At 40.6% G+C, this 144,179-nt stretch overlaps 1 protein-coding gene and 1 non-coding gene across 2 annotated transcripts; both read left to right on the top strand.

Moving 5' to 3' along the window:
- The first annotated feature begins 15,499 nt into the window (after positions 1-15,499).
- Positions 15,500-109,153, top strand: LOC126417016 (uncharacterized). The gene is made up of 5 exons (XM_050084905.1): positions 15,500-15,560; positions 94,701-94,970; positions 108,041-108,241; positions 108,893-109,029; positions 109,145-109,153. Exons 2-5 carry the CDS (start codon positions 94,706-94,708, stop codon positions 109,151-109,153), a joined length of 612 nt encoding a protein of 203 aa, XP_049940862.1. The 5' UTR covers positions 15,500-15,560; positions 94,701-94,705.
- On the top strand, positions 101,513-101,587 carry Trnal-caa (transfer RNA leucine (anticodon CAA)). The gene has a single exon. It is a non-coding gene; the product is annotated as a tRNA-Leu (tRNA).
- Positions 109,154-144,179: the final 35,026 nt, after the last annotated feature.

The following is a 144,179-nucleotide window of genomic DNA, read 5'->3' on the forward strand; positions in this document are numbered from 1 at the left end:
TGATCTAACAATTGTGCCAGACTTGTTGTATTATGTAGGCATTGCTAACAATAGCACCATATTCTGCCTGTTTACATATTTGTATTTGAATATGCATGCCTAGACCAGTTTCTTTGCCACTTCAGAGTATATACCTGCTGGAGTGCCATGTTGTCACAAAAATCTCAAAAAGGGCTTGACCAATTAACTAAAAATTTTTACTTGATATTCTAATGAACATTCAGATGGATATAGGCTGTGTATTTTTAATATATATATATATATATATATCTGCTTGTGTCTGTATATGTGTGGATGGATATGTGTGTGTTTGCGAGTGTATACCCATCCTTTTTTCCCCCTAAGGTAAGTCTTTCCACTCCCGGGACTGGAATGACTCCTTACCCTCTCCCTTAAAACCCACATCCTTTCGTCTTTCCCTCTCCTTCCCTCTTTCCTGATGAGGCAACAGTTTGTTGCGAAAGCTTGAATTTTGTGTGTATGTTTGTGTTTGTTTGTGTGTCTGTCGACCTGCCAGCACTTTCACTTGGTAAGTCACATCATCTTTGTTTTGAGATATATATATATATATATATATATATATATATATATATATATATAAAAAAAACACAGATGATGTGACTTACCGAACGAAAGTGCTGGCGGGTCGATAAACACACAAACATACACACAAAATTCAAGCTTTCGCAACAAACTGTTGCCTCATCAGGAAAGAGGGAAGGAGAGGGAAAGACAAAAGGATGTGGGTTTTAACGGAGAGGGTAAGGAGTCATTCCAATCCTGGGAGCGGAAAGACTTACTTTAGGGGGAAAAAAGGACAGGTATACACTCGCACACACACACATACCCATCCGCCCACACACAGACACAAGCAGACATTTGTAAAGGCAAAGAGTTTGGGCAGAGATGTCAGTCGAGGCAGCAGTGCAGAAGCAAAGATGTTGTTGAATGACAGTTGAGGTATGAGTGGTGGCAACTTGAAATTAGCGGAGATTGAGGCCTGGTGGATAATGAGAGGAGAGGATATATTGAAGGGCAAGTTCCCATCTCCGGAGTTCGGATAGGTTGGTGTTAGTGGGAAGTATCCAGATAACCCGGATGGTGTAGCACCATGCCAAGATGTGCTGGCTGTGCACAAAGGCATGTTTAGCCACAGGGTGATCCGCATTACCAACAAACACTGTCTGCCTGTGTCCATTCATGCAAATGGACAGTTTGTTGCTGGTCATTCCCACATAGAATGCGTCACAGTGTAGGCAGGTCAGTTGGTAAATCACGTGGGTGCTTTCACACGTGGCTCTGCCTTTGATTGTGTACACCTTCCGGGTTACAGGACTGGAGTAGGTGGTGGTGGGAGGATGCATGTGACAGGTTTTACACCAGGGGGCAGTTACAAGGCCTCACCTTCAGCCCCACTCCCAGATTCAAACAAACAGCCCTTGTCAAAGATTTACTGTCCTACACTCATACTCTCTGCTGGAAGTATCACTTTGCCACGAAGAAAAATGATCCTAATCCTGCTCTTAATGATCCAACTTCCCAAGACACTATCCAAATTGAACCCTGCCTGGAACAGTTCCATCCTCCGTCACAGTGAGACCCACCTCCTCTTCCTCAAAATCACCCTCTCCAAACCTTCCAGGAATTTCTGACTTCCAGCCTTGCCTCTCAATCCTTCTTAAAAAACCTTAATCCTACTCCCAACATCACCACTGCTGAAGCCCATGCTATCCGTGATCTGAAGGCTGACCGATCCATCGTCATTCTTCCGGCGGACAAGGGTTCCACTACCGTGGTTCTTGATCGACGGGAATATGTGGCTGAGGGACTGCGTCAGCTTTCAGACAACACCACATACAAAGTTTGCCAAGGTAATCCCAGTCCTGATGTCCAGGCAGAGCTTCAAGGAATCCTCAGAACCTTAGGCCCCCTACAAAACCTTTCACCTGACTCCATCAACCTCCTGACCCCACCGACCCCCCACACCCCAACCTCCTACCTTCTTCCTAAAATTCACAAACCCAATCATCCCGGCCGCCCCATTGTAGCTGGTTACCAAGCCCCCACAGAACATATCTATGCCTACATAGATCAACACCTTCAACCCATTACTTGCAGTCTTCCATCCTTCATCAAAGACACCAACCACTTTCTCCAACGCCTGGAATTCTTACCCAATCTGTTACCCCCAGAAACCATCCTTGTAACCATTGATGCCACTTCCTTATACACAAATATTCCGCACGTCCAGGGCCTCGCTGCGATGGAGCACTTCCTTTCACGCTGATCACCTGCCACCCTACCTAAAACCTCTTTCCTCATTACCTTAGCCAGCTTCATCCTGACCCACAACTTCTTCACTTTTGAAGGCCAAACATACCAACAATTAAAGGGAACAGCCATGTGTACCAGGATGGCCCCCTCGTATGCCAACCTATTCATGGGTGGCTTAGAGGAAGCCTTCTTGGTTACCCAGGCCTGCCAGCCCAAAGTTTGGTACAGCTTTATTGATGACATCTTCACGATCTGGACTCACAGTGAAGAAGAACTCCAGAATTTCCTCTCCAACCTCAACTCCTTTGGTTCCATCAGATTCACCTGGCCCTACTCCAAATCCCATGCCCCTTTCCTTGACGTTGACCTCCATCTGTCCAATGGCCAGCTTCACACGTCCGTCCACATCAAACCCACCAACAAGCAACAGTACCTCCATTATGACAGCTGCCACCCATTCCACATCAAACGGTCCCTTCCCTATAGCCTAGGTCTTCGTGGCAAACGAATCTGCTCCAGTCGGGAATCCCCGAACCATTACACCAGCAACTTGAAAACAGCTTTCGCATCCCGCAACTACCCTCCCGACCTGGTATAGAAGCAAATAACCAGAGCCACTTCCTCATCCCCTCAAACCAGAACCTCCACAGAAGAACCACAAAAGTGCCCCACTTGTGACAGGATACTTTCCGGGACTGGATCAGAGTCTGAATGTGGCTCTCCAGCAGGGATACGACTTCCTCAAATCCTGCCCCGAAATGAGATCCATCCTTCATGAAATCCTCCCCACTCCACCAAGAGTGTCTTTCCGCCATCCACCTAACCTTCGTAACCTCTTGGTTCATCCCTGTGAAAACCCCAAACCACCTTCACTACCCTCTGGCTCCACCCTTGTACCCGCCCCCGGTGTAAAACCTGTCCCATGCACCCTCCCACCACCACCTACTCCAGTCCTGTAACCCGGAAGGTGTAGACAATCAAAGGCAGAGCCACATGTGAAAGCACCCACGTGATTTACCAACTGACCTGCCTACATTGTGACGCATTCTATGTGGGAATGACCGGCAACAAACTGTCCATTTGCATGAATGGACACAGGCAGACAGTGTTTGTTGGTAATGAGGATCAACCTGTGGCTAAACATGCCTTGGTGCACAGTCAGCACATCTTGGCACTGTGTTACACAGTCCGGGTTATCTGGATACTTCCCACTAACACCAACCTATCTGAACTCCGGAGATGGGAACGTGCCCTTCAATATATCCTCTCTTCCCGTTAGGCACCAGGCCTCAATCTCCGCTAATTTCAAGTTGCCGCCAATCATACCTCACCTGTCATTCAACAACATCTTTGCCTCTGCACTTCCGCCTCGACTGACATCTGTGCCCAAACTCTTTGCCTTTGAATATGTCTGCTTGTGTCTGTATATGTGTGGATGGATATGTGTGTGTGTGCGCGAGTGTATACCCGTCCTTTTTCCCCCCTAAGGTAAGTCTTTCCACTCCCGGGATTGGAATGACTTCTTACCCTCTCCCTTAAAACCCACATCCTTTCGTCTTTCCCTCTCCTTCCTTCTTTCCTGATGAGGCAACGGTTTGTTGCGAAAGCTTGAATTTTGTGTGTATGTTTGTGTTTGTTTGTGTGTCTATCAACATGCCAGCGCTTTCGTTTGGTAAGTCACATCATCTTTGTTTTTTATATATATATATATATATATATATATATATATATATATATATATATATATATATCTAAAAAGAAAGATGATGAAACTTACCAAACAAAAGCGCTGGCAGGTCGATAGACACACAAACAAACACAAACATACACACAAAATTCTAGCTTTCGCAACCAATGGTTGCCTCGTCAGGAAAGAGGGAAGGAGAAGGAAAGACAAAGGATATGGGTTTTAAGGGAGAGGGTAAGGAGTCATTCCAATCCCGGGAGCGGAAAGACTTACCTTAGGGGGAAAAAAAGACAGGTATACACTCGCACACACACACATATCCATCCACACATACACAGACACAAGCAGATATATATATATATATATATATATATATATATATATATATATATATATATATATAAACATTCAACATGGGAAAAATATATTAAAAACAAAGATTCCATGACTTATGAAACGGGAAAGCGCTGGTAGATAGACATAATAAAAAAACACACAGACACACACACAAAATTTCAAGCTTTCGCAACCAACAGTTGCTTCGTCAGGAAAGAGGGAAGGAGAGGGAAAGACGAAAGGATGTGGGTTTTAAGGAAGAGGGTAAGAAGTCATTCCAATCCCGGGAGTGGAAAGACTTACCTTAGGGGGAAAAAAGGACAGGTATACATTCGCGCACACACACACACACACACACACACACACATATCCATCCCCACATATACAGACACAAGCAGACATATTTAAAGGCAATGAGTTTGGGCAGAGATGTCAGTCGAGGCGGAAGTGCAGAGGCAAAGATGTTGTTGAATGACAGGTGAGGTATGAGTGGCGGCAACTTGAAATTAGCGAAGGTTGAGGCCTGGTGGATAACGGGAAGAGAGGATATATTGAAGGGCAAGTTCCCATCTCCGGGGCCGGCCGCGGTGGTCTAGCGGTTCTGGCGCTCAGTCTGGAACCGCGCGACTGCTGCGGTCGCAGGTTCGAATCCTGCCTCGGGCCTGGATGTATGTGATGTCCTTAGGTTAGTTAGGTTTAAGTAGTTCTAAGTTCTAGGGGACTGATGACTGCAGATATTAAGTCCCATAGTGCTCAGAGCCATTTGAACCAACCCATATCTGGAGTTCTGATAGGTTGGTGTTAGTGGGAAGTATCCAGATAATCTGGACGGTGTAACACCGTGCCAAGATGTGCTGGCCGTGCACCAAGGCATGTTTAGCCACAGGGTGATCCGCATTACCAACAAACACTGTCTGCCTGTGTCCATTCATGCAAATGGACAGTTTGTTGCTGGTCATTCCCACATAGAAAGGGTCACAGTGTAGGCAGGTCAGTTGGTAAATCACGTGGGTGCTTTCACACGTGGCTCTGCTGTTGACCGTGTACACCTTCCGGGTTACAGGACTGGAGTAGGTGGTGGTGGGAGGGTGCGTGGGACAGTTTTACACCGGGGGCAGTTACAAGGGTAGAAGCCAGAGGGTAGGGAAGGTGGTTTGGGGATTTCATAGGGATGAACCAAGAGGTTACGAAGGTTAGGTGGACGGCGGAAAGACACTCTTGGTGGAGTGGGGAGGATTTCATGAAAGATGGATCTCATTTCGGGGCAGGATATGAGGAAGTCGTATCCCTGTTGGAGAGCCGCATTCAGAGTCTGATCCAGTCCTGGGAAGTATCCTGTCACAAGTGGGGCACTTTTGGGGTTCTTCTGTGAGAGGTTCTGGGTTTGAGGGGATGAGGAAGTGGCTCTGGTTATTTACTTCTGCACCAGGTCGAGAGGGTAGTTGCGGGATGCGAAAGCTGTTTTCAGGTTGTTGGTGTAATGGTTCAGGGATTCAGGACTGGAGCAGATTCGTTTGCCACGAAGGCCTAGGCTATAGGGAAGGGACCATTTGATATGGAATGGGTGGCAGCTGTCATAATGGAGGTACTGTTGCTTGTTGCTGGGTTTGATGTGGATGGATGTGTGAAGCTGGCCATTGGACAGATGGAGGTCAATGTCAAGGAAAGTGCCATGGGAATTGGAGTAGGACTAGGTGAATCTGATGGAACCAAAGGAGTTGGGGTTGGAGAGGAAATTCTGGAGTTGTTCTTCACTGTGAGTCCAGATCATGAAGATGTCATCAATAAATCTGTACCAAACTTTGGTTTGGCAGGGCTGGATAACCAAGAAGGCTTCCACTAAGCCACCCACAAATTGGTTGGCATACGAGGGGGCCATCCTGGTACCCACGGCTGTTCCCTTTAATTGCTGGTGTGTCTGGCCTTCAAAAGTGAAGAAGTTGTGGGTAGGATGAAGCTGGCTAAGGTAATGAGGAAAGAGGTTTTAGGTAGGGTGGCAGGGTCCTCGTAACCATTGATGCTACTTCCCTTTACACAAATATCCTGCACATCCAGGGCTTCGCTGCAATGGAGCACTGCCACCCTTTGTTATCTGGCCTCACGGCATTGCATCGCTGAATGTTTTTCTTGAGCATCTTAACTCACTTCATCCCAACATCAAGTTCACGATGCAGATGGAGAAAAACGGCGAACTTCCACTCCTGGACGTGTTTGGTATGGAGAAAAAAAGATGGGACATTAGGTCACGCAGTGTACCGTAAACCAATGCACATGGACTTATACTTACAGGCCACCAGCTGTCACCATCCTTCGCAACAAAGTGGCGTACTGAGGACATTGGTTGACAGAGCATGAGCCATATCAGACTCAGACAGACTATCCAATGAGCTACTCCATCTGTGTACCATTTTCCAACAAAATGCATACTCCGAACGGGAGATTCGCCATGCCTTACAACCGAAGCAGCTTACCCAACGTGAGGAAGTGGAAGAAGGCGAAGAACAAAGGGGAATGGTCATCTTGCCAAACATTGGCTGTGTCTCTTCAAAAATAGGAAGATTATTGAAGAAGCATAAAGTTAAATCTGTCTTTCGTCCACCGGAAAAACTCAGAGCTCTCTTGGGCTCATCTAAGGACAGCCTTGGCCTAAGAAGACCCGGTGTTTATGAAATTCCTTGTAGCTGCGGCATGTCGTACATTGGACAAACTTGTCGCGCTGTAGAAGAGAGATGCACTGAACACCAACACTACACTTGTCTGGAGCAACCAGAAAAGTCTGCAGTGGCCAAGCATTGTCTCAGTACAGGCCATTCTATGAATTATCAATATACAAAAATTCTTGCATCGACGAGTTCGTACTGGGACAGTGTTATTAGGGAAGCAGTGGAAATACGTAGCTCGACGAATCTTGTAAACAGAGACACGGGCTTTCAGCTTAGTACAGCTTGGGATCCAGCACTGGCCATATTGAAGTCGCTTCAAGCAGAGAGGAGTACTATTGGTCATAAGATGGAAGAAGATTAGCCAACAACGTAAATATTCTGTTGACAACGGGAGGATAATCAAGGCGCCTACGTAGACGCGCATTTTTGCTTGCGGCTTCCGACAGAGGTCGCTGGGGCGGCCGATGACAGCGCAGAGTAACAGCAGCAGCCTCCGCGCTTGCGGCTTCCGACAGAGGTCGCTGGGGTGACCGATGGCAGCGCAGAGCAGCAGTGGCAGCCTCTGCACATGCGCCAAAGTCTTTGGTTCATCATCCTGTAGGTGGCGTTACTGTCCTTCCAGCTATCGGTTGATATCGTCGCTGTTGGCCATCGAATTTGGCACCTCCACGCATGCGGACTTCCTGCCTAAGACTGGCATAAATAGGGGCCCTGGTCCTGCCTTAGCAATGTGTGAAGATGTCGGCCAGTTGCGCTGACAAAATATCCGACGTTTTGCCCAAGAACAGTATATACAATTTCCTTAATGATTAACGTACTCATTAGTAAAGCTGCTTTATAAAAAGGAAGAAAGGGAAAATGTAGATGATTTTAGACCTATTTCTATGCCATTAGTGTTTGCTGAAGTTATTGAAACGGCTATTTATGTAAGGATAATTGAACATTTTATGTCACATGATTTGCTATCAAATGTACAGTTCGACGTTAGAAGTCATTTAACAACTGAAAATTCTATATTCTCTTTTTTCTGTGAGATACTGGATGGGTTAAACAAAAGGCTTCAAATGCTAGGCATATTTTTTGATTTAACTAAGGCATTTGATTATGTTGATCACAAAATATTGCTCCAGAAATTGGACCATTATGGAATATGGGGAGTGGCTCACAATTGGTTCACCTCTTGCTTTAGCAACAGAAAGCAAAAGGTCATTATGCACAATGTTGAGAATGGCTGTGATGTGGGGTCTGAGCGGGGTATGGACAAGTGGGGGATGCCCCAGGAATCAGTGCTGCAGTGCTGGGACCTCTTCTGTTCCTTATTTATATAAATGATATGCTCTCTAGTATTATGGGTAACTCTAGAATATTTGTGTTTGCTGATGACACTAGCTTGGTAGTAAAGGATGTTGTGTGCAACATTGACTCAGTTTCAAATAGTGCATTTCATGACCTAAGTTCATGGCTTGTAGAAAGTAAACTAAAGCTAAAACTCAGTAAGACTCAGTTTTTACAGTTTCTAACACACAATTCAAAAAAACCTGACGTTTTGATTTCACAGAATGGGTGTATGATTAGTGAAACTGAACAGTTCAAATTTCTAAGTGTTCAGATAGATAGTAAACTGTCATGGAAAGCTCACATTCAGGATCTTGTTCACAGACTTAATGCTGCCATTTTTACTATTCGAAGGGTATCTGAAGTGAGTGATCATTCGACACAAAAATTAGTCTACTTTTATTATTTTCATTTGCTTATGTCATATGATATTATATTTTGGGGTAACTCTTCCTATTCTAAAAGGATATTTTTGGCTCAGAAATGGGCAGTTCGGGTAATAAGTGGTGTAAGTTCACGAATCTCTTGTCGACCCCTGTTCACGAATTTGGGTATTTTGACAATGGCCTCTCAATATATATATATATTCCTTACTGTCATTTCTTGTTAACAGTATTAGTTTATTTCAAAGAATAAGCAGCTTACACTCAGTTAATACTTGGCAGAAATCAAATCTGCATTTGGATTGGACTTCCTTAACTACATATGATCATACTTTTGACAATAAGAGTGGGTGTGTTACTGAGTCAAATGTTCTTCAGAAATCAAGAAATACTGTATCTACCTGACTGCCTTGTTCCAAAGCTTTCAGTATGTCATGTGAGAAAAGTGTGAGTTGGATTTCACATGATCGACGTTTTCAAAATCCATGCTGGTTAGCAATGAGGAGGTCATTCTGTTCAAGACACCTCATTACATTTGAGCTTAGAATATTTTCTAAGACTTTACATCAAATCAATGTCAAGGATACTAGATGGTAGTTTTGTGGACCACTTTTACTATCCTTCTTGTAGACAGGTGTGACCTGTACCAAGAACTGAGCATGGTTTTTTGTTCAAGGGATCTATGATAGATTATAGTTAGAAGAGGAGCTAACTCAGTTGCAAATTAAGTATAGAATCTCACAGGGATTATATTGGGCTCTGGAGCTTTGTTCAGTTTTTACAATTTCAGCTGTTTCTCAACACCACTAACACTAATAATTATTTCATTCATCTTTTCAGTGGGTTTAAATAGTGGGTGAAAGTTCTGTTTGAAAACAAATCATTATTAAAGAACTGCTAAAGGTTTCGTGAGTTGAATTTGCACGCATGCACGCATATCTGTGTGTGTGTGTGTGTGTGTGTGTGTGTGTGTGTGTTATTACAGTCCATCCTGGATTTTCCATTATTAAAATCTTTAATTGACTTCTCGATAAGAAATAAAAAAATTACATGCTTCACTGTTTTTGGAAAATTCAACCCCAAAGGGGATGAAATAAGGGATTAAAGTTCTGATGGAAATACTTCACTATGAAAGCATTTTTTAAGTCACTGACTCATCATTGCCCATCCCAAACCTGCTAGGGATAGAAACTTGAAATTTGGAAAGGGTGTTTATCTTATACTGTAAGCATAATTTAGGAACTAATTGTTCAAAATTCCACCCCTAAGAGGATGAAGTAGGGGATGAAAATCTTTTTGAAAGTATTTCATTATATTAAAATTTTTACAACTAAATCTATGAAAATTTCTATTTAACCTCTAAACTAATATGTGTTAGAGGTGAAATGTTCTATGGAAATATCACTACAAGAACTATAAAGGCAGTATTAATAAAGACCTCTGACTCTATCTAACCGAATCACTTCCTGGTCAGAAGTACACTCAGAAAAGACCATGCTTTTGTTACCTTAATCGGCATGCAAATTTTAGAAGATACTGCAAACAACATAAAAATTCATTTAAGGAAAAAAATCTGTGTAGACCACACAGTCTATGCAAGTGAAGCAGTGAGCATTAAGCGAGTAATATATAAAGAGGAAATATTGATAGCAAAAGTATTGAAAAGTTCTTGAGCAATTTACATCAAATTTTTACAGGACAATTTAATAACCTTTAATATGATCATAGGCTACATACACTATGTAATCAAAAGTATCCAGACACCTGGCTGAAAACGACCTACAAGTTCGTGGTGATCTCCATCAGTAGTGCTGGAATTCAATATGGTGTTGGCCCACTCTTAGCCTTGATGACAGCTTCCACTCTTGCAGGCATATGTTCAATCACGCTCTGGAAAATTTCTTGGTGAATGGCAGCCCATTCCCCACAGGTGCTGCAATGAGGTGAGGTATCGATGTTGGTTGGTGAGGCATGGCATGAAGTCAGTGTTCCAAAACATCCCAAAGGTGTTCTCAAATGAACGAACCTAAATTAGAAACAAATGACTATTTTCACACTGAAAATTTTACCTCCACATGTTTTGTATGAATTTCTCATCATGAATATTGTTTTAAATAAAATATTTCTAGGAGAACCAAGTGTACCATTATCATTAGTAGTCTGAAAACTATCCACTGAATAACAAACTTCAATGAAATAAAGTGTGAATAAGAAACTAGTTATCTTGTGTAATTATTGCCTAAGTGCTATAACCAAAACAGGATCAAAAAAGAAAAAAAATTATACCAATGTCAGCAGTGGTATAAGAGGAAACAGGATTGGCCCACCTCAGTGTGGTACAACTGGTACTGCCAGGAAAATTAAAGAGGCCTTTGGTGGAAAGAGAAGCAGATATATGAAGATCTTACATGGAAAACCAGTTCTAAGCAAAGAAGGGAAAGCTGGAAGATGGAAGGGGTGTACAGAAGATCTATGCAAGGGAGGTGCACCTGAAGGCAATATCATAGAAATGGAAGAGGATGTAGAAGAAGATGAGATGAGAGATCTCATGCTGCAAGAAAAATTTGACAGAGCATTGAAAGACCTAAGTCGAAACAAGGCTGTAGGCGTAAACGACATTCTGTCAGACTTACTGACAGCCTTAGGAGAGCCAACCAAGATAAAACACTTCCCTCTGGTGTGCCAGATGTCTGAGATTTGGGAAACACCCCCAGACTTTAAGAAGAATGTAACAATTCCAATTACAAAGAAAGCAAGCACTGACAGCTGTGAATATTTCCGAACGATCAGTTTAACAAATCATGGTTGCAAAATACTAACATGAATGAAAAAAACTGATAGAAGCTGACCTCAGGGGAGATCAGTTTTGATTCTGGAGAAATATAGGCACATATGAGGCAATACTGACCCTGCAATTTATATCAGGAGATAGATTAAACCTACAGTTATAATATTTGTAGAATTTATTAACATTTATAGATTTCTTTAACAATTGTAGACTTAGAGAAAGCTCTTGGCAGTGTTGTCTGGAATACTCTCTTACAAATTCTGAAGGTAGCAAGGGTAAAATACAGGGAGCAAAAGGCTATTTACAACTTGAACAGTAACCAGATGGCAGTTATAAGATTCAAGAGGCATGAAAGAGAAGCACTGGTTGAGAAAGAAGTGAGACAGGGTTGTAGCCTGTCATCAGTGTTATTCAGTTTGTACACTGAGAAAGCAGAAAAGGAAATGAAAGAAAATTTTGGAATATTAAAGTTCAGGGAAAAGAAAAAAAAGCTTTGAGGTTTGCCAGTGACATTTTCATTCTGTTAGAGACAGCAAAGGACTTGTAACAGAAGTTGAGTGGAATGTACACTGTGCTGAAAGCAGGATATAAGATGAACATTGACAAAAAGAAAACAAGGATAATGGAATGTAGTCAGATTAAATCAGGTGATGGCAAAGAAATTAGATTAGGAAATTAGACAGTTAAAGTAGCAGATGAGTTTTGTTATTTGGGCAGCAGAATAACTGATGATGGCTGATTCAGAGGGGATATAAAATGTAGACTGGTGATGGGAAGAAAAATGTTCATGAAGAGAAGAAATTCGTAAACATCAATTATAATTTTAAGCCTTAACAAGTCTTTTCTGAAAGTATTTGTATGGAGTGTAGCCATGCATGGAAATGAAACATGGATTATAAACTGTTTAGGCATGAAGACAGTAGAATCTTTTGAAATGTGGTGATGCTACAGAAGAATTCTGAAGATTAGGTGGGTGGATCATGTAACTAATGAGGAGGTACTGAACAGAATTGGGGCAAAAAGAAATTTGTAGCACAATCTGATTAGAACAAGGGATCAGTTGATAAGACACATTCTGAGACATCACAGGATCACCAATTTAGTGTTGGAAGTAAGTGTGGGAGATAAAAATTGTAGACAGAAGCCAAGAGATAAATACAGTAAGCACATTCAGAAGGATGTAGGATGCAGTAGTTACTCAGAGATGATGAGGCTTGCACAGGATAGAGTGGCATGGAGAGCTGCATCAAACCAGTCTTCAGATTGAAGAACAAAACAACAAACAATATACGACATGTGTACTGGATGATCATTGGTCATGCCATTGACAACCTCATAATATTGTTTTCTGTTCTAAAATGTTACGACACTTTCTGTCATGGAGATAAGTTTTCCCTGATACAAGAGGGATGCCATTAATGCCATAACAATTTAGTCTGCTGAACAGAATTTTGTGGTCCATAAAATCAAACACTTCTGCAATGTCACAGAATACACAAACAGGATGATTTTCCTTGTTTAGTTTTACTAGAATTTCATTTGTAACACCTTGGGTTGCTCTCTATATGGAGAATCTCTTACAAAAACCAAACTGACAGGTGGTTAACAAGTCTTGCTCATGTAAATGAATCAGTATTTTATCATAGGACACTTTCTCAAACACGTTTGAGAAGACCTGAAGAAGTCATATGGGTCTGTGATTAGAGGAGATTTGCTTATCTCCACTTTTGTAGATGGGTATTACCACAGCACACGTAAGTCTATCAGAAAATTTGCTGCAAGTCATTGGTTGATTACAATGATAGTTTAAGAGTAATGTTACAGAGTGAGCACAAGATTGTAATATTTTGCTAGAAACACCATCATAACCAGCAGAATTTCAGCCTTTAAGTGACCTGTAATCCTCTTACAGGTTATATCTTTGAAACTAATGCCTGTTGGGAGTACATGCAGTGTCTGCACAATTAAATGTAATGTTTCTGTTTATGGTTGTTTCTGGTGTAGTGTTTGCAGCCACTGTGTGGATGTAATCATTGAACTTGGTGGTCAATGATTTGAAAAGTCACCATTTTTGCTAGAGCTTTTTTCTGTGGTTAAACTTCAATTGGATGCTAAGTTTTGTCTGTTCTTTAACAATGTTCCAAATATTTTTGTCTTATTCTAAGAGTATTAGTTTTTAGACATAGTATATGAGATTTGCTATTTTAATGACAGAGTGGAGGATGAAATACTGGTGCTAATGCAGTTACAAATCCTGAATATTGCTTGTTCTGTGAATTATGTAGAGCTCTCTCTTTCTAGGACAAGCCACTTTAATCACACACATTATACACTCCTTATCCTCGCTTTTGTTCAATTTTGCCGTACTTGTGTTAGAGGAAAACAAGACTTACAGTGCTGTAGGTATATGTATTTAAGAAAAAATAAAATTTTACCCCAACACAGACTGGTTTGATATTACTCTTAAAATTATCTCATTGACTAAATTCATTGTTGAAGATGTTATTAGCTGTAGACAAGTATAAATATCAAGGACTTTTCAGTTTTTATTCTTGTGGCGTGCAAATAACTTTGGTCTTGTAGATATTGAATTATTGGCAAACAGGAGATAAACAGCAGCTGTTTAATAAACTGTGGAAACATAAGCATTTTGCAAAACAGGAAATTTCCTAATAAACTATATCAAATTAGCCTGAGTAAGTACAAACAGTTTATGTCGGTTTACTGATTTTATTCCATTTAATTTTATGCCATTACTAAATTAGTAACACAATCTCTAACAACTGCTTCCCTTTGTTAATGTGTATCTTGAATTATCACGTATTCTTCTTTATTGGTCTTTTTCTTATTTTTTTAACATTGAAAACTTTTCCATTAAGCTGTCAGTATATTTTTTAACATTGTGAGTGAAGTAACTTAAAAATACCTTTCTCTCTCTTTCTCTCTCTATCTTACACTTGATATTACTTACATGAGACAGTATTTATTATTTAACTAATTAATAATTAACTTATTAACTTAAAACTCACATCCTTTCATCTTTCCCTCTCCTTCCCTCTTTCCTGATGAAGCAACTGTTGGTTGCGAAAGCTTGAATTTTGTGTGTATGTTTGTGTTTGTTTGTGTGTCTGTCGACCTGCCAGCGCTTTTGTTTGGTAAGTCACATCATCTTTGTTTTTAGATTTAACTTGAAACTATTTATACACACATGTATACAACAGAAGTCTTCTATGATGAAACCAGTTTTGTTCAAATATTTGTATATTTCTTCATAAAAAGGTAAGCCATTTGCAGCATTTTATATCAGTGAGCTTGCAGGTGGCTTGCAGTGTAAGTATACAAGTTTTCTGTGTGTGTTTTCTTGTCCTTGAAATCAAACAGTACATTCTGGAAATGTGTGAACATGATTGGGTGATTCATAATTTTTTTCAACTTCTACTTGTCTATTTGTGCATTTGCTAATGAACTTCATTTGAATATTTTAATATCAATCTTATAAACGTGATGCATTCCCTAATGGTTTCCTGTTCTACAAAATCCCAGATTTCTGTTTGTTTACACTTTATACCTCTGTCTCACAATGTAATATGAAACTTCTCTAAGCTTCACAATGCTTAATCCAACTTTTCAGAAAAAATTAGATACATATTTGGAAAAGCGTTTTTGAAAACTTTAGATTAAGTTATGTGTAGAGCTTAGAGTAGTTTGCTGTTACATTTTTTTCTGCATGCAGTTCATTCCACATGTGAATTCATAAAATTAACAAATTACTTTGTTAAAATTAACTCATAATGTTAACAGATAATTTTGTTAAATGTCTAAATGCAGTTTGCTTTCAATTGTAAACAACATTAGTACAAACTGAGCAGTACAGTACCATAAATAATAATGAGTGCAGTAAATTACATGGTATCTCTTTAAAAAAGACTTAGCAACTTACTCGTTTTGTGAGCACTAGAGCATAAAGCTGACAATTTTCCGCCACTGTCACCAGACAGTGACAAGGTTAATGTCCTTGTGTAATGCAAGGAATCTTCTTCTCAGTTGTACAAGACACACTGGCTGCATCTACTTCTTTGCTTGGTGCTGTTAAGGTAAGATTAGAAATGAAAAGCACATTTCCCTCCTTTCCCCTGCACAATTTAAAGACATTTTCTTTTTAAAGCAATAATATTGTGTAAGTATGGTACATATTATTACTTAAAATGTGGCCTTATTTTACAATGAGTTTAAAAATTATGTTGTGAACTTTAGCAAGGAACTCATGCACAGCAGAACTGCGAAAGTGTTCTGCAATACTCTCTAGTCACAAGAAGCTCTTGACTTTGGTATTTTGATAACTGACGAAGAAGGGTGTATAACTGAATGAAGTTTTGTTTAATTTGGAATTATCTTATATGTTACACATTGGAACTTACAGAATTGACTTAATCTCCCAATAATATATGTCTCAAAAAATCAGTGAAACATTTAAATTATAGATACTGTCGGTTTTGTTTATACCACAAATATATGTGTGTTCTGAATCACACCGTCTACTTTCTTAGTTCAGGTGCTGTTCCCACTGTTTTATGAAATGTGGTAGAAAAATCACTCTCCCTCAAAAATGAACAATTAACCCTACAAGTAGTTCACTTACAATATTGCGGAACAGTGTCAATTAGTTATGAATTAAAATTACTTATGAAGCAGCCTACTCATGATATTTCAGGATAAAATAATTTATATAATCTTGGATGACTTACACTAATAGTTTATTCTACACACACACATACACACACACACACACACACACACACACACACACACACACACACACACACACACAGAGAGAGAGAGAGAGAGAGAGAGAGAGAGAGAGAGAGCATATGTGATTATTTGTTAATCATGACAATTCTGATGCAGCAGAAGCTGTCTCCATTTATAGCAGCAGAAGCTGTCTCCATTTATAGCAGCTGATTACTTTTTACAATGCACATTGCTATGTTTAGAAGAATTAAGGTGTAGGGATGCCCAACATGATAGAAGTTTGTTGAAAGCCTTTGAACAAGAATACAGAACTCCATCTGAAGCCCTCATAAGGAGGCAAAATCGAAGTGAAAATTATGTGTCTGTACTATAAAATGCTTGTTACTAACAATTAAACTGAAACATTAAGATATACACCTACTGGAAAGTGATACGAAAGTTACTGGATCCCTAGAGAGACATCTGCAAGAAGTGTGACTATCTGAAAGATACTTCTAATTTCAAAAGATACTGAACTGACTTTCTTGATTAATTTACCTGTAAATTAACTCCATTTTCACTGATTAACGAGCTGGACACCATGTAGTTTTACAGATAGTGCTTCATTATTTGTAAGAATATTACTGATTGACTGAAAATGTATAGAATAGAACATAATAGAATCTTTATTTGCCTTTCAGTATGTTTTCCATACAATTGGTATCGTCAGTGTGTTCAATAAATTTTTTTAAAAATCACAGTAATTATTATTGTACACAATTGTGCCTATGCAGGGCAAGCAGATATGCATGCTAAAGTAATATTGATAATACAACAATTATTCATCTGCAGTAATAATAATAATAATAATAAATAGATCGGCTACACCACTGCAATTTCATAACCACTCCTACAACCCTTTAGATCACATAACATCAACAGATACGAAGAAAGTAAATTGGAGAAAGAAAACACTACATGGCAAGCACCCGTATCATCTAACACAGCCACATATTGATCAAGACGCATCCAACACATGGCTAACAAAAGGCAATATATACAGTGAGACGGAAGGATTCATGATTGCAATACAGGATCAAACAATAAACACCAGATATTACAGGAAGCATATTATTAAATATCCCAACACCACAACAGATAAATGCAGACTTTGCAAACAACAAATAGAGACAGTAGATCACATCACAAGCGGATGTACAATACTAGAAAATACAGAATACACCAGAAGACATGACAATGTAGCAAAAATAATACGTCAACAACTTGCCATACAACATAAACTAATAAAACAACATGTTCCCACATACAAGTATGCACCACAAAATGTACTGGAGAATGATGAATACAAATTATACTGGAACAGAATCATTATAACAGATAAAACAACACCACATAACAAACCTGACATCATACTCACCAATAAAAAGAAGAAATTAACACAACTAATCGAAATATCCATACCCAATACAATAAATATACGGAAGAAAACAGGAGAAAATATTGAAAAATACATCCAACTGGCTGAGGAAGTCAAGGACATGTGGCATCAGGATAAAGTTGACATTATACCAATTATACTATCAACTACAGGAGTCATACCACACAATATCCACCAGTACATCAACGCAATACAGCTACATCCAAACTTATATATACAACTACAGAAATCTGTAATTATTGGTACATGTTCAATTACCCGAAAGTTCCTAAATGCAATGTAACATATACTGTACAGTTAAAAGGAAGTGACGCTTGATCAAGGTCCGCGTCACTTTCCAGTTTTGACCAGACATAACGTCTGAGAAAAGAAAGAATAATAATAATACATCATAACAGTTAAATATACAATAGTATCAAGATATATTTATGGTACATCTTACGTATCCATGTAAAAAGTCTTTGTTGGTACATTACTGTCACAAACATATAGCTATAATTCATACGGCAGTTTTTTGTTTCATGTAGCATGTCTCGTTTGTGTCACTGTTTAGAAACTCATCAAGTGAGTAATATGGCGTACATTTGAGCCACGCTTCTATTGTTTGCTTTAAGTTATTCATCGGTAGTTTGCTCATAGCCTTTGAGAGTTTGTTATAAAATTTCAAGCTAAGGTGTTTATGGTACTTTTGTGTTAATGTCAGCCTTGTGTATGGTAGGTCTGTGTTACTATTATTTTGAGTATTATGAACATCCACATCAGATCTACTAAGTAGTGTCATTATCTTTAGCTCTTTAAAATGATTTTTGCAACTTTGTCTTGGTGCTAGTCCTAAAATGCAACTAACTGCTTTCTTTTGCCACTTGAAGATAGTACTTGAACCCAATGAGTTACCCCAAAGAAGTACCCCACATTGCAGTTGTGAATTTAAAAAAGCTCAGCATGTGGAGATTAGCAGATTTTTACTGATAATGTGTCTCAGCTTGTGTAATAGAAAGAGAGTTCGAGGAGATTTGCCACATAGATAATTTGTGTCTGTCCCATGTAAGTTTTTGATCTATATGTAAACCTAGTAACTTTACATTTTTTGTATTCTGTCCAATTGGTTTCAGGGTGAAGTAAAGTTCTTCAGTTTTCAATTTGTTTATTGATAAAAGGTTGGCTCTGCACCAGTCACTGCTCATTTCAGTTACTACTTTGTTTATGACAATTCCTATATCATGTATAGGATAAAATGGATGATAATAAATTGAATTGTATTCTATGACATCTTGCAGATTTTCTCCATCAGGTACTAGTGTCTTATCATCAGCATACAGTACATTGTTGCATGGCATATAATTTGAGAAGTCATTGATGTAAACAATGAACAGGAAAGGGCCAAGCACTGAGTCTTGTGGAATTCCTCTCATTCTAGTTTTTTTTTATCGTTATTTCATGTGTGATTGAGTCGAAGGCTTTTGTTAAATCTAACAGTGTAGCACAACTGAGTTTCTTGTTTTCATATCCTTCACATACATATTACTAAGGAGGCATCCGACTGCTTTGGTTGTTGATAGTTCAGATCGAAAGCCAAACTGGTTCTTACTCAATAATTTATTACTTTCAAAATAATTGTCAATTTGGATATGTATGCAGTTTTCTATTACTTTTGACATAATGGGAACTATTGATATAGGTCTATAATTATTTGGCATGTAGGATGAAAAGTTTTGAGGAGGGCAAAATGTTTTTATTGCTGTGTATTAGCCACAGGAGGAGATTGTCAAAACTGATTCAGAACTCTGTGTGAAGTGATTACAAGGTAAGTAGTATTATTAATCCAAGGGCACAGCTCAGTAATGTCACTTGTGATTTAGACTTGTGAAGAAAGGATCTTGTAAAAGAGTATCTTGTAGTAATATTAGCAGTTGCAGGTAACAGTTTAGAACATAACCTTAATTATACAATTGAGGATAGCATCAGGGGCATTACTGAGAATGCTTCTCAGACTAGTGTGAAGAGTGTGTCAGTCTTTGAGTGATATGGTAAGCCCTGGATGAACCATTATGTGGTACATGTTAATGAAGGGCCTGAAAAATCACTCAGGGGAGAGGGGTGTTCACAAATGGGTGTGATTGGGCATTGCTCCGTTTATCGATCACAATGTATATGACATGTTTTGCATCTGAATGCTTCTAGTAAGAGGCTACTTGCATAGCTAATTGCAAAGCCATCCAGTCTGACCTAAGAAGTATCCATCCTATACCAATGCTTCCCAAAGTGTTCCCTAAGCCTTTTTACAGTAAATTTGTTTGGAAGTCAGAGCTGCAGAATAAATATAATTGCAGTTGAAGCAGCTACTAGTGCAAGAATATACTTAAGTTGGACAGTGCCAAGGACACTAAAAAATGAATTTAGAGTCTTCCATCAAAACAAAAGATGCCCCGTAAAAAAAAGAAAGAGAGAGAGAGAGAGAGAGAAACGAATTTCTCATGTCCGTTGAAGAAACTGAAAAGGTAGATGGAATATCAGTAGACTCTGTGACAAGGCAGGTGGATTCCTCCTGCTGAAATGTTTTTTTTTCCTTCCCAAATTATTATTTTTTCAAATTTCATGGTACTGAGATTTATATTCTGCATAATACCTAAAAATTCTGAATATTGACTCACGGCTTATCGAACTTAATTTTAATTATCTGTTAACTTCTTTTTGTTATTTAGGGTCTGTAAGTGTGATTAGTGTACCTAAAAACCATGTTAATTACAAAATATCGATAATCTCAGACTTCATTATGATTGTTCATATGTAAACATGTACCCAACACCCAACTTTGTTGTAAAGTAGATGACAAAGGTATGTAAATATCTATAGCATTTATACAGCAAATGACAAAAATATGTTAGCAAGATTTGCACACATTTAGTTTCAGAGTAATTAATGTCCTTGCTAAGAACATTGTTACTGAAACAGAATCCTATATTTAGGCAAACTAATCTGCTATTGAACTAATCAAAAATGAAACTCTTTAACTGTAATGTGTGAAAGTCTAGTAAACAGCAGTAGGTCACTTAAATTTTATTTATTGCAAACTTATAAAAGAAGCTTGTTGGAAGCCATTTTAAGTAAGTCTGTGGTGAGTTTGAAAGGGGCAAGACCTATGTCTGTCAATATGGGGAAATGTATTGCAGATGATACAGTATGAATATATCTAGATTTTTGTGTCCGGCAGTTTTTTCAATAGTCCATGACTGTTTTAAATTATTGCTTGGAGAGAGCATGTGTAATTAGTATCATGGACTGTGCCAAACTTCAGTCATGTTCACTGTGACAATGGGGTCAAATTGTGAACTGTGATATTTCTAAATGATATTTACTGTGCATATTTTATTCATTGTCATGTGATTATTGCTTAGAAGGACAGTGTAATGAGTGATTGGTACAGTGACTGTATTAATGATTTAATTGCCACACATTAATAACTGTGTATAATTACATCAGTGTCAGGTTACCACATGTAAACTATATTGCTTGATATCAGTGCAGTATGTGGCTATCACTTTATCTGTACTGCAATGATAATAGATTAGACTCCATCTGGCCGTAAATAGGAGCTCATTCAACATCTAAGTGCAAGTAAAGTGTTTGACTTGCATATCTGGTGTAGATTACATTATTAACAACAACCTATTTTCAATACCAAGTTTTGCGTCAGTTTTGATGGAGGACTGGTTACCGCATGCATATTTGTACACGTAACTGTTAGCCTACAACTTGTCCACATTAGAACACCATGTGAAAATCACTGAATCTGGACAAAATCATCTTGATGGATACAAGCCAATATCATACTACTGTAAAACGAATAAAAAGAAAAGGGGAATGGCTATATGTGCAGAAAGTGGAGTTAAAGGCCCTTCAGGTTAATGAACATTGTGTCGACCAGATTTTTGAATGCTGTGCCACAATCGTGGGCCAGGAAACACGCAAACTTGTAATACTGACATTTCACAGACTACCGGCAAGAAATATCTTAAGCTTTATTAAGCAACAACAAACAGTTTTTAACTGGTTATGCAGAGTTAATAGAAAATAATTGTTTGTGCAAATGTACAGTCAGATAGAACTGAATGAGGGCACCTAGAGTTGCAGGTGTCCAGCTTTTGATTATTTTTTACTGTTAAATTCCCTACAAGGATGAATGGGCATGATGAGACTTGATCTGACTGCAAACATGGGTCCCTTCAACATCTCTGTGCACCCATTTTCAAAACCAACTTTTCGGCCAGTTCTGATAGAGGCACAACTACCGAGGGCATATTTCTATCAGTTTTAGATCCAAAAACCTGCAGTGACTTAGCTGTAAGACCCATAATCAATGGTTTATTCGACCATGATGGTCAGTATTAATGAAATTTACTGACCATCTAGGGACAGATAACAGAGGGAAAGTATTGTCTCCCAGAATCATAACCATTGATTCTATCATAGCATTTAGAGAGAAATTATGGGAAGAAGGCTGAAATAAAGACAGTGTTAGTGGAAAATTTAACTCTTTATTAAACATATTGTCACAGTAGTGTGAGTCTTGTTTTCCCCTAAAAGAAATAACAGTAAAATAGAATAAAGGCAAAGATAATGGCTGTACAACTCCTGTGATTAAAGTATCTTATGTTAGGAAGAGAAGGTTTTATTTATTTCAGAGAACAAGGAGTAATAATTATTTCAAATTCCATTATGAACAGCATTATAGAAACCTCCAAACTTTCATTAAAAAGCCAAACTCGTGTACTCTGCTCCAAAAAATTAAACACTCAAAGAATATAGCAAAAACTATTTGGGACATTATTAAACCAGAACAAGCAAAACTAATCATCAAAATGAAATAAAATGCCCTACAACATAACCCTGGCAGAAATGGTAACATTTTCAAATCACTGGCCACCAAAGTGAATGATTACTTCCTCATAGTGCCTGCAAACATTACAACCAGTAATTAACAGCCAAATATAGATGCATCAGATTTACTTGTGCAGACACCACATGCATCACCAACAGAAACTAGTTTCAGAACTACTACCCCTAAAGAGACTACAGAATTCATCAGGTCAACAAAAGGTTGGTTCTGCTGCCTATGATGCTGTATCCTGCAGATTATTAAATCCTTGTGCTGACTTGTCGTATTTAAACTATCTTTGTAATCAGCCAGTGATCTAGGACATATTTCCTGAGATACGTAAATATGCTGCAGTGACACCCACCTAGAAAACTCACCACACACACACACACACACACACACACACACACACACACACACCAGATACCAGATGCAACTCACACATACATGACTGCAGTCTCTGGCTGCTGAGGGCAGACTATGAGCTGTAGCACATGATGGGAGATGGAAACTGGTTGTGGGGGGTTACGAGGAAGTGGGGGTGGGAAGAGGGAGGGCTAGCAGGGTAGGGTTGGATAACGGTAATGTGCTGCTTGTGGGAATGTATAAGGAGTATGGGGCAGCTAGCTGCATTAGGAAAAGTTTAGACAGAGGGTGGGGTTAGTAGAAATGGAGAGAAGTAAAAAGATTGTGGGTTCATTGGTGGAATAGAGGGCTGTGTAGCGTTGGAGTGGGAACAGGGAAATAGCTATATGAGTAAGAACAATGACTAATGAAGGTTGAGAACAGGAGGGTTACAGGCATATAGGACATATTGCAGCGAGAGTTTCAACCCACACAATTAAAAAAAGCTGGTGTTCATGGGGAAAGATCCAGTTGGCACAGGCTGTGAAGTAGTCGTTGAAATGAAGAATGTCATATTGGGGGTGTGCTCAGCAAGGGGTTGGTGCAGCTGTTTCTTGTCCACAGTTTTCTGATGGCCACTCATGTGGACAGATAGCTTGCTGGTTGTCATGCCCATGCAGAATGCAGCACAGTGGTTGCAGATTAGCTTTTAGATCATGTGACTGATTTCACAGGTAGCCCTGCCTTTGATGGGGTAGGTGATTGACTGGACTGAAGTAGATGGTGGTGGGAGGATGTTTGGGGGAGATCTTGCATCTAGGTCTATTATAGGGATATGAGTCACGATGCAAGGAGTTTGGAGTGGGGGTTCAGTAGGGGTGGATGGGGATATTGTGAAGATTCGGTGGGTGGCAGAATACCACTTGGGGAGGGATGGGAAGGATAGTGGGTAGGACATTCTGCATTTCAGGGCATGATGGGTAGTAGTGGCATGTGATTCAGATGCTCCAATCCTGGGTGGTACTGAGTCATGAGAGAAATGCTCCTCTGTGACCAGAGAGTGGGACTTTGGGAGGTGGTCTGTGACTGGATTGATAAGGCACAGGAGATCTGTTTTTGTACTAGATTGGGAGGTAACTACAGCCTGAGAAGGAAGGCTCAGTGAGACTCTCAGTATATTTTGAGATAGACTACTCATCACTACAGATTTGACAGCCATGGGTTGCTAGGCTATATGGAAGAGACTTCTTGGTATGGAATGGGTGGCAGCTGTTGAAATGGAGGTATTGCTAGTGGTTGGTAGGTTTGATGGTTGTAACCATCTTTGAGGTGGAGGTCAATGCTGATGAAGGTAGTTTGTTGGGTTGAGTAGGACCAGGTGAAGTGAAAGGGGATGATGGTGCTGAGATTCTGGAGGAATGTGGATAGGCTGTTCTCACCCTCAATCCAGATCATGAAAAGTCATCAATTAATTTGGGATTCTGGGTGTTTAGGAAGGATTCCTCTAGATGGCCCATGAATAGCTTGGCATAAGATGATTGTAGGTAATGCCTTAAAAGGAGAAGTATTGTGGGTGATGATGTAGTTGGTCATAGTGACTAGGAAGGAGGTCGTAGTCTTGGAATCTGTTGGACAGTGGGAAAGGTAGTGTTCAATAGCAGTAAGGCCATGGGCATCAGGGATGTTAGTGTAAAGGGAGGTGGCATGAGCAGTGATGAGCAGGGGACCATGTGGTAAAGGAACAGGAACTGTGGAGTATTGGTGTAGGAAATAGTTGGTATTTTTACATAGTGGGGTAGGTTTTAGGTAATAAGGTGTAGGTGTTGGTCTACGAGAGCAGAGATTATCTCAGTGGGGGCACAGTAACTGGCCACAGTGGAGCATGCTGGGTGGTTGGGTTTATGGAGTTTAGGAACCATATAGAAGGTAGGAGTGCACGGAGTGGTATGGGTGAGGAGAGAGATGAACTCTGGGGAGAAGTTCTGGGATGGGTCTATGGATTTGAAGAAAAACTGGAGATCCTGCTGTATTTCTGGAATGGGGTCACTGTGGTAGGGTTTGTAGGTGGATGAATCTGACAGCTGGCCAAGTCCTTTTGGCAGGTGATCCTTGCGGTTTTAAACAACAGTGGTAAAACCTTTGTCAGCAGGTAGGATTATAAGGTCAGGATCACTTTTTAGGGGGTGGATGGCAGTTCTTTCGGCAAATGTAAGATTAGTTTGCATATTGAGGAATTTGTGGAATGATGGTGAGACAAGGTTCAAGGTTGAGAAATTCTGGAAAGTTAACAGGGGGTGGGTTGGGGGTGGGGGATCAAGTTTGGATGGAGGAGTGAACAGAGTCAGGCAGAGTTTAACATTGGCCTTTGGTTGATTCTGATTGATAGGTCCATGAACCATGGACCTTGCCGTTGGCGGGGAGGCTTGCGTGCCTCAGCGATACAGATGGCCGTACCGTAGGTGCAACCACAATGGAGGGGTATCTGTTGAGAGGCCACACAAACGTGTGGTTCCTGAAGAGGGGCAGCAGCCTTTTCAGTAGTTGCAGGGGCAACAGTCTGGATGATTGACTGATCTGGCCTTGTAACATTAACCAAAACGGCCTTGCTGTGCTGGTACTGCGAACGGCTGAAAGCAAGGGGAAACTACAGCTGTAATTTTTCCCGAGGGCATGCAGCTTTACTGTATGATTAAATGATGATGGCGTCCTCTTGGGTAAAATATTCCAGAGGTAAAATAGTCCCCCATTCGGATCTCTGGGCGGGGACTACTCAAGGACGTCGTTATCATGAGAAAGAAAACTGGCTTTCTACGGATCGGAGCGTGGAATGTCAGATCCCTTAATCGGGCAGGTAGGTTAGAAAATTTAAAAAGGGAAATGGATGGGATAAGTTAGATATAGTGGGAATTAGTGAAGTTCGGTGGCAGGAGGAACAAGACTTTTGGTCAGGTGAATACAGGGTTATAAATAGAAAATCAAATAGGGGTAATGCAGGAGTAGGTTTAATAATGAATAAAAAAATAGGAGTGCAGGTAAGCTACTACAAACAGCAGGGGAAAGAGGCATTGTGTGGACATATTCACATTACTGTGTTACCACTGAAGACTGTAAGTAAAAATGGCGGCAAGTGTACACGTAACTTTAACCGCTCTGCAGTTTTTGAGGACTTAATTGCAATCAAGTGTATTGTTTGTGACGAAACAGTGCTAAATGGAATTAGAATATGCATGTTTAAACATAAATGAAGCCATTCACACTGCTATGCTCAAGATGATTTACAAATACAGTGGAAATGTGACATAGAGTGTAACGGCCGCGAGATCGTGAGTGAAAAGTGCTACTCGGGAATAGAAGACAGCATGCAAGACGAACTTCAAAAAGAACTTGACATTATAAAAAAATTTATAAAAACAATGGAAAATTTAGTACTAACCATATGGGAACTGTCTGAATCGTCAAGGCAACAAGATCTGATTAATGCTAGCCATAAAATTCGTAGGTCTGCACAACCAAATGTACAAAGTGTAAACAGTACGACTGTAACTAGAAATATGAACAAACTGATCACTCAAAAAGACACAAGTGAATTAAATGCAAGAAAAGAAAGTGTTAATAGGGCATCTATGGATAAAAATATGAACAAACTATCCACACAAAAATATACAAGTGGATTAAATGGAGAAAAACACAAGGTAAATATTTGTAAAGAAAAAAAAGTAAACAACCACGTTATGCATAAGCAAGGATACAAGCAACAGACATATATTTTTGCAGATAGTCATGGGAGAGGAGTTACGGAAATTATGAGAAGAAATCACCCAGACCTTAATGTAACAGGCATCATCAAACCAGGCGAGCCATTACGCAAAATTCTGAAAAACAGTGACAACATATTAATGACGGGTAACAGCTGCATCATAATAGGAGGCGCAAATGATGCTTACTGTAATGAAACTTGGCGTGCAACGAGAACCCTAAAGGAAACAATCAAAAGGATGCCTCGAGTGCATTTTTACATTGTTAACATCCCCAGGAGACACGATCTGATGGAAAACTCGTGCGTAAACATCGAGATTGTTACAGCAAACAGAGTATTTGAGAAAATATGTCGAGGTTTCCAGAATACGACCTTCATAGAGATAAACAGTGTTCACAGAGAGCACTTCACAAGACATGGTCTCCACATGAACGTAAAAGGGAAAAAGATTATTAGTGCCGAAATACTTAAATTTATTAATGAGTCATCTGTAATGGAAGTGTCTCCAATCCCAATTCCGCCAAAACAAGAGTTGTCTGTAACAGTGGAACCATTATTATCTGCAGTAGAGCTACAACAAACACCAGTAGCAGCAGCAAAGGCTCAGATATTCTCAGCAGCAGTGTCAGATAAACCAATAGCAGCAGAATCACCACAATCATCAGCAGAGCTGTCGTCATCAGCAACAGCATCCAGAACAGCAGACCCCATAATACTACCTCAAGGCAATGAAAATGCATGTGAGGAAAACATACAAAGGTCATTAGCCGCAGCAGCTAACAAAGAAGGGCAGTCACCAAGTCGGGGAGCACAGGAGCCACCAGCAACAGCAACCACACAGAAGAGGTACCTGAGGCCTGGGAGATCAACAGCAGAAGCAGCTTCCAATCAAGACAGATCCCTGAGGACTAGGAGACCTGCTACACTAAGTGAGGATTTTTATGGTACCGAGTAAGCAGAAAGAGAACATGGAAAAAGATGTAAGTAAAACTGTCCAGCTTAAATACCAGTGTGACAGTAGTGAGAGGAATATAAACACCGGACAAAGATACGATCCAGGTTTAATGACACAAACTGAAAAAAATCACTGCGTAGTACCAGAAGCAAAGGGAGCAAGTGAAGTGCTTAGTGTATTACAGGAAGGGGAACTATTACATTTAAAGGCAACTGTTAGTGAACCAACTCAGTGCATTTTAAAGGAAGATAATCAGAGTGACCAGTTAAAAATACCACTAAGGCTCATGCTGATGATGGTGTTTAAATACGTCTGCTTGTGTCTGTATATGTGTGGATGGATATGTGTGTGTGCGCGAGTGTATACCCATCCTTTTTTCCTTTTTCCCCCCCTAAGGTAAGTCTTTCCACTCCCGGGATTGGAATGACTCCTTACACTCTCCCTTAAAACCCACATCCTTTCGTCTTTCCCTCTCCTTCCCTCTTTCCTGATGAGGCAACAGTTTGTTGTGAAAGCTTGAATTTTGTGTGTATGTTTGTGTTTGTTTGTGTGTCTGTCGACCTGCCAGCACTTTCATTTGGTAAGTCACATCATCTTTGTTTTTAGATATAAACATACAGTACCTTAGAAATAAGCTTAATATATTACAGGTTTTTGCAAATGAACAGTCACCTCATATAGTAGTGCTAACTGAGCATGGATTAAAATCTGATGAAATTATTTACTGTAAACTAGAGGGCTACTCCTTAGCAAATAGTTATTGTAGACAGCAACATAAGGGTGGTGGTGTGGCAGTTTACATTAGTGAGAATCTTGAGTACAAGAAATTAAACTATCTAGACCAGTACAACAAAGAAGGCTTGATTGAAGTGACAGGCATCAAAGTCCACACCAAAGAGTGTAGAGAGGTTATGAGAAAACATAAAGTTATTGGGATTTATCATCCACCAAAGGCTGATGTAGTTAGCTTCATAGACATATTTAGTAGAGTAGTGGGACATTGTGGTCCCAGTGACCTAACTATACTTGGTGATCTGAATATTGAGGCAAAATCTTCCAGTTTGTGTAATATGAGGTTAATAGATACTCTTAACCCATATAATCTCGTAAATGTAGTAAATAGTGATACCAGGGTAACAAAGTCCACATCTAGCAGAATTGATTATGTTATACTATGTAAACATATTAAAGACAGTGTTAGGTGCTGGAATATGGATTTTCACTACTCTGACCACAAATGCCAGCTTTTAGAGTATGTAAACACAAGCATCCCAAAAATGACAAAAGTTACCACAAATAAAAGAATCCTAAAAGAGGGTAACATCCTTGCCCTAAGAAATAAATTAGCTATAGAGGACTGGGATCTGGTTTACCAGACTGAAGGATCTGAAAACAAATGGGCCAAATTCTATGATACTATGCTAAGACACTTTGACAGATGCTGCCCTGTTAAAAAAATACAAAGAGTGTTCACCCATAACCAAAGTGCAGAAACCAACAGACTGATACTTCCAGCAAATATGATAAAACTCAGGCAAAACATCCAGGACCTGGATGTGTTACACAAGTCAACAAACCTGCAGGTTTTTAAGGCCAAGCACAATGAAGCCAAGAAAATCTTTAAGAAAGAGCTTTCAAATCTAAGAAAACAGATATACAGCAGTGAAATAGCTCAGTCAGACAATATAGCCAAGACCTCATGGAGAATTGTAAATCAATTCCGCAAAGCCACACCGAAGCCAGAAACTGAAATTGTAAATATAAGACATGAAGAAAACACAATTAAAGATCCTAACAAAGTCTGCAATGTTTTCAATAAATACTTTATATCTGCAGCTGTTAGTCCAGTTAATAACACAACTGTGAGTAGTGAGGTAAAGCTCTGCCCCTTTGAAGAGCCACCTTTTGAATTCAAACAAGTAAGTGAAAAAGAAATAGGCAGGATAATAAATAACCTAAAGAATAAGTACTCATCTGGATGGGATGGTTTGAGTAGTATTGTGATTAAAAAATGTAATAAGGAATTAGTTAAAATAATCACCCACCTTGTAAATTGCAGTATTAGAGAACATACATTTCCAAATGTATTGAAATGGAGCACAGTTAAACCAGTGCATAAAAAAGGATCCAAGGAAGAGGTTTCAAATTTCAGGCCCATATCATTAATACCTGTCTTCAGCAAAGTATTTGAAGTTGAGCTGCTTACACAACTTAGTGACTATTTCTTGAAAAATAAGTTCCTAACAGACACACAACATGGATTCCGAAAGGATCATAGTACTATCACAGCAATTACGGAATTTCTTCACAAAACGTATGGTGCCCTTGATCAAGGAATGCAAACAGCTGGCATATTTCTAGACCTCACTAAAGCCTTTGACTCGGTAAACCATGAGTTACTTTTAAGTAAACTTGAGTCATACAATGTGGCTACATATTTATTTAACCGCAAGCAGAGTACAAAGCTGACTTACAAAATCAATAATCAGATCATTAATTTCCAGTCCAAATATGAGACAGTCATGCAAGGTGTACCCCAGGGCTCAATTTTGGGCCCTTTCCTTTTCCTAGTGTACATAAATGATATAGAGCAACCTTTCAACTCCCAATTGGTAACCTATGCAGACGATACCTCACTGTTATTTCTTGGTAAACAAAATGATGAGTTAGCGTTGGTAGCAACTGAGGGCCTACGTCAAATAACTACTTATTTCCAAGATCAAGGTCTGAAAGTTAATATCAGTAAATCTCAGTTATTGCCATTTAAACTTACAAACTCACACCAAACCTCTATCAGTAACATAGGTGGAATGGAAGTAGTGGACACAGAAGGCTGCAGATTTCTAGGTATTCACCTAGATGAAAATCTAAGATGGGTAAACCATATCAAATTTTTATGCAATAAAATCAGCAGTTCATTACATCTAATCAGCCAGTTATCAAAAGTAGTCCCACATCAGACATTAAAAACAATTTATTATGGAACCATTTTTGCACAGATTAATTACGGGATAGAGATATGGGGTTGTGCTGCTGACATACATATGAACAGAATATTAACCCTACAGAAAAGAGCAATCAGAATTATCCATGGATTAGGGTATAGAGATTCATGCAGGGAAATCTTTGTTCATCATAAATACCTCACGGTCTACTCACTGTATCTTTACAAATTAATTATATTTTTTGTGACACATAAAAAAAAACCAACAAAGTGCTCTGATATGCATGCCTATAATACAAGAAATAAAGACTGCTACTACAGACAAAGAACAAAATTAAAAACAACAGACCATAGTACAGGCATTAGTGGTCAAATATGGTACAACAGATTACCGAGCTGTATAAGGTGCCACAAAGGGAACTTATTCAAAGTGAAGACGCTAAGTAAAGATGGTTCACTTCTGGGGCTTCTTATTCTTCTTGTTTGCCCACCAGGTCTTCATTCTTTGCGAGAATTCAGCTTTTCTTTCTTTGATCCATTTTGTTCCAGTTCTCGGCGCTTTTGTCTCTGGTTTGACCTCCCATTTGTCAACTTTAAGTTTGAAATTGTTTCTTTTGTTCATGTCTTCAGTAGTAATGTTGGCTAATTCCAGATCTTTCTTTACATTTTTGATCCATTCTCCTCCATTAACAAGGGATGCTACGTATCTTACTATTTTTTTTGTAAGTCTGTGATCGGGAAGTCTCATTATGTGGCCATAGAATTTTAGACGCCTCTTCCTCATATCTATCTCTATGTTAGAATATTCTTCAATTTTAGAATTTTTCTGTAATCTATACCCCTCTTTGGTCCATCTTGGTCCCAGAATTTTCCTAATGATTTTCCTTTCCTCTTTCTTCAGGTTTTCCATATCTGTTTTCCTTTTAAGCGTCAAGGTTTCGCTGGCATATAGCATTATTGGTTTAATTACCGACTTATAATGTTTAATTTTTGTATTTATAGATAGACATTTTTTATTGTAAATGTTTTGGACCAGCCCTAGACCCCTACGAGCTTTTAATATTCTTTCTTGTTGTGAGTATTTTCCAGAAATTATCTCTCCTAAATATTTAAAGTATGGTACCCTCTTAATTTCTCCATATTTGGTTTGTAACTTAGAAATTTCTAGATTTGTTGTTGTAAACACCGTTTTCTCAAAAGATATTTGTAGGCCAACTTTTCCTGCACACTCTTTTAAGGTTTCTATCTGTTTGACTGCCATTTCACTAGAATCTACCATTATTGCAAGATCGTCTGCGTAGGCTAAGTAGGGGATTTGTAGGTCATCTTTTTTGGTTCCCAGTGATATTGGTTTCCAGTACTTTTCTTTTTTGAGTTCTTTTTCCCATTCTGCCATGACTCTATCCAGAACTAAGTTAAATAACAGAGGTGATAATCCATCACCTTGTCTAACCCCAGTTTTTATCTCAAATGATTTTGAAAGTTTTCCCATGAATTTCACTTTGCATTTTGTATTTGTTAATGTCTGCTCTATGATGTCCCATGTCTTCTTATCCAGTCCTTGTTCTTCAAGAATTTTAAATAGTGTGGGTCTGTGAATTGAATCATATGCCTTTTTAAAGTCGACAAAGACATATACTGTAGGCTTCCTTCGCATTTGTCTCATCCTTGTAATCAATTTCAAGTTTAAAATTTGTTCTGGACATGATCTGTTTGGTCTGAAACCAGCTTGGAAATCTGAGATTTTGGGTTCTAGCAGTTTTTGTGTTCTTTCAAGAAGACAAGCTGATAATATCTTGTATGTGACGGCAAGTAAGGAGATTCCTCTATAGTTGTTCACATCCGATTTATCCCCTTTTTAATGTAACGGATGTATTAGGGCACATTTCCAATCTTCTGGTATTTCTTCAGTAACCCATATGTTTTGAATAATTTTAACTAGCTCATTTCTTGAGTTAGACCCTAGACTTTTGAGAAATTCGGCTACAATTCCATCTTCTCCTGATGCTTTGTTATTTTTGAGTTTATTTTATGTGTTTGATAATTTCTTCTTCAGTTGGCGGTACAGAGTCTTGCTGTTGCGGGGCTTTAGTGCTGGATATTGGAAGAGCTTCTGTTGGTTCTGGACAGTTTAGTAGCGTTTCAAAATATTTGGCTAATTCTTCACAGTTTTCTTCGTCGCTTAGTGCCAGATTCCCATCTGATTTCCGAAAACAGACATTTTGAGGGATATACCCTTTAATTTGGTTTGCAAAAGTTTTGTAGAATCCATGCGTATTATAATTTTTAAAATCTGCTTCTATTGATTCCAGTTGCTGAGTTACATACTTTCTCTTCTCTTGTCTAATAAGTTTATTTGAAAGTTTCCGTGTTTCTAAAAAGTTTTGAAGAGTTTTCTCATTTTTATTTGAACTGTACTTCGCAAAGGCTTCTGTACGAACTTGAACTGCCTTTTCGCATTCCATATTCCACCATGGATGTTTGTGCTTCTTCTTCAGTGGTATTTGCTCCTTCGCTATTTTTGTGATTTTTTCCTTGAATGTTTCCCAGTTCTTTGCGGGAGAATTTTCCCATTTTTTAATTGTTTCTGATTCTGTTAGTTTTTGTAGGTCAAATTTTGGGATTGCTGGTGGAATTCTTGGCGTTTTCCTTCTTGGGGTGAATTGGACCCGAACTCTTGTGAGATTCTGCAAACAGAGATCATGTGAAACTCAGCTCGCCCTATTTGCCCAAGAAATTCACAGTGCCGTAGACACTGGCGAGCAGATTGATGCCGTATTCCTGGACTTCAGGAAGGCTTTTGATACGGTTCCGCACTTACGTTTAGTGAAAAAAATACGAGCTTACGGAATATCGGACCAGGTTTGTGATTGGATTCAGGATTTCCTAGAAGAAAGAACACAACATGTCATTCTTAACGGTTCAAAATCTGCAGATGTAGAGGTAATTTCGGGAGTACCGCAGGGAAGCGTGATAGGACCTTTATTGTTTACAATATACATAAATGACTTAGTTGACAACATCGGTAGCTCCGTGAGGCTATTTGCAGATGACACGGTTGTCTACAAGAAAGTAGCAACATCAGAAGACTCGTACGTACTCCAGGAGGACCTGCAGAGGATTAATGCATGGTGCGACAGCTGGCAGCTTTTCCTAAACGTAGATAAATGTAATATAATGCGCATACATAGGGGCAGAAATCCATTCCAGTACGATTATGCCATAGGTGGTAAATCATTGGAAGCGGTAACGACCGTAAAATACTTAGGAGTTACTATCCGGAGCGATCTGAAGTGGAATGATCACATAAAACAAATAGTGGGAAAAGCAGGCGCCAGGTTGAGATTCATAGGAAGAATTCTAAGAAAATGTGACTCATCGACGAAAGAAGTAGCTTACAAAACGCTTGTTCGTCCGATTCTTGAGTATTGCTCATCAGTATGGGACCCTTACCAGGTTGGATTAATAGAAGAGATAGACATGATCCAGCGAAAAGCAGCGCGATTCGTCATGGGGACATTTAGTCAGTGCGAGAGCGTTACGGAGATGCTGAACAAGCTCCAGTGGCGGACACTTCAAGAAAGGCATTACGCAATACGGAGAGATTTATTATCGAAATTACGAGAGAGCACATTCCGGGAAGAGATGGGCAACATATTACTACCGCCCACATATATCTCGCGTAATGATCACAACGAAAAGATCCGAGAAATTAGAGCAAATACGGAGACTTACAAGCAGTCGTTCTTCCCACGCACAATTCGTGAATGGAACAGGGAAGGGGGGATCAGATAGTGGTACAATAAGTACCCTCCGCCACACACCGTAAGGTGGCTCGCGGAGTATAGATGTAGATGTAGATAGATAATGATCTGAGTCAATATTTGCACCTCTCCTAACCTGTATATCTCTGATCTCTTTTTGGAAGTTATATGAGATGGCCACATGGTCAATTTGAAATTCTCCTAATTGGCTTATAGGGGATCTCCAGGTCTTCTGTTTTCTTGGTTTCTTATTGAACAACGTTGAGCTGATTTTCATGTTGAATTGTTGACAAAGTTGGATTAGTCGCATGCCATTTTTGTTGGTCAATTTGTGTGCTGGGTATAGCCCAACCGTCTTCCTGTATTTCTTTTCTCTGCCAATCTGTGCATTGAAATCTCCAAGAAGTATTTTGACATCATTCCTCGGTATCTTTGACATTTCAAGTTCTAATCGTTCCCAAAATTTATCCACATTGTCTAGGTCCTTTCTATTGTCAACGTTGCAGGGTGCGTGAACATTAATTAGGGTGTAATATTTGTTCTTGTGTTTCAACCTAAGAAACATTAGTCTATTGCTAATAGTTTTTACAGATTTTACAAATTTAACTGAGGATTTTTCGACCATAAAGGCCATACCAAGCATGTTTGCCCCTTTACCAATTTTTCTGTCCGTTCCACTTTTGAAAATTCTGAAGCCATTGTAGTCAGTGATTTGATTATCAGGAAATCTGGTCTCTTGTACTGCTAGGATTTGGATTTTCAGCTTCTTTAGTTCTTCTGTTAATGTGTATAATTTTCCAGTTTGTATTAGTGTCCGTATGTTTACTGTTCCAATGTAATCGTCATTTTTGGGAAGTTTTCCAGAGTGCTCCGATCCACTCACAAGTCGTGTAGGTCCGGTCTCCCCAGAATCCGATAGACCGGTTGCCACCTTTCTGCTAGGTGGGTGGATTTCACCACCTGGGGTACTTTTGTTATTACATACACGAACCATGATTTTACTTGTAATTGTATTTTGGTCTGACATGTGCCAGTTGGTAGGATCAAGGTTGTGGAGCCTTGAAACACAAATCAGCCGCCACCAACATCTGGAACAGACGCTGTCGGGAAACCGCCACTGACATGTGGAACCGTCGTGCCCTAGTTTGCTAGTTTTGGTCCACCCCGGGTATTTTATTTCCCCGGTACCCACCATATCTGGTGAGCATTCCCCTATCCGCCACCTGGGGAGGCGCCTGGTAGGAGACTAGCAAGCAACTCCCTCAGGAGATATATATATATATATATATATATATATATATATATATATATATATATATATATATATATATATATATATATATATATATATATAAAAAAATAGAGGGAAACATTCCACGTAGGAAATATGTATCTAAAAACAAAGATGATGTGACTTACCAAATGAAAGCGCTGGCAGGTCGATAGACATGCAAACAAACACAAACATACACACAAAATTCAAGCTTTCGCAACAAACTGTTGCCTCATCAGGAAAGAGGGAAGGAGAGGGAAAGACGAAAGGATGTGGGTTTTAGGGGAGAGGGTAAGGAGTCATTCCAATCCCGGGAGCTGAAAGACTTACCTTAGGGGGACTGGTTACCAAGCCCCCACAGAATGTATCTCTGCCTACAAAGATCAACACCTTCAACCCATTACATGCAGTCTCCCATCCTTCATCAAAGACACCAACCACTTTCTCGAACGCCTGGAATTCTTACCCAATGTGTTACCCCCGGAAACCAGCCTTGTAACCATTGATGCCACTTCCTTATACACAAATATTCCGCACGTCCATATATATTACACCAACAACCTGACAACAGCTTTCGCATCCCGCAACTACCCTCCCGACCTGGTACAGATGCAAATAACCAGAGCCACTTCCTCATCCCCTCAAACCCAGAATCCCCCACAGAAGAACCACAAAAGTGCCCCACTTGTCACAGGATACTTTCCGGGACTGGACCAGACTCTGAATGTGGCTCTCCAGCAGGGATACGACTTCCTCAAATCCTGCCCTGAAATGAGATCCATCCTTCATGAAATCCCCCCCACTCCACCAAAAGTGTCTTTCCGCCGTCCACCTAACCTTTGTAACCTGTTAGTTCATCCCTATGAAATCCCCAAACCACCTTCCCTACCCTCTGGCTCCTATCCTTGTAACCGCCCCCGGTGTAAAACCTGTCCCATGCACCCTCCCACCACCACCTACTCCAGTCCTGTAACCCAGAAGGTGTACACGATCAAAGGCAGAGCCACATGTGAAAGCACCCACGTGATTTACCAACTGACCTGCCTACACTGTGATGCATTCTATGTGGGAATGACCAGCAACAAACTGTCCATTCGCATGAATGGACACAGGCAGACAGTGTTTGTTGGTAATGAGGATCACCCTGTGGCTAAACATGCCTTGGTGCACGGCCAGCACATCTTGGCACAGTGTTACACAGTCCGGGTTATCTGGATACTTCCCACCAACACCAACCTATCCGAACTCTGGAGATGGGAACTTACTCTTCAATATATCCTCTCTTCCCATTACCCACCAGGCCTCAATCTCCGCTAATTTCAAGTTCCCGCCACTCATACCTCACCTGTCATTCAACATCATCTTTGCCTCTGCACTTCCGCCTTGACTGACATCTCTGCCCAAACTCTTTGTCTTTAAATATGTCTGCTGGTGTCTGTATATGTGTGGATGGATATGTGTGTGTGTGCGCGAGTGTATACCCGTCCTTTTTTCCCCCTAAGGTAAGTCTTTCCGCTCCTGGGATTGGAATGACTCCATACCCTCTCCCTTAAAACCCACTTCCTTTCGTCTTTCCCTCTCCTTCCCTCTTTCCTGATGAGGCAACAGTTTGTTGCGAAAGCTTGAATTTTGTGTGTATGTATGTGTCTGTTTGTGTTTCTATCGACCTGCCAGCACTTTCGTATGGTAAGTCACATCATCTTTGTTTTTAAATATATTTTTCCCGTGTGGAATGTTTCCCTCTATTATATTGATATCATTAATTTGAAAGCCAACAATTACGTTTGTTATTGTCACTGTTGCATTTCGAAATCTTTTCTGTGGTCTTTTTTTCTCTTTCTGTTTTTGCCAGTAGTTTCACTTTGTATTCACCTTCTCCTTTTTACCGTAATCTGCTATACAATTTTATCCCGCCTATATATACTCAATAATACGTAACCCACTTCCAAACGATAACCAAAAAAATTTTTTTTGCCGCTTTCAACACTACCGCCGCTATAAAATCCACCATTTCTAGTTCACAAACAGTTCCTTTCACCTTTTAAATAACGATTTCGGCTAGTTCTAATAACTTTCGCTTTATTTCCATTTCCGTTTTTCCCACTTCACTGATAATTTTTAGCTGCTTCCCACAGGTTTTAACGTCATTATTTCATCGTCAGACAATTGTTAGCCTCATTTTCATAATCTGCCACCACAAAACCACTCCTTTTAATATATTACACGCAGTTTTTTCGAAATATTCCCGAATTTCTCCGTCCTCTAACGAGTTTTTGCGGCAACACAACCACCTAACCTTTGTGCACATCGTTGTCTACCAACCCAAGTCCAACATAGCCCAGCTGTAACCAACACCTTTTCGCCTTTTTTCACACCAGATCTCCAGTTACTTTCCAGTCCACCTTTATCCCTCCCCATATATTTTTATTTTCATTTTCATTTCAGCCTCATGTTACACTTTCCACCTTCTAATACCATGTCACCCTCACAACACCCCCACAACGACCCCATTAAGTTTTATTTACATTCCCTCCGCAAACATGCTTTCGCCCTAGCCAGATTACGCTCCCATATTCTATTTTCTCAGGCTTGTCTGACATTTGGCATTACCCCCAAAGGCCTCACACTTAAAGTTCCCATCTCTGGCTGCAACCCTTCTTTCCATCAGTCCCTATACCAGTTCCAAACTGAACAATCCATTGCCCTCACCCACCTAATCCTTCACCTACACATCAACTCAGCCAACGAACACACCCGTCAACTCCTATCCTTAATAAAAGTCCTTAATCTTTCCTCTCCCACATCCACACCGGCTGTTCAGAGCATCCTCCTACAGGCCAACTGTAAATTAGAACAGCATGCCAGCCTCCACCTCAAAAAACTATCCAATCTCCTGGTTTCCCACCTCCGGAAAGGCAACTCACTCACCCTTCACAACCTTTCCAGCAAACCTCAACCTCCTCTCATTGCACACAAACCCAGTCTCTCCCATCTACTCAATCTCCCACTTCCAGCTCCATTCCCTCCAAAACCTCAAAAGTCCAATCAACACAATCTGGAACCACAACACCCTAATTCAGCAGTTAACCTTTCCTCCAAACCTCTCTCCCAATCCAAAACCTCTGTCCTATCCAAAGGCCTCACCTTCAGCCCCACTCCCAGATTCAAACAAACAGCCCTCGTCAAAGATTTACTGTCCTACACTCGTACTCTCTGCTGGAAATATCACTTTGCCACGAAGAAAAATGATCCTAATCCTACTCCTAATGATCCAACTCCCCAGGACACCATCCAAATTGAACCCTGCCTGGAACAGTTCCGTCCTCCGTCGCAGCGGGACCCACCTCCTCTTCCTCAAAATCACCCTCTCCAAACCTTCCAGGAATTTCTGACTTCCAGCCTTGCATCTCAATCCTTCTTAAAAAACCTTAATCCTACTCCCAACATCACCACTGCTGAAGCCCAGGCTATCCGTGATCTGAAGGCTGACCGATCCATCATCATTCTTCCGGCGGACAAGGGTTCCACGACCGTGGTACTTGATCGTCGGGAGTATGTGGCTGAGGGACTGCGTCAGCTTTCAGACAACACCACATACAAAGTTTGCCAAGGTAACCCCATTCCCGATGTCCAGGCGGAGCTTCAAGGAATCCTCAGAACCTTAGGCCCCCTGCAAAACCTTTCACCTGAGGCCATCAACCTCCTGACCCCACCGACACCCCTCACCCCTACCTTCTACCTTCTTCCTAAAATCCACAAACCCAATCATCCTGGCCGCCCCATTGTAGCTGGTTCAAGCCCCCACAGAATGGATCTCTGCCTACGTAGATCAACACCTTCAACCCATTACATGCAGTCTCCTATCCTTCATCAAAGACACCAACCACTTTCTCGAACACCTGGAATCCTTACCCAATGTGTTACCCCCGGAAACCAGCCTTGTAACCATTGATGCCACTTCCTTATACACAAATATTCCGCACGTCCAGGGCCTCACTGCGATGGAGCATTTCCTTTCACGCCGATCACCTGCCACCCTACCTAAAACCTCTTTCCTCATCACCTTAGCCAGCTTCATCCTGACCCACAACTTCTTCACTTTTGAAGGCCAGACATACCAACAATTAAAGGGAACAGCCATGGGTAACAGGATGGCCCCCTCGTACGCCAACCTATTCATGGGTCTCTTAGAGGAAGCCTTCTTGGTTACCCAGGCCTGCCAACCCAAAGTTTGGTACAGATTTATTGATGACATCTTCATGATCTGAACTCACAGTGAAGAAGAACTCCAGAATTTCCTCTCCAACCTCAACTCCTTTGGTTCCATCAGATTCACCTGGTCCTACTCCAAATGCCATGCCACTTTCCTTGACATTGACCTCCACCTGTCCAATGGCCAGCTTCACACGTCCGTCCACATCAAACCCACCAACAAGCAACAGTACCTCCATTATGACAGCTGCCACCCATTCCACATCAAACGGTCCCTTCCCTACAGCCTAGGTCTTCGTGGCAAACGAATCTGCTCCAGTCCAGAATCCCTGAACCATTACACCAACAACCTGACAACAGCTTTCGCATCCCGCAACTACCCTCCCGACCTGGTACAGAAGCAAATAACCAGAGCCACTTCCTCATCCTCTCAAACCCAGAATCCCCCACAGAAGAACCACAAAAGTGCCCCACTTGTGACAGGATACTTTCTGGGGCTGGACCAGACTCTGAATGTGGCTCTCCAGCAGAGATAAGACTTCCTCAAATCCTGCCCTGAAATGAGATCCATCCTTCATGAAACCCTCCCCACTCCACCAAGAGTGTCTTTCCGCCGTCCACCTAACCTTCGTAACCTGTTAGTTCATTCCTATGAAATCCCCAAACCACCTTCCCTACCCTCTGGCTCCTATCCTTGTAACCGCCCCCGGTGTAAAACCTGTCCCATGCACCCTCCCACCACCACCTACTCCAGTCCTGTAACCCAGAAGGTGTACACGATCAAAGGCAGAGCCACATGTGAAAGCACCCACGTGATTTACCAACTGACCTGCCTACACTGTGATGCTTTCTATGTGGGAATGACCGGCTACAAACTGTCCATTCGCATGAATGGACACAGGCAGACAGTGTTTGTTGGTAATGAGGATCACCCTGTGGCTAAACATGCCTTGGTGCACGGCCAGCACATCTTGGCACAGTGTTACACAGTCCGGGTTATCTGGATACTTCCCACCAACACCAACCTATCCGAACTCCGGAGATGGGAACTTGCTCTTCAATATATCCTCTCTTCCCGTTACCCACCAGGCCTCAATCTCCGCTAATTTCAAGTTGCCGCCACTCATACTTCACCTGTCATTCAACAGCATCTTTGCTCTGCACTTCCGCCTCGACTGACATCTCTGCCCAAACTCTTTGTCTTTAAATATGTCTGCTGGTGTCTGTATATGTGTGGATGGATATGTGTGTGTGTGCGAGTGTATACCCGTCCTCTTTTCCCCCTAAGGTAAGTCTTTCCACTCCTGGGATTGGAATGACTCCTTACCCTCTCCCCTAAAACCCACTTCCTTTCGTCTTTCCCTCTCCTTCCCTCTTTCCCGATGAGGCAACAGTTTGTTGCGAAAGCTTGAATTTTGTGTGTATGTATGTGTCTGTTTGTGTTTCTATCGACCTGCCAGCACTTTCGTATGGTAAGTCACATCATCTTTGTTTTTAAATATATTTTTCCCGCGTGGAATGTTTCCCTCTATTATATTAACATATATACAGTTGTGTAAAATCTGAATATTTGTAATAGGTACGATGTAACACCCAATATTGTGCCTTATTAGGTACAATGGTACATTTGTATCATGTATATGTAATCAGATATGTATATATGTCTGTACTAAACTCTTTAAAAAATGCTATGACGTTTGCAAAAGACACCAGTTGGTGTCTCCATGCAAAAAAATACAATAAATAAATAAAATAGTGAGCGCATTATTGTGGCCAAGATAGACACAAAGCCCATGCCTACTACAGTAGTACAAGTTTATATGCCAACTAGCTCTGCAGATGATGATGAAATTGATGAAATGTATGATGAGATAAAAGAAATTATTCAGGTAGTGAAGGGAGACGAAAATCTAATAGTCATGGGTGACTGGAATTCGTCAGTAGGAAAAGGGAGAGAAGGAAACATAGTAGGTGAATATTTGGGTGGAAGAAATGAAAGAGGAAGAATTTTGGTAGAATTTTGCACAGAGCATAACTTAACCATAGCTAACATTTGGTTCAAGAATCATAAAAGAAGGTTGTGTACATGGAAGAATCCTGGAGATACTAAAAGGTATCAGATAGATTATATAATGGTAAGACAGAGATTTAGGAACCAGGTCTTAAATTGTAAGCCATTTCCAGGGGCAGATGTGGACTCTGACCACAATCTATTGGTTATGAACTGTAGATTAAAACTGAAGAAACTACAAAAAGGTGCTAATTTAAGGAGATGGCACCTGGATAAACTGACTAAACCAGAGGTTGTAGAGAGTTTCAGGGAGAGTATAAGGGGACAATTGACAGGAATGGGGGAAAGAAATACAGTAGAAGCTCAATGGGTAGCTCTGAGGGATTAAGTAGTGAAGGCAGCAGACGATCAAGTAGGTAAAAAGACGAGGGCTAGTAGAAATCCTTGCGTAACAGAAGAAATATTGAATTTAATTGATGAAAGGAGAAAATATAAAAATGCAGTAAATGAAGTAGGCAAAAAGGAATACAAACGTCTCAAAAATGAGATCGACAGGAAGTGCAAAATGGCTAAGCAGGGATGGATAGAGGACAAATGTAAGGATGTAGAGGTTTATCTCACTAGGGGTAAGATAGATACTGCCTACAGGAAAATTAAAGAGACCTTTGGAGAGAAGAGAACCACTTGTATGAATATCAAAAGCTCAGATGGAAACCTAGTTCTAAGCAAAGAAGGGAAGGCAGAAAGGTGGAAGGAGTATAGAGAGGGTTTATACGAGGGTGATGTAGTTGAGGACAATATTATGGAAATGGAAGAGGATGTAGATGAAGAAGAAATGGGAGATAAGATACTGCGTGAAGAGTTTGACAGAGCACTGAAAGACCTGAGTCGAAACAAGGCCCCGGGAATAGACAACATTCCATTAGAACTACTGACATCCTTGGGAGAGCCAGTCATGACAAAACTCTACCATCTGGTGAGCAAGATGTATGAGACAGGCGAAATACCCTCAGACTTCAAGAAGGATATAATAATTCCAATCCCAAAGAAAGCAGGTGTTGACAGATGTGAAAACTACCGAACTATCAGTTCAATGTCACAGCTGCAAAATACTAATGCGAATTCTTTACAGACGGATGGAAAAACTAGTAGAAGCGGACCTCAGGGAAGATCAGTTTGGATTCCGTAGAAATGTTGGAACACGTGAGGCAATACTAACCTTACGACTTACCTTAGAAGAAAGATTAAGAAAAGGCAAACCTACATTTCTAGCATTTGTAGACTTAGAGAAAGCTTTTGACAATGTTAACTGGAATACTCTCTTTCAAACTCTGAAGGTGGCAGGCTATTTACAATTTGTACAGAAACCAGATGGCAGTTATAAGAGTCGAGGAGCATGAAAGGGAAGCAGTGGTTGGGAAGGGAGTGAGACAGGGTTGTAGCCTCTCCCTGATGTTATTCAATCTATATATTGAGCAAGGAGCAAAGGAAACAAAAGAAAAATTCGGAGTAGGTATTAAAGTCCATGGAGAAGAAATAAAAACGTCGAGGTTTACCGATGACATTGTAATTCTGTCAGAGACAACACAGGACTTGGAAGAGCAGTTGAACGGAATGGACAGTGTCATGAAAGGAGGATATAAGATGAACATCAACAAAAGCAAAACAAGGATAATGGAATGTAGTCGAACTAAGTCGGGTGATGCTGAGGGAATTAGATTAGGAAATGAGACACTTAAAGTAGTAAAGGAGTTTTGCTATTTAGGGAGTAAAATAACTGTTGATGGTCAAAGTAGAGAGGATATAAAATGTAGACTGGCAATGGCAAGGAAATCATTTCTGAAGAAGAGAAATTTGTTAACATCGAGTATAGATTTAAGTGTCAGGAAATCGTTTCTGAAAGTATTTGTATGGAGTGTAGCCATGTATGGAAGTGAAACATGGACGATAAATAGTTTGGACAAGAAGAGAATAGAAGCTTTAGAAATGTGGTGCTACAGAAGAATGCTGAAGATTAAATGGGTAGATCAGATGACTAATGAGGAGGTATTAAATAGAATTGGTGAGAAGAGGAGTTTGTGGCACAACTTGACCAAAAGAAGGGACCGGTTGGTAGGACATGTTTTGGGGCATCAGGGGATCACAAATTTAGCATTGGTGGGTAGCATGGAGGGTAAAAATTGTAGAGGGAGACCAAGAGATGAATACACTAAGCAGATTCAGAAGGATGTAGGTTGCAGTAAGTACTGGGAGATGAAGAAGCTTGCACAGGATAGAGTAGCATGGAGAGCTGCATCAAACCAGTCTCAGGACTGAAGACCACAACAACAGGGTTGGTGGCAAAAAAAGTATTTCCATTGTAGGAACTGAGCTAAGGAGAGAAGGTCTTTAATAAATCATGCATGATTGAATTTGGTAGTAGGGCAAAAGATGAGGCCTTTGTAATAGACTGATACTTCTGCGGGAAAGTTTCGTGACTGCATTTTGGGTCTGTTTAGGTTCTTGATTTTGTATGTTGTTGGGAGAAAGTTTGTGAGGGTCGGGTAAATGTAGTAGGTATGCAAGACAGGGTTTGTCAGCTATAAGGGGATGTGGGGGAGATTTGAAGGTTGTTGTTGCAACAGTGGCAGCCCAAGGCAGGAGCCTAGCCACCTATGGCTGTTACATCTATAGTGATCAGTCCCTCACAAAATATACTGATGCTTTCAGTGAGGCCTTCACAGATCATAATTACCCTCCCATACTTGTACAAAAACAGATTTCCCATGCCTAATCTCTCCAATCACCATTAGGCCACAGAGGAGCATTCCCCTCGTGACTCAGTGCCACCCAGTTTGGAACAACTGAATCACATTCTCCACCATGGTTTCGATTACTTCTCGTTGTGCCCTGAAATGAGGAATGTCCTATTCACTATCGTTTCCACTCCTTCCACTGTGAACCAAACCTACACAATATCCTTCTCCATCACTATACAGTCCCTGCTCCCAACTCCTCACCTCATGGCTCACATCCCTGTAATAGATCTAGATGCAAGGCCTATCCCATACAGCCTCCCACCACCACCTACTCTAGACCAGTCACAAGCATCACCTATACCATCAAAGGTTGGGCTACCTGTGAAATTAGTCATGTGATCTACAAGCCAATCAGCAACCACTGCATTCAACATGGGCGTGACAACCAACAAGCTCTCAGTCTGCGTGAATGGCCACCGACAAACTGTGGCCAAATAACAGGTGGACCACCCTGTTGCTGAGCACACTACCCAGCACGACATTCTTCATTTCAATGGCTGCTTCACAGCCTGTGCCATCTGGACCCTTCTTACCAACACCAGCTTTTCTGAATTGTGCAGGTGGGAACTCTCCATCCAACACATCTTGTGTTCCCGTAACCCTCCTGGCCTCAACCTTCGTTAGTCAGGGTCCTTGCCTATATTGCCCCTTCCCTGTTCCAATTCCAGCACTGCACAGCCCTGTGTTCCACAAATGAACCCATACTCTTTTTACTTCTCTCCTTTTCTGCTACCCCCCCCCCCCCCCTGTCTCTGCGCCCCTTCAACTTCCATCTAACCTCCCAAATGCACCTGGCTGCCCTACTACACTTGCTCTACCTTATCCCTGTGTGCTCCCACAAACAGCACTTTACTGTCCCCCATGCTACCCTGCTGTCCTTCCCCTTCCCTGCCCCAGCGTCCTCCTTGCTTCACCACCCGGTTGTGTCTCAATCATGCACTGCTGCTTGAAGTCTGGCTTCATCAGCTGAAGACTGCGATCATGTTTGTGTGAGTTGTGTTTGCGCATTCCATCCTAGATTTTCCATTGTTTGATTTTGCCTGATGGTTTTCCTTCCATCCTGTAACCCAGTGGTGTTTTCCTTTGTAACTATTTTCAAATGCATTACTATACTCAATGTCCATCCTTCTTCCTCTTCTTTCCTATGTTTCTCTTGTCACCTTACAAACTGCAGAGCATGCTCTGCTATGAGCCACACTACATCAACGATCTTGGCCACACACAAGAGGCAGCAACAAGACTGTGCTGACTGTTGGTGCAACATCTCATGTCTTACATTACTCCCTCCAATATCATTAATCCTATTCCTTCAAGTTGAACTCTGTTCCTGCGTCACTCTCACATATTTTTGCATGTTATTTCACATACCTTCCTGTGCTGCACAAACTTGTATCTCATCCTACAGCCCTCTCCCCTTCCCTCAGTACTTCTCCTCTCTATTCTGGTTTGTACCTACTAACTTCATATAGTCTAGTCACATCTGCTGTCCCCCTTCTTCATACATATCCAACCTCAGACCTGCAAGGCAATTACAATCTTTTTATTTATTTTTTCTTTGATCTCATTGTTTCTTGATGCCTATTTCAGTCGGTTTTTGCATTTCACTATTGGCCTACTCCCTCAGATTTAATCTTGTTTCCCCTTACTTCATCCATTTAATCCTTTATGTGGTTTTTCCTACGTGTTTGGGAGTATATTTGTGAATTTTTTCAGATGTATTTCTACGTTATTTATGTACTTTTATGCGTTTTTATCCACCACTATGTATGCTTGATCCTTCCATCTGCACCAATACAGAAGAGTTTCCTTATCTGTAGCCAGGACCCAGTCCCACATACCATTTGTGAGTTGTTGCTTGGTTCATGGAATCCCACTCCACCTGGCCTTAACATCAAATTACCCATCTCCAGCTGCCACCCTTCCTTCCACAACAACCTCCATCTGTTCATATTCTGTCTATCCTTAACCCTCACCAACGTAGTCCTGCAAAACCATATCAATCAAACACAAGCATTAGTGCAATATCTCCTCTCCATCTGCAAAATTCTCCTGCTATGCAATCCAAAATTCATGGATTCCACATCACACACTGAAATTCTTGCCCTCCAGGAGCTAGAGCAACATGTACAACACCACGTCATAAAACTCTCCACACTGTTCATTTCTTATTCCTGCCTTGGACTACCACTGTCCACTACCTGTTCAACAACCTCCAAACCTCCCCCACATCCTCTCATAGCTGACAAACCCTGTCTCACAGAACTATTACATTTACCCTACCCTCAAAAACTCCTTCTTCCTCCACTATCAGCCTTTAACAGAAGCCTCACTTTTTGCCCCATTCCCAAATTCAATTATGCAGGACTTGTTAAAGATCTTCTCTCCTCCTCCTGGTGCCTACAGTGGAAACATTTTTTCAACACCAATTCCACCAATCACACTCAACCAAAGACCAATGCTGAACCCTGCGTGACTCAGTTCACTCCTCCATTCAACTGTGATCCTACCCCACTGCCCCCAAATCACCCCCTCTTAACTGTCCAGAGTTTATTAATCTCAAATTTGCCTTGCCATCATTCCACAAATCCGTCAACATGCAAACCAACTTTATATCTGCAGAAATAACTGGAATCAACCACCAAAAAAGCAGTTTGATCTTGTGATCCTACCTGCTGACAAAGGCTGTGTCAATGTTGATTTGGACTGCAATGATTACCTGGCATAAGGACTTATCCAGCTGTCAGATTCATCCACATACAAACCCTGCCACAATGATCTCATTCCATAAATACAGTAGGATCTCCAGTCTCTCCTCAAATCTTTAGGCCAATCCCACAACCTCTTCTCAGAGTCCATCTCACTCCTCATCCCCACCAGTCACCACACTCCTACCTTCCACATCCTTCCTAAAGTCCATAAACCCAACCATCCAGGATGCTCCATTGAGGTCTGTTACTGTGCTGCCACTGAGAGAATCTCTGCTTCCGTTACCAACAACTTCAACCTATTACCCACAACCCACAATGTACAAGATACCAACACACTACAGTTCCAGTTCCCTTACCACATGGTCCCCTGCTCATCACTGCTAATGCCACCTCTCTTTACACTAACATTCCTAATGCCCATGGCCTTACTCCTATTGAACACTACCCTTCCCACTGCCCAAGGGATTCCAATCTGCAACCTCCTTCCTAATCATCATGAGCAACTACATCCTAACCCAAAATTACTTCTCCTTTGAAGGCATTACCTACAAACAAATCCAGGATACAGCTCTGGGCATCCACATGGCACCATCCCTAGCCAGCCTACTCATTGGCCATCTAGAAGAATCCTTCATAAACATCCAGAATCGCAAACATCTCACCTCGTTCCATTTCATAGAGGACATCTTTGTGATCTGGATCAAGTGTGTGGACACTTCGTCCACATTCCTCCAGAATGAATGGAGAACAGGATAGAAAGTGCTGACCTTCTATACAGCCTAGCCACCCATGGCTGTTGCATGTGTAATGATGATCAGTCCCTCTCAAAATATACTCAGAGTCTCACTGAGGCCTTCACGGGCCGTAATTACCCTTCCAACCTTGTACAAATACAGCTCTGCCACGCCTTATCACTCCAGTCACACACCACCTCCCAAAGTCTCACCGTCCAGCCACAGAGAAGCATGCTCTTTATGACTCAGTACCACCCAAGAATAAAGCTGCTGAATCACATTTTCTGTTAGGGTTTTGACTACCTCTCATCATGATCTGAAATGAGGAATGTTCTACCCACTATCCTTCCCACCCCTCCCACAGTAGTATTCTGCCACCCGCTGAACCTACAAAATATCCTCATCCATCCCTACACAACCCCTGCTCCCAACCCTTGCCTCACGACTCATATCCCTGAAATAGACCTAGATGCAAGACCTCTCCCATACATTTTCCCGTCACCACCTACTCCAGTCTGGTGACCAGCATCACCTATCCCATCAGAGACAGGGCTATTTATTTTATTTATTTATTTATTTATTTAATTTGTGTTCTGTAGACCCATTAGCAATAAATTGTTTGTGTGTAGAACATGTCTTTTACATAGATTTGAGACATTTGTTTATAATAATAGATTGTACAATGAATAATATATTACATAGAAAAAATGTTTACAAGAATTATTTTTTGTAAAAAGTTGCAAATTACATTGAACAGACTTACAATAGATCAAAATCAATTTACATATTTTCATACATAAATTCGTCCAGTGAGTAAATGGTTTTACTTAGATGATACTATTTAAGTTGATCTTTAAAAGTAGGTGGATCAGTAACTGACATTTTTATTGCCTGAGGGAGAGCAGTAAATATTTTTATGCAAGAGTAGTGTACTTCTTTTTGCACCATACTTAGCTTATTTTGCTCAAGATGTAGATCATTTTTTACCCTAGTGTCATAGTTATGATACATGCTGTTTATTTAGAAAAGGGAATGGTTTTTACACAAGAAACACATGAGAGAGAAAATGTACTGAGATACTGTTGTGAGTATCCTCAGTTCTTGGAGGAGTTTCCTGCACAAATGTCTGTAATTGACACCACACAGAAACCTAATGACTCTTTTCTGGGCTACGAGGATTTTGTTTGCCTTTGGCTGCTTTCCCCAGAATATAATTCCATAGGCCATCAGGGCATGAAAATAACCAAAATAGGCAGCTTTCAAAGTATTTAAGTCACTGAAGGAAGCAATCGCAAGGACAGCGTAAATTGCTGAGCTTAGTTTGTTTATAAAGGTAAGGAATGTGTAAAGGACCAGTTTAGATTGCTATTGAGAAGTAGACCCAAGAACTTTGTTGACTCCACTCTTGCTAAATTCCCATCATTGTATTTAACATTAATCTCACCTTCAATATTTTGGCTTGTATGGGTTTTTCAAAAAAAAAAATTTCATTTACAGTGATTTCAAGATTAGTATTTGTTGAATTGTCTACCAGAATTGTGTCATTGGCAAACAAAGTAAATTTTATCTTAGCCCTTGTACACATTAGAAGATCATTTATGAAAATAAGGAAAAGTAGAGGACCCAGAATAGAGCCCTGTGGGACTCCACAGTTTATTGTACCCCAAGAAGAGGACACTGGTTCCCCATTAGTGTCATTTACCATGACTTTCTGTTTCTGGTCCTTTAAATAGGAGGCAAGCCACATCCCTGCTTCTCCAGTTAACCCATAAAATTCTGCCTTTCTCAGAAAAATCTCATGGTTCACACAATCGAACACCTTAGAAAGGTCACAAAAAATTCCAGTTGGAGACATTTTATTTTTGATTGATTCAAGAATTGCATTGGTGAAAGAATATATTGCATCTTCTGTTGAGATGTTTTTCTGGAAACCGAATTGACTTTTATTGAGAATATTGTATCTACTAAGATGTTCAAGAATCCATCTGTGTACAAGTTTCTCGAGAATCTTGGAGAAACGAGTTAAGAGTGAAATAGGATGATAATTGGTTACTTCATTTCTGTTACCCTTCTTGTACGATGGTTTCAACACTGCATATTTAAGTCTATCAGGGACAATTCCTAGTCTCAGTGATTCATTAAAGATGTGGCACAGGACTTCACAAATGAAAATGTGTATGTGTTTCAACACTTTGATGGAAATATCACCAATACCAGTTGAGTTTTTGTTTTTCATGGTCCTTATTATCTTCTTAATTTCCTCAACAGTGACAGGAGGCAGGCTAATCTGGGGTGTTGCACTAAGTCCACTTCTTTGTAAAAGATTCAGAGCCTGATTTATAGAACCATTACACCCTATTTTATCTGCTGCAGTCACAAAATGCTTGTTGAAAATTTTTGCAACATTTTCACCTTTATCAATGATATTCCAATTGTGTCTAACTTCAATATTTTCTTCACCATTTGAGTAACTACCAGTTTCTCTTTTAATAATACCCCAGATGGTTTTTATTTTGTTGCCAGAATTATCTATTTCTTATCTGATGAACATACTTTTTGCCTTTATCAGAACTTCATTTAAGATCTTGCAGTATCTTTTATAATGAGCTCTTATTTCAGGATCATTAGTATTTCTGAGAAAAACATAAAGCAGTCTTTTAGCCCTACATGATGTTTTTATTCCTTTTGTGAGCCACTTTTTTCTGGTATGGCTCTGGTACTTGTTCTTTGCAGTTCTTAGAGGGAAGACAGCTTCAAAGTGGCACATAAATTCATTTATAAATAGGTTAAATTTGTCATTGACTTTCAGTGCTCTATAAATTGGACTCCAGTCAATGAGTTGAAGATAACTGCTGAAGATCATGAGATTTTCATTATTAATTACCCCAAATGACCTTTTGCAGCCTTTGTCCTTCTTGTGTGGGCATATATCATTGATAGTTAGCAATTGGCCATCGTGAAAGCCCATTTAGGACTTGCATTGGTGTTTCTATTCTCATCAATGAAAATATTATCTATAAGACTTGAACAGTAGTTCGTAACCCTTGTGGGGAAGTCTACCATGGGTGTGAGGTTATATGTGTTCATTATATGTAGCAGGTCAGCTCTACTACTATCATAGTCTAGAAAGTTAGTGTTAAAGTCACCTAAGAAAATATATGGGATAGAAGAGATTCAAGTTGCTTAAAGAACATACTTTTCTTCCCTGATGGGGCCCTATACACTGTTACTACAGTGAGTGACAGGGTCTTGGTGCTAATTTCTATACGACAAGCTTCAAAATGCTGATCAAAACAGTATTTTATGAGCTCTAGAGATCTATACATTATATTCTTTTTTACATATATAATTACACCACCCTTCTGTACACCGTTTCTTCAAAAGTGAGAGGCAATATGATAGCCATCTAGATTCAGTATATTGATACCCTCCTTCACATGGTGTTCGGTAAAACAAAGGATATCAGCATTATCAATAGTATTACTGTCACTAATATTCATTGTCAACAGTTCTAGTTTACTTCTTAGCCCCCCTATATTTTGATGGAAAATACACAGTTTGTCACATTTAGTATTGACTTTTTGAGGAAGTGAGTTGCTAGGTTTCAAGATGGATGAGTTTTTGCACATGCTCATTAGATAATTGATCTTTTGCTGAGTGTCATTTCTGACTGACTTACCTAAGTCATGGTTTTCCCCTTTTGGTTGCGAAACCATAAAAAATCTTGATTTAGTAGAGCAGGTTTTCTAGACCTCAAGCTCCTGTTTTGATTGTAGACTGCTGCAGGCCTTGGTGACATTACAGTAGTTTTGATGGAACACTGTGATCTAATTTTTGATCCCGCTGGAGTTAATGTTTCAGGTGCTGTAGTTGATGTGTCTGAAGTTGATGACACTTCCACTTGTTTGATTGATGACACTTCCACTGAGTCGTTGACACTTCCATTCTTTTGATTGTAGACTGCTGCAGGCCTTGGTGACACTACAGAAGCTTTGATGGAGCACTGTGATCTAGTTGTTGATCCTGCTGCAGTTAATGTTAATGTTTCCGGCGCTGTAGTTGCTGTAGCTGGAGTTAATGACACTTCCACTGGTGACAGGACAGTTGATGCAGTAGAAACTGAGCTTGACAGATCATCTATGTCAATTTCTTTACTTGAATTGTTTCTCAATTTATCTGAAGTTACTGCAGTTGTACCACTCTATGATCCTAGATTAGGCTCCACCGTACTTACTGCTATTGGTGGATACTGTGATTCATTGAATTGATTTAGGTCTTCCAGTATTAAGTCACACAGTCTAAATTTGCCACTGCTGTTCCTGTGCATACCACGCGTTGTGAAGTCTTCTCTTAGATTGTCAGCTTTAAGAAAGCTAACGTTACAGAACAGTTTGCACATTTTCTCAATTTTACGATTTATAATTTCTATTTCTTTATTTACACAAGATGTTTTTGTTAGGTCATGTTGCTCAGGAATACTAACAATAGTTATTTTGAGTGCTGGCACACACTCTAGCATTTTCTTCAGATCTCTTATTGCATGTTTTGCTTTGTTTTTGTAATATTGTTTGCTCCAGCTATTATTATAAATGAGTTATTTGAACCCGAGTCTTTGTATTTGTGGATATTTTTGTAATGATATGCAGACGCACACCTGGTTTCACTAGACCCATAACATTTACCTTTTCCATTTTTTCTTTCAGTATTTCAGCTAGCCCTCTTCCATGACTGTCTGAGAATAAGTAAATATTTTTTTGATTTACTTTCCAATTTTCAGCCCTGTCCTTTTTCCCCGGCAATAAAGTGTTCACCTTATCATCACATTTGTTTCTGGTATATAATCTAGTAGTGCTTTTTTTGCTGCCAGAATGAGTTAAATATTTCTCAATGGGACTTTTTGCCATAAGGTATTCGTGAGAATTCACAATGACTTTCTCTTTTTGCACTACAATACTGTCTGATAATACCTGATATCTATTACTTAATTTGATATGAAAATTATCTGTAGAAAATTTCGCCTGATGAGCCTTTTTAGGTGTGTAGAACATGTTACAAAGCAGGTCAAAGTGAGTGTCCACTGCTTTTACGTTTGCCGACTTGGTTTTTTCCACTGAGAAGGTATTTTTTTAGTTTGTTTACTTCAGCTTTTAGCCGGCACACATCATTCATTAATGTTGTAACAACACATTGTTCAATGCCTGCATCATATGCCACGAAAAGTTTGTTAATGGTGTTGCACTGATCACTACACAAACACATTTTATTGATTGCAGTGTAATTTAAACTGAGTGCGACAACAGAATTGAATGACCCCACTGTTGAGCTTCTTCACACATAAGGAGTCTCTGCATTACATTTTCTCCACATACATAACACTTAACACCATTATTTTCATAATTTGAACTGGAGTGATTTACCACTACACCAATATGTAACGCCATCTTGAAGTCATCTGATTTATAAGCTAAGCTGCAACTGCTGTGCTGCATTCTACACGGGCACGAAACCAACAAGCTGTCTGTCCTCATGACTGCCCACTGATAATCTGTGACCAAGAAGCAGTTGGATCACCCCACTGCTGAGCACACCACCCAACACAATGTTCTTACTTTCAGTAACTGCTTCACAGCCTGTGCCACCCAGAACCTTCTCAACAATACCAGCTTTTCCGAATTGCACAAGTGTGAACTCTCCTTGTGATAGTCCTACTTTCCCATGATCCTTCTGGTCTCAAACTTCATTGGTCACTGTCCTTACCCAGTAGCCCCGTCCCTGTTCCCATTCCAGCACTACACAGCCTTCTATTCCACTGACAACCCAAAGTTTTTATTTAATTCTCCCCTTTCCCACTACCCCCCCCCCCCCCCCCCCCGCCACCACCCAACCGCTTCTTTCTAACCTCCCAACTGCACATAGTTGCCCTGCCCTCTCTCCACTTTGTCCCTGCATGCTCCCACAAGCAGCACTTTACCATCTCCTGCCCCTATCCTGCCTGCCCAGCCTTCTCCTTACCCCCACCACCTGGTTGCATTTGCCATCATACACTGCTGATTGTAGTCTGGCCTCAGCAGCCAGACACATGTGAATTGTGTTTGTGTGTGTGTGTGTGTGTGTTGTCTATTTCTGATGAAGGCCTTGTTGGTCAAAAGCTCATTTTCTGACAGTCTTTTTGTTGTGCCCATCTGTGACTCAGCATTTCTACTATATGGTGAGTAGCAACTATCCTTCTCATAATCTGTACATTCCATCCTGGATTTTCCATTGTTTGACTCCACCAAGAAAACTCTTTGAGAGAACATTGACTCATTTAATTCAGCAGAACTTATTACCATCTCTCAGTTTGGCTCTTATTCTCCACACAGAAAACACTAAATCTACTCACTAAGTGGAGGCAGAACACACACATAAAAGACTGTTGTGATTGGCAAACTTTTGGAGCCAGTGACTCCTTCTTCAGGCAGAGGGGTTGAAAAGGACTGGAGAGGCCTAGGGAAAGGGGTAGATTTCGGCAGTGTCACCCAGATCCATGGGTCAGATAAGACTTCCTGTACAGGATGAGAAAGAAAGACTGATTGTTTGCGACTGCATCAGATGAGATTTGAAAACCTGAGAGCTTAAAGGTTGAAGCCAGGTAATGCGGAAGATTGAGACTGCTACTAAAACATCATGCATGAGTTAAAAAGAGTGAGAAGCTAAGTGCATTGTACATAACAGAGTGGGAGAGGCATTGAAAAATAGATGGGAAAGACAATGAAAGCTGTAGAAAACTAAAACGGAGTGAAGCAAAGAGTAGTTACAGCAAAAAAAAAAGCTGAGATGGAGGAAATTATCGTTAATTAAGGCAAGCTGGGTTGCAAGAACTGAGGACATGTTGTAGTGAAAGTTCCCAACTGCAGAGTTCTGAGAAACTGGTGTCTGGGGGAAGAATCCAGATGGCGCATGTGGTGAAACAGGTGCCGAGGTCATTGACGTCATGTTGTAGAGCATGCTCTGCAACAGGATATTGTGAGTTGCCAGTATATACCGTCTGCCTAAGCCCATTCATCCTAATTGATAATTTGGTGGTAGTCATGCTGATGTAGAAGGCTGAACAGGTTTACATAATAGCTGGTATATGACGTGGGTCGTTTCGCAAATGGCTCTCCCTTGGGTGGTATATGTTTTGCCAATTACAGGGCTATTATAGGTAGTGGTAGGAGGGTTCATAGGGCAAGTCTTGTAGTGGGGACAGTCACAGGGGTAGGAGCTATTGGGTAGAAAGATGGGTGCAGAAGGAGCATAGGGTCTGACAAGAATATTGCAGAGATTGGGAGGGTGAGGGAAAGCTATTCTAGGTGTAGTGGACAACATTTGAGACAGAATGGATCTCATTTCAGGGCATGATTTTAGGAAGTCATGGCTGTGTCAAAATAGCTGATTAACACATTCCAGACCAGGGTAATACTGAGTCACCAGTGGTGTGCTCCGAAGCTGCTTTGTGGAGGCATCAGCAGTACCAGGAATGGGTGTGATGACCCAGGAAATCTGCTTTTTAACTATACTGGTTGGGTAATTATGTGCAGTGAAGGCTGAGGTGAGAATGGCGGTGTATTGCTGTAAAGAGTCTGCATCCAAACAAAAGCGTTTGCCTTGGATGCCAAGGCTGTATGGGAAGGAATGTTTGAAATGGAAAGAATGGCAGGAAAATGGGAATTTCTACGTCAAAAAGAAAATTAAAAACACGTCTCACTTGTCCATCTTTCCACAAATTATATCATTGCACAGTGTCTATAATTAGATTTCCGGTTTCAAAATTCTGTACAAAGAGAACCACTGCTCAGAATGACATCAAATTTGAACAGCATACTATTGATACAGAGGAAAACTTCATGGAAAAAAAAACGAAAATTTTACTAACACAGATGGGGCTGTAAGTGTCTTAACATAAATGTGTTCAGCTACAAATGAGAAATGAACCACAATACAATGGCTATGGTTGGAGATGCAGATTACATCATTCATACTGTTCAATGTGAATGACTGCACAAGCATGGCAGTCAACAACTGTGGGCTGTTATGAAATCCACCATGACAAGGTCACACCACATTGGATGGGAGAAATGGTTTCTAATTGCCCTGAGGTCAAAAACCACATAAAAAGCAAAATGACATTGGTTTCTAATTGTTGTGAGGCTGCTGCATGGCACGTTCAATACACTGGCCACTGTTTTCTGCCACAAGCTGAAATTGAGAAACAGCATGCTACCACAACAGGTCAGAGGGTCTTGGGGACCACGGTCAGAATGTGTTGCACAGTGTGTGCCTTCATTTCAGCTAAATTCGTACTTGGAGCACTGAAAAAATCTTTCAGATAATCCCACAGCCAGATGTCAAACAGATTAAGGTCAAGTGATCGCGATGGCCAGACTGTAGGGAAATGACAGCAGATAATTCTAGCATTTCTGAAATGTCTCATCAGCAGGTGCTTCACAGGCTGTGCAATTTATGGAGTGCTATCTAGCACAAAAATGACCCTACCCACACATCCACACTGTTGAAGGGTTGGAATGATGTTGGTAAGGACCCATCTCCTTGAAAACAAACGGCCCTATGATACGCAATGAGGTCAGCCCGCACCACACAGCCACCTTTGCAGAGTGAAGTGGTACTGATCAATGTGCAAGCAGATTTTCTGTTGCTCATATTCTGCAGTTCTGTGTACTGACATGTCATTGGAGATGGAAATGGGCTTTGTCTGTCCACAGAATACTCTGTCTGCTTCCATGTGAGCAAGAAATTCCAGATCAAATGTTTGTCTTGCTGGCAGGTCAGCTGGAAGCAACATCTGAAGATTTTGAGAAGTTTCCCATTAGATAAGTAAATATAACAACATATTACATTTTAGTGGATTATTCATAAAATATAGAATATAAATTCTTTGTAGCATATTTCCTAGCTTTAACAAAAATGTACTTCATTTCAGTAAAATAGTCTTTTTGAAATCGGGTCTGGCAGACAGGATAATGATTTGAAATTACCCACTTACACTCATATTTTAATTGGGTTCTGTTATTCATTTTTGAATTACATTACTTTTAATCAATCAATCAATTTAAACTATGCATAATCAATAGTGTTCAGATCAATATGCACTTAAAACCCACGAAATATACACCAAAACTCCTCACAATATGCAGTTAAAATATGCTCTTACTGCCGGTATATGTCTTTAATAATGCAGCTAAAATTCTTTAATTATGCATTTATCTTAGATAAATTCTTTAAAATATGCATCTTACTTTGGAAAATTGATGAATAACCAGCAAATATTTTCAATAATGGCTATAATTCAATGAATAAAATGACATATATCATAGGTACTTACACGATAAGTTTGGTAAATTATAAAAATTAGAGTTTGTTTGAACTACCAACACTGATCGGACGTGGCCAACTCTTGCTCTGTGTCCTGAGTCCTTCGATGAGAGCCTCTGCCTTCATAACTTCCATGTTACGAGACTCAAGTTCCTCAATTAGGTCTGGAAGGCCACCCAAGTGCACTTGGATGAAAGATTCAATTTGTCCAGAACTACATATGCATCCACACCACTTCAACTTTTCTGTTGTTGTCTGCATAATATTTTGCAGCTGAAAGCCACGTTACCCACCTTGTCAAGACTGGTTTAGGTGACAGAGGACAGTCAGGGTGAGCAGCCTTGATAGCTCTCACTCGACTTGGTGCCTTGATGAAAATCTTCTTTCCCACAGATATAACGCTTTTGACCTCTGGCGCAGCGATTCCACAAAACTCAGCACCTAACAAATCATTCTCTCAATTAAATCAGGCTCACCCGGGACTCACCCCAGCAAATTTTATGAACGAAACAGTTCCCACAACTATAATCGACAAAATTCCGTGCACTCTCCCAAGACTTAGGTGTCAACTGAGTAGCCTCACTACACCATGCAGTGAAACGCTATAAGATCAGACCTGATATACACCACTACCACCACTTGGTCGGTGAGAGGTCTATCCGGGAACTAACTAACCCTTTTCCTAGTACAATAGGAACCATTTAAAACAAACAAACACGCAACGCCATGCCAACTTTTAACAATTAATGTAATAATCATTCATGCTTTTGATTCTTCGCAATAGTGGCCGACAGCTGCGTGTCACTCAGGCGGCATCTCTGGACGCAGCAAGGGTGATATGGTATATCACTGTAGTCACGCATGCTCACCACCTGCTATTCCGTAGATGCTCTCATATCATCTAGAACACAATTTGATTTTTTTTTTCCCACATCATACACATGTATTATCATGACCACCAGGTGTTATCATTGATTTATCATGCAGGACGCTCAGCACCAGTAAGGGCGGACGTACCCCATGCATTTTGACACAGCACAGAGCCTTCTCCTCGACCTTACTAGTTGCTGAGTGACCGCTCTTACAGATTGACCTTTTACTTTCAAATATACTGAACAGAGATTGATTGAGTAATTCCAACAACATCCAAAACATGTTACATTAATTGCTTGGACTGAGGCATGAGATATTGAAGCAAATTATACACTTTAGCATTTTCTTGTTACTCGTCCTATTCCCATCATGTTGTAATGACCTTTTGCGTAATAAGTATTCCCTATTATATATTCCAGTTAAAGAAACAGGTCAGTTGTAGCTTCAACTCTCATACTCATGATGCCAATTGTAAGAAAAACAATTCCGATAAATGGTTTTTACTAGATCACTTGCTAGCTACTTTCATCCTTTCCTTCCTAACCCGAGTTCTTCCCCCTCAGTGAAATTCTATTCTTCATTCAAATACATGTTAATATGTGCATGATGCTTAATTTTATTCTAAAAATGCTCATTAACACTACAGCTACAAAACAATATACTAAATAGAATAGAAGTCCTCCTTACAACAAACACTACACTATGTACGCAATATAGCACAAATAGTAAATACCTTACAAACTATCAAACACTTATACTATGGGTGGGTGATGCAAAGTTCCCAATCCACGTGGCATCATTTATCTCGGCTTGTGGCTAATGACCCACCAGTATCTCATACCTTTTGGTAGGCTCTGGGCCTTCTTGCTTCTACTTCAAACTTGCCCTTTCCTTAACATTTTTTCTTTCTCATCAAAAGTTCTGTCCAAATAAGAAGGACCCCTCGGCCTCCTCCTAGTTTCAACCTTTTCATTCTTATACTTCTTAATGCAGAGTACAGATAACTTACGAGATTGATAAATACCTCGACTCATGGCCATTCTTATCCTTGATGTTTGTACTTCTCCCACCAGCATATTTGGTAACGAAGTGTATGTCTTATCTCCTAGTCTTATTTCCTGCTCATTTACGTACTTCTCTAGACTTACCTCTAGTGCGCCACTCTCGAAAATTGGTTTTATATCTAAGTTATCCATATTATTTAATAACATCCCTTCTTTTTGTCCAACTATTTTAGAACATCACATCACATACCTTTTCACATCACTTAAATGATATCTGCCAATCTCCTTATCAGATTCCACCTCCTTCAATAACACTGTAGTAGGATGTGTGATTACCTTAATCACAAATGGTCTGTCATAAAGGTAAAAGAATTTTTAATACGTTTATTACTATTTTTGATTTTCCAATGTGTATGTATCAACACCAAGTCACCTACTTGAAAGTTGCTATTAACTACCCCAACATTAAGGCAATTGGACCTCCACTCCGCATTCCTCTTTAGATTACTGTTTACAAATTCCTCCAATTTACTATTCCAATCTGAGTCCTTTGGCGGGTATTCTGTTTGATCTAGTAATCCATCTCCATATCTCCTACCTTCCACTACTTCTCGGGGAGCTACTCCGGTACTTTCGTGTGGTAGATCATTTAACACTTTTTCGAACTCTTTTAAAAACACTGGCCACTTAGTATGTTTCTTACTACAATACCCTCCCCCTAACCTTCCTAACTCATGCATGACTCTTTCGGACGGGTTGGCTTGCAGCCTATACCGGGCGATTAACAAATGTTGCACCCCTGCATTTGCATAAACTCCTTAAAATCATGGGCTGCAAACTGCGCACCATTATCTGACAGAAGTCTTTTCGGTTTCCCTACTTTGGGAAAGTAATCTTCTCGCAACACTCTTATTACCGCTTCACTCATAGCTGATTTAAGTGAATAAAGCTTCACTAACTTCGACCATACTTCTAAAATAACTAGCACGTACTCTACTCCTCCAATGCCATGAGGTAATGGGCCAAATAAGTTGATAGCACATAAATCCCATAAACATGATGGTACAATAGGAAAACTCAACACTTTGACCTTTTCATTATACCTTTTAGTCTGTTAACACACTTTACACTTTGGTAGTTCTTTCCTAATTACTCTGCTAATACCTTTGCAGAAGTAATAACTCTGTATATGTGCCAAGCACTTATTAGTTCCAAAATGACCATATTGTCTGTGAATATACCATACTAACTTACTAGCATACATTTGTGGAATACACACTCGCAACCTCAACAAACCATGGCTATTTGCAAAGAAAAGTATATCCTTATGATACTTTCAAAATTTCTTCCACGGCACCAAATCCTTTTCGTTCAATAGCCTCTGCCTCATGCAATTTAACCAACTGTCGTTTAGCTGTTCCTTTTGCAAATTCTTAACTACTTGTTTCAATTTCTTTTTGAATTCCAGCAATTTTACTCGGAGTACCTTAAATTCCCTACCTGTTTCAACATAATCCAAATGACCTGCCATCCCAACGGGTAAATGTGACAAGGCGTCAGATACTTTGTTGTCAGTTCCCTTTACATACTTAATGTCCACATCACACTCTTGAAGAAATAACGCCCACCGGATCAATCCGTCGTGCAACAGTTTACTTGTCATCAGAAATTTTAATGCCTTATGATCAGAATAGATTACTACTTTATGCCCATAAAGGAGATATCTAAATTTCTTGACAGCCCACACTATGGCTAAAGTTTCCTTCTCTGTTGTAGAATAATTCTTTTCAGAAGCGGTTAACATTCTACTGGCGAATGCTAAGGTCACTGGTTGCACAACTCCATCTACTTCCTGCTCTTGAAACATGTGACAACCAATTCCGTAGCCAGATGCATCTACCGCTAAACAAAACTCCTTACTTAAGTCGGCATGCTCGAGTATGGGCACTTCACATAAAGACTTCTTAATAGCTAACCACTCGGATTGACAGCCTTCACTTCATGACCACTGGGCCTTCAGTTTTAACAGGGCATTTAGATTAATACAATTCATGACATCACTCGGGATATAACAATGGTAATACCCAATTAACCCAAGGAATGATTTTAATTGTTTCTTGTTCCTAGGGTGTGGACATTCACTAATAGCTTTCAGTTTCTTAGGGTCAGGTCTAAAACCGTTGTGGCTAATTTTATGCCCTAAAAACTTAATCTTGCTGCACCCGAAATGTGCTTTCGCAAACTTAACTGTGACTCCCCTTTGTGTCAACCTTTGTAATACCTCATCAATCAGTTTGACATGAGCTGACCAAGTCTTCAAAATCATTAGAATATTATCAATGTATACAAACACCTTGTCAAGCAATTCCTTTCCCAATGCCATGTCTAGCGCTCTAATAAATTCAGCCACCGACACATTAAGGCCATAGTGTACTACTTTAAAATGATATGACCTGCCATTAAACAAAAAAAGCAGTGTACTTATGTGACTCTTGTGCAAGGGGAACTTGCCAATATCATGCAGACAAATCTATCGAGCTTAAGAATTTCGCATCGTTGAACCTAACTAAGATTTCTTCCATCGGAACTGGTGGATCTCATTCAATTTCTATGATTCGATTCCCTGTTCTAGCATCTAAGACCAGTCTGATGTCTCCATTAGGCTTTCTTACAGCTACTATGGGATTGTTATATGGACTGTCAGAACGCTCAATAATATCCCAATTTAACATCCTGTTTATTTCCTTAGTTACAGCATCTCGAATACTTAAAGCTATAGGATATGGAGCTTTAAGGAACGGTATATGCTCCTTAATTTTTAATTTGCATTCATACCCCTGAAATACTCCTGGCTTGTTGTTGAAGACTCTTTTATTCCATACTAAGACCGCTTCTAACTGTCCCTTTTCGTTTTCATTCAGTCCACTGGACTCCTCGCACTTTTGTTTAACCATACTTTCCCAATCACCAGTACTACTTCCATCTACCGACACGGACGCTTCTTCATCTTCTGTTATCTTCACAGTATCTTCCCATCTTATATTCCAACTCTTGAAATGCTCCATGCTCTCTAGACAGGAACTACTCTTATTCAACTTAACCCACAATTGACTGTTATTAACATTTATCCTCATCCTTTCTCTGGGTAAGTCTAATAGTACTCCATTCACCACTAACCAGTCCATACCTAATAATATAGGTAAATATATTCCGGACACGATTAACATGGATTGCTGTAGCGTTACTCCGGAAATGGTGAATGTGAGTAACACTTCTCCTTCTACCTTCTTCCCTTTGTTTCCGGTTAGTCTCACTACGTGTACGTTAGTTACCGGATAAATTGGGCATTTCCACTTGTGTTTATACCTTTCCCACACTTCTTTGGATAATAAACTAACTTGACTTCCCATATCCATTAAGAACTCTAACTCCAATCCTTCTACTTTGCCTTTCACTATCAGAGTTGATGCATTACTCACTGGATCCTCTTTCTCAATCAGAAGTTCCTCATTTAAAGCTTGTTCATCCCGGTACTTCAAAAAGACATTCCTGTATCCTTGAATTTGATCCCTAGAACAACCTGGCATAGGAATGGGCTGGCTATCCTCGGTGACCTCTTGTATTAACACTCCATTATGATTCTGACTACACCTACGATTACCAACTTGTTCAAAATTACTACCATTATTATTACCATTGCCACTATTATTTACTGTTTCCACCCTCTGTTCACCATTTTGGTTATTTGCGGGGCTAGTTCTTCAAGCGTTCACATCACTTTCATTCCACTGACTCCTCCTGTCTCTGTTATTATTTCTATAACCAAGATTATTCTTGTTATAATTATGGGAACTACCATTGTTATGATTATAACCTACATTATTGCTAAACTTATCTTTGCGTCATTCTTGTCCTTGCGGACTCTCTCTTACATCTTCCCAGTTAGTAACATGCGTATCATTCCTTTCCCTTGATTTATGTAAATAATCTAATTGGTCTAAGAACTCAAGTAATGGTTGTGGCTGAGTCCAACGCTCACCTACCAACCGTTCTCTATCTTTATCGGGTAAACGTGTAATCAACACTTCAATTAAGTGGATCTCATTTACTGGCTCATCTAAATAGAGTGCTTGGTTTAAATAATGTTCCACAAAATTACGGTATCCTCCCCAACTATCTGTATACCCCTGTGGTCCAAACAACTCTAATCTCATCTTCCTCTGAGCGTTTTCTGACCAATATTTAGTTTTAAAGGCTCTCACAAATTCTTCCACAGTATCAAAACGATCTAAATTCAACATAGCCCAATGGAAGGTATCCTCCTCCAGATGACTTACTATAAAATGAATACTTCTTTTACTATCCCACGACACAGGCAATGCTCCCTGAAATGACTTTAAAAATATTACTGGATGCACTGATCCCCCGGGCTTAAATTTAGGAAAATTACCACTACCATTTTTAATGCCCAATCGTAATTCTTCCACCAAATCACTACTACTAGTTGTTTCAGTTCTACAGGTATGTCCATTGTTCACCTGTGAATTTATGACTCAGTAATTGCACTACTAACTGCACTACTATCTTGTGACCAATTTGCCTCACGACTACATGGAGTTGAAGTTACATCTGCCTGCTGACTACAACCTGGCTCACCCATGGATCGATTCATTCTATCAGTAACACTAATTTATGACACAGAAGCCGATATTGACTCTAACTCACTTACTACCCAAGTCTGTGTCTTACTGATTTTGTAATCAACAGATTTACTCAGACCATCAAGGTCCTTACTAAGACCGTCAATATCTTCTTTTAGTTCTTTCTGCAGCTTGCTGTGTCCTTCTGCAACTTGATCGGATACATCTTTTAATAATAATTCCATTGACATTTGTTGAGCCTCTTTCAACTTTTCCATTTCCCCAGGAAGAACTGACAATTCCTGATACTTTTGCTTCAAATCTAATACCTCATTCCTTAATTCTTCGCACCCCTCATTAACATCCTTTTTCAACTCCTCTAAACTTTTATTCATATCCTCTAAACTTTTCTTCGTACTTTCCCCAAACTTCCTTTGTCCAGCTGAAATTTGCTCCAAATAGTCTTTTAAGTTTTCATCCATTTTGCTACAAAGAACTAAACTACGTCAGCAATTATCCTTTCAAGAAACTCAGTACTCTCTACACCACAGTTTTGCGTACATATAACAATATGTCCTAACAGTCTTATAGTTCCTCCAAACACACTATACTGATCACTACCTCCAAAAAGTACAAAAAATTAATAAAAAGGTACTCAAATTTTATGCTTTACTGCCTCCTCCGGCTCGATGCTGTGCCTGCATCGATGTCTCGGCTGAAGCAATGCTAGTCTGCAGTGTCGGCTTGGCTGTGACTGTACCACCACCACCACGATGTCTCAGCTGAAGCGATGTCTCGGCTGAAGTGATGTCTCGGCTGAATCCATGTCTCCGCTGAAGCGATGTCTCGGCTGAAGCGACGTCTCGGCTGAAGAGATGTCTCGGCTGAAGAGATGACTGCACTGCGGCGATGGTTCAGCGACAGCACCGACAGGATCAGGTTTCTGCTCAGCTTTACTGAATATGGTTAGCGAACCTGAACACAACTTAATCCGTCTCCTAGCAATGAAAACCTCTTCGAAATAACCTTTGACAATACAACGGCGTGTGACTAACTAACTTCCGTCATTCAGTACCCTCTCACTGCTTCTTGTTATTATGGATGGCCTCAGATTAGGCACATCCTGGCAGGGTCACCACTGAATGTACTGGTCCGTGACTGGCAGTACCCAAGATTGATTGACAACAACAAGGGATCGTACTGTACCAACGTCTCTATGCCGTTATTGCAGAGTATCCTGTTGCACAAAGTACTTAGGCCACCGGTCGACCACCACGCCTTTAATTAGGAACAGTTACTTATTTTTAAATAGATGTTAAGACTACAGAACACCATCTAATTGCAGAGGATTCCAGTTGGAGAGGAGCCTCTGCTGACGACAAGAATCTAGCCCACGCCGCAATCACACTGGCAATGAACTAATCAAACACGAAATCAGCCTTAGTGCAATTAATATTGCAACCACCTCAACCGCTGACCATGCAAACAGCCTGTCTGCCAAATAATGGGAACAACACCCTGCCTAGACACGATGCTGAAATCATACTGAGCCAAGATAGAACTACGAATAATCACTTAACAATATCCACACACTAATGATTAGTGAAGTTAAGCAGTAGTGAATAAATGGGCCTATTTAATGAACCACTCTCATTGTCTATGATACTGATCTCGTCAGAGCAACAAATTACTTTAATTTCAGTACCTGATTATCTTGCGTGATGATAAATGCGACATCCAACTAGCAATTGTTATCTTTCGCAACGAGCTTTTCACAACGCAGTACGTACTCTCTGAGATAAACTTGGAACTATTTTATTACTTGTACTAAAATACCAATCTGTCTACCGTCTTGAAATGATTATTCTGTTTATGGACACATCCATCACTACTGTTCGGAATTAAAACATTTTTGATTCTCCCTTTAATATTTTTCCAACTCGACGCAGCAATAATATGCAAGTGATGAGACTTTGCATGCAACATAGAACAATGAATCTTTGTTAGTAGCAAAATCTTTGGCCTTTCCGTAAATAATTCAATTACTTCAATTAAACTTATTCGTCATTTAGGAAGCTTTTTCCCTTAATTGAAATCTTTTCTTTAATATTGAGAAGATCTACTTTCAGTAGATTATTTATAATTTCATTCTTTCAAGAACCTTCTACCAAGCACATTTAAAAAAACCATGTTATAAGTGATATTGACTCCACTGTTTAAATATATTTAAATTACACTCGTTTACACTTCCGAAAATTCTATAGATATATTCACACTTGATACCAATTAAATAGACTAGAAGGTTTCCCTTAACCTCATTAAAATTGGATTTATTTTCCTTCTAGGTATCTCAATACACATTGGTTATCACCAGTGAACGAGTGCCAGCAAATATATTATCATTCCCCACAATACGGATACAAGTAATAAAAAAATCAAACAAAAATCCTAAATGTCACCACCACTTTTCAACTAACCTTAAGTTACAATTTAAAAGCAAATCTTGACCTCTTCAGCCATTGACCACATGTGACCTGCTAAGTTCCCTAACATTTAAATCGGCCACTCGTCACCTTGATGAATCAAGTTTTGGTTTAGCTACGTGTAGCTCGTTAAATGGTTCCTTCAATTTACTATCGCTTATCTACTCAGTGATACGTGCACACCATCACCGTATAGTGAAACAGTTTGTCGTTCTATGAGCCAATTCGCTGTCTGCTGCAAGCTAGTGGTCTTGAAAATACAACTACCAACGCGTGTTCGAGGCTTTCCCTTCTCGATACACACACGCACAATACCCAAACCACCTCAATAAAAACGACAAGCAACCCAATTACCACTGGTCACGTTGCGACCACTCAACATACAATGCAGACGGGATATTGGTCACACCGATTCCACAGAACTCAGCACCTAACAAATCAATGTCTCAATTAAATCAGGCTCACGCAGGACTCACCCCAGCAAATTTTATGAATGAAACTGTTCCCACAACTATAATCAACAAAATTCCATGCACTCTCCCAAGACTTAGGTGTCAACTGAGTAGCCTCACTACACCACACAGTGAAACGCTGTAAGATCAGACCTGATATACACCACTTGGTCAGTGAGAGGTCTGTCCGGGAACTAACTAACCCTTTTCGTTGTACAATAGGAACCATTTAAAATGAACAAACACGCAACACCACGCCAACTTTTAACAATTAATGCAGTAATCATCGATGCTGTCAATTCTTTGCAATAGCGGCCGGCTGCTGCGCGTCGCTCAGGCGGCATCTCTGGACACAGCGCGGGCGATATGGTATATCGCTGCAGTCACGCATGCTCACCACCTGCTATTCCGTAGACGCCCTTATATCATCTAGAACACAATTTGATTTTGGTTTTACCACATCATACATGTATATTATCATTACTACCAGGTGTTATCATTGATTTATCACGCAGCATGCTCAGCACCAGTAAGGGCGAACGTACCCCGTGCGTTTTGACACAGCACAAGGTTTGGGCACAGCTGCCACTTAGCTCATAGGAGCCAAAACTGCAGTTAATGTGTGAGCTCTTGTCTGTAATCAGATATCCATCTTGCAAAAGGCTAGAAACACCAGTCAAAAACCAGCCACAGGGTGTGCATCTACATCCAAGAACTGAACACCTCCTTCCATGTGTGATGGTGTAACAGTGACTGGAAGTCCGTGGTGGCCCACTCAAAGGTGACAGAGCAGAGGGGGCTGATCCCTTGTGAATAGGACTGTGGTGAAGGAAATGACAACACACTGATAACCATTGGCTTCTCGTGTGGCATTGGCAGTGCATGAGCAGAGAGAGACAAAGGGAGCTGAGGCTGCAGGATCCTTCAGGGTACTTAATCTATAAAGGAAAAGCCCATAGCAGGGACACACAACCCACACAAGTGAAGCTGATCCTGATGACACTTGTGAAGTGCAGTGGTATCCTGTAATACGTAGAAAGAGTATCCAAATACTTTCTTGATAACACCTTGTTCCCAGCACCTGCATTTGCCAAAAACTCTGAAAAACATGAACATCATTAAATTTAAATTTAGAGCTCTGCAGAACATGGGCCAATCACTATGGCAGATGCAGCAGCTGAAGCTGCCATAGTGTCCATACAAACATTCCACTGGTTACTCACCACAGTGTGATCGGGAATGGTGTGATGAGAGGGAGAGCACTAACACCTAGTCCCACATATGGGAAATGTGTAACTTGTTCATCTGGTGCTTAATGTTTGAACAAACTGTTCTACTTCTCAGTTAGATTGAGGGTGAAATGGTGCTGCCATCACATGCTCTTGGCATAACAAAACTGTGGAAATTCTGCTGAAGTGAGCTGAGGTCCATTGTCAGAAACTAACAGCCCAGGTATGCCTTCAATACAAGAAAATCAACGTCAGAGTTTTGATAGTACAAGCTGTTGTGGTGGATTGCATGATCACCACAGACAGAAACTTGTTAACGGTTTCTAATATGATAAGCCAATGAGAATTCCAATAGGAACCTGCAAAATCAGTTTGCAGATCCTGTCAAGGAGTGCTGGGTGGAGCAGCCTGGTGCTCTGCACATGTCAGACATTTAGAAATAAATTGTTTAGTTTGCATGTCTATGCTGAACCATGTAAATAGTGTTATGTGAGCTGCTTAGTGTACACAATGCCCCATGCCCTTGATGGAGAAGGTGAAGAATTTCTTTCTGAAGCAAATGTGGCTTTAGCACATGAGCTTGACTGTTGTCCATGTGTAACAGGGTAATGTCCTGATGGCTAGATAAATTGTGTCAAAGAGCAACATAACTGCATATCACCTGATCACTAATCTGCTTAATTGATTGTGGCCAACTGGTGCACAGGTACTACAACAGAACCTTGAGATTAGGATCTGCAGCTACTTCCTGAGCAATTTGATGGCGATTGGAGTAAAACCATCAAGTGTTTCATTATTCTGAGCATCAATATGGAAGCATGAGTCCTCTGAGATGTTGTACACCAAATCAGTGTTAACTGGAAGATGAGAAAGAGTGTCTGCATTCTAATGCTTAGCTGTTGGCTAGTACACAATTCTGTACTGGAAAGTGGACAGGAGCAGAGACTAACACTGCAACTTTCTCAACATGCATGGTGAGACTTGCTTGGGAAGGTTTGAACAATGAGGTGAGAGGTTTTTGATCGGTGATCAAGTAGGATTTTCTGCTATGTAAGTATTGGTATGAATATGTATGAATATCAAGAGCTCAGATGGCAACCCAGTTCTAAGCAAAGAAGGGAAGGCAGAAAGGTGGAAGGAGTATATAGAGGGTTTATACAAGGGCGATGTACTTGAGGACAATATTACAGAAATGGAAGAGGATGTAGATGAAGATGAAATGGGAGATAAGATACTGCGTGAAGAGTTTGACAGAGCACTGAAAGACCTGAGTCGAAACAAGGCCCCGGGAGTAGACAACATTCCATTAGAACTACTGATGGCCTTGGGAGAGCCAGTCATGACAAAACTCTACCATCTGGCGAGCAAGATGTATGAGACAGGCGAAATACCCACAGACTTCAAGAAGAATATAATAATTCCAATCCCAAAGAAAGCAGGTGTTGACAGATGTGAAAATTACCGAACTATCAGTTTAATAAGTCACAGCTGCAAAATACTAACGCGAATTCTTTACAGACGAATGGAAAAACTGGTAGAAGCGGACCTCGGCGAAGATCAGTTTGGATTCCGTAGAAATGTTGCAACACGTGAGGCAATACTAACCTTACGACTTATCTTAGAAGAAAGATTAAGAAAAGGCAAACCTACGTTTCTAGCGTTTGTAGACTTAGAGAAAGCTTTTGACAATGTTAACTGGAATACTCTCTTTCAAATTCTGAAGGTGGCAGGGGTAAAATACAGGGAGCGAAAGGCTATTTACAATTTGTACAGAAACCAGATGGCAGTTATAAGAGTCGAGGGGCATGAAAGGGAAGCAGTGGTTGGGAAAGGAGTGAGACAGGGTTGTAGCCTCTCCCCGATGTTATTCAATCTGTATATTGAGCAAGCAGTAAAGGAAACAAAAGAAAAATTCAGAGTAGGTATTAAAATTCATGGAGAAGAAGTAAAAACTTTGAGGTTCGCCGATGACATTGTAATTCTGTCAGAGACAGCAAAGGACTTGGAAGAGCAGTTGAACGGAATGGACAGTGTCTTGAAAGGAGGATATAAGATGAACATCAACAAAAGCAAAACGAGGATAATGGAATGTAGTCAAATTAAATCGGGTGATGCTGAGGGGATTAGATTAGGAAATGAGACACTTAAAGTAGTAAAGGAGTTTTGCTATTTAGGGAGTAAAGTAACTGATGATGGTCGAAGTAGAGAGAATATAAAATGTAGACTGGCAATGGCAAGGAAATCGTTTCTGAAGAAGAGAAATTTGTTAACATCGAGTATAGATTTAAGTGTCAGGAAGTCGTTTCTGAAAGTATTTGTATGGAATGTAGCCATGTATGGAAGTGAAACATGGACGATAACCAGTTTGGACAAGAAGAGAATAGAAACTTTCGAAATGTGGTGCTACAGAAGAATGCTGAAGATAAGGTGGGTAGATCACGTAACTAATGAGGAGGTATTGAATAGGGTTGGGGAGAAGAGAAGTTTGTGGCACAACTTGACTAGAAGAAGGGATCGGTTGGTAGGACATGTTTTGAGGCATCAAGGGATCACAAATTTAGCGTTGGAGGGCAGCGTGGAGGGTAAAAATCGTAGAGGGAGACCAAGAGATCAATACACTAAGCAGATTCAGAAGGATGTAGGTTGCAGTAGGTAGTGGGAAATGAAGAAGCTTGCACAGGATAGAGTAGCATGGAGAGCTGCATCAAACCAGTCTCAGGACTGAAGACCACCACACACACACACACAAGTATTGGCACACTTTGATCCAGCATCTGAGAGCACTTGAAACAATTTCCTGAGATTGGAAAGACGCTTATTGGGAGTACAACTGGAAATGACTGTATGATAGTAACACTGAAAAATTGCAGGCACAGGTGCAATGCAAAAGGGGAACCTCAGAAACTTAAATAACCACATGTGGGTGTTGATCAATTACTGGTTGTGACTGTTCATCAGATGGAAGCAGCAAATAAGCATCACAGAGATCAGTCTTGGAAAAGAAGCAACCTGCACCAAGTTTGTCCATGAGTTCCTCAGGTCATAGCAAAGCAAAAGAGTTAGTCACAGTCTGTGGATTTACCATTGCCTGAAATCCTTTATTATTACTAAAGGTGATGCCCAATGGCTAACTGCTACAGGAAAAATTGTACCATTGTTTTGCCAAGATTAGTGTTCTTATGCCATCTGATCTCTGATAGCGTGAGGGACTGTAAGAGCACGGCAAAACCATGGTTGCACATTGTCTTTCGTGGTAATGTGATCCTAAAAAGTATGAGCTTTATCTAGCCTGTCTTGATAAATGCCACTAAATACTTTACAAAGTCGAGCTACCCCATCCGTAGGTAGCAAAGAGTTCACAGAGAGAACACTTCTTGAATTTTCAAACCAAACAAATCGAATAAATCCATGCCAAAAATATTTTCACTTCCATATCAGCACAACACTGTGAATGAAACTGTTTTTGTGATGACACGAAAACTTATAGGTACCTTGCAAATATGTAGCACAGGAATGTTATGTCCACAGTAGCCAGAAAGAGATGCCTGTGACTTAAGTACCTGGGGCTTGGCTAACAATTTGTAATTACTCGTGTTCAACAATGTCACTGATACGCCAGTGTCCAACTGCATGGATATTTTGTGATTGGCAATCTGCAGAGTGACAAACAATTTATTTGCCTGATGCCTAATAGAAGAAGTTTGTGACTTCTTTAGTGTTGCACTTGATTTTCACTGTGTAACACTTGAATCATGACATGGCTTGGAAAAAATTGTACTGACGTCCAGTCACAGAGATCTTTGAGAACATGGAAAATGCACATTGGACTTTTATTTCTGCAAACAAACGGCTTGAACTTGACTGTGTTTGCCACAATGATAACACTTAGCAATACAGCAAGGGCATGCCTGTTGCTTGTGAGCTGTGAAACAGTGAGGATAAGATTTAATACCACTAGTTTGCTGTGTGGCACACTGAGTCTGTTTATGTTTCTGCTCTGGCTGAGCCTTTATGTGCTACTCTGCATGAGGTATAGGTGTAACCTGTTTACTTCTACTCTGTATTGCACAAATAGGAGCAGAATCAGTCTATTGCTGTGCTATCATACGAGTCCTGAAACTCCTCTAATTCCAAAAAGTGTCGCAAACTTGGATGTGATACTTGAGAATCTGTTTGTGTATGTCAGGCACTCTTGGTCATGGCATCACTATAATAGTGTCCACATTGACACCTAAATTTGCAATGGTGTGTAATCCCTTGTAAGTCTGCTAGCCACTGCTTTTGAGTTTGATTAGGGTGCCTCTGCAAAATAAAAAATTAAATAAAAAATTTATGAAGAACAGCTGCCACTTTAATCTGTTCATCACAGTACTGACCTAGAGCAGCAATTAGTTTGGCATAAGGAACAATTTCAGGATGAATGGCAAGGAAGAGTTTGCAAGCAAGCCAGCAGACGGACACTCTAACTGTTGCTAGAAAATAAGGTTGCTTGTCCCTACCTTAAATGTGATGCCCCTGCAGGCGACTGTTAAACTGTGCATGAAACTCAAGGCATTCATCTTCTGTTGAGTCTGAGGGGATCGAGATGTTACATACGGTAATATCAAACCCAACATTAAGTATTTGCTCATTTATAATGAATTGAAATTATTTTGATCATGTTGGTACAAACACATCCGCTCGAATACAGAGTTCGGAACACACTGAGATCAACAGTTTTCAAAGAAGTTCGTTCTCAAAGATGAGGCGGTCGACTCTTGCAGTCGATAACTGCCACAGAGCCCCCACTGGTAGCGCGGAGCACAATGCAACCAGCAGAGGGAAGGAGGCGTGGAAGGTGTCCACAGGTTGACCGTGCCATGCTGCTGATGGCACGGTGGAAGCAGAAGGCAGCGACGTGTCAGTGGGGAGAACATTGTCGTGTTGAGGCCGTGCAGCGCAGCAGAGTTTTGATCTGATCAAAGGCGCGGAGTGCGTCGAAGATGCGATGCGATGTATTGCCAAAGTATTTGCCGGCGAGCACCGCGGTAAGTGCAACATATCTGGTAACAGTTTGTTATTGGTCGTACGACATAAAGGAGCAAGCATGCTATGGCTTAACCGGTAGCGTAAGAGATGCCGGATGAGCAACACTTGTGGTAATGACGGAGTTATAGAGGTGCTTGATGTCACAGCAGGGGAGAAAACAGCAAGCTGCACATGACTGATCTTGGGGGCGGATGACTTCGGTGTAGACGGAAGTGTCACCTCAGAGTCCGTGGACGGTGAGTGTGTTACAGCGGTAGATGGCAGGGTGTTCCAAGTGGAGTTGACAGTGTTGGTGTTTTGATGTGTGAAACAGCCATGATCAAAGGTTGGGGGGCATGGCTGTGAGCCCTGTGCATGAGGTGGTGTAAAATTGGCTCTGAGCACTATGGGACTTACTTTCTGTGGTCATCAGTCCCCTAGAACTTAGAACTACTTAAACCTAACTAACCTAACAACATCACACACATCCATGCCCGAGGCAGGATTCGGACTGCGCGCCTAGAACCACTAGACCACCGCGGCCGAGGTGGTGTAAAGCGGACGTGGTCGGTGAAACCGTGGTCGGAGCAGGAAGGCGATGAGACGTAATGTGAACGTGAAGAAGTCGGTTCAGCAGATGAACTACTGGTCTGTGGTGGAGAGGTGACACAGTTCCATGGAAAGGGAGCTGCGTGTGTGCTATCGCTGTCAGCGCTGCGGTCCTCGAGTCATAAGGCTGCAAGCTGCTCGCGCGAAACTGCTGCACGGTCGTGTGTCGGAGCAGAAAGATGCTCACTTGTCGAAGCAGAAACAGCAGATGTGTTGGTCGTACATTGCAGAGGTAGTGAAGAGGGCGTCAAAGCCAGCAGCACTGGAATGCAGCTGGTTATGCCATGGTACAGAAACGAAGTGTCTGGAACTACCAAGGAAAGGTGGCAGTTGCGTAAATAAGTTGCTTGTATCACATCAGTAACGTAGAATTTCCACTTGAGGCAGTGTAATGATGACACTTATGACATCTGGGACATAGATCCATGTAGCATGATCGTCAGGGAATTATTTGTAGCTGGTAATAATGGCAAAGGATTGTCAGCAGGTGGAGGCGGAACAATGACAGGAGCATCTCATTGCATGTTGTGCTCGGTCGGTGTCAGCTGCAGCATGTGTAACTGATCTTGTACCAACAGGTTGTATGTCGCAATTTCCTCACCTAGCTGTCGCAGTTGTTGAGGCAAGAATGCATCTCGTTGCATCTCGTGCTCGGTCGGTGTCGGCTGCAGCATGTGTAACTGATCTTGTACCAACAAGTTGTATGTTGCAATTTGCTCACGTAGCTGTTGCAGTTGTTCAGGCGAAAATGTATGTTGTGAAGCAGTCTGCTGTGTATCACTGAGCAAGATGGGGGTCGAAATCAGAATCTGTCTCTATCAAAGGATAATCTGGCGTACAAGACAAGGTCGGCAGCACAGTATTGACGTAACAGTTCAAGTAGAAGAGATCGTGTGTGCGATCGCGAATGTGAAACTCAGTACTTGGTGGTGGCGGAGTGAGAACAGGTTCACTGCTGTAAAAAGCATTGATATGGCTGAAATCGTCTTCTAGGGTGGGTGAACAAGTTGCGGGTGTGATCGGGTAGTGAACGGCTAGGCGGTAAGTGTGCATAGTGTCGGCGAGTTGTTGACAAGATGCGGGTGCAGTAGCCGTGGCAGGATCGCATGTCATGCAGCTGTTAGTTTTGACTGGGCCGAGGTCAGTGAACCAGGAGGCGGCGGCCGAGACGTCGCTGTCGGTAGCGGTCGGGCAGAGTCGGTGCGGCTCTGGTGCTGCATAGAGGGGGGCGTGGCATGTCCAGTGTTGCACTGAGAAACAGCTGGCATTGTCGTCAGTGTGATTGGTGCATTGTCGTTGATCGGTAGGATGTCCTTGATGAAATTGTTCCTGTGAATTTGACCAGGCATGCAATTTAGCCGTAGTTCGGAGTTTGTGCAAACTGGGATTTGCAACATAGTCCCCGTTTGTTGCAATCCATTGTTTGGCATGAGGTATCGAAGCACTGCACAAAGTTAATTCATTACACAAAAGCAAGTCAAAATAGTCAAATTAATCAGTGGAGGAGCACTGCACTGTCCGAAAGTGAAATTACCGATGTGTTGAGCGGGTTTCGACGGACGATGTGTGTGCCTCGGTCCAGGGTGTATATGCGGACAAGGAAAAAAAATTCCCGGATTTCCCGGTTAAAAGTATACTTTCTCCTGGGTGAAAACATACTTTTTCCCTGTCAACTGATAATATACGTTCTCTTGGAACTGTATAACTTATCAGTCCTTTGAATGATTATGGTTTTATACATGGGTGTAGAATTTCCAGGCACTTTAGAAAACGAAACACAGGGGGAAAGAACACGTTTTGGAAAAATCTTTGATGTGCAGCAACATGTACGCTGCATATTTTCATATTACAAAAGTATAAAATCGAATTCCACCAAACACCGCATGTTACTTTCTGAAGCATTGAAATCGAGATTGCAAAATGCTTTTGTAAGCCAGTCATAGATCATGTCACATGATCTCACCAGCCGATGACAGCGGCTATTCAGAGTTTAGAACATGTTGTCAGCCAATAGCAACTTCACTGTTAAGTAGCGCGCGCACACGAACAGGAAAAGTTAATCGTTTAAATTAATGTACACAGTGCCGCAACACAAAACGCAAGGCTTTCACATATAATATTGGTCTGTAAGATTAAAATGCTGCAAGAGAAGCTAAGCTTTCACATATGATGTTGGTCTTTTATGCGCCTATTACAATTTAAGATATATCACACAAATGTGCCAGTAAAATTTTTAGTAGCAAACATAAATTTCTGATCTTCTGGGCTCGAAATTCATCTAAATGGCTTTTCATCAAAGAGCTGATTTTTAAATGACAGTCAGATACTCTGTGATTTAAGAAATTCATCGTACATTCTTGCACATAGTTCAACTTGTGTAGAAGGAAATTTACTTTTATGGTAACGCTTTTCAAACCACCGTTCGGAATATTTTCCTGCGACCTGTTAGAAATAGGTTCGTTTCTGCAATTGCTAGAGTGCGCCAGATGACAGGCATCACTGCGCTTCCGCTTTCCTGTGACCTGTTAGAAATAGGTTCGTTTCTGCAATTGCTAGAGAGCGCCAGATGACAGGCGTCACCGCGCTTCCGCAGCTACGAGGTCGTAGGGAGCCCGTATGTTCATATGTGTAAAACATTAAAAGATCTTACATTATGTCATAAAAGAAACAAGACATCGTAGGATACTCAAAGAGCATCGGAATTTTGTGACCCATACTAAAAAGTGCACATTTGTATGTCCAGATTCCCAGTGAAGTAGGCCGCGACCTGACATTAAGCTTTTTAGTGTGGTTTTTGGGATGTAAATTTTCTTGGAATACCAGTACTGTGTTATCTCATGTTTGCTTCTTTATTATGGCATAATGCCATACATGCTAGAAGTTGAAAACATTTCAAATATATTGTCTGCCTCAGCGGAAAATATTAATAAAAGAAAATTTCTCTAGCAAACTGACAAAAATAACATCATTGTTCCGCAAGGCAAGTAATGCTTCACAGTCATAAAGGTGGAAATAAAATAAAATCTGCAACTAATAACACATTTTAGCCTTCCATAATTATGTGAATGTATTTTAATTCAGTTTATAGCTCCTGGCCACACAAATCTGTTTTGTTTTCATTTGACGTGAGAGCAGTAAACAAAGAGGAAACAGCAAAATCACTAAACGTAAACACGAGTCATGTGGAGACTACCCACTTCCCCACTACAACTCAGACTGCTCTGCACATCAGCCCTGGATCTACGATATTTTCCGAACCGGAGAAATACCCCGCCACTCCCTCGAGCATTTGAGATAGGTCGCCAAAAATTTTAAAAAATTGAATTTTCAAAGATATGTTCATTTTGCAGCGTGCATCTTTCTGAAGAGCCTGATGCATAAAACATACGTGTTCGAGGAAATGCAAGACACGTTATTTGGTCGCAAGTGTGCCAACGTGCAATGTCTCGCCTCCTCACACAGCATTCTTCTATCGCACCTCACTGTACTTTGCTCTGTGGAATTGAAACGTGCATATTTTGTAATGGATGCCATAAAACCATACTCAGGACAGTGGAAATTAAAATGTCCTGTGTGCCTCTCCTGCTTACAGTCGGCTGGTTAGACATCCTGTCCCTTTTTCAACTCTTTATTGCCTATCAGTTAACAACTTGCTGTTTTGTGTGACCTAAAATTAAATATAGGATACATAATCCCAGTAAAGACATGAGACAAGCAAGACAATACACATTTCTTCAATCCTTAACTTCTAGAATTTTTCTCTCTCTAATCTTGCTACAGATTTACACGCCATGCTTTCCTTTCTGTGAAATAATCTATTACCTTATCAAAATTCGTCAAATGTTTTGCTACATGAAAAATCAAAATGTCATTGTCTAATACTGAAAAAGCTGTTAATACAAATAGGACCCAAGACTGGTGTGGTTTCCCAATCTGATTACTTCTATTTTGTCAGTGTCTGCTAGATAAAACAAAATATGCCTTTCTAATACTGCAACAATAGTACACACACCAAATAAACGAGACTGTTTTGGCACAAACGGTCTTCTTTGTAGCGACAGAATATAATTCACAAAGCACCAATATCAAATGCCTATTAGGCCTACTACAAGCAAAAATCTTTAGGTTAGGAGATAGTTTCACACTTCACTTCATTCATACCTTCCAGTTTCTCAAGCATGAGATCGAAAAGTAGTAGTAAGAAATTTTTATACAAACTTGGAATCGTAATATTGTTTCATAATTTGTGTGATGTCCCCGTTCTTCTCCTTCCCCGTTCTAACAAACAGTCTTGTTATCACTAATTCTGTAACTATTCTTGCCAATGTCAAAGCTTATTTGCATGTTAACTTCACTAACTCTGCCAGAATCACCGGTTTAGTTTCCCGGTTTATTCTCTGGTTAGGCGTTGTTACACGTTCGTACAACGCGATTTCTGCGCTTCTTCCAGAATATAACTTAAAGTGGCTGCTAGCTGGGGACTGTACAACTGGCCCTTACTAGTATAGCGATCTGGCCAAAAATTTTCAGTCAAAATTTCATTTTCTTGGATACACCGAGAAGGGAATACGTAATCTTTCTTACCTGTTACTCGTTTATTTCCACTCCTGTAGTCTGAATCTATGGATTTTGCTAGTAATTATAACAATGCTCATCATTCACAAACCCAGTCAACCACACCATCAGACAGTGGTTGGCATTCATCCGTTCAACCTTAACTCCGCTCAGCTCATATAGCCGCATTTGTCTGTAAGAAAGTTTGTTTCCACATGTGACAAATTTTCCCCTGACAGAGACATCATGTATACTATGCACGCATTCACAAATCAACTTATGACTCAGTCAGATATCAACTTAGAATGTGTTAAAAAATGTTCAAAAACCGACAGGGATGCGTTTCAGAGTCATATGAATAATCAATAGACTAACGTGCACTGGATGCTAGTCACTTTGTGAAACAACGTTTTTTCCCTCAAGAATATGAAGGCCCCCCACCCTCCCATATCTGGGCCTGCTCTGCATGCATGAATCTGGCAGCTTGGGCGCTCCAGTAAAATTTTTTCCGGTAGCATCTAGCTGCTTGCTGCGACTGCTTACACAGCCAACAGCCACATTTCTGTAGCCAGAAGCAGTTGAAGGTTCTACTCAACTGTTTGGCAGTCGCTTGTATGAGCACTGTGCTTTGTTGCTGTATATAGCACATATCCTTTGCAATTTAAGCTTTATTTTTGTTTTTTCTCTTATTCATGTTTTATTTCTGCAGTATTATTCTGCAGTAGCAGGATACAGTAATATCCTTCATCAGAGTATCAGTTTTTACCAGTCATAATTACAAAAATTTAACTGAAAACAAAAACAATGAAAAATTCCTGGAATTCTAAAAAATGTGTGGGTTTTTCCCGGTTTTCTCCCGGATGAAAAAATTCCCAGGTTTTTCCCAGATCTCCTGGTTGTCCCAGGTCGTATACACCCTGTCGGTCACATTGACGATGTATGAGAAGGTGACAAAAGTTAACAAAAAGCACAATTCACACAAGACTCAGGAATTCTGTACACTGCATCCAGATGCGGCGCTATGCGAAGTCGATGGACATAGAAATCTGACAAATGGTTGCTGCATTGTTTGTCCATGGTGATGTTCCAGTACACATTTCTGGCGTCAGAAGTGGCATTCATGAGCGTCGGGGTCACCAGTGAGGGGACCAAGATGTTACGTATGGTAATATTGAACCCAACATTAAGTATTCACTCGTTTATAATGGACTGACTTTATTTCGATCATGTCGGTACAAACACATCCACTCGAATACAGAGTTCGGAATACACTGAGATCAACAGTTTTCAAAGAAGTTCATTCTCAAAGATGAGGCGGTCGACTCTTGCAGTCGATAACCGTCACAAGAAATGGTGGTATGGAAACAGACACTGCTGGCTGCGGTGGTGCTGTGGGTGGTGGGGGTGATGGTACAGGGTTGGGCTGCACAGCAGGCAGCCTTGTCCTCACTTCCTAAAACTATTCATCTGCTGCACCTGAAACTGAATAATCTGCATTAGTGATGGGTCCTGTGGAGGGCTAGCGATGGTCAACGCACAAAAGCAAGTGAAATATGAGAACACACAAAACAGTTACACTCTGAAAGTACAAGAAAACATAGTTAATCTGCAGGCAGGTGCTGGCCAGGGTCTGAAACAAGAATTCAACAAAGAAATGGAAAACATGGAGATGATAACAAATCTGCAAAAACAGATAAACAGAAGTAAATTTGCTGCCAGCTGGTTTTATGACAAGAAGTAGAACCAAAACACCTTTGGGTGCACACTTGTTACCAGTGTTGGAGTTGGCCGGAGTGGCCGAGCGGTTCTAGGCACTTCAGTCTGGAACCGAGAGACCGCTATGGTCGCAGGTTCGAATCCTGCCTCAGGCATGGATGTGTGTGATGTCCTTAGGTTAGTTAGGTTTAAATAGTTCTAAGTTCTAGGGGACTGATGACCTCAGCTGTTAAGTCCCATAGTGCTCAGAGCCATTTGAACCAGCCAGTGTCGGATGAGCCAGAGGCAGGTGCCAAGGAATAGGTGACTGCTTAGACACAAAGCAGAAATGTTGAGAAGTACATATAATCTGAGTGACACAATAACTTTACGTAACTTGAACAGCAACTCTGAGAGAGAGTCTGTTAATCAGAGCCTATTCATCATAAATGACCGTAGTACAGAAACACTACTATAATTTGTTGAGGCTTTGGCTGACTCCACTCATAGGCTGTTGATACAGTGGGCAGGCCTTGTTGTGGTGTCTTGTTATGCCAGATCAGGGATGGTGCTAAGTGTGCATACATCTAGAGTTGTGGCTCCAAGATGGCCACAAATCTGTGAGGCTGTCACATGGTTCACTGCCAGTCTCAAGATGCATTCTGCCTGGTATGGTGACAATACCGTATAACACCACAGTAAGTTTCATCAGGCCTGGCTTTTCACTTGGTTGTAATCATACATTCATAATTTACAATGCAGATCATTTTATGTTTTCTGCAATAATTTTTGAAGAGTGCAGTATGTACATAACAAACACTCATGACTATCATTATCACATAAGCATTCAGAAAATGTTAATAAGACTGAATTTTAGAATGGAAAAAGGGCATTTTGAATGGTATGGCTGGAGTCTGGAAGAGAGAATTTATAGAACTCCAGCTTGCCTGGCTTTTTTTGTCATACTGCTTAATCTTCCACATCTACATCTATATATCTACTCTGCTAGCCACCAAGCAGTGTGTGGCGGAGGGCACAATTCACGCTAAAGTCATATTTCTCCCCCTCTGTTCCACTCATGATCGCTTGAGGGAAAAATGACTGTCTGAACGCCTCAGTACAAGCTCTAATTTGCCTTATCTTTGAATGGTGATCTTTGTGTGATTTGAAAGTTGGTGGTAATAATATATGCTCTACATCCTCAGTGAAGATCAGATTTTGGAATTTAGTGAGCAGCTCCTTCCATTTAGTGCACCGTCTATCTACAAGTGTGTCCCACTTCAAACTTTCTATGAGATTTGTAACAGTCTTGTGATGGCTAAATGTACCAGTCACTAATCTTGCCACTTTTCTTTGGACCTTCTCAATTTCTTGAATCAGACGCAACTGGTAATTGTCCCATACAGACGAACAATACTCTAAGACTGGACGAACTAACATATTGTAAGCTATTTCCTTTGTTGAAGGACTGCATCGCTTCAGGATTCTACCAATAAACCGCAATCTAGAGTTCACCTTACCCATTATTTGTGTAATCTGATCATTCCATTTGAGATCATTTCGAATAGTCACACCCAGATACTTGACGGATGTTACTGCTTCCAAAGACTGGGCATTTATTTTGTACTTGTAAATTAATGGGGATTTTTGCCTTGTTATACGCAGTAGGTTACACTTACTAATATTGACAGATAACTGCCAGTCATTACACCATGCATTTATTTTCTGCAAATCCTCATTGATCTGTTCACAGCTTTTGTGTGATACTACTTTCGTAGACTACAGCATCATAAGCAAACAGTCTAATGCCACTGTCAATACCATCAACCAGATCGTTTATGTAAATCATAAAAAGCAGCGGACCTATTACGCTGCCCTGGGGCAAACGTGAAGTTACACTTGTTTCTGTTGAAGTCACCCCATTCAGGACAACATACTGCTTCCTGCCTGTTAGAAAACTTTCTATCCAACCACATGCATCATCAGATAGACCGTAAGCATACAATTTTTGGAGCAAGTGACAGTGCGGAACTAGTCGGACGCCTTTCAAAAGTTGAGAAATATGGCATCAACCCGGGAGCCAGTATCTATGGCCTGTTGTGTATCATGCACAAAGAGGGCCATCTGTGTCTCGAATGACCGCTGTTTCCTAAAACTGTGTTCGTTTCTGCAGATGAGCTTCTTAGAGTCTAGAGAGGTCATTATGTCTGAACACAAAATATGTTCCATGATTCTACAACAAATCGATGTCACCAGATTAGGCCAGATAGTTAAATGTCTTGTCTACAGCAATACTTCATTTTTAATACAGTGTACAGATTAAATTTTGTCTTTAGGAGTGTATTATTTCCCCCAATCTTCTCTTAGACTGCAGGTACTTTCGCTAGATTTATTTGGGATAAGTGATACCATTGGTATACAGTAGTGGACATTTATCAGAAACACAACAGTTTTTATCATCATATTCTATTCCTTACTTCAATATTACTCATATGATTCTCATCAATGCAACATAATAATAGATAACATCATCATCATCATCATCATCATCATCATAATTGTCATCATCATCACCATCATCTACAAATTAACCATAATACATCACAATAATCCACAAAGAATCCAACACATCACTATAAGTCGAACACCTCACAACACTCTTCGCTCTTTCAAAATAATCCTCAATAGTTCAACTCACAGTTACTGGTACCTCTTGCTTAACTGCAACATCATGCACATAGTAAATCAGTATCCATTTCATCATAACTTCACTATAAGCAAAACATTCTCAACATTATTAATTCTTGACAACAATATACATTATTTCTCTCAAGGTTTTCAGCGAATTATAGTCTGACATTACACAAAATTGTTCTCTTCTGCCAATGGTTAAGGGTTACATGAAATTATGACTAGAATAACATTTCCCACCCAGATCCTTATCTCTAACATAAAAATTAACAACACTTCTATTCTTCCACAAGATTCATTACTAATCATTGACTGAAAAACAATAAGTTTGATTCCTTCCCATTAACTACTTCTAAGTAAATTACAGTCCCTTCAAACAAGGCATGATTATTATTTGTAAAGAGTCCACAACATTAATTCAAAATAAATCCTGTGGTCATGGAAACCACACTCTTATCAACTAGAAGCACTATATGGAAATGTTATAACAGGTTGTGGAGTACAGATAAAACACTTATTGCTCTATTCATGCAATAAATCTGAAATTATGACAGTCACTATCCAAACACAAGTCCAGTCCAGATAACTGTTTATCTGGACTGGACTTGTGTTTGGATAGTGACTGTGTCAAATGAGAGCAGCCAGCAAATGAGGAACTGAGATCAAGCCAGCTACTAGATCACCTTATATTGGCCTGCTACAGAATTTCAAGGGACTGGCTTGTGGTATTTGCTGCTTCCCCACTGGAGGCAGCGCCACTGGATTTATATTTGTCTACTAAATTTTTCCCACCTCGAACCAGCACGTAGGTTTTGGTAAATTTGGTGGGGATGATACAGAGGAAAAAACCAGGAACTAGGCGGTGTCATGATGGAAAGCTCCTGAGAGATGTCTGGGGCCACTGATGATGATGGTACAGGTTTCAGAGCATTTTTTGTAGCCCAGGGGCCACTGCAGGCTATTTTAGCAGATCCTACTGATTTCAACATTTCAATGTACAAATGAACCATTCTGCCAACCATTTGAGGCTGGATGAGAAGGAGGGTGTGATAAGATATTTAATTCCATTGCAGGTGGAAAATATTTTGAAATCAGTAACTGTAAACTGGGGACCGTATGAGCAGGCTGCACTCTTTAGTGTAAATATCCACTCCAGACACCCACTGAGGCTGCTGTTACTTTCTATATTTCTTCTTTTTTTTTTATTTTTTTTTTTTTTAGCTGGAAGCAGATGTCATACAGGAAGTAGGAGAAGGAGTTCACAATGATTAGCCAAATGGACAACATAAAAGTGCCCAAGGTCAGCATGAACTTGGTCTCACAGCTGTATCAGACTAGCCATGGAGAGAATAATTGGGGTGGTGCTGACTAGTGTGTGAGGCAAATGGCACAGAGTCAAATCACTAATACCACATCATTGTCCATACATGCCCAGTAGATGAAGTAGTGTGCTAGTTGCATCTGATATTGCAGGGAGGATGGTGCCACCACACTGCACCATTCATCATCCTCTATAAGGAGTACAACATCTTGCCAAAACTGGAGTTGATGGTGTCAATGAAACAAGCAATTGAGGCTGGGAGATTCTGCATTAGAGAGCTTTGTAAGCCAACCAAACCACACATATTGCAGGACCTATTGAAGAAATTGGTCACACACAGATGCTGCAGCAATAGCCTGGAAATTTATAGGGAACTCACTGAATGATTTCTGCATTTGGCTTTCTGATTAAAAACAAACTCTCTCCTAATCTTCAAATTTGGAATTCAGACCTGCCAGAAGTGAGAGAGACTGTCTGTGTTAGAATGTTGAGCAGATACTCTGAAAAATTTCAAGCAGAGTGCCCATCAATGAAGATGATGTGCTATTAAGCTACGGCAGTTTCGCCTTAGGCCCAGAAAGGGTAAGAGCAGTTTGTGGTCAGTAATAAGTTGAAATTTTGTGACCATACAAAAAATACAAAATTTATGAATATCAAATTTGATATGAGGCCTGAGTTCCTCCTGGCATATACAATTTTCAAACAACTTATGGGAATTCAGCCAGGTAATATTTACAGTGACTGCCGATATTTCGGCAGGAGTACACCCCACTATTTTGTAGGCAAAATCTGCAATGGACAGGTGATGTACAAGCAAATTTAAAACCTCAGTTCTTGAAGTAATTCAGGAAAGGTAACAAATACACACTGAATACTAGTGCCACCAAGGATGAACAAAGTCAGAGATATTGATAGTTAATGACTACAAAATAGCAGGCGCAGTAACATTGACTCTGTCCCTCTGTTTTTTGACAAGGGAGAGAGCAGGATTTCAAGCAGAGTTTAAACAAAAACCTCCATCCCTGTTTACAAGGTTGCTTGCTAATTTAATCTCAACAGCTTCCTTAATAACATTGTCCCAATAGCTGAACGCACATGCCAATATCTCGATATTGTTATTTAACACTGGGTGACCAGTATCCAAACAATGTTCAGCAATAGCAGATTGTGGTGCTGTTTATGCTCAGTTCATTGGTCCTCCACAGTCCTGATAGTCTAACCAATGTATGCCATGCCACAGCTACAAGGAATGCGATGTATACCCACCTTACACAAAACAAGACCATTCTTAACAGAACCCAAAAGTGCTCTAATTTTAGATGGAGATTGAAAAATACATTTCACATCATATTTCCATAAAATATGACCAATCTTGTTGGAAGTGCTTCCTGCATAAGGCAAAAAGGCAGTACACTTTGGCATTGACTCAGCACTATCATCAGTCATCCGATGCACAGTTGGTCGATGGTGCAATGCACATTCAATCTGTCTTTCACTATAACCACTCTGATGAAATGTAGCTTCAGGATGGGCCAGCTCAGCTGGTAAAGTCTCAATGTCGGAAATTACACGCCCTGTGTATCAAGATACAAAGTACCCCTTCACGCTGTGCCAGATGGTGACAACTATCGGCCTGTAAATAGAAGTCAATGTTACCATATTTCCAGTAAACTGCATGTCCCAATGATCCATCAACCTTCCTCCTAACCAAAACGTTAAGAACGGGAAGGCAACCATCCTCTTCCACCTCCATCGTAAAATGAATGTTTCGGTGCATTGAGTTCGGATGTTCTAAAAAGGCATTCAAATTGATGATACTTTTGTCGTTTGGCCTCATGGTAGGGAGAATTTGAAGTTGATGATACTTTTGTTGTTTTGTCTTATGGAAGGGAGAAACCCGCAAGGTCTGGGCAGTCACAGAGGGTGGGTTTGCTGGTAGTTGGGATCTCCAATGTTAGGCATGTAATGGGACCCCTTCGGAACATGGCTGCCAAGGAGGGGAAGGAGGCCAGCGTGCATTCTGTGTACATACTGGAGGGAATCATTCTAGATGTGGAAACGGCGCTTTCTGAAGCCATGAAGAGTACAGGGAGCAGACAACTGCAGGCAGTGGCCCTTGTCAGTACCAATGATGTGTGTCGTTTGGATCGGAGGAGATTCTCTCTGGTTTCGGGCAGTTAGTAGAAATGGTAAAGACTGCTAGTCTTGCTTTCAAGTTTAAGGTGGAGCTCACCATCTGCAGCATCATCAACAGAACTGAATGCGGTCCTTTGGTGCAGAGCTAACTGCAGGGTCTGAATCAGAGGCTCAGGCAGTTCTGCGAGCATGTAAGCTGCAGATTCCTTTGCTTGCGCCATTGGGTGGTGCGTTTCCATGTTCTGCTTAATAGGTCAGGAGTCCACTACACACATGAAGTGGCTACATGGGCAGCGGGGGCTGTTTGGATGGGACTGGGCAGTTTTGTAGGTTAGAGGGTCTCAGGAAACACACAGAAAAAGTATGAGATTTTCACTCTGCAGCGGAGTGTGTGCTGATATGAAACTTCCTGGCAGATTAAAACTGTGTGCCCAACCGAGACTCGAACTCGGGACCTTTGCCTTTCGCGGGCAAGTGCTCTACCAACTGAGCTACCAAAGCACGACTCACGCCCGGTACTCACAGCTTTACTTCTGCCAGTACCTTGTCTCCTACCTTCCAAACTTTACAGAAGCTCTCCTGCGAGCAACCATAAAAAAGAAACTCAAAGTACATCTATTTAAAAAAGCTTATAAAAATGCTCTTAATGCCTTTTTAAGAAACAGTCTCTACTCCTTCTGATCTGATCATGTAAGCATAGAAAAGATGTGGAATCATTTTAGAGAGATAGTATTGACAGCAATTGAGAGATATATACCATATAAATTAATAAGTGATGGTATTGATCCCACATGGTACACAAAATGGGTCAGATTGCTGTTGCAGAAGCAACAAAAAAAGCATGCCAAATTTAAAAGAACACAAAATCCCCAAGATTGGCAAAGTTTTGCAGAAGTTTGAAACATAGGGCATACTTCAATGAGAGATGCTTTTAATAATTTCCACAGTGAAACTGTTTTGGAATCTGGCAGAAAACCCAAAAAGTTTCTGGTCATACATAAAGCACACCAGTGGCAGTACCTTCACTGCACTAAAGTTGATTTGCAGTAGTGTTTTGGAACGTATACTGTGTTCAAACAGTATGAATTACCTAGAAGAAAATCATTTACTGACACATAGTCATCACAGATTCAGAAAACATCATTCTTGTGAAACACAACTAGCTCTTTATACACATGAAGTAATGAGTGCTATTGACAGGTGATGTCAGATTGATTCCACATTTTTAGATTTCCAGAAGGCTTTTGACACCTTCTGCACAAGTGTCTTCTAACCAAACTGTATGTGTATTGAGTATTGCCTCAGTTGTGTGACTGGATTCATGATTTCCTATAAGAAAGGTCACAGTTTGTAGTAATAGATGGAAAGTCATTAAGGAAAACTGAAGTAATATCCGGCATTCCCCAAGGAAGTGTTATAGGCTCTCTATTGTTCCTGATCTATATTAACAACATAGGAGACATATAAGTATATATGACTTCTGTGCAGATGCTTGCATATTACCCTAACTCTTACGGGACTTGGTAAGAATGTCTTCCACGAGAAATGAGTGTGTTGGGTAGGGACACTACGAATGTAGTATATGGACATATAAGGTGAGAATTGGGTCTTGCAGGAGGCATGTGCGAGATAGTCCCTCCAGTTGCACTATCCTCTGTGCCCTCAGTGGCTCAGATGGATAGAGCGTTTGGCATGTAAGCAGGAGATCCCGAGTTTGAGTCCTGGTCGGAGCACTCCTTTACACCTGTTCCCGTTGATATATATAAATGCCCGTCAGCAGCTGAAGGTATTAATATATAATTCTAATTTCATTCCAGATGGCTGCAGGTCATTAATGGTGTCTGTTCTTTCAGACATGTCCGAAAGAACACTCACCATATCCATATAAGTATACAGTTCTGGCATTACCGGCCATGACCTTCTTCTTCTGCGCAGATGCACACATATTACCCGAACTCTTATGGGACTTGGTAAGAATGTCTTCCATGAGTAATGAGTGTGTTGGGTAGGGACACTACGAATGTAGTGTGTGGACATATAAGCTGAGAATGTGGGTCTTGCAGGAGGCATGCGCGAGATAGTCCCTGCAGTCACACTATCCTCTGTGCCCTCAGTGGCTCAGATGGATAGAGCATCTGCCATGTAAGTAGGAGATCCTGGGTTTGAGTCCCGGTTGGGGCACACATTTTCACCTGTCCCCGTTGTTATATATCAACACCCGTCAGCAGCTGAAGGTGTTAATATATAATTCTAATTTTGACATAGGACACAAGCTGAGTAGCCATGTTAGATTGTTACCATCTTGTAAAGTTATCAGACGACAAAAATGAATTGCAAAATGATTTAGATAAGATAACTGTGTGGTGCAAAAAGTGGCAATTGACCCAGAATAAAGAAAGTGTGAAGTTATTCACATGAGCACTAAAAGAAATCCGCTAAATTTTGATTAAGTGTTAAGTCACACAAATCTTAAGGCTGTAAATTCAACTAACTATTTAGGGATTACAATTGCAAATAACCTAAATTGGAATGATCACATAGATAATGTTATGGGGCAAACCAAAGACTGCAATTCATTAGTAGAACACTAAGAAGGCGCAACAGGTCTACTAAAAAGACTGCTTACACCAAACTTGTCTGCCATATTCTGGAGTATTGCTGAGTGGTGTGGGATCCACATCGAAAAAGTTCAAAGAAGGGCAGCTCATTTTGTACTATCATGAAATAGGAGAGCTAGTGTCACAGACATGATACGTGAATTAGAGTGGCAATCATTAAAACAAAGGCGTTTTTGTTGCAACGGGATCTTCTCATCAAATTTCAATTACCTATTTTCTCCTCTAATAGCGAAAACATTCTGTTGGCACTCACCTACATGGGGAGAAATGATCATCACGATAAACTAGTAGAAATCGGGGCTCGCATATAAAAGTTTAAGTGCTCGTTTTTCCCACTTGCCATTCGAGAGTGGAATGGTAGACAGACAGCTTGAAGGCCGTTCATTGAACCCTCTGCCAGGCACTTTATTGTGAATGGGGATTAATCATGTAGATGTAGTAGATGTGTCTGTCCACATAAATGGCTACCGACAAACTGTGGCCAAGAAACAATTGGACCACCCTGTTGCTGAGCATGCCACCCAACATGACATTCTTCATGTCAATGACTGCTTCACATCCTGTGCCATATGGATCCTTCCCACTAACACCAGCTTTTGTGAACTGTGCAGGTGGGAACACTCCCTGCAATATATCCACAGTCCCATAAACTTCCTGGTCTCTACTTTCATTAGTCATTGTCCTCATCCATCCACCCCCTTCCCTGTTCCCATTACAGCACTGTACAGCACTCTATTCCTCCAAGACATGCAGTCGTTTTACTTCTCTCCTTTTCCACTCCCCCACCCCACCACATCTCCCCTGCCCACTGTCTATCCTGCCAACTGCGCCTAGCTGCCCTACCCTCCCTTGACCTCGTCCCTGCACACTCCCCAATAACACTTCACTGTCTCCCACCCCTACCCTGCTATCCTTCCCCCTCCCTGCCCCAGCCTCCTCCTTACCCTCACCCAGTTGCCTCTCCCATCATGCACTGCTGCTGCTGCTCGCGGTGTGGCTTCAGTTGCCACAGACTGCAGTCATGTGTGCATGAGTTGCATTTGCGTGAGTGTGTGCGCACGCCTGTCATCTATTATTCGGCCTTGTTGGCCGAAGGCTTATTTTGTGTCTGTCTTTTTGTTGTGCCTATCTGTGACTCAGAATCTATGGTGAGTAGAAGCTATCCTTTCATAATAGCATTACATACATTCCATCCTGGATTTTCCGTTGTTTGACACAATTATGTGAGCATTTTATATATCATACAAATACTTATTTTCTATGAATGATTGATTGCAGACAACATTACAAGCAGCATTTTACTGGTGTAAGTTCACATTAATGCTTAAAATAGCAGAATGAATGGATGTACACATTTTTATCCCTGTGCCGTAAATAAATAATGAAATTTACATTTTTCATTATGATTTATGTTAACATACAAAATTTTCATCTTCGTTTCATAAGTAAGTTAAAGTGAATACTTAATAGTGTAGAATAAATGGTAGTATACATTTTACCATATGATATAAATAAATTAACATTTTATCACTATAATTTATATTAGAAGTACACAATTTTGTCTTCAAGATGTAAGTAAATATTTTCTTTCCTCTATTTTTACTCAAAAGGATGCTTTATTACTCTAGGAATTCATTCATTTTATAATAAGATTGTTGTCTGAGGACTGTTTCTAGTTTCATTTTGAAAATCTGTGTGTCATCAGTTTCCTGTTTTATACTGATGGGAAGCTTGTTATATACTTTTATTCCTGACTCAGTTACTCCCGTATGGACGTTTGTCAGAGTTGCACAGCCTTGGTGGAAATTTTTCCCATCTTGTGTTATGCTTGTGAATGTCACAGTTTTTCTAGAATAAGTCCTTCTTGCTGGCTACAAACATCAGCAGTGAGTATATACACTGAAGTGCCAAAAACCTGGTATAGGCATGCATATTCAAATACAGAGATATGTAAACAGGCAGAATATGACGCTGTGGTTGGCAATGCCTGTATAGGGCAGCAAGTGTTTAGCACAGTTGTTAGGTTGGTTACTACAGTTACAATGGCAGATGATCAAGATTTAAGTGAGTTTGAATGTGTCGTTATAGTTGGCACATGAGTGATGGGACAGAGCATCTCCTGGGTAGGCAAGAGGTGGGGAGTTTCCCGTACAACTATTTCATGAGTGTACTGTGAATATCAGGAATCTAGTAAAACATCAAATCCTCAACATCGCAGTGGCCAGAAAAAGATCCTGCAAGAAATGGATCAACAACAACTGAAGAGAATCATTCAGCATGACAGAAGTGCGACCCTTCCACAAATTGCTGCAGATTTCAATGGTGGGCCATCAGCAATTGTCATCGTGTGAACCATTCAACAAAACATCATTGATATTGGCTTTCAGAGCCGAAGACCCCCTCATGTACCCTCAATGACTGCATGACACAAAGCTTTATGCCTCACCTGCGCCTATCAACACTGACGTTGGACTGTTGATGACTGGAAACATATTGCCTGGTCGGATGAGTCTCAGTTCAAATTGTATTGAGTGAATGGACATGTACAGGTATGGAGACAACCTCATGAATCCATGGACCCTTCATGTCAGCAGGGAACTGTTCAAGCTGATGGAGGCACTGTAATGGTGTCGGGGCATGTGCAGTTGGAGTGATATTAGACCCCTGATATGTCTAGATATGACTTTGACATGTGACACGTACGTAAGCATCCTGTCTAATCACCTGCATTCTTTCATATCCAATGCACATCCCGCTGGACTTGGGCAATTCCAGCAGGACAATGTGACATCCCACACATCCAGAATTGCTACAGAGTGGCTCCAGGAACACTCTTCTGAGTTTAAACACTTCTGCTGGGCACCAAACTCCACAGACATGAACATTATTGAAGGTATCTGGGATGCCTTGCAATGTGCTGTTGAGAAGACATCTCCACCCCCTCATACTCTTAGGGATTTATTGACAGCCCTGTGGATTCATGTTGTCAGTTTCCTCCAGCACAACTTCAGACATTATTGGAATCCATGACACTTCATGATGTGGCACTTCCTTATGCTTGCGGGGACTGTACACAATATTTGGCAGGTGTACCAGTTTCTTTGGCCCTTCAGTGTATATTGATTTTTAACAGTAAATATCCCGAGAGTCTTAAAGAGACCTCTGCAGGGTGTTCTGTTAGAGACCCCGCATATCAGCTTCACTGCTCATTTTTGTAGTTTGAAGACTCTTTCAACCCTTGCAGCATTTCCCGAAGATAATACCATAGGAGAGTACAGAATGGAAATGTGCAAAATATGGCAAATGCAATATTTCTCTGTTAACAAGGTGAGAAATAGCTCTCAGGGCAAAACACGCTATGCTAAGTTTTTTGACCAGCTGAACAATTTGCTCTATCTATGTTGGCTCGATGTCTATCTGGATGGCTAGGAATTTTTTATGTGTGGTTTTATAAATTTTCTGGTTGTTGATCTCCATTTCAGGAACTTAGTGTTATATACTGTCTGAAACTGTATAATTGTAGTTTTTGAAATATTTGTGTACTTGATTAGTGACTGTCTGGGCTGTATCCAGCACTATGGAGTTTGGAAGCTTGATCAGAATACTCGTATCATCTGAAAACACGACTATTTTTGCTCTGTCATTAATTGTAACTGGTAGATCGTTAATGTAGATCAGGAAAATCAGTGGCCCAAGGATTGAGCCCTGGAGGACTCCAGATTTTACATTTCCCCAGTCTGAGTTTACTGTTACACCTACCTCCATTAAGATAACTCTTTGCTTCCTGTTCCGCAGGTAAGATTCTAGCCACATCAAAGGTTCATCTTTGATGCTAGTGTGTGGCAGCTTTTTTAGCAATGTGTTATGATCTACACAGCAAGCTTTAGCAAGATCACAAAAGATCTCCATTGGATACCTTCTGCGATTTAATTTCATCTCTTAGGCTAAATATAGCTCTCTCTGGAGAGAATCCGTTACAAAAACCAAACTTTGTAGATGTCAGTAAGCCACTTTGTGTCACATGGCCATAAATACTATCATAAATTACTCTCTCAAACACCTCTGAGAATGCTGGCAGCAAAGACATGGACTGATAACTGAATGGTGCATTCCTTGCCCCACTTTTGTGGATGAACAACACTATTGCATGTTTCATCCTGTTTGAAAATGTCACAGTTTTCATTGACTGGTTACATAAATAGCATAACACATGACCGATTAATCATTTTAGAATCCTGTTTGACATTACATCATCTGCAGAAGATCTAGAGCTTTTAAGTAATTTCATGATTTTTTTCAATTTCTTTAGGAGTTGTGCTTTAGAAAAGAAGTGCTGTGTTTGGTGTGATTTGCATTTGATTTAGTTGCTCTATGGCTTCTGTGGGAGACTGCTTATTATAGTTCATTATTGTTTCAGCTACAGTGAGAAAAAAGTTATTAAAATCTGAGGCTGCAACTTTTTGATTATTCTTGTCTGAACCACTACCAGAGGATTGTGGAGCCCCTGCTTGTTGAGATTTTATGTTCCTATTTGTATCACTTTTTATGATGTTCCGTGTGGTTTTTACTTTATTATTCGACTTGCTGATTTTTTCTGCATAATGCACTTGTTTGTCCTTCCTGATTACATATGTTGTGTTCTATATACAGGTCTCTCTTTTTAGCATATGATATTTTGATGCTAGCTGTTATCCACTCTTTCCTTCCATAACAGAATGATTTTCTTTTAATTTACCTTTGGGGGGAAGCAGGATTCAAAATGTTTGAGAAACAAGTCCAGGAATAAACTGAATTTCTCATTTATTGTAACTGCCTGGTACATTTTCTCCCATTATTCATAGTATGAACTGTTTCTAAACAAGCTAGTAGATTCCATATTTATTATTCTAATCTGTTTAACCTGGGTGTGATTATTTACTGTTTTCTACTGTTGAGTTTTAAGGTTGTCAATTGAGCATCGTGACCAGACAGATCATTTATTATAGCTTGTGTTTTTACACCATTGTAATTTGTGGGTCCTAGTAACAGATTATCAATCAAGGTCTTGTTGTGCCTATATAATCATGTTAGGAATGAAATGGTTGAAAGTTGAGAAGAATGATTCCAGTTGTTTATGACTGTTACTATTTGAAAGTAAATTAATGTTAAAATCGCCACTGTTATTCCTATAAAATTTTGTAAGACCTAATGCTAGCTGTGAGAGGAACTTTTTAATGTTTCCCATGGGTGCCATGTAAACTGCAATTATTATGAGGAACTGAGTTTCCAGTTCTAATTTGACAGCACAGCATTCAAAATGTTATTCACTATAGTACTGAGCTACATCTGCAGTTTGTGATCTAAGAGTATTGTGCGTATAAACTGCTACCCCATCTTCCCTTAAGCTGGTTCTGCAGTAGTGAGAAACAATTCTATAACTATATAAATGTCTTTGATTGATTTCTGTAGCTTCCAGGTGATGTTCAGTTAGGCAGAGTACATCAGCAATAGCTTCATCAGTGTCAGCTATTTCTTGAAAAGAAAGCAGTAGCTCCTCTACTTTATTTAAAAGGCTTCTTATAGTCTGGTGAAATGTTTTCAGGCTTCTCAGGTAATCTGTTCTACTTCTGACAGGTTTCTTAATGTTAGATTTGACATCAGCTAAATTACTATTAAAGGGTACAACATTTACTCTCTATCTTTCCCCATCTTCCAGTCTAAAAAAGGATTTCTTTGAGTGTTAACTTCTACAGGAATATGATGCAGTGGCAAACAATCATTATTTATCTTTTTTGTAGTGGGAGATTTTTTATACTTCTCTTGCATCTGACATTAGAGAATTACATGTGATGCTTTCAACTATTTTTTGAGTTATGAACTTTCTCCCAAGGCCATTCAAATGTATTGTTTGTAAGTAACATAATTGTCCTTAACTTTCATAATGATAAACAAAATTATTTCCAACATTCAGTTAAAAATATTTTTGTGACACTTAATGCAACATTTAAATTATTGTACACAACAGGTAAAATGTTATACCAGACCATCATCTTTGCACTATTAGTGAGTTCTGGAGCTGAGTGGGTACAAATATCCACATTTAATCCTATTTTATATGAAGAAAATACAGAAATGGAGCATGAGGAACAACTGTCACTCCAGAACACTTTTAATCAGACTATAATGGCAAAGGATGTGCAAAAAGTGGAGAAGGGGCTGTTCGGAGGGCTCAGTGATGAAGAGAACCTGCAAAGTGATTATGAAATTCTATCACCAGAGAATGTTTCAGACCTGGGTAAGGCAACAGCACCACAAATTACAATTCATAAATCAACGCTCACTAACATCTGCAATTCCTTTATGATACCATACTATTTCTTGTTTGATTAGAAAAATCAGGCTTACACTATACTTTATCAATAAAAAATCACCAAACAAAATGTACACAAGAAAGCAAGTGCTAGTATCATCTTGTTCACTCAATACTAAATGAACATACAGCTTTGTTCACAGTGTTGGCTCAATGCTGGAGCACTGAAATGGGAGGAGATCCATTTATGTAGACAGTTTGATGCCATCAGATATTTACTCAACTGGTGGCACACTTGCCATAGATCAGTTCCCATTGTACAGACAACAGAAACAAATTAGACTGCAATGAACACAATAATGCTGATACTGGCATGCTGAGAGGCAATATTTCATGTTTAAAGCTGAGTCTCATTTGAGTCTGATCTACAATAATGGCTACATACATATCAGCTGCTACTGTAGTGATTTAAATCTGTCAGCATTTATTGTTGTGTGTGACGAGCTACATGGTACAGTGGTCAAGATATGGGACTCATATTCAGGAGGAGCAATATTGAAATCACTGCCGAATTATTCAGATTGAGGTTTGTCATAGTTCTCCTAAATCATCTAAGGTCGATGATGGGGCATTTTCTTTCAACTAATGTGGCCCATTTTGTTCCCCATCCTTGTATTTGCTGGGCACATCCTCCTTTGTAGATTCAATGGAATATTAAACCACAATCTGTTTATTTGTATTGTTGAGTTGTATGGTGGACAACCCGCCTGGTTTGCCGTGCGGTCTAACGCACTGCTTTCCGGGCAGGAAGGTGTTCCGGTCCCTGGCAAGAATCCGCCTGGCAGATTAGTGTCGAGGTCCGGTGTGCCAGCCAATCTGTGGATGGTTTTTAAGGCAGTTTTTCATCTGCCTCAGTGAATGTGGGCTGGTTCCCCTTATTCCGCCTCAGTTACACTATGTCGGCGATTGCTGTGCAAACACTGTCTCCACATACGCATACACCATAATTACTCTACCATGCAAACATTTGGGGTTACACTCATCTGGTGTGAGACATTACCGGGGGGTAGGGGGGGAGGGGGGGGGGTCCACTGGGGGCCGAATGGCACAATAATCCTGGGTTCCATGTGGGGTGGCGGTGGGGTGAGTAGAGTGCTGTAGCCTGTTGTGGGGTTCTGGACCACTGGGTGCTATGGCAGGGACAAGTTTCTAGGTCCCCAGTTCAATTCAATACTGTACAATACAATGGTGGAAAAATTTGGCTCTTTTAGATAGTCGCTGTTGATACTCCCTTTATTATTCTCAACAACATATAATTATTTCACTGATCCAGGTCACATCTCCTTCATTTCCTACCTTTCGCAAATATTTTCAGTTTTAATATGCAGCTCATAACCAAAAAATTATGCTCAGAGTCCATATCTGCCACTGGAAATAAGTTGCAATTTAAATCTGGTTTCTCAGTCTCTACCATGTAATCTATACAAAATCTTCTAGTGTCTCCAGGTCTCTTCCACATATATAACTTTATTTCATGATTCTTGAATGTAGTGTTAGCAATGGCTGTACTATGCTTTGTGAAAAATTCTATGAGGCAGCTTACCTTCTGTTACTTTTCCTCCTACTGAATTCCAGACTCCCATCACAGTCCCATTTTTAACTCCCTTAACTATCTGGTATTTTATTTGATCTCACCAAACATTCTTTCAACCTCTTCCTCATCTGATGAACTAATTGATACATAATTTTTTACTGTTGTGGTAGGTGTTGGCTTCGTGTCTCCCTTGGCAATGATAATGTATTCACTATGTTGCTCAGATGAGCTTACTCACACTCCTGTTTTCTTATTCATTGTTAGACCTATTTCTGCTTCACCCCCATGTGATTTTGTATTTATTACCCTTTACTCACCTGAGTAGCAAACCGGCTCTTCCTCCCACTACACTTCAGTAAATACCACTTCAACCTCTCTGTTCCCCTTTTTAAATTATCTAACATATCTATGACTTCTGGCCAGGTGAATACAGGGTTATAAAAACAAAATCAAATACAAGTAATGCAGGAGTATTTTTACTAATGAATAAAAAATTAGGAATGCTGATAAGCTACTACAAACAGCATAGTGAATGCATTATTGTAGCCAAGATAGACACAAAGCCCACACCTGCCACAATAGTACAAGTTTATATGCCAACTAGTTCCACAGATGATGAAGAGGTTGAAGAAACATATGAAGTGATAAAAGAAATTATTCAGATAGTTAAGGGAGACGAAAATTTAATAGTCACGGGGGACTGGAATTTGATAGTAGGAAAAGGAAGAGAAGGAAAAGTAGTAGGTGGATATGGACTGGGGGAAAAGAGTGAGAGAGGAAGCCACCTGGTTGAATATTACACAGAGCATAACTTAATCATAGCTAACAGTTGGCTTAAGAATCAAGATAGAATGCTGTGTACATGGAACAGGCCTAGAGACACTGGAAGGTTTCAGATAGATTATATAATGGTAAGGCAGAGATTTAGGAACCAGGTTTTAAATTGTAATACATTTACAGGGGCAGATGTGGACTGTGACCACCATTTATTGGTTATGAACTGCAGATTAAAACTGAAGAAACTGCAAAAGGTGGGAGTTTAAGAAGATGGGATCTGGATAAACTGAAAGAACCAGAGGTTGAAGAGAGTTTCAGAGAGAGTATTAGGGAATGATTAACAAGAACAAGGGAAGGAAATACAATAGAAGAAGAATGGGTAGCTTTGAGAGATGAAATAGTGAAGGCAGCACAGGATCACATAGGTAAAAAGTTGAGGGCTAATAGAAATTCTTGGATAACAAAAGAGATATTGAATTTAATTGATGAAAGGAGAAAACATAAAAATGCAGTAAATGAAGCACGCAAAAAGGAATACAAACATCTCAAAAATGAGATCAACAGGAAGTGCAAAATGGCTAAGCAGTAATAGCTAGAGGACAAATGTAAGGATGTAGAAGCATATATCACTAGGGGTAAGATTGATACTGCCTAAAGGAAAATTAAAGAAACCTTTGGAGAAAAGAGAACCACCTGTACAAATACCAAGTGCTGAGATGGAAAACCAGTCCTAAGCAAAGAAGGGGAAAGCAGAAAGGTGGAAGGAGTACATAGAGGGTCCATACAAGGGAGATGTACTTGAGGGCAGTATTATCGAAATGGAAGAGGACATAGATAAAGATAAGAAGGGAAATATGATACTACGTGAAGAGTTTGACAAGTCACTGAAAGACTTAAGTTGATAAAAGGCCCTGGGAGTAGACAACATTCCGTCAGAGCCACAGATAGCCTTGGGAGAGCCAGCCATGACAAAACTCTTCCATCTGGTGAGCAAGATGTATGAGACAGCCGAAATACCCTCGAACTTCAAGAATATAATAATTCCAATTCCAAAGAAAGCAGGTACTGACAGATGTGAAAATTACCAAACTAATGGTGAAAGTAGAGAGGATATAAAATGTGGACTCACTATGGCAAGGAAAGAGTTTCTGAAGTAGAGAAATTTGTTAACATTGAGTATAGATTTAAGTGTCAGGAAGCCTTTCTTAAAGTATTTGTGTGGTGTAACTATGTATGGAAGTGAAACATGGGTGATAAATAGTTTAGACAAGAAGGGAATAGAAGCTTTCAAAACCGAAACAGAAGAATGCTGAAGATTAGATGGGTAGATCACATAACTAATGAAGAGGTACTGAATAGAATTGGAGAGAAGAGGAATTTGTGGCACAACTTGACTAGGAGAATGGATCAGTTGGTAGGACACATTTTGAGGCACCAAGGGATCACCAATTTAGTATTGGGGGGACGCATAGTCATAGAAGGAGGTGAAGAGATGAATACACAAAGTAGATTCAGAAGGATGTAGGTTGCAATAGTGACTTGGAGATGAAGAGGCTAGCATGGGATAGAGTGGCATGGAGAGCTGCATCAAACCAGTCTCTGGACTGAAGACCACAACAACAACAACAACATACCTGTCCAATTAAGGGAGCTAATATTTCATGGTCCAACCAGTAGAATGATACTTTTCTTTGTCCTTATGACAATATCCTCCTGAGTAGCTCCCCCACCCACTTGGAAATCTGAATGGAGGACTATTTTACCTCCAGAATAGTTTATCCATGAGGATGAACCCATAAAGTAAAGCTGCATGTCTTCACAAAAAAATAACACCTATAATTTCACCTTCCTTTCAGTCATACACAGCATCTACACAGCGAGGCCATGCTGGCTCACTATAAATACCCTCCATTGTGGCTGCACCTGTAGTACAGCTACCTGTATCACTGAGGCATGCAGGCCACTCCACTTTGTCAATATCCACTATTGTATTTAAAATTCTCTTACTGATTTTGTCAAATTGTCTAGTGTTTTCCATTTTTTGAAGTCAATAGTCTTTTCTTCTGATTCCAAAATGATGTTGCAAAGTGTAGTCCATTCCCATCCTACTTTTGTGTTGGCAGAGAGATTAGTCAGCTGATTCACAGATCAGCTTTGTTGCTCTTCAGTGACACATTCATTTTGAAGTTTTAATGGATCAAATTTTCTCCAAGAGGACATGGTGAAATGATAGATACAAAACCTGAGGTAAGTAATAAGATTTTTGTGATCTGTTCATCTATTTATTTATTCATTCAACTTTAAGCATTTGCATGCAATCAATGTCATCATGAGCAATGTACAGGAGCTTTTATAACGTATGACTGACATGTTAAGAAATCTAACTATGGTATCACGTGTTGTAAAAGAACATACATAATACAACAATGCAGTTGATACATAAAGATTTCTCCACATGTTTAACAGTTAAATATGGAATTAAAAAGTGTTAAGTTACTTACTAAGTTTCACATAATAAAAGAACAGAGGGCATGCACAAAATATTTCTCTATGTGGTTAATAGTAAAATATGATCTGAACATTATTTAGCACCTGCATATTTATTATATACGTTGGACAAGATACCAGAAGAGACAAAAAAAGCATAGGAATAACCATAAACAAATAGTACTTTAGTAAATCAGGTTTACTTTTGAACAGTTTTCAGATTCTTAAACAATGCAAAAAAAGCTTTTGTCTTTCAGCCATTTTTGGGCCTTACTTTTAAAGATATTAAGATAAACATCATGTGCCTGTACAGGTAGTGTGTGGAAAAGCCTTATTCCAATGCGTCACTGTCTTGTGTTTTTTTAAGTTGAGTTGTAGGTATGTCTATCTTTAATGTTTGATGAGTGTTATGATTATGAATGGACTCCTAATTTTGTAACTATCAAAGTTTTCTTTTAGGTACAAAAGGCAGCTGTATATAAAAAGAGATGGGACTGTCATTATCTGTAATTCTTTGAAATAAGACCTACATGATAAGTTATTTTCGGTAATTCCACAAAAGCTCCTGATTCCTTTCTTCTGCCAAATAAAAATTTTGCTGGACCCTGAAGAATTACCCCATAGAAAAATACCATAACTTATATTGGACTGAAAGAAGGCAAAATAGGAATGAATACTGAGAAACAGAGGTGCTTAATTTTTTCAGTAGATAGATAGCTTGTGAAAGCTCAAGATGTATAGTCTAAGAGACTCTCCCATGTTAATTTTGTAAGGAGTATGCCAAGAGGTTTGGTAGAAGTGGACTCAACATCACCACTGGATAAGCTGAAAAAAATATTTACAGTTTTTCTGCAGTTAACAGCTACCTTACTGGCTTAAAACCACATACTGAATAATCTGAGGAAATCATCACTTTACTCCTTCAGTTTATTTATGTCACCCCCTGAACTGATGACAGTTGTATTATCTGCTTAAAACACACATTTGCATGGCATATTGATGAGCAGGTCATTTACAGGTACTATTAATGGTAATGGCCCAAGTACAGATCCTTGGAGAACACCTCTAGTGACCAGAATGAGATTTTCACTCTGCAGCGGAGTGTGCGCTGATATGAAACTTCCTGGCAGATTAAAACTGTGTGCCCGACTGAGACTCGAACTCGGGACCTTTGCCTTTCGCGGGCAAGTGCTCTACCAACTGAGCTACCGAAGCACGACTCACGCCCGGTACTCACAGCTTTACTTCTGCCAGTACCTCGTCTCCTACCTTCCAAACTTTACAGAAGCTCTCCTGCGAACCATGCAGAACTAGCACTCCTGAAAGAAAGGATATTGCGGAGACATGGCTTAGCCACAGCCTGGGGGATGTTTCCAGAATGAGATTTTCACTCTGCAGCGGAGTGTGCGCTGATATGAAACTTCCTGGCAGATTAAAACTGTGTGCCCGACCGAGACTCGAACTCGGGACCTTTGCCTTTCGCGGGCAAGTGCTCTACCAACTGAGCTACCGAAGCACGACTCACGCCTGGTACTCACAGCTTTACTTCTGCCAGTACCTCGTCTCCTACCTTCCAAACTTTACAGAAGCTCTCCTGCTTCTGTAAAGTTTGGAAGGTAGGAGACGAGGTACTGGCAGAAGTAAAGCTGTGAGTACCAGGCGTGAGTCGTGCTTCGGTAGCTCAGTTGGTAGAGCACTTGCCCGCAAAAGGCAAAGGTCCCGAGTTCGAGTCTCGGTCGGGCACACAGTTTTAATCTGCCAGGAAGTTTCACCTCTAGTGACATTCAGTAACTGTGACCTTTGAAATACTATAGCTTACAATTCGTTTTGTGTTACTGATGTAACAACCCAAAGTTTGGTACAGATTTATTGATGACATCTTCATGATCTGGACTCACAGTGAAGAAGAACTCCAGAATTTCCTCTCCAACCTCAACTCTTTTGGTTCCATCAGATTCACCTGGTCCTACTCCAAATCCCATGCCACTTTCCTTGACCTTGACTTTCATCTGTCCAATGGCCAGCTTCACACATCCGTCCACATCAAACCCACCAACAAGCAACAGTACCTCCATTATGACAGCTACCACCCATTCCACATAAAACGATCCCTTCCCTACAGACTAGGTCTTCGTGGCAAACGAATCTGCTCCAGTCCGGAATCCCTGAACCATTACACCAACAACCTGAAGACAGCTTTCGCATCCCACAACTACCCTCCCGACCTGGTACAGAAGCAAATTACCAAAGCCAATTCCTCATCCCCTCAAACCCAGAACCTCCCACAGAAGAACCTCAAAAGTGCCCCACTTGTGACAGGATACTTTCTGGGACTGGATCAGTCTCTGAATGTGGCTCTCCAGCAGGGATACGACTTCCTCAAATCATGCCCTGAAATGAGATCCCTCCTTCATGAAATCCTCCCCACTCCACCAAGAGTATCTTTCCGCCATCCACCTAACCTTCGTAACCTCTTGGTTCATCCCTATGAAATTCCCAAACCACCTTCCCTACCCTCTGGCTCCTACCCTTGTAACCGCCCCTGGTGTAAAACCTGTCCCATGCACCCTCCCACCACCACCCACTCCAGTCCTGTAACCTGAAAAGTGTACATGATCAAAGGCAGAGCCACGTGTGAAAGCACCCACGTGATTTACCAACTGACCTGCCTACACTGTGAAGCTTTCTATGTGGGAATGACCAGCAACAAACTGTCCATTCACATGAATGGACACAGGCAGACAGTGTTTGTTGGTAATGAGGATCACCCTGTGGCTAAACATGCCTTGGTGCATGGCCAGCACATCTTGGCACAGTGTTACACCATCAGGGTTATCTGGATACTTCTGACTAACACCAACCTGTCAGAACTCTAGAGGTGGGAACTTGCCCTTCAGTATATCCTCTCTTCCCGTTATCCACCAGGCCTCTCTTCCCGTTATCGACCAAGCCTCAACCTCCGCTAATTTCAAGTTGCCGCCTCTCATACCTCACCTGTCATTCAACAACATCTTTGCCTCTGTACTTCCGCCTCGTCTGACATCATTTGCCTAACAAATGTCTGCTTGTGTCTGTGTATGTGCAGATGGATATGTGTGTGTGTGTGTGTGAGTGTATACCTGTCCTTTTTTCCACCTAAGGTAAGTCTTTCCGTTCCCGGGATTGGAATGACTCCTTACCCTCTCCCTTAAAACTCACATCCTTTCATCTTTCCCTCTCCTTCCCTCTTTCCTGATGAAGCAACCATTGGTTGCGAAAGCTTGAATTTTGTGTGTATGTTTGTGTGTCTATCAACATGCCAGCGCCTTCGTTTGGTAAGTTACATCATCTTTGTTTTTAGATATACAATATTCAAGAAAGTTAGAAGGAGTAATCCACTAAATTACAGGTCCGTATCATTAACATCGATATGCAGCAGGATTTTGGAACATATATTGAGTTTGAACTTTATGAATTAACTCGAAGAAAATGGTCTATTGACACACAGTCAGCACAGATTTAGAAAACGTCATGCTTGTTAAAAACAACTAGCTCATTACTCACATGAAGTGTTGAACACTATTGACAAGGTGTTTCAAATTGATTCCATATTTCTGGACTTCTGGAAGGCTTTTTACACTGTACCAAATAAGCGGCTTGTAGTGAAACTGCGTGTTTATGGAATATCGTCTCACTTATGTAACTGGACTAATGATTTCCTGTCAGAGAGGTCACAGTTTGTAGTAATTGATGGAAAGTCTTTGAGTAAGACAGAAGTGATTTACGGCATTCTATAAGATAGTGTTACAGGCCCTTTGGTGTTTCTTATCTATATGAACTATTTGGGAGACAATATAAGCAGCCGCTTAGGTTGTTTGCAGATGACGCTGTCATTTATCGACTAGTAAAGTAATCAGAAGCTCAGAAGTTGCAAAATGATATAGAAAAGATATCTGTATGGTGCAAAAATTAGCAATTAAGCCTAAATAGTGAAAAGTGTGAGGTCATCTTATGAGTGCTAAAAGGAATCCATTAAACTTCGGTTACATGAAAATCAGTCAAATCTGAGGGCCATAAATTCAACTAAATATCTAGGAATTACAATTACATACAACTTAAATTGGAGGGAACACATAGAAAATATTGTGGGAAAGGCTAACCAAAGACTGTTTTATTGGCGGGACACTTAGAAAATGTAACAGATCTACTAAGGAGACTGCCTACACTACGCTTGTCCATCCTCTTTTAGAATACTGCTGTGCAGTGTGGGATGTTTACCAGATAGGATTAATGGAGTACATCAAAAAATTTCAAAGAAGGGCAGCATGTTTTGTATTTTCACTAAATATGGGAGAGAGTGTCAATAGAATGATACAGGATTTGGGGAGGACATAATTAAAACAAAGGCGCTTTTCGTTGCGGCAGAATCTTCTCACAAAATTCCAATCACCAACTTTCTCCTCTGAATGTGAAAATATGCCAAACTACATAGGGACAAATGATCACCATGATAAAATAAGGAAACTCACAGCTCACACTGAAAGATATACGTGTTTGTTTTTTACACGTGCTATATGAGATTGGAATAATAGAGAATTGTGAAGGTGGTTTGATGAACCCTCTGCCAGCCACTTAAATGTGATTTGCAGACTATCCATGTAGATGTAGATGTGGACAATAGGGCAAGACAACAAATTCAGCAGAAATCAACCAAAAAGAGTGATGTCATAAGGAGAGGACAGTGGTAGTAGATAGTGATGGTGAGAAGACAGTGCTGTAGTGTAGTAGGTGACTATCTACTTGAGATAGCTGCCTGAATAAAAAACAAATTTCCACCTGCTCTGCAGCCAGTTATATTACCATATTCATAGCTTCCCAGGTGACCAACTTGCACAGCTGGTCAGTTATGTGACACAGTTACCGACCCTTAGGAAGAGCTGCAAAATCTGTGATGTCCACAGTCTCTGCCATTGACACTTTTTCATCCACTGATGGCAAAACTCTCAGAAATGCATTAAGACCAATTTCCATCTCAGAGGTGTGACTTCCATGTTTGCTTATTTGTCAGCTTCTGCAGGACCATGCGAGTCAAAACTACTTGGTCATGGCACGAATCAGTACATGGTTTACAGAATATGGATTAGAAACTATATAACAACAGGATTAAAGAATCCATAAAATGTGCAAACAATACTGAAAGTATACGACTAATTAACACATGACAGAGAAAAGTTCTCATGTAATGCGAGGAACTTCTGTACAGATCATGGCACAAGGCAACCTTTCAACCTGAATTTGAATGCTTGAGATTTATCACTCAATTTTTTCCATTCTGCTGGAATACTACTGCAAATGAAACCAGTTGAATAATGCACACATTTCTGCACAATTCTTACACAAGTGTTGTTCAGGTGCATATCATTTGTCCATCTGTTGTTCACTGAATGAATGTTGCAGTTTCTTCTGAATGAGTTTTTATTGTCAAAAGGAAATTCCATGATAGGATATATATGTACAGATGGAAGAGTTTGAATACTGAGACATCTGAACAATGGCCTACATAAAGTTCTTGGCCTGATATGCAGAACAGTCTGATTGTACTTTTCTGCGCAAAGAATAATCTTGGCGAGTGCACAGAGTTGCCCTGCAATAACAATATTAATGGAGTGCAAGTAAGAAAAGTAAACAAACCTTTACATTTCAGTGTTAGAGACAGTGCAGCTCACTGTTACAGTAATGACAGCAGCATTCAGTTCCTGCACAAGATCTTTAACATGATACTTCTGAGAAAGCCATCCATCTAATGTCAGTACCAAGAACTTAAAATGCTTGACCTCAGTGACAGTTTGGCCACCTTAAAAAAAAAAAAATTCGGTTGGGAGATGATCTGTATGGAATATGAACAGAAAGACTTTGAAATGGGGAAGAACAAGGTACAGTACTTGTGTTGTATGTGATTCTTCCACATGTTTTACAGTCTTCCTGTTGGTATTTGCAACAAATCAGGCCAATGTTGACGAGTGGTTCCACATGCAGACATACTGATCAATTTACATGCCACATCTCCTACAGCATGTTGTCTAGAGATACTGTCTATGTGCTTGATAATGACTTCACAGTCAAAATGGCCACTACCACCAAATAACAGAAAATTTTACTTGCCTAAACAGACAATGTTTTATTTCAGTAAATACATCAAGGCTGTGGTCACACATAGAAACAAGATTCATCTGGTACCTCAATGGATAATGTATTCTGGGAGATAACACACAGTTCTGATGTGCCGTAATGCACTGCATCTGTTAAGTCATTGCTGCTGCTCTGATTAAAGAGAGGAACATTAATGTTTTGTTTTCAGCAAGTGCACCAAGTTTCTACACACATCAAAAAAGTTTTGTATTACCCCAGTTCCCAGAACCCCTGAAGACAGATGTTGACAGTGGATACTGTATCACAGACACAGTCCCTTTGACTGTTTATAGATGTCACTAAAGCTGCCCAATGATGTAAACAACCATGCATGAGCAGCACCTATTAGATCGAGGAGGGTCCGACAGCCGATCAGTTCCAGTCATTCCACCAGGAAGGAGGTACAGAAGGAGGTACAGAAGGAGGTACACAGCTCAAGTTGTCTGTAGTTCAACCATGCCTAGACTGTCAATAGCATGGTTCAATCACGTTCACATTGTTACTTTGTGCCAGGAAGGGCTCTCAACAAGGGAAGTGTCCCGGTGTCTTGGAGTGAACCAAAGCAATGTTGTTCGGACATGGAGGAGATACAGAGAGACAAGAACTGTTGACAACATGTCTTGTTCAGGCCGCCCTAGGGCTACTACTGCAGTGGATGACCGCTACCTGTGGATTATGGCTTAGAGAACCCTGACAGCAATGCCACTATGTTGAATAATGCTTTTCGTGTAGCCACAGGACATCATGTTATGACTCAAACTGTGCGCGATAGGCTGCATGATGCGCAACTTCACTCCTGACGTCCATGGCGAGATCCATCTTTGCAACCATGACACCATGCAGCATGGTACAGATGGGCCCAACAATATGCTGAATGGACTGCTCAGGATTGGTATCATGTTCTCTTCACCAATGAGTGTCGCATATGCCTTCAACCAGACAATTGCTGGAGACGTGTTTGGAGGCAAGCTGGTCAGGCTGAATGCCTTAGACACACTGTCATGTGAGTGTAGCAAGGTGGAGGTTCCCTGGTGTTTTGGGGTGGCATTATGTGGGGCCAATATATGCCACTGGTGGTCATGGAAGGTGCTGTAACGGCTGTACAATACGTGAATGCCATCCACCGACCAATAGTGCAACCATATCAGCAGCATATTGGCAAGGCATTCTTCTTCATGGACAACAATTCATGCCCCCATCATGCACATCTTATGAATGACTTTCTTCAGGATAACAACATTGCTCAACTAGTGGTCTGCATGTTCTCCAGACCTGAACCCTATTGAACATGGCTGGGATAGACTGAAAAGGGCTGTTTATGGACGATGGGATCCACTAACCACTCTGAGGGATCTATGCTGAATCGTGGTTGAGGAGTGGGACTATCTGGACCAACAGTGCCTTGAAGAACTTGCAGATAGTATGCCATGATGAATACAGGCATGCATCAATGTAAGAGGATGTGCTACTGGGTATTAGAGGTACTAGTGCGTACAGCAGCCTGGAACAGCACCTCTGAAGGTCTCATATGGTGGTACAATATGCAATGTGTGGTTTCCATGAGCAATAAAAAGGGCGGAAATGATGTGCATGTTGATCTCTATTCCAATTTTCTGTACAGGTTCTGGAACTCTCGAAACCGAGGTGATGCAAAACTCTTTTTGATGTGTGTATATTGAGGAGCATGGAAGTTGGAGACACATCTGATTTGGTATAAAGTACATGTTGTGCAAAGCAATATGTGCAAAAAGTTTATATAACTCTCTTTACCCATATCTTCATTGCATGATTCGTGGTGTTCATTTTCAAGCACAGAAGAATATTGTTACAACTTGGCAATATTGAACTGCTACTGTAAAAAGCAACAAAGAAGAGCAAACATGGTATTAAATCTGAGATTATAATTAAGTGTTTATGCAATGTATTTAAAAATAATTGTATCTGCATGTGGTTTTACTATAATTTAAAGTTTTGAGTTAAGAATTTTTATTCTAAAATGGTTTACTGTTTTACAATATTTGTGTTACAGCTTTCAAAGGAATGAAACTTAACAATGTAAAAGCCTTCTATGAGGAAAAAGAACATTCCAAAAATAGCTCTGACATTTGGAATATACCTACTGAAGTTTTTCAGTCAGTGCAAAGGTCATTATTATTGGGTGTATCACAGCAGGCAAAAAAGAAGATAGTATTTCTGCAAGGACTTCAGAATACAATGCTCAGTCACATAGGTAAGTGGTGTTTCTTATTCTGCAACTGACTTCCTTTAGATTTCATTGTAAAATAATGTATGCTTTCAGGGTATAAAGGTAATATTTCTAAGAATAAAACAGAAAAAAACATTAATGATGAAAGTGACCTGTAACCTCTGTAGAATTCTACATAATCACTTGAATACATAAATACAAAAAATACTATCAAAAAGCCTTTGCAGTTTGAGAATAGTAATGATTTGGCATAAATATAAGGGTAAAATGAACTTCTGTATTCATCTCATGTTTGGCTAATATTTGAGTGAAATACATGTTTTTGACATATAATCACAAAAACAAAGTGTAAGAAAGCCAGGAGAAACGACTTGAATATGACCACTGTGATAATTAACCAACAGATTAAGATTCATGATTGCACCAGAGGACTAACGAGTTTGACTGGATATATTATGCCATCAGAAAAACACATTAAAGTGTAGAAAACTGATATATTTAACTAAAGCAGTTAAACTCTAAATATGACTTGTTTTGTTCCTCACAGACATCAACATATTTTTATTCAAATAAGCTCAAATGCCATAACAGTCTTATAGACAGAAAAACTTTTATGCACAAGATGAAGGCAGTTCATTATGCTGTACTGTATTCAGCCATTTTTGTGTGTTACAGAAAACATGCTGGGCCAGCAGTGGAGCGTGAAAAGACAAGCACGCTTTGAGAAAGGAATGGCATTTCCTTCTATGGAAGGAACATTAATGTCAATTTCTTTTCTGATATTTGCTGTGTTTCTTGTGAAACTAGTACAGGTTAGGTTCCTCAATGAAACTATGAAGTGCAATAACTATTATAAAATTATGAAGAAGGGAGCCACTTATTCATTATAACCAATAAGATGAGTTGCACTGTTTTGTTTCACTTTAGAATGAATGACATACAACTGTTTATTTAGCACTTGTTTTACTAAACTGCAAACACGGACATCAGTATAACTCTAGTACAATCAGATGAAGTGCTAGCAGTTGCTGGATGAAACTTCCTGGCAGATTAAAACTGTGTGCTGTTCTGCTTGACTCAAACCTGGATCTTCACCTTTTGCAGACAAGTTGCATGCTCGAGTTCTGGTCCAGCATACACTTTTAACCTGCCACGAGGTTTCAAATTAGTGCACACACTGCTGCAAGGTGAAAATTCATTCTGGAGTTCTTAGATGTACAGTGCTTTATAGCTAAGAAGACTTACAGCATTAACAAAAGCTCCTTTGTTAGCTAGACTGTAAAAATTATATTAGATGAAATTTAGTTTGATGTAGGGAACATAATGTTCCAAAAACTTCTACTGAATGTATTTGAAAGCAAGCATGTCTGCCTCTTCCACAGGGAAAAAGGAACAAAATTAGTACATTAGTTTATTTCTATGAAGTTTTAGACATCATAAATTTTTTTCATGATTTTACCTCCAGCTGGGACATTGTAGCTTTTTGTATATGTGTGTTTCATTATCTCCAACTAGAGCCATTGTCCACAACCTGAGCAATCAATGTCTTCACTGTTGTTTATTTGCTGTCAGCCATTTAATATCCCAACTATATGGTGAATTGTTACCTTTATTCCTTTCATTGTCTATATTCCACTCAAGACTTCCTAGTATACTTTTAAGATAAATTTTACATATTCTAGAATACCTAAAATCAAGGCAGTTTATTCAGTCTTTACCATTTTACTATTACCAGTTAGTATAATAGCTACATCATTTGCCAGACAGCATCAGTGTTACAAGGTTAAGATCATACAAGATTTATAATACAAGAACAATTTAACAGAAGCATAATAATAATACAAGAAAAATTTAAATAAGTGTAGTGTAACACTTAAAAGACGTAAACAGTGAGAAATTTTTAACAAGTACTTATTCACTTCACTTCATGTGGCAGTTCATTATTTAGGGAGTACAATTTACTGTTTCACTGTGAAAGAACTCATTTAAACTGTATGGTGGTTTTTGGCATAGGTTTTGTGACATCTTTCCCTGAAATTTCACCAAGTCCAAGGACAGCATTTTAGTATTTAGATGACTGAATATTTTAATAGCTACTGTTGGAAAACTGTCCTGAGTCATATAGCTGACAGCATGGGATGTCTATATCTCCCTTACTGAGCATGGTATAACTGTGGATGTCACCCCTGTTGGTGAATGTTTCATGATTTTCTTTCACGTACATGAGAAAGGTGGAGACATATTGACTGAAAATTGTCATCACTCCTAGACGTATGATGATGGGTTTGCAGTGGTCCACTTTCCTGCTTGATGTGATGATCCTTATTGCCTTTTTTTGTGTAGTAGTAGTAGTAGTAAAATTTTCTTGCAGCCTGTAGAGTGACCTCATAGTAACAGGCCATAGCTGACATGGCTGTGGAACAGTGAATAATATACTGTGAGCAGATACTGATCAATTGACACATGCTTGTTTCCTCAGGAGGTATATGACTCATGACAGTTTGTCACATACATGTGCAGTGTGTTCTTGACAAGTGAGTTTACTGTCCATCATGAATTCCAGAACCTTCACAGTTCCTCCACTTTTTTGGTATCTTTTGCCACTGAGGCTAAAAAACAATTTTTGCATTTTTTCTTCGTTTATTTTCATTTTGTTTATAACACACCATTCCTTTGTAGCACCAAACAAAGGCTCTACTACTTCTTGAGCCTTGCTGACATCAACATCTTTCAAGTACAGAGTTGTGTCATCTGAGAACTGCAAGTACTGGTCCATGAGTGCTCAAATTACTTTCAAATTTTAGGAATAGGAGGGAGCCCATTACCCATCCCTGTGGCACACCGTATTCCAACTTCTGTTCACATGATAGTGCTCCTTGGACTGATACAATATGCCTTCTATTTCGCAAATAGGATTTGAGGGTTGCCAGGACAGCACCTGCAACTCCATAATTACTGATCTTGTTTAGGAGTGCCTTATGAGGAATGCAGCAAAGCACCTTACTAATGTCACAAAGTGTCAGTGTTACAGATCCTTTATTCTCAAAACTATACTTTATCCCAGTAACCAGATCTAATGCTGTTGCTGCTGTAGATTTGCCTTTGTGGAAACCATTCTGTAGAATCTGTCAAGAGAGAGAACCCATAGGTATGTGGAAATAGTCAAGGTATACATCTACTTCTATACTCTGGAAATCACTGTGAAATGTATGGAAGGGGTACATCCCACTGTAGCAATTATTAGGGTATTTTCCCCTTCCATACAAGTATGGAGCGTGGGTAGAATGATTGTTTAAATCCACACATGCTGTAAGTAGTCTAATCTCCTCCTCATGATCCCTATGTGAATGATATGTAGGGAGTTGTAGTATATTCCTTGAGTTTAAATTTAAAGCTGGTTCTTGAAACTTGTAAGTAGGCTTTGAAAGAAAGAATTGTGTCACTATATTGCCTAAAGCTAACTAAATGTAGTTAAATCAGAAAGAAAGGTGCTGCTATAAAAAAGGTGCTGCCTCCTAAGTATAATACACTGCCTGATAAAAAAAGTGAAGCACCCAGAAGACATGGTCTGATGTCAACGCAACTTTGAACACACACACATACATACACACACACACACACACACACACACACACACACACAGGCACACACTCAGAAAGTATGTAAATGATTGGAATTGCAATTCTCTGTAATAAGTAGAATGGCTACCACAGTGCATTAGTGATTTTTGTGTGCAGTGTTGTGACCAGCCAGGTAGGATATATAAGTTGTGTCAACAGAATCAGATTCTGAGTGATCACTGTGGAGGACACAGAGATCCAATGTGCTTGTGGGAGACAATGTTATCAGTAACTGGCAGAGTTTGAAAGTAGCCTCTTTTAGGGCCTCCATTTAGCCAACTGGTCAAATAATGTAATATCCAGATTTGTGGGGCATCTGGAGGTGGTAGTGGTCTGAATTGCATGGGAATAAGGCAGGTATACTCACTGTCAAGGTTCTGCTCAACCATGTCTGACTACCACAAGGGAAGATTACCGTGACGTGCACCAAGCTCACCATAACCCATCCGAGAGCAAGTACTGGACACCTGCAACATTCTGTGTCACCCCACACCATTGGTTGGAGACCAGCGGCACATCTCATGTGTAGGCTGTTTTTAACACCACTAAAATTGGCAGTGTTTAGTGCCATGATTGGGAAGTATGGACTGCTGATGAATAGTGCTTCATAGTCTTCAGCAATGAATCTGCACTATGTCAGATGACCATCAGTATGGCAGTAACCTGGGGAGAGGTCCTGTTTCTCAAATGTTTTGGAGAGGCACAGTGGTGTTACTTCTTGTGTCATGGTGTGTGAGCTGTCTGGTATGATTTCAGGTCAGAGCTGATAGGGATTGAAGGAACTCTGATGGTGTGCCATGGACATCCTATGACATCGTGCATTACCCCGCATGCAACAGTATTGGAGTGCCATTTCTCAAAAGGACAATGCTCGTCCATGCATGGTATGTTTCTCTTTACTTGTCTGCAAACTGTTGAGGTTCTCTGATGGCTAAGAAGGCCTCCTGATCTGTCACAGAGAGAACGTATATGGGACCAGCATGAATGTCAACTCCATCTCAGTGCCAGAATATCAAGGACCGGTAATAAGAGTAGTGATCCAGCTTGCCTCAAGAGGGAATACAACAGCTTTGACACCCTTTCCCTCCAAATCAGTATGCATATCCAGCCAGAGTGCATGCAATGCTGATAAGTGGGCTCACACTGCTGGATTATTTGTAAATTTGGCCCAGTTTTGTAATCAGTGAAATAACGTAGCATACTATCTCAACCCAAGATCTTTCATTTCATTTCCTCCTTGCCTTCTGGGTGCTTCACTTTTTTGACAGGCAGAGTGCTTATCTTTCACTGTCGGTTTAATATTTACTTGAGTACACTAGCACCTTTCAAATGAAATATTTACCTACATCTGTATATATTGAGTATCATTTACAGTACATTACTACTTGTCATGCAGCATTACAGTAAACACTGCTAATTGCCATGTGGCTAACATACTTTCAGTTCTTGAATCCAGATAATTTGTAGTAAGAGTGGCTAATGAAGTGTGTCTTTAATTTTATTTTGAATTGGTAGGAACTATCATTCTCATATTGTTTTGTTGGATACGAGTTCATCAAATACCTTACCACAAGAATACACAAATTCTTTCTACACCCAGGAAAAGAAGGCAAAATCTACAGGAAGATTATTTTTGTGGTTTTTATTGTGGCTGTGTTTATCACAGTTCAATTGAAATTGCTTTTTAATATCAGAGAAAAGATAAAAACTGAAAAAAACTTAAGAAGTAAAATGTAGTGGAAGTGAGTGTAAGAATTTCAAGATCCTTACCAACACACTTGTCTGTAGCTAAAACAATGAGTAGGTCTTTGTGAGACTAAGACTTGAACTGTTAGCTGTGAATCATTTATATGGGCGATTATCTACCATCAGAGCAGTGCCTGTGAAATGGTTTGGATGACAAAACCAAATAAAATTCCTGATATGGGTTTTCTCATGAAGTATTACTGAAATATCAATATTCTTATATTAATGGTTTCTTTTTAATGTAAGGATGTAGAGGCATATATCATTGTGGGTAAGATAGATATTGCCTACAGGAAAATTAAAGAGACCTTTGGAGAAAAGGGAACCACTTGTGTGAATATCAAAAGCTCAGATGGGAAACCAGTACTAAGCAGAGAAGGGAAAACAGAAAGGTGGAACGAACATATAGAGGGTCTATACAAGGGTGATGTACTTGAGGGAAATATTATGGAGATGGAAGAGGACATAGATTAAGATGAAATGGGAGGTATGATACTGTGTGAAGAGTTTGACAGAGCACTGAAAAACCCAAGTCGAAACAAGGCCGTGGGAGTAGACAATATTCCATTAGAACTACTGATAGGCTTGTGAGAGCCAGCCATGACAAAACTCTTCCATCTGGTGAGCAAGATGTATGAGACAGCTGAAATACCCTCGAACTTCAAAAATATAATAATTCCAATTCCAAAGAAAGCAGGTACTGATAGATGTGAAAATTACGAAACTATCAGTTTACTAAGTCATAGTTGTAAAATTCTAACACAAATTCTGTACAGAAGAATGAACAAACTGGTAGAAGCCGACCTCGGGAAAGATCAGTTTTGATACAAAAGAAATGTAGGAACACATGAGGCAATACTGACCCTACACCTTCACATAGAAGATGGTTAAGGAAAGGCAAACCTACTTTTATACCATTTGTAGACTTAGAGAAAGCTTCTGACAATTTTGACTGGAATGCTCTCTTTCAAATTCTGAAGGTGACAGGGATAAAATACGTGGAGCGAAAGGCTATTTATAATTTGTGCAGAAACCAAATGGCGGTTATAGGAGTCGAGAGGCACAAAAGGGAAGCAGTGATTGAGAAGGGAGTGAGACAGCGTTCTAGCCTATCCTTGATGCTATTCAATGTGTATATTGAGCAAAAATTTGCAGTAGGAATTAAAATCCATGGAGAAGAAATAAAAATGTTGAGGGTTGCCAATGACAATGTAATTCTGTCAGAGACAGCAAAGGACCTGGAAGAGCAGTTGAATGCAATGGACAGTGCTATGTATGCCAAGGGCCTTGTGATTTGTGCAGCTGTCATTGTTTTTATAATAACAGGCACCTCATCTACTCCTGCTGGCATTTTAGGTTTCAAGCTTTTTATTACTTTGAACATATCATGTACATCTGTTGGATCTATCCTCATGCTACAAGCAGCTTTTGTAAATTCAGGTTTTTCTTGGTTTGTAAATTTTGAGCTTAATGAAGTTGTTGCATTTATGAAATAATTGTTTATGTAATTTGTCAAATCTTGTTTTTTAATATTGATGTTTTCTATGTTTTTGAGAATTTTATCCTGGTCTTTGCATCTTTTTCCTGTTTCAGTCTTCACAATACCCCATATGGCTTTTGATTTGTTATTGGACTGTCTTATTAAGATGTCATTACTCATAAATTTTGCCTTGTCATGTACGTGAACAACAACACCTCGCAGTATTTCGGAATTTTGGCATTGCTTTACATTTGAAAATGATCGTTGGATTAAGCTTGGTATTATCAGCACAACATGGAAGGACAACAATGTAGTGCATTTTTTCTTGTCCACTTTACAGTTTTAGTGCCTTTCATGGCAGCAGTTCTTTTACTTAGCACATCAAATGTCAGAAGACTTTGATCCATATTTACTATTTTTCTTAGTTCCAACCTGGTTTTCTTTCAATGTTGAATAATAAAGTGATGGAAAGATAATATTTTCTCTTCATACTCTTATGGCCTTTTTGTGAGATACTTTGATTTTGGTTCCCATGCTAAGTCCATGACACTTCATAAACCTGTACCACCAACCAACTCCACATTTAAATTCTGTTAAGTTCCACTGTAATGCTAGCTTACGAGTGTGTATTTGAATCATTTTTGTATTAATCCAATGACCTTTCAATGGTGTCCTTGAATCCATTTCAATACACCATCTTCTAGTTTTGGGCATTTTGCAGTTTGCACACTTAGTCTTCCTCATTTTTTCAGTTCTTCTTTACTAGTCCACCAGTCATTTAACACATGCTCAATTTTCTTTTCCATTCTTATTCCATACTATTCTTGTCAGCAACTTGGATGCATGAGCTGTTAAGCTGATTGTGCGATAATTCTCACACTTGTCAGCTCTTGCAGTCTTTAGAATTGTATGGATGATATTTTTCTGGAAGTCAGATGGTATGTCACCAGACTCATACATTCTACACACCAACTTGAATAGTCATTTTTTTGCCACTTCCCCTAATGATTTTAGAAATTGTGATGGAATGTTATCTATCCCTTCTGTCTTATTTGTTCTTAAGTCCTCAAAAGCTCTCTTACATTATAATGATAATACTGGATCCCCTATCTCTTCTAAATCAACTTCTGTTAATTCTTCTATCACATCAGACAAATCTTTGCCCTCATAGAGGTCTCCAATACAGTCTTTCCACCTATCTGTTCTCTCCTCTGCATTTAACTGCAGAATTCCCATTGCATCCTTGCTTTTAATTTCACTGAAGGTTGTTTTGATTTTCCTATGTGCTGAGTCAGTCCTTTCGACAATCATTTCTTTTTCAATTTCTTCACATTTTTCATGCACTGATTTCATCTTAGCTTCCCTGCACTTCCTATTTATTTCATTTCTCAGTGACTTGCCCTTCTTTATTCCTGAATTTCCCTGAACATTTTTGAATTTCCTTCTTTCACTGACCAACTCAAGTATTTCTTCTGTTACCCATGGTATTCTTCCCGACTAATCTCTTTAACTTCAGCCAACTCTTCATTGTTGTGATCTTAGTATATATCTGCTCCTCAGTACACCTTATAATCCCGTATTTGATTCTGGAATCTCTGTCTGACCACGATGTAATATAACTAAAAAATCTTCTTGCATCACCTGACCTTTTCCAAGTGTACCACCACCTCTTGTGATTCTTGAACAGAGTATTCACTATTAGTAGCTGAAATTTATGACAGAACTGAGGTAGTCTTTCTCCTCTCTCATTCCTTGTCCCACGCCCATATTCTCTTGTAACCTTTCCTTCTACTCCTTCCCCTACAACTGCATTCCAGTCCTCCATGCCTATTAGATTTTCGTCTCCCTGTACATACTGTATTGTTGTTGTTGTGTTCTTCAGTCCTGAGACTGGTTTGATGCAGCTCTCCATGCTACTCTATCCTGTGCAAGCTTTTTCATTTCCCACTACCTACTGCAACCTACATCCTTCTGAATCTGCTTAGTGTATTGATCTCTTGGTCTCCCTCTATGATTTTTACCCTCCACGCTGCCCTCCAATACTAAATTGGTGATCCCTTGATGCCTCAGAACATGTCCTACCAACCGATCCCTTCTTCTGGTCAAGTTGTGCCACAAACTTCTCTTCTCCCCAATCCTATTCAATAATTCCTCCTTAGTTATGTGATCTACCCACCTAATCTTCAGCATTCTTCTGTAGCACCACATTTCGAAAGCTTCTATTCTCTTCTTGTCCAAACTATGTATCGTTCCTGTTTCACTTCCATACATGGCTACACTCCATACAAATACTTTCAGAAATGACTTCCTGACACTTAAATCAATACTGGATGTTAACAAATTTCTCTTCTTCAGAAACGCTTTCCTTGCCATTGCCAGTCTACATTTTATATCCTCTCTACTTCGACCATCATCAGTTATTTTGCTCCCCAAATAGCAAAACTCCTTTACTACTTTAAGTGCCTCATTTCCTAATCTAATTCCCTCAGCATCACCCAACTTAATTAGACTACATTCCATTATCCTTGTTTTGCTTTTGTTGATGTTCATCTTATATCCTCCTTTCAAGACACTGTCCATTCCATTCAACTGCTCTTCCAAGTCCTTTGCTGTCTCTGACAGAATTACAATGTCATCGGCGAACCTCAAAGTTTTTATTTCTTCTCCATGAATTTTGATACCTACTCCGAATTCTTTTTTGTTTCCTTTACTGCTTGCTCAATATACAGATTGAACAACATCGGGGAGAGGCAACAACCCTGTCTTACTCCCTTCCCAACCACTGCTTCCCTTTCATGTCCCTCGACTCTTACTGTATTACCCTTTCAATATCCTCATAAACTTTCTCTATCTCTTCATCTTCAGCTTGTGAGTCACCTCCCCCTTGGCAGTTCCCTCCTGCAGATCCAAATGGGAGACTAGTCTGGAATCGAAACTTCCAGGCAGATTAAAACTGTGTGCCCGACCGAGACTCGAACTCGGGACCTTTGCCTTTCGCGGGCAAGTGCTCTACCAACTGAGCTACCGAAGCACGACTCACGCCCGGTACTCACAGCTTTACTTCTGCCAGTACCTCGTCTCCTACCTTCCAAACTTTACAGAAGCTCTCCTGCGAACCTTGCAGAACTAGCACTCCTGAAAGAAAGGATATTGCGGAGACATGGCTTAGCCACAGCCTGGGGGATGTTTCCAGAATGAGATTTTCACTCTGCAGCGGAGTGTGCGCTGATATGAAACTTCCTGGCAGATTAAAACTGTGTGCCCGACCGAGACTCGAACTCGGGACCTTTGCCTTTCGCGGGCAAGTGCTCTACCAACTGAGCTACCGAAGCACGACTCACGCCCGGTACTCACAGCTTTACTTCTGCCAGTACCTCGTCTCCTACCTTCCAAACTTTACAGAAGCTCTCCTGCGAACCTTGCAGAACTAGCACTCCTGAAAGAAAGGATATTGCGGAGACATGGCTTAGCCACAGCCTGGGGGATGTTTCCAGAATGAGATTTTCACTCTGCAGCGGAGTGTGCGCTGATATGAAACTTCCTGGCAGATTAAAACTGTGTGCCCGACCGAGACTCGAACTCGGGACCTTTGCCTTTCGCGGGCAAGTGCTCTACCAACTGAGCTACCGAAGCACGACTCACGCCCGGTACTCACAGCTTTACTTCTGCCAGTACCTCGTCTCCTACCTTCCAAACTTTACAGAAGCTCTCCTGCGAACCTTGCAGAACTAGCACTCCTGAAAGAAAGGATATTGCGGAGACATGGCTTAGCCACAGCCTGGGGGATGTTTCCAGAATGAGATTTTCACTCTGCAGCAGAGTGTGCGCTGATATGAAACTTCCTGGCAGATTAAAACTGTGTGCCCGACCGAGACTCGAACTCGGGACCTTTGCCTTTCGCGGGCAAGTGCTCTACCAACTGAGCTACCGAAGCACGACTCACGCCCGGTACTGGCAGAAGTAAAGCTGTGAGTACCGGGCGTGAGTCGTGCTTTGGTAGCTCAGTTGGTAGAGCACTTGCCCGCGAAAGGCAAAGGTCCCGAGTTCGAGTCTCGGTCGGGCACACAGTTTTAATCTGCCAGGAAGTTTCATATCAGCGCACACTCCGCTGCAGAGTGAAAATCTCATTCTGGAAACATCCCCCAGGCTGTGGCTAAGCCATGTCTCCGCAATATCCTTTCTTTCAGGAGTGCTAGTTCTGCAAGGTTCGCAGGAGAGCTTCTGTAAAGTTTGGAAGGTAGGAGACGAGGTACTGGCAGAAGTAAAGCTGTGAGTACCGGGCGTGAGTCGTGCTTCGGTAGCTCAGTTGGTAGAGCACTTGCCCGCGAAAGGCAAAGGTCCCGAGTTCGAGTCTCGGTCAGGCACACAGTTTTAATCTGCCAGGAAGTTTCATATCAGCGCACACTCCGCTGCAGAGTGAAAATCTCATTCTAGTCTGGAATCTTTTGCCAATGGAGAGATCATCACGACACTTTTTGTGTTACAGGCCACTTGTCTTGTGGATATACATTATGTGTGTTTAATGGAGTGTTTTCCATTGCCTTCTGCATCTTCATGCTGTTGATCATTGCTGATTCTTCTGACTTCAGGGGCATTTTCCCACCCCAAGGAGGCCAAGTGCCTTGAACCTCAGTCTGCTCTGCCACCCTCTTTGAGAAGGCAGTTGGCAGAATGAAGGTGACTTCTTATGCCAGAAGTATTCAGCTGCCCATTCTAATTATTAATCAAAATTTTAGTGGTGATGGGTTTTGAACCCAGTACTGAGGATATTAAGAGACACTATCCCTAGACCATGAATGATGCATATGCTATTCCTTTCAATTTATAGCCAGCATCACATGAATACCTTCCTTCTTTTTCAATTATGAAACTAGTCACTTACAAAAATATTGTACCAATAACACAAATCACATTCAATTCAAGTTCACTGGCACCATATACTGCAATGACATGTCATGGGCTAGGCAGTTTTTTGTGTTTGTAATGGCGGGGCAGGAGGGAGGCAATGTTAAGAAGCTTGTGAATTGCTGCAACTCATGTTCATTGCATTGGTGAACTGCTGCCAGTTGATTCCGATGTTGCCGATTAGAGGTAAGTTTCCCATGGCATCAAATATATGGCCATTTTTAAGACTGGCAGGGATTTTAAACCAAACACTGGACATTTTTACAATAATTTTGACTACAAGAGGCACCTGAATTTTGGAGGCAATTTTTTGAAGAGAAAAGTGTATCTTATAGCCCATAAAATACAGTAAATTTCCATGACACTTGCCACAGGGCTTGTCACTACCACCAATCTGTGGAAGCTGACACTGAGCAGCACTGCAGAAGCTACCGTGCAATACTCTTGTAGTCTGACCTTGCACTGTGACCTTAATTTAATTTCACATCATTTTCATTTCTACAAATAGGGAATGCCGCTTTAATGTGCATATGCAAAACCTTGTTACTGTTCTGTTTTACTTCTTTACAGCATGTGGTCAGAATGTAGCAAGAGCTGCAAATTTTCTCAGCACAGCCGGAGATGTTCCCCGCACAACATTCCTGACACCATGGTCATGATAGTGCTTACCCCTTCATTCCCCCTGCTAGCATCTGACATGACTCAAAAAAAGTTTGATAAGCTATAGCTGTCTAACTATCAAAATCAATTTTACAATACATATGGATAATAAGCTGCAGCAATGACTAAACATCACTATTGTCAAATTAAATGATAAGTCCCCACATCTAGAGTTTGGTATGTTTGTCAATGACAAATAATCATAACCTTTATAGAGATTAAATATACACTACTGGCCATTAAAACTGCTATAACAAGAAGAAATGCAGATGATAAATGGGTATTCTTTGGTCAAATATATTATACTAGAACTGACATGTGATTACTTTTTCATGCAATTTGGGTGCATAGATGCTGAGAAATCAGTATGTAGAACAACCACCTCTGGCCATAATAACGGCCTTGATACGCCTGGGCATTGAGTCAAACAGAGCTTGGATGGTGTGTACAGGTACAGCTGCCCATGCAGCTTCAGCACGATACCACAGTTCATCAAGAGTAGTGACTGGTGTATTGTGACAAGCCAGTTGCTCGGCCACCAGTGACCAGACGTTTTCAATTGGTGAGAGATCTGGAGAATGTGCTGGCTAGGGCAGCAGTCGAACATTTTCTGTATCCAGAAAGGCACATACAGGACCTACAACATACAATCATGCAGTGTTGTTGTTGTTGTTGTTGTTGTGGTCTTCAGTCCTGAGACTGGTTTGATGCAGCTCTCCATGCTACCCTATCCTGTGCAAGCTTCTTCATCTCCCAGTACTTACTGCAACCTACATCCTTCTGAATCTGCATAGTGTATTCATCTCTTGGTCTCCCTCTACGATTTTTACCCTCCACGCTGCCCTCCAATGCTAAATTTGTGATCCCTTGATGCCTCAGAACATGTCCTACTAACCGGTCCCTTCTTTTTGTCAAGTTGTGCCACAAACTCCTCTTCTCCCCAATTCTATTCAATACTTCATCATTAGTCATATGATCTACCCACCTAATCTTCAGCATTCTTCTGTAGCACCACATCTTGAAAGCTTCTATTCTCTTCTTGTCCAAACTATTTATTGTCCATGTTTCACTTCCATACATGGCTACACTCCATACAAATACTTTCAGAAACAACTTCTGACACTTACATCTATACCCGATGTTAACAAATTCCTCTTCTTCAGAAACGCTTTCCTTGCATTATCCTACTGAAATATAGGGGTTTGCAGGGATCGAATGAAGGATAGAGCCACGGGTTGTAACACATCTAAAATGTAACGTCCGCTGCTCAAAGTGCCATCAATGCGAACAAGAGGTGACCGAGATGTGTAACCAATGGCACCCATACCATCACACCAGGTGATATGCCAGCATGGTGAGGACAAATACACGATTCCAATGTGTGTTCACTGCAATGTCACCAAACACTGATGTGACCATCATGATGCTGTAAACAGAACCTGGATTCATCCGAAAAAATGACATTTTGCCATTTGTGCACCCAGGTTTGCCGTTGAGTACACCGTCGCAGGCGCTCCTGTCTGTAATGCAGTGTTAAGGGTAACCGCAGCCGTGGTCTCCGAGCTGATAGTCCATGCTGCTGCAAACGTCATTGAACTGTTGGTGCAGATGTTTGTTGTCTTGCAAATGTCCCCATCTGTTGACTCAGAGATTGAGACATGGCTGCATGATCCATTACAGCTATGCGGATAAGATGCCTGTCATCTCGACTGCTAGTGATACGAGGCTGTTGGGATCCAGCACGGCATTCCGTATTACCCTCCTGTACCCACTGATTCCATATTCTGCTAACAGTCATTGGATCTTGACCAATGCGAGCAGCAGTGTCACGATACGATAAACTGCAATCTCAATAGGCTACAATCCGGCCTTTATCAAAGTCGGAAACGTGATGGTACGCATTTCTCCTCCTTACACGAGGCATCACAACAACGTTTCACCAGGCAACGCTGGTCAACTGCTGTTTGTGTATGAGAAATCGGTTGGAAACTTTCCTGATGTTAGCATATTGTAGGTGTCACCACCGGCGCCAACCTTGTGTGAATGCTCTGAAAAGCTAATCATTTGCATATCACAGCATCTTCTACCTTTCGGTTAAATTTTGCGTCTGTAGCACACCATCTTTGTGGTGTAGCAATTTTAATGGCCGGTAGTGTATTTAAATATGGGCTGAGCAAATCCCTTAAACTTCTTGTGTTTATTCCACTGATCAACTTACAGGAATTGAGAGACTCTAGCATTATGGCTAGCATTGGCTATTTTCATACAAATGGCATTCGCAACGTGAAGTGCTCTAAATGTTTTTTAAGGAAACATGCCAAGAAATTGACATGTTCTTCAAATAGCTGTCTTTTTTCTGAACTGCTTTTCAAAAGCTGATTGTGATGTCCCTCCAAATTCATTGTAATTTAAGACTTTTCTATTTTTATGTGTTTCAGAAATAGCCACAAGTCTGTACAATGCTTCACACAAACCAGGACATGCCTCAAAGCACATACTTCAGCAGGGGCTACAGCCACCATTTTCCCATTTGTTATGAAACGAAAAAATGTTTTTTATACATGAATGCATGTATAATAAAGTAGTGAAAACCCCATTTTAATAAAAACAATCCTTGTATGAAAAAAATTCTAAATTTCACCCATTTTTTGTGCCTTTCAACCAGAACCTCCACTTAAAGATAAAAGTGGCAGTACAGTTTTGGAAGGAACAAAAGGTATGAAAATTTGGACATAATATTTTGAAGAGCTATTAAATGTTGAAGATGGAGGAATAACATAAATATTGGAACATAGGTCCTGTAATTGCACGACTGACACTGAAAGAGACAACAGACACAATCAGAAAACTAGAAAACAATGAAGCTCCAGGGGGAGATGGGAAACATTTGAACAACTTAAGAAGGAAGGAGATACAATTACTAAATGAGTACACAAACTCATCACCAATGATTGTAATGAAGAAAGAATGTGATCTGAGTGGAAAGAAGTAATCATATACCAATCTGTAAAAAAGGGCAATAAACAAGAATGCAGAAATTGTGCAGGCATCTCATTAATTAGCACAACCCACAAAGAGTTCTCAAAGATTCTCAAGGAAAGATTGGAATTATATTTAAAAGAGATAACAGATTAGAAGTAAGAAGATTTATGAAGAATCAGTACACCACCAATGATATATTTGTACTGAAAGAAGCCTTATCAAAATATTGGGAATGCAACAAAAAATGGCAGTATTGTTTGTTGATTTTAAGAAATCCTATGATAGCATAAACAGACAAATGTTGTAGGAGAAAATGCAGAAGTTGGGGATACCAAAGAAGATTACAGATCTTGTAAAAGTTACACTGGAAGTCTCAGAATGGATAGTGAAAACATATGGAGAATATTCCAAGGCTTTTGATGTAAAAATAGGAGTCAGGCAAGGAGATGGAAGACCACCATTCTGGTTCACTGCAATAATATAGGAAAGCACTGGATAGAACAAGTGGAGGGTAGGATGTAATTAGCATAGAAATAAAAAAATATATACTGGTAAGACGATGTTCAAGAAGCAAAGGAAGTTGGATTAGAGGTGAATGATGAGAAAATAAAATTTATGGAACTACAAAAACATTACAAGACGAAAGTGTGGAAACCATGCAGATTGATGACCACATGTTTAAAGAAGCTGAAGAGTTTAAACACCTGAGGGTTGGAGAAAATGACACAAAACGAGGATAAGAGTTGCATGCGGAGCATCGCATTCATTCAACAAACTACAGTCATCCAACATTTTATCATGAGGATCACAATAAAGAGATATGACACTATAATAAAACTAGTAGCACTGTATGGAACAGAAATGTAGAAGAAAGATAAGTGTTAAGTACATAGAGTGAAAGATACAGGATTTTGAAAGTAAAATCCTGTGATAGATAATGTACCAATTTATGAGGATGGATAATCATGAAGAAGGAACTAGATACTGTTGTGGAAGCTAAGACAAGGAGGCTGAGATGGTTCGGGCATGTCTCTAGGAGAGAGGAGGGATGAAGATTGAGAGAAGCACTGGAGATGAAACCAAACTGGGGAAGACCTTTAGGTGCACCAAAAATGAGATGGGGAGACCAGAGCATGGGAAGAAGATGCCAAGGACAGATCCCTTTGAGGCCAAAAACTGACTGTGGTCTATGGGGCCAGGAGAGTAAGAGTCAGTGAGTGAATATTTTAATATTTGCCTGAGGTGTTCCTTGAGTAGTGTGCGGTGGTTGGAGCTCATCATCAAATGTCCTTATGTCCCAGCAAGCACTGCACATACATCACATGTAAAACACCAACATGCTGGCAATAGAGTCAAGCATAAAAAAATATGCTATCAGTATTGTTGCGAATGCCATTTGTTTCAAGAAGAACATCTTTAAAGTTTGGAATATTAATGAAAAATACATTGTTTCAAAACTTACGGTTAACCTGCAATCCCAGGACCATAGGGGCATCATTCCTCTTCCTCAAACATGCTCTGGTTCTGAACTTGGTGCTGTATTTTTTCAGTCCAAGCTCTTTTAGCAGACAGTCTTAGCTCTGTGGCACCCTTACCCTGTCAGATAACTCCATGAAGTTTTTACTGCTTGTCCCCACAATGATTCACAGCACGCTCATAGTCTTCAGAATAGATGAATAATCTTCGCAAAAAAAAAAAAACATGCAGCTATATATGCTGCTATTTCAACAGTTGTTGATCCAAAGTGAAGATGTTTTGGTACCAGTTTTTTTTAAGCAAATCGTCACTGGACAAATTTTTTTATAGTGGTTGAATCTCTTCTTGAAGTAAATCATCGAGTGCCTACAACTGCCCATGTTTCAGTTGGCACATGGTCACATTCAACACACTGTAACTTGTAAAGTACTTCCACAAAAAAAACCTTTTGCAGGCATAATCTATATACTTCAGGGACGCAAATTATGTAAAAAAGTCAATTTTTTCATAAGTCTTGACAAGAACCTCCCCTTAATGCAATACATCTGTTGTATGTATCCTTTTCTGAAGAACCTAAATGACCTGTAAAAATGTCTAGCATTCCCTGCAGTTTTATACTTTTCTTCTCTTTTCACTAGTCTTTCGACATGCTCTCGTTTCTTTTCCTACAGATAAGATTTTTGGTTTCCCTGTTAGCATTATCATAAGATTCTTTGCTCTTTTTTCAATCTTCATACAGGTGCTTATTCTTTCCTACAAAACAAATAGTTGAGTTAACACAGAATATCACATATGTTAAGATGATGCATTTCTGTGAGATTTAAACACAACACTCACTACAGACATTCTTGCTCATTTATAGATGATGAAGATACAGAACTCTATGCACCTTTAATACTTGTAAGAAGAATCTCAAATTTAATTCAGAAAAATTATGTACCCTCACACCTGCTATGGTTGAATTTGGACCCTTGATCAGTACACGTGCGTCATTAGCAAACAAATGGTTACTGAACCACCTTTTGAAGTCACTGGAACAGCATTCATGTAGGTTAGAAATGACACAGCCTAGTACCATTCCTTGTGGCACTCTATGTCATGTTTTCCCACTTTGAGAGTAGTTTCGTGAATGTGACACATCCATATGTGAATTACCCTCACCCCCATGTGATTTTTAAAGCCTTGGTGTTAACGTATTCCAAATAACTCTTCATCCACAAGTACAATACCGCTCACAGACTGATATGATTGACAAACTAATGTGAGGAACATTCACAGCAATATGCCTGACATCATTCTCAATTGTACAATTAAGATTCTTGACCTAACTGTTAGTTGTATCACCTACTAATATTACATATTCTTTGTTTCCATGAGCTTTCATTAAATAGCCTTAATCACCAGTATATCAACAAAAATAATAAATTTTTGAAAACATAAGCAATACCTTTTGAAAATATAAGTAACTGGATAGATAAAAAATCTACTCACCTGGCGGTGGCAGTAGAACACGAATATAAAAGCTACTACAGTCTGCTAGCTTTTTGAGCCAGTCACTCCTCCTTCTTGTAGAAGGGTTGAACCCCTTAGATGAAGTTCTGGGTGACTTTTCCAAACTCTACCTCACTACCCTTTTTCCTTCACCTCTCTTCCTCCCCCTTCAACCCTTCTGCCAGAAGAAGGAGCCACCAGCTCTGAAAGCTAGCCAACTGTAATACCTGCTGCCACTTAATTATTAGGTAACATCACTGAAGCCTGCACTAGGGTTAAAAACATTAGTTGTCAAGAAATCAATAGAAATCAATTCCCAAGAAATTCTGTACTAGTCCCCCCCCCCCCCCCCCCCCTGCCAATACCTCCTCATTAGTTATGTGATCTACCCATCTAATCTTCGGCATTCTTCTGTACCACCACATTTCGAAAGCTTCTATTCTCTTCTTGTCCAAACTATTTATCGTCCATGTTTCACTTCCATACATGGCTACTCTCCATACAAATACTTTCAGAAATGACTTCCTGACACTTAAGTCTATACTCGATGTTAACAAATTTCTCTTCTTCGGAAATGCTTTCCTTGCCATTGCCAGTCTACATTTTATATCCTCTCTACTTTGACCATCATCAGTTATTTTGCTCCCCAAATAGCAAAACTCCTTTACTACTTTAAGCGATTCATTTTCAAATCTAATTCCCTCAGCATCACCCGACTTAATTCAACTACATTCCATTATCCTCATTTTGCTTTTGTTGTAACATAGTATAAAAATATTGCCAAATTACACCTAACTGGAGTATCAAATTTTTTATGCTTGATAAGTGGAGTCAGTAGTCAAATTGGTATATTTAATTTTTTTATTACTGTCTGTTATTACAACATTAAAATTATTTCTTCAAGTGATGGAATGGAGCATTTATTGTGATGGGATAAGTCTGATTGAAGACAGTTTCATTTTAACCTGTTTCTTATGGAAAATATTGGTTTCCAACATTAACAAGTACAAAAATTTTTAATTCTAACAAAAATATATCAACCTATGAAATACCATCAATGTCATGGCCAAGAAATGAAAACCTTTGTTCAGAGTTTGAACAATATCAGACCTTGGAACCCAAGCATCATTATTAACTTTAAAGGTAAACTGGTTGCCTGCACTATTCATTCTAAAGAATGTCACTTCTTGTTGATCAATGTCTATTGTTATAACTCAAGCTAAGAAACACTTCACTCACTGCATGCAAATTTAACAACAACAAAGGAACCCATGAAAACATCTTTCTTTTTCATCCTCCTCCTGACCGTTGATGTTACCTAGTGTTGACCGAGTGAGGTGGCACAGTGGTTAGCACACTGGACTCACATTCAGGAGGACAATGGTTCAAACCCTCATCCGGCCATTCTGATTTAGGTTTTCCCTGAATTGCCTCAGGCTAGTGCTGGGATGGGGCCTTTCAAAGGGCATGGTTGACTTTCTTCCCTATCCTTCCCTAATTTGATGGGACTGATGACCTCACTGTTTGGTCCCCTTCACCCAAATCAATCAACCAACCAACTTAGTGTGGGGTCACAAATTACAGTTGTAATTTTCCATGAAAGAAAGTTAAATTCAAAAGTATTTTTGATATGGAATATTCTTCACAAATTATTGGGTAGGGGGACAGAGCCTCCACACAATGTACAGAGCATGTCTCAGGTAATGCTTGGACATCATAAATAGCTGCATCAAATAAAAACTTATGCTGTTCAACTAATCCTTAGAACTAAATGTCACCACAATTCATTTTCTCATTTATTTCGTTTTGGTAACCTCATAAAAGGACACTGCATTTACAACCTGATATTTTCCACCAAAGAGCATATGCAGTAGCATTCATTTGATTACATCACAACTCCTTCCCCAACATCTTTCCCATGAACTAACTACCATGATGTATTAAACTGATATTATACAGGCTGTTCATTGTAACTGAAGACATTGAAATATGTTGAAAACTACACATTGGATCAAAAAGACGTATAGTTACAGTTTGTTTGTCTCGGAGGGGGGCATCCAACAATACCATACTCGAAGTGCCACCTCACCCCATGTGTAGTTGGCAACTTTGACATCTTCAATGGGAACCTCCATTTCTTATTGCAGATTACGATTCTACAGCAAAATCTATACATGTTTTGTCTGAAGCATTTTCTTCATTTTGCCACAGGTAGCATTGTAATTGAAGGAATAGAAATAATAAACAATAATTTACAACATGCTGCTCAATGGCCCTCGAATATTCATTGGCATGTGGGACTCCACCTCCATGCTGTGAGAGTAGGACAGGCCAGTATTTCATAACTTCTAATTGGAAACCCCATTTGCAATGTTGTATTCCTCTGACATATCAAACAGGGAACTACTCGATGCTCCACCATGCCCCTTATTAATGACAATGCTATAAAAAGGATAGATTGCTACTCACCATATAACAGAAATGTTGAGTTGCAGATGTACCTATCTGCAACTCAATATCTCCACTATATGGTAAGTAGCAGTCTACCCTTTTCATAATATTGTCATTATTTCCCATTGTTTGATTTTCCCTCGTATTACATACTTATGAAACATGTTTGATTTGAAAATATAGTTAGTATTTTTAGAACTGTATAAACTTATTTCTTTTACTGTGATAGAATTGAACAAAAAAAAAAAAAAAAAACATTTTTTGACTGTGTTGAAAGGCATGTCTACATGTCAGCATAAAACAGAAATTTTACATTTACTAAAAGAAGTACTCAAGAATGAATAAAAACCAAAACACAGAAATAATCTACCTCTACATCTACAACTACGTAGAAACTCCACAAGCCTCCATACAGTGCACAGTGGAGGGTACGCTGTACAATTACTAGACATTTCCTTTCCTGTTCCACTTGCAAATAGAGTGAGGGAAAAATGACTGTCTATATGTCTCTGTATGAACTCTAATTTCTCATATCTTATCTCTGTGGTCCTTATGTGCAATGTATGTTGGTGGCAGTAGAATTGTTAGGCAGTCAGCTTCAAATGGCGGTTCTCTGAACTTTCTCAAAAGTGAAACGTGTGAAGAAACAAAATAAGTTCTTTGATGAGTCAGAAAATGAAACAGTGGTTTGCAACTCTAAAGGTGGTATACTGAAGACCAATTATTTAATTATATTGAACAGACTATCCGTAGAGTTCAATAATTGTCTTGGTGTCTATGAAGAGTTTTCCGGAAAGTTCTCTTTTTTATCCAGTTTGATGGAAATGGACCATACTGAAGTCTATAATGCTGCAAAACAGCTGCAGCATGTTTACCCAAGGGGTATAGAGGAGTCTTTTGGAACAGTATGTGTCCATCTCCAAAGCTTCCTTTTCAGTTCTGGGTATGAAAATGGTCCTACTTTACCAATCTTAAATAAATTGTTAAGAGAAATGTCTCTTTGATATTTATCCAAACATCAGAATTGCTCTGCAAATTTATTTGACCACACCAGCAATGAACTGCTCTGCTTGAACGATCCTTCTCAGTTCTCGGAAGGGTTAAGGACTACTTGTGCACTTCTCAGACTCCGGATCATTTGATCTGTTTGGCTGTATTAGCAATAGAAAATGATCTGACTGTGACACTGGATTTTGAAAATGTGATAAATGTGTTTGCTGATAAGGCAAGAAGGCACCATTGAACTGATGACATTCTTTGTTGATAATATAATACTCATTTACCATAAATTCATACAATATGATCCTTTTTTGTTGATTTCTTCTTTAAGTATTATATATATATCCTTTTTGTAGATTTCTTCTGTAAGTAGTATATATTACTTATTTTAAATAATGTGTTTATAATTTTGTTGCTAAATGTTTTTCAAAATAGGCTACGTTTGTTTTTGGGGAGAGTGAAAAAAGTTATTGGGCCCATGGGCGTGACATTATCTAAATATGGGGCTACCCATAACTACTTCACTTTGGAGCCTGCCCTTTCATGAGCCACATGGAAGAGGCATTCCTCAATACACAAAAGTTGAGCTTCCTACCTTAGTACAGATATATCACTGATATCTTTGTGGCATGGGCTCATGGTGAGCGATATCTCCTCTGTTTCCTGCAACAACTCAGTTCCTTTTCCCAACTCAGTCATCTGGTCCTTCCCCAAAGCCAAAGGCACCTTCGTTGATACTGACCCCCATGACCTGAAGTCCACATCCACATCTCAGTCCACATAAAACCAAGCAACAACAGCTATGCTTTGGGAGCTACCACCCATCAAATGCTACAGCCCTAAGCATTTGTAGCAAATATATCTACACCACCACAAAATCCATCAACACTTACACCATAAACCTCTTCCAGGTTATCCTCTCTCAAAACTACAATGTATATCTTATTTTCAAACAAATCTCCTTAGCAGAATCTTTCTCTAACCTCTATCTAATGCAGATTCCACTTTCAAAAAACTCAGAAGCATCCCCCTTGTCACCCAGGCCTTGAATGCATCAACACTTTGCTATTATTGTGAAAAACCTACCCTCATCCATTACAGAGGGGCTCCTCTCATCTTGATGTCTAACTGACGTGCCTTTCCTTTTGATCCTTCCCAACCTCTCTCTGTCTCATCCCCAAGGAAAGAACTATTACTTCCAAAGCTAGATAGTGTGTCACTTTCACTTTTGTATGTGCCTATCAACAGTACTACATATTTTGCCTACTTAAGGCAAGTAAATGTCCAGCAATTCTGTCTCACTGTTTTTTCTTTTAATTTGAGCAGCCCAGCAAATGTTTCATATACTGACCATTTATTTTATGTTCATCTGTAGCAACTGATACAAAGCTTACAGGGCGGCTCCGTACCTTCGACTCCCACTATGCTCATAGCTGGCAGGAGACGAAGATCATTGACCAGCAGTCTTGAAGTTATGCAAGTTTTACATTTCATCAATAACCATGAGGTATGTACTGGTTCAAAGAGTAATAGAAAATGCTGGGTGAATTACTATATGCAATTCTACAAGGAGAGTTGTAGACAACACATGTATGTGGGATTTTGGATCCTTATCGTTATAAATAACAACCCGTTGATCCACTTGTTAAAACAATGAGCACATTTTTATTGTCACACTTCAGACATATGTCATTACACATCGAAAGTATCACATAGACAGAACATAATGGCCGCCTTGGCCCAAAGAGTTTTTGCACACCAGAGATGTTAGGGCACGTCAGTGTTGCCACATACAAAACAAACAATTTCTGGAAGTGATACTTTAAATAAGCATCTTCAACTGAAGAAATGATTACGTACATTTTCACATTTCATTAAACCTGTAAATGATGAAGATTTAAAATGTGCAAATACACTGCTTGACCAAAACAAGTGAAGCACATACAAGACATGTTGGATGTCAATGCATACTGTACACATACATACCATCTGCGAGTATGTAATGATTAGTGTTGCAGTTCTCTGAGACAGGTAGATTGGGTACCAGACTGCATTAGTGTTGTTACCTGGCCTGGTAGGGTGTATAAGCAAGTGGAAGGAAGATTTGAATTTAATGCACCGTCAACAAAGAGATCATTAGAAATGGAGCCGAAGTTCTGATTGTTTCTAGGATGGGGAAGGAAACTGGCCATGCCTTTTTGGAGGACCAGTTTGCAGAAATCACAGAAGACAGATCGGGATGGCCAACAGGGATTTCAACCGTCATTCTACCAAATGAGAGTCCAGTGTGCTAACCACTGTGCCACCACACTTGGTGCGTCTATAGGGGGTATGAACATTGTCAGATGTCGAGTGATCACTGAAAGGCATGGAAATGCTGCATATTCTCAGGAGGCAGCATTATCAGCACCTGATAGAGTTTGAAAGGCTATCATCATGAGTCTCCATTTGGCCAGCTGATTAGAGCATATAATATCAAGATTTGTGGGGCATTTGAAGGTGATAGCAGCCTGAACTGTATGAGAATATGTGGGCAGGTATACTCATTGTCAAGATTCTGTCTGAACATGTCTGACAACCACAAGAGAGAGTTACTGCACATCATAAACCTTTCACATCTGCACCTTCACTGGCCACCTGAGAACCTGTGTTGGACTCCCTGTAACACTCTGTGTCATAAAGTTTCAGACTTTGAAAAAGACTGTTTGAGTTTGAAATTAGTGACTGAGCCTTGATAGGATTTAATGATGTCTCTAGCATCTATACCTAATGCCTGCACCACTAAATTCACCAAGGATGCAAATAATGCCTGTGAAAGCCTGCACTGTATCACCACGTTGTCTAAAGCTATTCCTGCATGTGCCAGCTAAAGTTACTCAAATCAGAAAGAAATATGCTATTACACATAAGAAACTGCTGCCACATAATACACTGCTTGACAAAGAAAGTGAAGCACCCAGAAGACATGATGAGATGTCTAAGTAACTTCATACATGTGCACACCGTTGGCGGACACGTAAATGTTTACAACTGCAATTCTCTGATACAAGTAGAATGGCCACCAGAGAGCATTAATGATGTTTGCATTTAATGTTGTTACTAGGCCTGATAGGGTACATAAGGTGTGGGAATAGTGTCAGATGTTGAGTGATCACTGTGAAGGTCACAATATTATCAGCAACTGACAATCTGAAAGGGGCCTCACTATGGGCCTAATTTGGCCCAATGAATCAGGTAACACCCAGATTTGCAGGGTATTTGGATGTGGGTGTGGCCTGATGTTTAGCTGCATGGGAACTAGAGGGCAGGCACACTCATTGTCAAGGTTCTGGTAAACCACATCTGACCACCACAAGAGAGGATCGCCATATTATGCACCAAGCACATCACTCCTTCAAATCTGCACCAGCTATCCAAGAACAAATATCGAAGTCCCTGCAACATTCTACGATACCCTGCACCGTTGGTCAGAAACTTGCAGCAGACAGACTATGGAATTACCTTCTCATGCACAGACTGCCACTAAAACTGCAACACAAATGACTGTGTTTGGAGTGGTGCCATGATTGGAAAGTGTAGACTGCTCATGAATGGCACTGCATTTTGTTCAGGTATGAATCATGGTTCTGAACTACCCAGATGAACGTAATTCGTAAGTGTGGTGACAACCTGGTGAAGTGTCCTATTCTTCCAATGTTTTGGAAAGGCTTGGCAGTGTTACTCTGGCATCATGTGTTGGGTACAATGCAGGTCATGGATGGCAGTGACTGATGTAATTCTAATGGCACAATTGTGTATCCTGTTTTTGTATGTGCTACGTTTCATTAGAGATTATCTTGGTGCCATTTTTCAAAAGATTGATGCTTGTTCACACATGGCAAGTGTCTCTATGGACTATCTGCATGATTGGTTAGTTGTGGTTTGCTTTAGGGCACAAAAAACAACTGGGGTCATACACGCACAAGTTAAAACTGTAGAACACGAAGATAGAGAGGTGTTAAAAAACGACTATACGTCAGTCCCAATTGACATAAGAGAATACAGATAAAAACCGGGACATGGAGAAAGGGCTAAAAAAGACACCATACAGGAGGTCCAAAACTGAAAATTAAATGGCTTTCACCATATTGCTTTGGCAGATGAAAGGTAAAACGTGGTCAACAGCCCACCTGTCATTTGCTAAAATGGCCAATAGCTCAGATGGCAAACCCATGTAGGAACTTAAACCATTAAAAAATGGGAATTCTGTCAGGAAGTGGCAGACAGTTAAAACATGGGCACAGTGTGTACAAAGTGGTGGGGTAGCACCACTTATCAAATGACGATGGCTAGAAAGGTAGTGCCCAATACTTGGACGAGTTAAAATGACCTCCTCCCAGTGGGAGGGCCAAGAGGAGGTCATCCAAGCTGCTGGGAGAGGCTTAATAAGCTGGAGCTTATTCCCATGAAGGGAGGGCCATTGGTGATGCCAAAGGGACACCACCTCCTGATGGACAGCAACACAGACATCATCAGAGAGAAAATAAGAACTACTGGGTGGAGGTATGAGGACTGCAAATAAACATCACAGTGGCTCCACCAAGAGTGAGCAAGTGACAGTTTTCCTGGACCCATTGCACTAAGGGATGGGCAGTGTACAGTGCACATAGACTTTGGAGCGTGCTGAGTGAGTCTGAGCAGAGGACACAATTGAAAAGCCTGTGTTACGAGACATACTCCATGGCCTGATACAGGGTGAAGAGCTTGGCTGTAAATACTGAGAAGTGTGCCAAAAGCCAATATTGAAAGACACGGGCCCCAATGACGAAGGCACACCCAATCCCGCAGTCAGTCCAAGGGTCTTCATTGTATACAAATGTACCATCGGGAAGTTCCATGTGAAGGTCGTGAAACTGAAGGTGATAGAGCAAGGCTGGAGAGGTGTCCTTAGGAAACGATTGAAGGCCAAGGTTAACATGGGCCACTTCACGAAGCCAAAATTGCAGGTAGGTTAAGCCAATGTAGCAAGTGCTGAAAGCGGACTCCAGGAGGTAACAGAGAAGAGGGATGCACCCCATACTGGTAATCAAAGGAATCATTGAAGAAGGAGGCATAGGATGGGTGACCACACATGGCAGACAAACGGCATGCATACCTGCTGAGGAGGAAGTCATGGTGGTAGGACAGTTGTATTTCAGCAGCTTCAGCATACAGACTCTCAACCGGGCTAGTGTAAAAATCGCCAGTGTCCAAACATGAGCCACGATGGTGAATAGTGTTGAGAGATGGCATAAGAGGGACAGATGTGCAGATGCATGAACAAAGCACCCATAGTCAAGTTTCGAAGGGATAAGGAACCGGTACAAATGGAGGAAGATGGTTCAATTGGTACCCCAGGAAGTACCATTGAGGACATTTAGGACATTGAGGAACCATGTATAGTAGGCTGTCAGGTAAGACACATGGGAGGACCAAGAGTGCTTCCTATTGAGCATGAGCCCCAGGAATTTCTTAGTTTCAATGAATGGAAGGGCAACAGGCCCAAGATGAAAAGATAGTGGGAGAAACTGGCAGTTTTGTCAGTGGAAAAATGGAAGCCACTGTCGATGCTCCAGGAATAAGGAACATCACAACATCACTGAAGACGCCACTCTATGTGACAGGTCAGTGCAGAACTGCAATAGATGACAAAATTGTCAACAAAAAGGAAGCCGGAGATGCCTGGTGGGAGACAGGCCATTGTAGGGTTAATGGCAATAGCCAAGAGGACGATGCTCAGAATGGAACCTTGAGGCACACTGTTTTCCTGGATAAAGATGTCGAGCCCACATGCACCTTGAAACTCGGTCTTTTAAAAATTCCTGAAGAAAACAGGGCAGGTGGCCACAGAAGCCCCAAGTGTAAAGAGTACAGAGGATACCAGTTCTCCAACAGGTGTCGTAGGCCTTCTCCAAATTAAAAAACATGGCCACGCTCTGGGATTTCCACAGAAAACCCTTGATGAAATGGGTGGGCGAAGGAATGAAATGATCAACTGCAAAATGATGCATTCAAAATCCACCCTGTGCATTCATTAGTAAATTGCAAGACACGAGCTCCCATACCAGCCTGGTATGAATCATATGTTCCATCACCTTGCAAACACAGCTGGTGAGAGAGATGGGGCAGTAGCTAGAAGGAAGGTTCTTGTCCTTACCTGGCTTAGGTATGGGTATAATGGTGGCTTAATGCCGAAGTCCAGGAAATGTGCCTTCTGCCCAGATGTGGTTGTACATGTTAAGCAGAAAGTGCTTGCCCACAAGAGAAAGTTGCTGCAACACCTGAATGTGGACAGCATCTAGCCATGGGGCAGATGATCGGAATGAACCGAGAGCATGATCTAGCTCCTTATAGTAAAGGCAATATTGTAGCACTCCTGATTCTGAGAAGAAAAGGGTTTCCCTGGAGACTCCTCCACTCGCTTCCGATGGAGAAAGACAGGGTGATAGTGGGAAGAGCTCAAAATTTCCGCTAAATGGCTGCCCAAGGTGTTGGAGATAACAATAGGGTCCATGATAACATCATCTGCTGCTGTCAGGCCAGAATTGGCGAATGGATCTTGGTCCCAGAGATCCATCAGAGGTTGGCCCACACGACAGAGGAAGGGATTAACTGTTAAAAGAAATAGTGAATGAAATCCAGCTAGCTTTTTTGCTATCCCAAAGAGTGCAACGACACTTTGCACACATCTGTTTATAATAAATGCAGTTCCCCATTGTAGGATGATGGTTAAAAATGCGGAGAGCAAGTCTCCATGTGCAAATTGCATCATTGCATGCCTCAGTCCACCAAGGGACTGGGACACAGCATGGTATAGAGGAAGTGTGAGGAATGGAACGTTCTGCAGCAGTAAGGATAACATTTGTGAGATATTCCACCTGGCCATCACAACTGGGTAAATCTTGTTCTTTGAAGGTCACCAGGGAGGAATAAAGCTGCCAGTCAGCCTGAGTAAGCTGCCATTTGGGTGTGCACACAGATAGGGTAGGAGTCAACAAATAGATAGCAAATGGGAAATGGTCTTTCAAGTGGGTGTCAGAAAGAATGGACCACTCAAGATGAAGATGGGCAGTGCAGAAGGATAGGTGCAGATGGGAATAGGTGTGTGAGGGGTCAGAAAGGAAAGTGGGTGCTCCAGTGTTAAGGCAGAAGAGGTTGAGTTGATTAAGAAGATCAGCCAAGAGGGCAACCTCTCTGATGGGTTCTTGGAGAACCCCAAAGGGTTTTGCATGCATTTAAGTCACTGAGTAGCAGAAAAGGGGGAGGTAGATGCCCAATAAGCTGAAGGAAGTCTGCCCTGGTGACATTGAATAATGGAGGGATATAAATGGTACAGAGGGAAAAAGTCAGGTGGGGAAGAAAAAGGCAAACTGCAACACCCTGAAGATGAGTAGTCAGGGAGATGGGTTGACTGTAAATGTCATCCCTTGTGACCCCTGAGATGGAATGCCGACCTCAGGGGGGAGGTCAAAACGAACCGGGAAGAAATGTGAAAACTCGAAACGGCTGCGAAGGCACAATTTTGTTTTCTGAGGGCACAGTACAAGGGGCCACTGTGACGCCAAAAGCAGCCATAAATCCTCTTTTTGGGACAGAAGGCCATCAATGTTTCATTGGAGGAGAGTCATGATGAGGAAGAGATGTAGGGGTGTCTCCTCGGTGGCTACTGAGTGAGCCTGTGAAGAGTGGCTGCTACAGGGCACAGAAGCAGGAGGATCCTGGTCCATGGGGTCCACAGAAGCATCAGATTGCTTGTGCTGTCAGTCTGTGGACTCCAACACTTAAAAATGGTTGGTGGTGTACTCCGGCGACATGGAGGCCAGCCGGGCTAAAGTATCACGTGACAACACCGTCGAAGAAGATCTTTGAGCCAGCAAAGGAGAAGACCGTTTGCCTTTGGTGAACTTCTTCGAGCCTTTCTGGTTAGAGGAAGACTCGGTTGTTGTTTGGCTGGAGGGATGTCAAAAGTCTTCACGGGAGTACTCCTGTCCTTTCTGGCCTACCGGTTGTGTAGCTGGTGGCTTCGCCCCTTGAGGTGAGAGTTTGACGGTTTTTTGCACAGCTGGATGGGGAGGATGGCTATGCTACCTTGACACTGGGTGATTTCACAACCTCAGAGCTGAATTTGAGGTTGCATGTCTGCGTGGCCATGTTCTCCAAGGAGCGAGAGGTAGCAAGAATAAAACTGTAAGTGCCAGATGGGAGAACACAGGGTTTACAACTAGCAAATAACTTGCGTGCAACTGGGTAAGGCACTTTCTCCTTTACGTGGATCGCTTGGACAGCCTGCTCATCAAGATACATGGGACAATCCCGAGAGGAGGTGGCATGGCAGCCATTGCAGTTGATACAGCAGGAAGAACAAGGAGGACAGTCACCCTCGTGTGCGTCCCTACCACAGGTTACACATTTGGCTGGGTGTTGACAAGATGTTCTACTGTGGTTCTAACGATGACACTGGTAGCAGCGCATCAGGTTCAGAAAGTATTGCCAGACTGTGATAGTTTCATAGCCTACTTTGATCATGGATGGAAGCACCACTCTATCAAAGGTGAGAAAAAGATTGTGGGTGAGCACTAAGGAGGAATCTACCTTTTTCATCAGCCGATGGATGGCAATGACATCCTGATCAGAGAGGTAAGACTGGATTTTGGCCTCAGTTAGACTGTCGAGGAGCCTAGTGTAAATAACACCAAGGGAAGAATTCAAAATTATATGGGCCTTGAACAGGGTAGCCGTGGAGAAGTGAGATGGCAAGCAGTTGTTGTGCTTGAGAATCAGAAGAAGTATGCAAAAGGAAAGTGCTATTTGATAAACCAGAGCAGGATTTCACAGGGCCAGCAAGTGCATCAACACCTTTCTGGATAATAAATGGATTAACCGTGGCAAAAGACTGACCGTCTTCAGCAGGTGAGACCAAGAGGAACTGTGGTGCAGCAGGTAGGGTCTTTGAATCGTTAGCCTCATTATGTTGGAAGGTTCTTTGAATCATTAGCCTCATTACGTTTATGTTTCATAAACATTGATTGTGAGGATGATTGGATCATTGCGAGAAAATCTCCCACAGTTGCCAGCGTCTCCGATGGCGCTCTCCTTCCTACTGGGGCCACCTTCACAAGGGGGTGCACCTGCCTTAGGTGATGGTTCACACCTCAGGTCACATCTCCAAAACACCTGACAGAGGGACCAATCAGCAGTTTAGGAAGGTTGCAGCTCAGGCAATCACCCCTCCGTGGGCCTGGCCTGTACCAGGGGGTATGTGCGAACCCTACCTGTCGACCCGGGCCAGGGAATTACACGTTACCCAGTCACCTGTTATGCATCCGACGCATGGGCCGGCCTTCAGGAGTGCATAGGGAGGAAGAAGGAAAGAGGAACCTCAAATGTCAAATCAGAGGAATGATAGGAGAAGGGAAATGAAGAAAGGAAAAGAGAGCAAAAAACAGTGGTGAGACTGTTCTTACATCAGAGACAGATAATGCAGATCATTCCCAATAACACCCCAGACATGTTCCCCAAGGGAGGGGAAAAAGAATAGCAGAGGGCAGACGTGCAGTAAGGAAGGGAAAAGATGCTGCAAAGGCTGGGGCCCCATAGCAGCCAATCACGAACCGCCAAAGACTGGCGAGCCCCTTGGGGGGGTGGGGGTGGTCTGTATGTTCAGGTACTCTCATTGCCACAATGATCCCCCGATCTGCCCCCAATGGAATGTGTATGGGACCAGCTCATACTTCAAATCAAACACCAGTTCCAATGTCCTAGACCCCAATCACCAGCTAACAGGTGTGGGTCAACTTGCCTCAGTAGAGGATACAACGGCACTATGATACCCTTACAAACTGAATCAGTGGATGCAACCAGGCCAGAGAGAGTTTAATGTCATATTATTACAAGGGCTCACACTGTCAAATTCTTTGTAAATTTGATTCAATATTGTATTACAAACTGCATCAGTGGATGCATCCAGGCCAGAGAGAGAGTTTAATGTCATATTGTTAAGTGGGCTCATACAGCCAAGTTATTTGTGAATTTGATTCAATATTGTAATCACTGAAATAACATCAGGTAGCCTCTCGACCTATGAAGTTTTCATTTCCTCATACCCTTCCGGCTGCTTTACCTTTTCTTATCAGGCAGTGTATTTATGAAATTTAGAGCCACAAGTTAACTGATAAATAAGCATTGCAGCAGAGACAAAATCATTTTATAATAGATCACATCATGTACACATGAGGTATACATCATTTAAACAATGAGTTTAAATTTTCTTAGTAACTTAAATTAATGCATTTAAATCTGTGACAGATAAATAAGCCCCTACCTCAAAAAGTGAATGTATGTGACTTTTTGTATGGGAATCTCATGGATCAACTCACAGTACACATTAACAACATTATTGTTAGAGAGAACACTGAAAATTGATTATCATTGAACTGCTATAAACTATTTGTGGTTACTAAAGTTAAGTTTAACATACTAAAATTAACATAAAAATTACTACTCCTCTGGTTATATTGTATAGCTGCTGTTTCTTACTCATCTCTAACTTAATGCCTATGTGATGAAGTTTATATTCATTATGGAATAACTGTTACCCATGTGCTGAAAGAATTTTATATTTTTCAACACTGAGTACTGCTACTTATCATTAAATTAACAGGAGGAATGTCAGTTATGGAACCTAGATGATCAGATAATTTACAGAAGAAATGGGTAATACGGCTTGTCTGAGGTTCCTTTGGATTTAAGGGAGTTCTTAATTTCTTGCTTTGTCAGATGCAACGATGCTGAAGACCTCTGTGTCAGCATACAAATAAACGCTTTGAACCATAGACAAGCATGCAAAGTTTACATGGGCATAGTGTTCTGTCTTGGATTGTAGTTTTACATTACATGCTCAAAATGAAACTGATTCCTATTACTAACTACAAATAACATTAACAGGAATATGTAATTGCTGGGTGTATAATAATTCCAAGATCTCTGAAGAGGCCTCTGTGGTTATCTACTTTGCACATAATTCTTACTGCTTACGTTTTCTGAATAAAGCAAGTAAAATGTTCAGTTTCATTGGCCTTAAAGGTAATAACAACAACACAAAAGGTGCACTACACAGCTCAGAAGAATTTTTACATTGGGAGAGGCAGGGAGTTAGGACACAGTCCTTCCCCCTACTCCCTTCTGCCCCACAGCTGCCTATGGTGAGTGGTGTTGGCTGTCTGAAAAATATTGCTCTACTGAGAGACTTCATTGTTAACTTTATTATCAAGTGTTCCGTTTTTCAACATTACATTAACAATATTTTTAGAGCAGCACATACCGTAGTGCATACATTACATCGTGAATTACAACAACATTCCTGCTGCACACATTTTTCTCAGCTGTGGACAGTAGGGAAATTTCATAAAATAAATCATCACCCTCCTCCTTAGGTCAACACAATTAGCAGTACTTTTAAGTGCAAAACTTGCTGAACTTAATTTCCTGTTTAGTTTCTCTTTATGTTCCTTCCACTTCAGCTTGTTATCTAGATGGTCCCCAAGGAATTTTATCTACATCTACATCTACATGGAGTTTTGTTTAGTGAGAGTCAATTAATGTACAGGTTTGTTTCTAACTAATCATTTTTACCTGTCTGAATCTGAATAATATGAGCACCTGTGAAGTTCATATACAAACTGTTTGCTTTTAACAAGTTTTAGGCCTTTTCACCTTTAAGCTGGACTGTGTCTTACATGATTCACTTTGGGCTCTTGTTTAACATACTAGCACCATCAGCAAACATTTCATTGGAATTATTTCAAACTGATTGCTGGACACCAGATATAGTGATATGGAGTCAGTAAGTTGAAAATCTAAAATGGCCGCACACATATGAAACAATAGTACGCTGAAGATTTCTTCAGTTCATCTGATCCATGGAATTTCAGGAGTTCATTCTCATCACTCACTGACAAATGAAACTCAGTTACAAAAATGAAATCTTAAATGAGATCCGTCTCAAGGGCTGCTTTATGGACAATAGTACTCGGATGAATTTAAAAGGGGTGAAACGGCATGATTCTGCTGCAGACAAAGCTGCTCCTTCCAGGCAAAGCATGCCTAATGTTTACCCACAACTTGAGGTAGTCAGCTCATAGATCCACTATTCACTTGGCATCAACAGAATCGTTACTGATCTCTCATAACACACATAGTGGTGTCTGATAGGCTGTGCACTATATTCAGTACTGATCGAAATTGGGAGTTTGCATAATGCCATCTTCCATCAGAACAGCTCATTTGTCTTCTGTGCCTCTTACCTAAGTGTTTCTTTTTCAGTCCCATTCCAAATTGAATATCTTTTCTTTTGCATCCCCAAACTGAATTCCGTTTCTTTCTCCTATGCTGCCTGCTGTACCACCCCTCCTCTTATGCTTGTGCACCATATACACACACCAAAAAAGTTTTGCATCACCTCAGTTCTGAGGGTTCCAGAACCTGTACAGAAAACTGGAATAGAGATCAACATAAACATCATTTCTGCCCTTTTTATTGCTCATAAAAACCACACATTGCATGTTGTACCACCATACAGCAAGACCTTCAGAGGTGGTCATCCAGATTGCTGCACACACCAGTATCTTTAGTACCCAGTAGCACTTCCACTTGCATTGATGCATACCTGTATTCATTGTGGCATACTATCCACAAGTTCATCAAGGCACTGTTGGTCCAGATTGTCCCATTCCTCAATGGTGATTCAGTGTAGATCCCTCAGAGTGGTTGGTGGGTCACGCCATCCATAAACAGCACTTTTCAATCTATCCCAGGCATCTTCGATTGGGTTTATGTCTGGAGAACATGCTGGACACTCTAGTTGAGCGATGTCATTGTCCTGAAGGAAGCCATTCACAAGATGTGCACGATGAGGGTGCAAATTGCCATTCATAAAGACGAATGCCTCACCAACATGCTGCCGATATGGTTGTGCTATTGGCTGGAGGATGGCGTTCACGTATCATAAAGCCATTACGGCACCTTCTATGAGCACCAGCAGTGTGTGCCGGCCCCACATAATGCCACCCCAAAACAGTAGGGAACCTCCACCTTGCTGCACTCGCTGGACAGTGTGTCTGAGGCAATCAGCATACCAGGTTGCCTCCAAACACGTCTTCGGTAATTGTCCAGTTGAAGGCATATGTGACACTCACTGGTGAAGAGAATGTGATGCCAATCCTGAGTAGTCCATTTGGCATATTGTTGGGCCCATCTGTACCATGCTGAATGGTGTCACGGTTGCAAATATGGACCTTGCCATGGATGTCGGGAGTGAAGTTGCGCATCATACAGCCTATTGCACACAGTTTAAGTCATAACACAACGTCCTGTGGCTGCACGAAAAGCATTATTCAACATGGTGGTGTTGCTGTCACGGTTTCTCCGAGCCATAATCCATAGGTACCAGTCATCCACTGCAGTAGTAGCCCTTGGGCAGCCTGAGTGAGGCATGTCATTGACAGTTCCTGTCTCTCTGTATCTCCTCTATGTCCAAACAACATCACTTTGGTTCACTTTGAGACACCTGGACACTTCCTTTGTTGAGAGACCTTCCTGGCATAAAGTAAGAATATGGACATGAACAAACCACAGTGTTGACCGTCTAGGCATGATTGAACTACAGACAACATGAGCGATGTACCTCCTTCCTGGTGGAATGACTGGAACTGATCGGTTGTTGTATCCCCTCCATCTAATAGGCACTGATTACGCATGGTTTGGGTGGGTTTAGTGACATCTCTGAACAGTCGAAGGGACTGTGTCTGTGATACAGTATCCACAGTCAATGTCTATCTTCAGGAGTTCTGGGAACCACGGTGATGCAAAACTTTTTTTGATGTGTGTATATGGTAGTTTTTAACAATATTCCTTCCACCATCTTTTAAAATGCCCACACCACAAATGCCCTCCACTTCACTAAATCGCAAGGTAACAGTTCATGATGCCAAAGGATTTTGTACGGATAGCATCGGAGGGTACGCCTAAGTGCCAACCAAACAGTAGTGTATGGAATGCCGGTGCGACATGGAACTCGTACAAGTGCTGACTTCCTCATGCATAGACGAACCCACTACAGTCTCCATTTCTTCCTGAA

The sequence above is a fragment of the Schistocerca serialis genome, chromosome 8, assembly GCF_023864345.2.
Source record: "Schistocerca serialis cubense isolate TAMUIC-IGC-003099 chromosome 8, iqSchSeri2.2, whole genome shotgun sequence".
NCBI classification, from domain to species: Eukaryota; Metazoa; Arthropoda; class Insecta; order Orthoptera; family Acrididae; genus Schistocerca; species Schistocerca serialis.

Bases quoted from the DNA above. Each gene is read 5' to 3' on its own strand.
- LOC126417016 (XM_050084905.1), top strand. From the start codon at position 94,706: ATGTTATACCAGACCATCATCTTTGCACTATTAGTGAGTTCTGGAGCT. The intron at 94,971-108,040 runs GTAAGGCAACAG...TTTGTGTTACAG, and splicing joins AGAGAATGTTTCAGACCTGG to CTTTCAAAGGAATGAAACTT. The intron at 108,242-108,892 runs GTAAGTGGTGTT...TGTGTGTTACAG, and splicing joins TACAATGCTCAGTCACATAG to AAAACATGCTGGGCCAGCAG.